Source organism: Heterodontus francisci, chromosome 9 (genome assembly GCF_036365525.1).
Source record: "Heterodontus francisci isolate sHetFra1 chromosome 9, sHetFra1.hap1, whole genome shotgun sequence".
NCBI classification, from domain to species: domain Eukaryota; kingdom Metazoa; phylum Chordata; class Chondrichthyes; order Heterodontiformes; family Heterodontidae; genus Heterodontus; species Heterodontus francisci.
The window spans coordinates 78,303,356-78,447,534 of record NC_090379.1 but is presented as its reverse complement, the minus strand read 5'-3'; the positions used below and the strand labels follow the sequence as shown (position 1 = coordinate 78,447,534).

General features: G+C 43.6%; 1 pseudogene; it reads right to left on the bottom strand.

Annotated features, from left to right (window-relative positions):
• Positions 1–64,950: 64,950 nt before the first annotated feature.
• LOC137373340 (histone chaperone ASF1A pseudogene) lies at positions 64,951–65,483 on the bottom strand (annotated as a pseudogene).
• Positions 65,484–144,179: the final 78,696 nt, after the last annotated feature.

Sequence of the window (144,179 nt, the reverse complement as noted above, 5' to 3'; positions counted from 1 at the left end):
AAAGAAATTGAGCCAAAGCTGTCGGTGGCTAGTAGGTCAAATGAAGGTCAAGTATGCTTGAGTTTATTTAATAAACTGCTAATTTGCGGCTACAGAAGTGACTGTTACAACATGGAGCTTGTACTCTTGTAGTTTGAGTATCCAACGCTCTATTCAAGTAGTTGGCTTGCTATGTGGACTTTTGAACAGGCTCACTAGTAGCCTATGATTGGTTATCACTTCAAACTCACTTCCATACAAGTAGAGATGAGAGCGTAGGATGTTCCATGTGATTGAGAGCGCTTCTCTAGCTGTTTGAAGATATCGTCATTCTACGTACATTAACGATCTGCTTGCTATCATGACAATTGATGGGTGACCTGCTTTGGCTTGCTGCACAAGAACTGCATCTAAGCCGACTGGGCTTGCATCCACGGCTAGTAGGGTGGCTTTCTCAGGCTCGAAGTGGGCATTTGTGCAGCTTGCTGACAATCATTGTTTTATTTGGTGTACAGCCTGTTTGTACGATTTAGTTCACTACCACCTGGTGGTCTCTATTGTCAGATCACATAGAGGGGCAGACAGTGTACCGAGGTCAGGAATGAAACGACTACAGTATATGATGAGCCCAAGCAGACTCTAGACTTATGCACGTTCGTAGGATTCGCAGGGTTTGCAATGGCTTCGACTTTTCATGGATCAGGTGATACTCCTTCACCGCTGAATAGCTGACTGAAGAATTTGATTCTGCTTTCATTGAACAAGCACTTGGCTTTGTTCAGGACGAGGCTGCATTCTCTAAGATGTTGTAGGCATGCATGTAGGTGTGTCTCAAGTTCACATTCAATGTGATTGTAGATGAGTATGTCATCACTGATATTCAGCGTGTCCTCAAGTCCTTGCAGTACAGATTGAATCGTGCTGAAATACCTCAGCTGCTACTTTGACTCCAAAGTTGACCCTCTTTAATCGAAAGAGCCTGAGGTGAGTGGAGAACACTGTTACCTCGATTCTTCTGCAAGCTCAAATTGATGGTAGCCTGCATTGAGGTCAAGTTTTCCAAAAGGTTGGGCACCATTCACTTTCTCTATGATATCGTCAATTGTCAGTGTCAAGTGTCTTTCTCATTGTATTGCTTGGTTTGGTGACTGCATATCAACACAAATTCTGATCTTGTTCTCGCTCTTGGGTTTCTTGACAACTTGTATGGGTAAGAACCGAGGGGTGGGTTCATTCCTACCATTCTCAATGACGTCAAGATCAAGCAAGCGCTGAAGTTCCTTCTTTATCTGCTTTCTGACACGGAATGGTATCCATTGATGTTGATGCACAACTGGGTGCACCTTGGGATCTACATGCAGCTTGCCTATTAACCCTACTCTCTGCCTGCTGTCACTCAGCCAACTTCCTAACCAGGTCAATAATTTGCATTCGATTCCATGAGCTTCAGCTTGCGCTAACAGTCGCTTATGAGGGACTTTATCAAATGCCTTCTGGAAGTCCATAGACATTTTTCTATCCGCTACTTTAGTCACCTCTTCAAAAAATTCTGTCAGGTTCACCAGGCATGATCTACCCTTTAAAAATCCATGCTGGCTTTCTCTGATCAGCTGAAAATTTTCAAGTTTTTCAGCCATTCTGTCCTTAATTATAGACTAATAGTCAGAGTAGCAATGAAAGAATAGTCAGGATGAATGCGTGGCTTGAGAGATGGTGCAGGAGGGAGGAGTTCAGATTTTTGGGACATTGGGACCGGTTCTGGGGGAGGTGGGACGATTACAAATTGGACGGTCTACACCTGGGCCGGACTGGAACCAATATCCTTGGGGGTGCTTTTGCTAACGCTGTTGGGGAGGGTTTAAACTAATGTGGCAGGGGGATGGGAACCAAATGAGGTCAGTGGAGAGTAAGGATGTAGTAACTAAAGCCTGTAAGGAACTAGATAATGAAATCAGCGTGACTAAGGGAAAGAGTAGGCAGGGAGCAGATGAGGAAAGCAAAGGGACTGGTGGTCTGAGGTGTATTTGTTTTAATGCAAGAAGTGTAGTAGGTAAGGCAGATGAAATTAGGGCTTGGATTAGTACCTGGGAGTATGATGTTATTGCTATTACTGAGACTTGGTTAAGGGAAGGGCATGATTGGCAACTAAATATCCCAGGATACCGATGCTTCAGGCGGGATAGAGAGGGAGGTAAAAGGGGTGGAGGAGTTGCATTACTGGTCAAAGAGGATATCACAGCTGTGCTGAAGGAAGGCACTATGGAGGACTCGAGCTGTGAGGCAATATGGGGAGAACTCAGAAATAGGAAGGGTGCGGTAACAATGTTGGGGCTGTACGACAGGCCTCCCAACAGCGAGCGTGAGATAGAGGTACAAATATGTAAACAGATTATGGAAAGATGTAGGAGCAACAGGGTGGTGGTGATAGGAGATTTTAATTTTCCCAACATTGACTGGGATTCACTTAGTGTTAGAGGTCTAGATGGAGCAGAATTTGTAAGGAGCATCCAGGAGGGTTTTCTAGAGCAGTATGTAAATAGTCCAACTTGGGAAGGGGCCATACTGGACCTGGTTTAGTTTTGTTTCGTTTCGAGATACAGCACTGAAACAGGCCCTTCGGCCCACCGAGTCGGTGCCGACCATCAACCACCCATTTATACTAATGCTACACTAATCCCATATTCCTACCACATCCCCACCTGTCCCTACATTTCCCTACCACCTACCTACACTAGGGGCAATTGCTAATGGCCAATTTACCTACCAACCTGCAAGTCTTTGGCATGTGGGAGGAAACCGGAGCACCCGGAGGAAACCCACGCAAACACAGGGAGAACTTGCAAACTCGACACAGGCAGTACCCAGAATTGAACCCGGGTGGCTGGAGCTGTGAGGCTGCGGTGCTAACCACTGCGCCGCTGTGCTGCCCCACCACTGTGCACCTGTGCTGTGGTGTTGGGGAATGAGCCGGGCCAGGTGGTTGACGTTTCAGTAGGGGACTACTTTGGGAATAGTGATCACAATTCCGTAAGTTTTAGAATACTCATGGACAAAGAAGAGAGTGGTCCGAAAGGAAGAGTGCTAAATTGGGGAAGAGCAACTATACCAAAATTCGGCAGGAGCTGGGGAATGTAGATTGGGAGCAGCTGTTTGAAGGTAAATCCACATTTGATATGTGGGAGGCTTTTAAAGAGAGGTTGATTAGCGTGCAGGAGAGACATGTTCCTGTGAAAATGAGGGGTAGAAATGGCAAGATTAGGGAACCATGGATGACAGGTGAAATTGTGAGACTAGCTAAGAGGAAAAAGGAATCATACATAAGGTCCAGGCGGCTGAAGAAAGACGAAGCTTTGAAAGAATACCGGGATTGTAGGCGCAATCTGAAATGAGGAATTAAGAGGGCTAAAAGGGGTCATGAAATATCTTTAGCAAACAGGGTTAAGGAAAATCCCAAAGCCTTTTATTCATATATAAGGAGCAAGAGGGTAACTAGAGAAAGGATTGGCCCACTCAAGGACAAAGGAGGAAAGTTATGCGTGGAGTCAGAGAAAATGGGTGAGATTCTGAACGAGTACTTTGCATCGGTATTCACCGAGGAGAGGGACATGACGGATGTTGAGGTTAGGGACAGATGTTTGATTACTCTAGGTCAAGTCGGCATAAGGAGGGAGGAAGTGTTGGGTATTCTAAAAGGCATTAAGGTGGACAAGTCCCCAGGTCCGGATGGGATCTCTCCCAGGTTACTGTGGGAAGCGAAAGAGGAAATAGTTGGGGCCTTAACAGATATCTTTGCAACATCCTTAAACACGGGTGAGGTCCCGGAGGACTGGAGAATTGCTAATGTTGTCCCCTTGTTTAAGAAGGGTAGCAGGGAAAATCCAGGTAATTATAGACCGGTGAGCCTGACGTCAGTGGTAGGGAAGCTGCTGGAGAAGATACTGAGGGATAGGATCTATTCCCATCTGGAAGAAAATGGGCTTATCAGTGATAGGCAACATGGTTTTGTGCAGGGAAGGTCATGTCTTACCAACTTAATAGAATTCTTTGAGGAAGTGACAAAGTTGATTGATGAGGGAAGGGCTGTAGATGTCATACACATGGACTTCAGTAAGGCGTTTGATAAGGTTCCCCATGGTAGGCTGATGGAGGAAGTGAAGGCGCATGGGGTCCAAGGTGTACTAGCTAGCTGGATAAAGAACTGGCTGGGCAACAGGAGACAGAGAGTAGCAGTGGAAGGGAGTTTCTCAAAATGGAGATGTGTGACCAGTGGTGTTCCACAGGGATCCGTGCTGGGACCACTGTTGTTTGTGATATACATAAATGATTTGGAGGAAAGTATAGGTGGGCTGATTAGCAAGTTTGCAGACGACACTAAGATTGGTGGAGTAGCAGATAGTGAAGGGGACTGTCAGAGAATACAGCAGAATATAGATAGATTGGAGAGTTGGGCAGAGAAATGGCAGATGGAGTTCAATCAGGGCAAATGCGAGGTGATGCATTTTGGAAGATCCAATTCAAGAGTGAACTATACAGTAAATGGAAAAGTCCTGGGGAAAATTGATGTGCAGAGAGATTTGGGTGTTCAGGTCCATTGTTCCCTGAAGGTGGCAACGCAGGTCAATAGAGTGGTCAAGAAGGCATACGGCATGCTTTCCTTCATCGGACGGGGTATTGAGTACAAGAGTTGGCAGGTCATGTTACAGTTGTATAGGTCTTTGGTTCGGCCACGTTTGGAATACTGCGTGCAGTTCTGGTCGCCACATTACCAAAAAAATGTGGATGCTTTGGAGAGGGTGCAGAGGAGGTTCACCAGGATGTTGCCTGGTATGGAGGGCACTAGCTATGAAGAGAGGTTGAGTAGATTAGGATTATTTTCATTAGAAAGACGGAGGTTGAGGGGGGACCTGATTGAGGTGTACAAAATCATGAGAGGTATAGACAGGGTGGATAGCAAGAAGCTTTTTCCCAGAGTGGGGGATTCAATTACAAGGGGACACGAGTTCAAAGTGAAAGGGGACAAGTTTAGGGGGGATATGCATGGAAAGTTCTTTACGCAAAGGGTGGTGGGTGCATGGAACGCATTGCCAGCGGAGGTGGTAGACGCGGGCACGATAGCGTCTTTTAAGATGTATCTAGACAGATACATGAATGGGCAGGAAGTAAAGAGATACAGACCCTTAGAAAATAGGCGACAGGTTTAGATAGAGGATTTGGATCGGCGTAGGCTTGGAGGGCCGAAGGGCCTGTTTCCTGTGCTGTAATTTTCTTTGTTCTTTGTTCGTTGTTTAGTAATTTGCCAACAACAGGCTTGTTAGGTTAACTGATCTATCATCCCCTGGTTTCCCTCTCACACCTGTCTTAGATAGCAAAGTGGCATGCAGAATTTTCCAATCTAAAGGAATGACTCCCAAATCAAGAGAACTTTGGAGGATCTGTAATGTTCTCACCTACTTCCTATAAAATCCTGGAATGGAAGCCATCTGGTCCTGAGGATTTGTTACTCTTCAGTGAAATTATTTTCCTCATTATTGTTATTTTATTTATATTAATATTACTGAGCCCCATCCCTGGTTCATTATTAGTTTCCTTGTGACATCCAGTATGTTACCCTCTTCCTCTACTGTAAATACTGACGCAAAGTAATTATTCAACATGTCTGCCATTTCCTTATTTTCATTGACAATGTTATAATTATCAGTTTTCAAGTACCCACATTGTTCCTGACCACTCTCTTTTTCCTAATATAACTGTAGATATTTTTTGTGTTGATTTTGATACCCCTTGCAAGTTTTTTTATATTCCCTTTTTGTAGCTCTTGCTATCTATTTTGTTACCCTTTGCTGAACTGTGGATCTCTCTCAGTCACCAAGATCTGTGCTAGATTTTTGTATCTAGTATGCTTAGTAGTTATTTTGTGTTTCTTCCTTTCAAATAATAGGTTGAAGTTGATTATATTGTGATCGCTGTTAAAGTAAATGTTCATGCATCATTAGATTGTTGACTAAATCTGGCTCATTACCCATTACTAAATCTAATATGGCATGTCATCTTATTGGTCCTAGGTCATATTGTTGCAGAAAACTATCATGAACACACTCAAGAAATTCATCACCTTTCCGACATGAGCTGGTCTTCTTATCCCTATGTATATGAAAGTTAAAATCCCCCATTAAAACCACTCTGCCTTTTCTATATGGTTGTCTGATCTCTGCATTTATACATTCCAGCGCTTCACAGCTGCTACTAGGAGGCCTATGCACATTGCTCCCTACAGTTTTAAAACCTCTTCTATTTCTTAATTCAACCCATAATGTTTCCACTGCCTGTTTAACCTGTAGTGCCTCATGGCTGTGAGGCCAGTGTTGACAGGGACTTCCAGGTGTCACATAACTCCTGTTATCCATTCTTGTCCAGAACCATAGGAATAACGAGGCATTGTTTAGTTTAGAGATACAGCACTGAAACAGGCCCTTTGGCCCACCGGGTCTGTGCCGACCATCAACCACCCATTTATACTAATCCTACACTGATCCCATATCCCTACCACATCCCCACCTGTCCCTATATTTCCCTACCACCTACCTATACTAGGGGCAATTTATAATGGCCAATTTACCTGTTTTAGGAGAGTAGCCTTGGGACCATGGGGGAGGCATATGCTGTCCTATTTCAGGATGACAGTATTCTTACACCCACCAACCACTCTTCCATTGCCTTTATTAGTGCTACACAGTCAGCTGTATCAGGTTGCTTGAGTTCATGTTGAAATGCTAAAGTCTGCAACTGAATCCTCAAGACTGTTCAAGGTTGTCCACCAAAGACATCTGAAACGCCCTCAATGTAAGCTCAGCAGCCTCCAGTACCCAAGCTAAAGACATTAGGGAAACACTTTTTTGGAGCAGTAGGATAGGTAAAAGAGCACAGAAAACGTGCGCAAAGTGCTTTCACATAGGCGATTCATATTTATTTCTGTTCACTGTTAAATAGAGATAAAATTGAATTTTCGATGAATTTGCTTTCTTTGTTCTGGATTTTTTGTTGATGTTTATATTTGTAGTGAAGTGAGGTCAAGACACATGAGGCTGGACTAAAGGAAGGCAAATGGATGACAGTAGTAAAGATGATGGTAAGGATTGTAAGACAGTTCGTGTATTGGTGAAGGGAAGGATGGTTTAGATGGGAGGGATGGATGAGCAGCTTCTGAGAGCTGTGGCAGTTAGTGGCTTTGGTGGTCAAGGGCTTTTTTCTCCATACTCTTCCTCCTGGTTGTTGCCGAACTTCTTGTTGCCCAGCTGGTGGTACAAAATAGTTCCCCAGGATGCCAAAGTTATGGAGCATGCAACAAATGACCACAAATCTGGATACTCGCTCAGAGTGTACTTCAAATCTCCTCGGAACAGTACAGACAGCAGTTTGAACACACTGATTTTTTTTTTAAGTTTAATCGTGTTCCTTGTGGTGGCATGCCTCTTGTTGAGTAAAGAGTGTCAGGGAGCTTTAGGGAGGGAATTCCCAGGCCTAGAGCTCAGGCAGCGGAACTCATGGACGCCAATGGTGGAGGGATTAAAATCGGGGATACGCAAGATGACAGAATTGGAGGATAACACCAGTGCAACACCAGCAAAATCAACTTCTCACCAGATAAACGGAGCTTTCCAGAGTCATAAAACAAGCCAAACAACAGCCATAAGTTTACCAACAACATAAATTGACGTATCAGCACCTAACCTGGAAGTACTGCATGATCCCTTTAAATAGCACTGGTGCTATTATCCAATTGCAAAGTCTACATGGTTGATGAGCAAACTGACTATGCCACGAGGGTACAGGAGGTCATTCAAGTGGGGGGAGTGAAAAGAAATGTAGCAATGGTAGAGGACTGTCTGGTTAGGGGGATGGATACTGTTCTCTGCAGCCGCAACCAGGAGTTATGAAGGTTGCGTTGCTTGCCAGGGTTAAAGACATCTTCTCGTGACTAGAAGAGAACTTGGAGTGGGACGGGGATGATCCAATTGTTGTGGTCCATGAAACCAAAAGACGTAAGTCAAATGAGGAATGAGGTTCTGCTGAGGGAGTTTGAGGAGCTGAGGTCCAAATTAAAAAGCAGAACCCCAAAGGTTCCTCTGGATTATTACCTGAGCCAAATGCAAATTGGCATAGGTTCAGATAGATCAGAGAGTTGAATCTGTGATTCAAAGAGTAGTGTGGGAGAAAGGGGTTTTGATTCATGAGGGACTGGCAGCAGTGCTGGGGAAAGAGGCAGCTGTTCTGTTGGGATAGGCTCCGCTTTAACTGAGCTGGGATCAATGTCTTGACAAAGCATATTGCCTGGGCTGGAGCATTTCAGCTATGAAGAGAGACTTCATAGTCTCTCTGGCGCAGGGCGGCACAGTGGCGCAGTGGTTAGCACCGCAGCCTCACAGCTCCAGCGACCCGGGTTCAATTCTGGGTACTGCCTGTGTGGAGTTTGCAAGTTCTTCCTGTGTCTGCGTGGGTTTCCTCCGGGTGCTCTGGTTTCCTCCCACATGCCAAAGACTTGCAGGTTGATCGGTAAATTGGCCATTAGCAATTGCCCCTAGTATAGGTAGGTGGTAGGGAAATATAGGGACAGGTGGGGATGTGGTAGTAATATGGAATTAGTGTAGGATTAGTATAAATGGGTGGTTGATGGTCGGCACAGACTCGGTTAAAGGTGCATTTATCGAATGCACAAAACATTCATCGCAAGATGGATGAATTAACGGCACAAATAGATATAAATGCATTTGATCCAATAGCCATTACAGAGATGTGGTTGCATGGTGACCAAGGCTGGAAACAAAATATTCCAGGGTACTAGACATTTCAAAAAGACAGCCAACATGGAAAAGATGGGGTGGGGGTGGGGTTGCACTGATAATAAAAGATATCTTAAGGACAGTAGTGAGGAAGAATCTTGGCTTGGAAGGGCAAGAAGTCAAATCAGTATGGATGGAGATCAGAAATAACAAGTGTCAGAATACGCTGGTGGGAGTAGTTTATAGGCCCCCTACCAGTAGCTATACAGTTGGACAGAGTATAAATCAAGAAATAAGAAGAACCTATAACAAAGGCAATGCAATAATTGCAGGGACTTGAATCTTCATATGAACTGGACAAATAAAATTGACAAAAGTAGTTTGGAGGGTGAGTTCATGGAATGCATTCGAGACAGTTTTCTACAACGATACATTGTGGAACCAACCAAGGAAGAAGTTATTTTAGGTCTCGTTTTGTGAAATGAGACAGGGTCAATTACTAATCCCATAGTAAGGGATCTATCAATGAGGCTCTCTGTTTAAAGGGATCCTGGCAGGGTTCGGAATGGCTGCAGGAAATCTTACTGTGGAGGGAATCAACCAGTTGGATAATGGAAGGAATACGTGGGAAGGCTGTGCCCCAGTTCTCAGACTTGTCTCTGGAGGTCAGGATGGATGTAGTAAAGGCTAGGAGTGAAGCCCTGTTCCCTGAGGATGGGCAGAGAAGCAGATATGGCAGGAAGTGGCAGAGATTGTTAGCAGCAAGTGTGTGGTGCCAAGGACACGGATACAGTGTCACAAAGGTTTACTGACTTCATTAAGACTGGCAAGGTGAGTGTCATACCACTCTTGGATGGCAGCCATCACGCCCTGACCTCGCAAGCAGTCGACTGCACAGCACGCCTCTGACTGACACACCTTCCAGTTACACACATTCCTTTCTCTCCTACCACCTCCTCAAATCCCCATCTCAACAATCATCAATCACACACACCCTCATCACATTGTCCTCTTGCACCCATCCCTCACAGTCACTCTCCTCAAATGTTCTCATTCCATCCTCAACAATCATTCCATTTCTCACATTTTTAACACCCCTCCTCCTCTCATTGCAGGAGAAGACAGCCCAAAACTTCAGAGAGAGGTAGACAACTGGGGGTGGATCTGCAGCCATTGCCACCTTGACTGCAAAGGAGGAGGATGCCCTAGGACACATACTGGGCATGGGTGATGGCCCAGAGACCTGGTAACACCATTAGATGTTGCACTTCCACTTGGCATTTAACTGCCACTCCTGTTGAATTGATGTCCCCAATAACTGAACCATCATGATGGGCGGCACAGTGGCACAGTGGTTAGCACTACAGCCTCACAGTTCCAGGGGCCTGGGTTCGATTCTGGGTACTGCCTGTGCGGAGTTTGCAAGTTCTCCCTGTGACCGCGTGCGTTTTCGCCGGGCGCTCCGGTTTCCTCCCACATCCAAAGACTTGCAGGTTGATAGGTAAATTGGCCATTGTAAATTGCCCCTAGTGTAGGTAGGTGGTAGGGAATATGGGATTACTGCAGGGTTAGTATAAATGGGTGGTTTTTGGTCGGCACAGACTCGGTGGGCTGAAGGGCCTGTTTCAGTGCTGTATCTCTAAATAAATAAATGATCTGCTTTCATCTCCCACATGGGTCATGATGGAGATGATGAGAGACCAGCTCAAGGAGTCCTTGGAGAACACAAGAAGTAGGAGCAGGAAGAGGCCATTCAGCCCCTCGAGCCTGCCCTGCCATTCAATAAGATCATGGCTGGTCTGTCCCAGGCCTCAACTCCTCTTTCGGGCCTACTCGACATAATCCTCGACTCCCCGAGATTTCAAAAGTCTGTCTACCTCCTTCTTAAATACAATTAGTGACCTAGCCTCCACGACTCTCTAAGGTGGAGAATTTCAGAGATTCACCACCCTCTGAGAGAAGAAATTCCTTCGCATCTCAGTTTTAAATGTGCGCCCCCTTATTCTGTAACTATGTCCCCTAGTTCGAGATTGCCCCCCAGTGGAAACATATTCTCAACATCTACCGTCAAGCCCCCTTAGAATCTTACATGTTTCAATAAGGTCACCTCTCATTCTTCTAAACTCCAATGAATAAAGTCCTAACCTGTTTAGCCGTTCTTGATAAGACAACTCCTTCATCCCAGGCATCAGCCGAGTAAACCTTTTCTGAACTGCCTCCAATGGTGGCATATCCTTCCTTAAATACAGGGACCAAAACTGTAAGCGTTACTCCAGGTGTGGTCTCACCAACACCCTGTACAGTTGTAATAAGACTTCCCTATTTTTAAACTCTAACCCCCCTGGCAATAAAGGCCAAAATTTCATTTGCCTTCCTAATTACCTGTTGCACCTGCATGCTGACTTTTTGCATTTCCTGTACAAGAACACCCAGATCCCTCTGTACTGCAGTATTTTGTAGTCTTTCTCCATCTAAATAATAATTTGCCTTTTTATTCTTGCTACCAAAGTGGATTACCTCACACTTTCCCACATTGAACACCATCTGCCAAGTTTTTGCCCATTCACTTAACCTATCTATATCCCTTTGCAGATTCTTTGTGTCCTCATCACAACATGCCTTCCCACCTAATTTTGTATCGTCAGCAAATTTGGATAGACTACACTCTGTCCCTTCCTCCAAGTCATTAATATAGATAGTAAATAGTTGAGGCCCTAGGGCCGATCCTTGTGGCACTCCACTAGTTACGGCTTTCCAACCTGAAAAAGACCCATTGATCCCAACTCTCTGCCTTCTGTGCATTAGCCAATCCTCAATCCATGCCTACACGTTACCCCCAATACCCTGAGCTCCTATTTTGTGCGATAATCTTTTATGTGGCACCTTTATCGAACGCCTTCTGAAAATCCAAATACACTACATCTACCGATTCCCCTTTATCCACTCTGTTTATTATATCCTCAAAGAATTCTAACAAATTTGTCAAACATGATTTCCCTTTCATAAAACCATGTTGATTCTGTTTGATTGCATTATGTTTTTCTAAATGTCCTGCTATTTCTTCCTTAATAATTGACTCTAGCAGTTTCCCAATGACAGATGTTAAGCTAACTGGTCTATAGTTTCCTGCTTTCTGTCTCCCTCCTTTCTTGAATATGGGCGCCACATTGGCGGTTTATCAATCCGCTGGTACCCTACTGGAATTCAGTGAGTTTTGGTATATTATGACCAATGCCTCTACTATCTCTGTAGCCACTTCTTTTAAAACCCTTGGCTGCAGGCCATCAGGTCCTGCCGACTTGTCTGTCTTTAGTCCCATCAGTTTGTCCAGCACTTTTTCCCTTGTGATAGAGATTGTTATAAGTTCCTCCCTCCCATTTACACCTTGCTCATCTGTTATTGTTGGGATGTTTATAGTGTCCTCCACCGTGAAGACTGATGCAAAATATTGGTTTAAATTATCTGCCATTTCCCGGTTTCCTGTTATTAATTCCCCAGTCTCATACTCTAAGGGTCCCACACTTACTTTAGCTACTCTCTTCCTTTTTATATACCCATAGAAGCTCTTACTGTTTGTTTTTATATTTCTTGCCAATTTACTCTCATAATCAATTTTCTCTCCCTTTATTAGTTCTTTAGTCATCCGCTGCTGGTTTCTAAAAAAATTCCCAATCCTCTGGCCTACCACTAGCTTTCGCCACTTTATACACCTTTGTTTTTGATTTGATACTCTCCCTAACTTCCTTTGTTATCCACAGGTGGTTCATCATTTTCTTCGAGCCCTTCCTTCTGACCAGAATAAATGTTTGTTGAGTGTTATGAAATATCTGCTTAAAAGCCACTGCTCATCTACTGACTTCCCCTGTAGTCTATTTTCCCAGCCCGCTTTAAACAACTCTTTCTTCATACCTCTGTAATTGTCCTTGCTTAAGTTGAAGACACTGGTTTGAGACCCGAGTTGCTCGCCCTCAAACTGAATTTGAAATTCTACCATGTTATGATCGCTTTCCCCTAGAGGATCCTTAACTATGAGATCTCTTATTACTCCTACCTCATTACACATTACCAAATCTAAAATAGCCTGTTCCCTGGTAGGTTCTGCAATGTATTGTTCTAAGAAACAATCCCTGATGCACTCTACAAATTTGTCTTCCACGCAACTTGAATTTGATTTGCCCAGTCTATATGCAGATTAAAATCACCCATGATAATTGCAGTGCCCTTCTTACATGCCTCCATTATTTCCTGATTAATATTTTGTCCTACAGAAAGGCAACTCCTCGGGGGCCTATAGACCTCTCCCACCCGTGATTTCTTCCCCTTGCTATTCCTTATTTCCACCCAAACTGATTCTACATCATGATCTATTACACCTACATTATTACTCACAACTGCACTGATCCCTTCCTTTAATAACAAAGCTACCCCACCTCCTTTTCCTTTCTGCCTATTCCTCTGGAATGTCAAATATCCTTGAACATTGAGATTCTAGTCCTGGTCATCCTGCAACCGCGTCTCTGTGATAGCTATCAAATCATATTCATTTATTTCTATCTGTGTTCTCAGCTCATCTATCTTGTTACAAATGCTGTGTGCATTCAGATAAAGAGTCTTAAGCTTTGACTTATTACCATTTTTACTTACTCTGGTTCTGATTCTTGCTGTACTCTTATGCTCGTATTCTCTGTCCCTACCTGTCACACTCTGATGAATGTATGACCCTTCACCACTCTGCACCTCTGCTCTCTTGTTACTTTTCGACTTTTTAAACTTCACTTCAACTGAACCCTCTGAGAAGGGCGAACACCATCAAATGACACCTGCGCACCCTCCATCAGTGCGGATACATACAGCTCAGTGGATCCTGCATTAGAGATAGATAGGCTGTCATCATTTGTGAGAAGAGGCAGGAGTTGGACATAGTGACAGCAGTGGAGAGACCCTGTTGGAAGACACAGGACACTCCAAACTCTGTTCAGCTGGACCTAGGTGCTGAGCCTTGGGTGTCATCCACAAACTTGTGAAGCAGCAACAGGAAATATGTGTGCTGCTGTCAGCATTTCCAGAGGCAAGGTGCATCCTTGGAGCGAGCTTGGAGGAGTCTATCTTAGCATGAGTGCCATGATGTCTCAGGCCTTTGTGCTGATGTCCACCTCCATGGAGAATCAGAAGCAGCAGGCCACTGAATGCATGCTGGCCCAGATGAATGGCCTTCACACTCTGGCTGCCACTTTACAGTGGATGGAGCAAAGCCTCGCTTTGGTGACTCAACACCTCACTGACATGCTGCTAAGTGCTCTCCTGCGCTTGGGTAGCAAGTGCAGGTGGTTCTCTCACTCCCTCCTCTCCTCACTCCCTCCCACTCCCCCCCTCACTCTCCCCCTCCCCCCCTCACTCTTCCCCTCCCCCCTCACTCTCCCCCCTCACTCTCCCTCTCCTCCCACTCTCCCCCTCCCCCCACTCTCCCCCTCCCCCCCTGTATGTAAGCTTATTCAATCAGTGTTCACTCTTCCCCAGAAGGCAAAGATGGAGAAAGGGCAGATGGCAGTGAGGACTCTTCTCAAAGCACTCCCACTTCTCAAACCTTAACCCACCTCAGACAGAGCCACAAAAGTTGCCCCTGGACAGGTGCAGCTGGGGGAGTCTTTGGTGAGGCCCTCACAGGCTCCAAAACCCAGAGAATGTCTGCCATGGTCATCTCATATCTCAGGACAGGGGAACAGCTCAGTTGAAGCCACAGCGGTAGCACCATGTAGAAGTAATAGAAAGCCTAAGAGGAAGACATCTTAATCACACAAGGGAATTCACTAAGGTGTTCATAACAATGTGACTGTATTAAAAATTATCTTTATTTCAGTGAATGCATGGCTTTATGTGAACTCCTCATTCTCATGCCTCTACTTTGTTGCACTCCCCATTCATACCTGACGTTAACCTTCCAGTGAATGGTATGATCATCCTTTTTGTGGAGGAAAGATTGTGAATGTGACTGTTGGCTGCTGGACTGTTGGAATGAGGTGTGTTGGGGGTGGGATGGGGGACAGGGGACACAGGGTTTCTGATAGAACTCTAAGATGGCTGCATGCACACATATTAAGCGACAAATGCATGGATGAGTCCATTGCAGATTTCTCTGGCATCCTGGTGTATGGCTGCCAGAAGCATAAGCGCACCTGGCTCCTCCTCCTCCTTTCCCTTCTTGAATTCCAAAGCTCTTACCTTCCTCTTGCTGCAGCTCCACCCCTCTCAGCAGCTCCATGTTGTGAAGGGCACAGCAGACCATAACAATCCTGGAGACTCTTGATGGGGCATATTGAAGGGCATCTTCAGATCTATCCAGGCACTGAACTACATCTTGAGAATGAGAGCGAGAGAGAGGGAGAGCCCCATTTAGGTCCTGCACTGGTTAAAAGCAGGTGCTTGTCTGCTGTAGCCAAAATAAACTGTAAGTTTTCAAACAGATAAAAGACTGTCACATGATTGTCCAATGTATTCTCTCTTTTGCATCTGAATTAGTTCAAGTCTTAGAATTCCAATCTCTCTCTTGGGTCCAATTTTTCAGTGTTTACCCTTTGAGGTTCGTCTCCACCATGTTAATGTCCCAAGATGGCTTTGAATGTCTTGTTAATGGAGGTCAGGCAGATAGTTCATTCAAAAATTCACAAGCCATTGTTCTGGTGGGAGATTAATCCAGACATTCATCTCCACCTCGATACCTTGGTATGTAAAGTATTTCAATGCAAATTGCAGTGTCCATTTTAGCTGCTTTCTTTTTAAAAGTTTAATTTAGGTTTCCAATCAATGGATTAAAAATTATCATTCGACATAGCACATGTTCATGACAAGGTAAAGACAAGCAGAGTGCAACAGGAAGGGACAGAGAGTTAAATGGTAATGGTGCAGCAATGAATAAGTTCCATGCAAAAAATAGTAGTAGAAAAATTAATGGCTCTTTATCTGAATACTCAAAGCTATTGCCATAAGATAGATGAATTAGCCGAACAATTGGAGATAAATGTTTTGTATCTAATTGCTATTACAGAGACATGGTTGTAAGGTGAACAAGGTAAGGAAAAATATATTCCAGGGTATGCAACATTTCAAAAAGACAGACAGAATGGAAAAGGGGGAGAAGTAGCCTTGAGAGTGAAGGATTATATAAGGACAGTGTTGAGAAAGGATCTTGCTTTAGAAGATCAGGAAGTAGAATGAGTATGGGTGGAGATTAGGAATAAAAAGGGTAAAAAAATACTATTGGAAGTAGTTTAGGCCTCCTAGCAATAGTTATGCTGTTGGGCAGAGATTTAATCAAGAAATAATTGGAGCTTGTAACAAAGGCAATGTAATAATTGTGGGGGACTATAATCTTCATATAGACTGGACAAATCAAATTGGCAAAGGTAGCCTGGAAGATGAATTTGTAGAATGCTTGCATGTCAGTTTCCTGGAACAATACGTTGTGAAACCAACTAGAGATAAAGAAATTTTCGATCTAGTATTGTATTAGTAATCTCACAGTAAAAAATCCTCTTGGAAAAAGTGATGATAATGCAATTGAATTCCATATTAAATTCAAAAGTAACATACTCCAATCCCAAACAAGAATCTTGAACTTAAAACAAAGTCAATTACATAGGTATGAGGGGTGAGCTGGCTAAGTTTGATTGGGTAAATAGATTAAAAGGTATGACATTCTTCCCTAGAGGGGACAAGGATAGAATCCATTTAGTTAGAGTTAAGAAACAATAGAGGTGCCAGTCAAAGACAGGCAGGCAAAACTGCAACAGAACAATGGACTTCCTTTAAAGAGGAAATACTTCAGACAGTCAAGCTACATTCCCACGAGTGGGAAAGGTAGTGCAAACAAATCCATATTTCTCTGGATGACAAAACAGATAGAGAGTAAGATGAAGCAGAAAAAGTGTGCATATGACAGATGTCAGGTGGATAATATAATTGAGAACCAGGCTGAATATAGAAGGTTCAGAGGGGAAGTGAAAAAGCAAATAAGAGAAACAAAGAGAGAGTACGAAAAGACACTGGCAGCTAATATAAAAGGACATCCAAACGTCTTCTAAGGGCATATTAATAGTAAAAGGGTAGTGAAAGGAGGAGTGGGGCCAATTAGGAACCTTCAAGGGAATTTACACATGGAGGCAGGGGGCACGGCTGAGGTCCTAAATTAATACTTTGCATCTGTCTTTACCAAGGAAGAAGATGCTGCCCAAGTCATAGTGAAAGTGGAGTTAATTGAGACACTGGATTGGCTAACAATTGATAAAAAGAAGGTATTAGATAGGCAGGCTGTACTTAAAGTTGACAAGTCACCAGGACCTGATGAGATTCATCCAATAATACTGAGGAAAGTGAGGATGGAAATCACAGAGGCACTGGCCATAATCTTCAAATCCTTCTAAAATACAGAGGTGGTGCCTGAGGACTGAAGAATTGCAAATGTTACAACTTGGTTCAGAAAAGAGTGAAAGAATAAACCCAGAAACTACAGGCCAGTCAGTTTAACCTCAGTGTTGGGAAAGCTTTTAAAAATGATAATTTGGGATAAAATTAATAGTCACTTGGACAAATGTGGATTAATTAAGAAAAGCAAGCATGGATTTGTTAAGAGCAAATCATCTTTAACTAATTTGGTAACAGTCAGGGTTGATGACGGTAATGTGGTTGATGTGGTGTACATGGAATTCCAAAAGGCATTTGACAAGTGCCACATAATAGGCTTGTCAGCAAAGTTAGAGCCCATGGAGTAAAAGGCACAGTAGCGCATGCGTATGAAATTGGCTAAGTGACGGGAAACTGAGAGTAATGGTGAATGGTTGTTTACTGTACTGTATTATTGACCTAGACTTGGATGTACAGGGCACAATTTCAAAATTTGCAGATGACACAAAACCTGGAAGTATTGTGAACTGTGAGGAGGATAGTGATAAACTTCAAGAGGACATAGACAGGCTGCTGGAATAGGTGGAGAAGTGGCAGATGAAATGTGATGCAGAGTAGGAAGAATGAGGAGAGGCAATAAAAATTAAGGGGTACAATTCTAATGGGGTGCAGGAACTGAAGGACCTGGGGTGTATGTGCACAAATCATTGAAGCTGGCAGGGCAGGTTGAGAAAGCAGTTAATAAAGCATTTGGGATCCTGGGCTTTATAAATAGGGGCATAGAGTACAAAAGCAAGGAAGTTATGATAAAACTGTATAAAACACTGGTTCGGCCTCAACTAGAGTATTGTGTCCAGTCCTGAGCACCACACTTTAGGAAGGACCTGAAGGCATTAGAGAGGGTGCAGAAAAGATTTATCAGAATGATTCCAGGGATGAGGAACTTCAGTTATGTGGGTAGATTGGAATACTAGGGCTGTTATCTTTGAAGAAGAGAAGATTAAGAGGAGGTTTGATAGAGGTATTCAAAATCATGAGGGGTCTGGACAGAGTAGATAGGGAGAAACTGTTCCCATTGGTGGAAGGATTGAGAACGAGAGGGCACCAATTTAAGGTGATTGGCAAAAGAAGCAATGGCGACATGAGGAAAATCTTTTTTATGCAGCAAGTGGTTAGGATCTGGAATGCACTGCCTGAGTGTGTGGTGGAGGAAGATTCAATTGAGGTCTTCAAAAGAGAATTAGATAATTATCTGAAGAGAAAGAAATTGCAGAGCTAGGGGAAAAAGGCAGGAGAGTGGGACTAGGTGAGTTGCTTTGCAGAGAGCCGGCATGGATACGATGGGCCGAACAGCCTCCTTCTGTGCTGTAACCATTCTATGCTTCTATATGATTCTATGATACTCTCTGGATTTTAGAAGAATGAGAGGTGATCTCATCGAAACATACAAGATTCTGAAGGGGCTTGACAGGGTAGACACTGAAAGGTTGTTTCCCCTGGCTGGGGAATCTAGAACACTGGAGCACAGTCTCAGGATAAGGAATTGATGATATAGGATTGAGATGAGGAGAAACCTCTTCACTCATAAGGTTATGAATCTTTGGAATACCCAACCCCATTCTCCATTCTTAGTATATTTAAGGTTGAGATGGACAGACTTTTGCTATTTCAGGGAATCAAGGGAAATGAAGAGCTGGCAGGAAAGTGGAGTTGAGGCAGAAGATCAGCTGTGATTGTATTGAATGGCGGAGCAGGCTCAAGGGGTCATATGGTCTACTCCTGCTCCTTGTTCTTATGTTCTTTTGTTAAGGAAACTTGTGCTCACAATGCATTGGATTAATGATGCCCAAGCTTGTTTCAGATAAAACCCTTATGATACAGAATGGATAGGCCTTCATGTAATTAGTCAAGTCTGAATTCAAACCTAGGCCAAAGAGATTAAAAGATGGTCTCCCAACTCTTTGTGTTATCTTCTCCCTCTGAATTATAATTTTTAACATACTGAGTTTATTTATAAATTTGAACGGTGGTTCAGTTCTTTCCAATGAATGAAGCAAATAATACAATGGAGCTACTTCTGAAGATGTTAAATATTTTGCTTTTAATTTTTCTTATAAAGTACTTCTATTTAATCTTATTCACTTTAGAAAAAACATCACTCAATCTATAAGTCAAATGGAATGGATAGAATTTGAATGGTTTAAATTTCAGAAACTGTCACACAAATTGGGATTGCTATAGAAATCACCTAGTAGGCATTATGTAATTTTTGTCATTCTTTTGCATTTCTGAAATTACTCATTTTACAGTAATGTTGAGCAGTGCTACAACTGGCTTATGAATATTAGGACAATAGCGATTCTGAAAGAACTAGAACATTGTCAATGCAAGGTAGGTACATGTCATGCTGTGGATTTTTAAAGTGCTCTGAAATCATTTATGCTTGATGGATGAATATAATTTCCAGGACATCTAGAATTGAAGGACTATTCCCTGTGCTGTAAGTCTGAATAGAACTGCTATTTTTGCACACATGTTAGTAAAATGTAATGCTTTGTGGAATGGAGATGGCTCCACAACAGACAGAGGCAATGCAAATATTAACCTTTTCAATAGTTTTTTCTGCCACCTTTAAAGGAAAAAACTGCATAATGAGGCACACTGTTTTTATACAGCAAACCTATCATCGAAAGATGGAATATTTCTTTGTAATATTTGAAATAAACCAGTAACTACGTAATTCTCATTTTGTTTTGTCTGTTAATATATAAATGTGAGTGCTAACACATTTGAATATTTGTAATTTTTTGTATCTAAATTGTTTACACAGACCTGTGTATAAGTAGTATGTAATTATACTTCTGTTTTGCTGAAGGTAAAAATAGAAGACTTAATTGACAAAGAGAAAGTTTATTTAATTGTGGAAAAATAGCAAGTTATGATTTTGCTACAAATAGCATACAGTGGAAATCTTTCTTCTTATTTATGAAATGCTAATATAGATCCAGTGGTACCCAATAACACCCTGATCTCTGGGAAAATGGCCTGTAAATCCAAACCATTTTCATATCCCAAATTTAGAGTTTGGCCTGGTTTCTTCCTTGGCCCTGACTGGAATTTCAGGGCCTATCATTCTAGTAGCAGTCCCTATAGTTACATAGGCAAACATGCAAGCTAATTTTGTACGCAACAGTTTTCTATGAACAGCAAATGAGAGAAGTCATCAGTTAATCTGTTTTTGGTGATATTGGTTGAGAGAAGGATGTTGGTCAAGACAACAGGTGAACTCTCTGCTTTACAATGAATACTGCCAAGGCACCTTTTACATCCACATCGAAAATCAATCTGAAAAGCCAATAATGCAGCACTCTATCCTTCCTAGAGTAAGTGGTATAATATCTGAGTGCAGCCAGAAACAAATGTAACCCTGGCCAATGTCTCACCAATTTGATCCTAGTGGTTGCTGAAAGCACAGAAAGACTTAATAGAAATTATACTAGGTTCCTACTGGACAAAGCACAGATTTCCCATGGCCAGGGCATAATCTATCCTTCAGCAATTATTGCTCAGTAAGTGATGATTTGAATGTATTTGAACAGTTTGCAAAGAAAGACATAAGTTAATCTGATGAACTTGATAGATAGAGTTTTATGGCAAGGTAACCGTCTATTGAAGCCTTCCATTAGCATTTTATGTTCCTGACATACACATGGAAATCTGATCTTGGGGTTAACTAAAGTTTTCAGCGTTCATGCATCCCTCGCACATGGTAGAAAATTGCCTAATCTTGATTGTTCTAGGCAATCACTTTTTTTAAAAATTGTGAATCTAATTGATTTGTGTATCTGGATGCCCAAATCCCTTTGCTACTCTACAGTTTCTAGTCTCTCATCATTTAGAAGATATTTGGATTTGTCTTTCTTGGATCCAAACTGGATTACCTCACACTTCCCCACATTGAACTTCATCTGCCACAGATTTGTCCCACTCACTTAATCTGTCTATCTTCCTTTTTTAACTTCCAGCTGCCATCTACACAATTGACTGTTCATCCTAACATAGTGTCACCTGCAAACTTGAATATACCACACTTTGTTCCTTCATTCAGGTTATTGATATATATGGTGAAAAGCTGAGCCCCCACTACAGATCTACTTGTCACATTTTGCAAATTGGAGCACATTCCCTTTGTCCCTACACCCTGTCTCCTACATCCCAATGAATTTTCAACTCACATCTGAAGGCTACTTCCTATTCGATGCACGCTCATTTTTGCAAATACTCTCTATCATATTCCTTCTGGAAATCCATATGGAAAACATTCAGACACTACCTTTTTCTGCTTGTTAGTGACTTCCTCAAAAAACTCAATTAATCAAACATGGTCTACAGTCACAAATGCACTCTGATTCTCTTTGATCATCTCTTAGTTAGTCAAATGCTCAGCCATCCTGTCCCTGATGATAGATTCCAATAATATATCTACAACTGATGATAAAGTTACAGGCCTATAGGTTCATCGTTCTTATCTTAAATAATGGAGCAACATTTGCAATTTTCCAATCCAAGGGCACAATTCTCAAATCTAGTAAACTTGGGAAAACTATTGCAAATGCATCTGCAATTTCCCCACCTCTTTCTTTTAGTATTCGAAGGTAGAAACTATCAGGTCCTGGACATTTATTTACCTTAAGTTCGATTATTTTCTCTATTGCCCTTTTTTTCACTTGCATTAAATCCACAAAGTTCTTCCCATTGACTTCTTTTTAGATTCCCATATACCATTTGTATTTTGTCCTGTTTCTCTACTGTGAAAATGGATGTAAAATATTCATTTAACAAGTCTGCCATTCCCCTGTTGTCCATTGTAATCTCACCTGCATCTATATTTAATGGGCCCATTCTTCCTTACCACTATCTTTATCTTAATATAGTTACAAAACTTTGGGTGGAAGCTTACTGCTTTACTTTCTCATCAGTGGTTGGAACCATTTCCAGGTCCTGACCCCTGTGCAATCTTGCCAGAGGTGGCCAATTAAGAGGCTGCCTCCAGGAACCCCGTCCAATTAAGGATGATGGGCGAGCTGTGCAGGCAGGAGGGCTGGTGAGAGTGCCTGAGCCTCTGGGCGGCTGGCAGCCCCACTGGGAGAGGTGGGCTATAGCACTGTAGATGGGGGACAGCGAGGACACCTCAAGATGGGGGTGCCCTCTGAAGACTTCAAAAAAAGATTGAAATAAATGGTGGCCACAACTGCCAGGCCTTTATAGTGGAGGTAAAACTACTCCACAGTGGCTCCGGCTATTGGGGAGATTGAATTAGAGAAAGCCTCGCTGGTCTCCCGGCCTACCGCCAGGTGGCCACCTGCAGTCACCGGCCAGGCTTTAACCTCAGTGGTGGGCCTGTCCACCCCTGATAAGATCCCGGCTGCATCACCAATTAGCCCCGAAGTTGGGCTGCTGATTAGCTATCCACTGCTGCCGAGCAGGTAGCTGATGCTAGTCTTGCCCCACCTCCAGCAAGATCTCTCGACAGCGGGAGCATATCAGGGAGCTGCCCCGACATGCAATTTTCTTAACTTCCCACTCCCACCTCCAAAACCGTCTCCATAGCTGCCTCCGTGTGGCGAAGATTCCACCCCTTAACATTATTTCCATCCCTTTGTTGTTTTAGTTATCCCAGTCTGCTGGTTTTCCACTTTTTTTTGCATTTGTGCAAACGTTTTCTTTTCAGACCTTTCACAAACCCGTATACAAGTTGTCAGATGGGCGTTCAAATAAAATAAATAAAACTGAACTAAAGTACATTACAAAGATGGAGAGTACTCAGAACAAGCAATATTAAATAACAATTAAGAGACAGTGGTGGACTGGGTCGATTTTTGTTTAAATCTATTACAAGGACTATCCATACTGGAGCCAAGACTTTAAGGCAGGGATCTATGACTGCAAGGATAATAATCAGGCCGAAAGACAGAATTAAATTTTAGTTGCTGCTGATGGGCATGACAATTATGCAAATTACGGCCTGAATTTTGTTGGGGTTGTGGTGGCCCCAACAGCGGGCCAGAAAGCCGGGGTGAACCCACCTTATCAATTTCTGGGAGCCCAGTCCCAATTCAGTAGCCATCAGGCAATTAACGGCATGGCATCGGGTTTCTGTCCCTTTAAGGGCAAAGATCCCGCCTCCAAGAGCTGCCAGCCCTCTGGCAGCAGTGGCCACTGCTGGGTCTTCATCTGGCCCAGAGCAGTATCATGGATGCCGCCCTGGAACCCAGGTGAGTGGGGTCAGGGTCACTGGAGCCAGTCAGGCAGAGCCCGGCGAGTGGGGGGTTGGGGTGGGGTCATTGGTGAGAGTGGGGAGAGTGTTTACTTGGGGGCGGCCCTTGCCACCGGAGGGGACCCTCCATGCGCCACAGGGTGCCTGATCAGGAGACCCTTCCCCCCCACCCCCGGCAAGCCCGTAGGGAGGTCGCCAGCATTTACTGGGTGGTCTCTCCACATAGCTGAGAGGTCCCCACCACTGGCTGCCTTTAAGAGGTTCAGTGAGCTATGCATCATGCTAGCCACGTACTCTGCTGGGCCCCATGTTGAGAATGCAGCCAATAAGTGCTTTTTGTAATGAGCAGGCAGCACAAAGTTTGCAAGCTGCATGTGTCAACAGGACAGGGCATGAGATAACAATGTGTTGTGATCCCCACACCTGAAAATGGTCCGTATTGGATTTTTCTCCCTTATAGTTTTCATAGAATTATGGATAAAGGAGTCCAATTGAGTCCTCAAAGTGCCAGTATAAAGATTCACAGAATACCATTTAATAAAAATGGCATTTAACCCTTTCAGTGGCCTTAATATTACATGGCATAAATACTTGTGACTTACTGTGAGTAATGCCATGTGAGATTTGAGTATATTATTAAAATCTATAATGTTTATCGTGCATTGTATGGAATCACCTTCTTGTAGACTTTCCACATTAAATGTGTCCACATCCACCTTTTACACTTGCCCATAACTCTTGTCTCTGATGCCTGCAAGTTGTGCCTTAATATGATTTCCGATGCTAATCTGAGCCCTGAAAATAGCACATGGATCAATCTTGGCAAAGTAGACAGAAAAGAACTGTTTTATGTTAAATCCAGTTAGGCTCTGCCCACCAATCAGCTCTGTGGAACAGTTGTCCCCCACCCCCCACCGCGGCAACAACTTTATTTTCTGATGTCTCATTTTCAACAATCTTGTACAAGATAAGTTCTTTAGTCTTTTCTCAATTTTAACTTTTTAATTTTCATATGTTAAGTGTGGAAATGTAAGTAATTTGTTTCATCTTTCCCCCTCCAGGTGATATTTGCAACCAAACTCTATCTTTAATTGTTTCTCAGGCTTTGGACATGAGCCCAGTGTTTCCTTTCTTCTGAACTCACATCCTAAAAAGCTACATAACTTTAATTGAAATTCTACCTTTGGAGAGTAGATACTCTGACATTTATACTTAGGACTGTTTCTGTTGGAGCAAGTTTTTATCAGAGATAATCAGGTAATGTGCCTGTGTGGCTTCAGAGGAATGTGAGTATTCAGTCTCTGTGGTCTGGGAGGATATCTGTGTGCTGTCAGAATGAGTCTAAAAGAGATTGCCTGCTGCAATGCTCTTGTGTTGCTTCTGTATGTGGTATTGATCTAAAGCTGTGTGGCTGAAGCTATGAAAAGAGTCCCTGCTTTAACAAGGATGGAACAATAATGGCATGAAAATGGACCAACCATTTAGATATAATGTGGAACAACAGAAGGCAGAGTTAAGACGACTGGATACTTTGAGGAGGATGGTGTAGAACTGAAAAAGGACATAGACAAGTTAGTGAATAGGTGGCAGATGAAGTTCAATGCAGAGAACTGTGAAGTGATTCATTTTGGTTGGAAGAACATGGAGAAACAATACAAAATAAAGAGTGCAATTCTAAAGGGGGTGCAGGAACAGAGGGACCTGGGACTATGTGCACATAAGTCATTGAAGGTGGCAGGACAGGTTGAGAGAGTGGTTAATAAAGCATACAGTATCCTGGGCTTTATTAATCGGGTCATAGAGTATAAGAGCATCAGAACAGTTTGGATGAAAGGTCATCGACCTGAAACACTAACTCTGTTTTCCTCTTCACAGATGTTGCCTGACCTGCTGAGTATTTCCAAGGTATCAAACACTCCAGTTCACACTATCATGAAGCTTTTTAAGTTGGCAACCTTTCTAAAATACACGAAGACAACAGAGAAATTGCAGTCAAATAAATAGTCATTCTGTTATATTTTAACTGACAAAGCTCCAGATTGGCAATTGACCCATTCTCATATATTTCAAATGACACACATCAATATTCATATTTTAAATGCACCGCTCCATAGCTGTACTTCATTCCAAAATCAAGTTTTTTAAAGAAAAACTCTACATTGGAGCTCCTCTGTTTTTATTCCAGCTCACTCTTTATTCCCCCATTGTGCCTCATTCTTTTTAATTGCTGACAGATTCTCTTTTGATCATTTCATTATGCTTCATGCCTTTTTCATTGCTGCCTGTTGTTTAAGTTTCGATTGTAGCTGTTGATTGTTTTTTACAAATCCCCAGCCCACTCTTTAACCACCTTTCTCTTTAATGCCCAACTTGCTCTTCAAAGTACAATGACTAATGCCGAACAGATGTACTGATTTTCCAAGAAACATGGATCCAAATAGTTCCTTGGTATCAATTTCTTCTTCTTAAGATTACTTTAAAAAGGTGTAATATTAAATATTTATTTTGAAAGATTATAACTACCATCTTTTCCAGTAGAGTCAATTCATAAAATATTTTAAGATAATTTTTTTCCACTTCGTGAAAGCACAATTTGTATATTATTTTTAAAGTTCCTAATTCTAAGCAGATTTGCATATGAGCAGTTAGGTGCTAAATTAAAAAGCGGAACCTCAAAGGTAATAATCCAGGTAATAATCTGGATTATTACCTAGGCCACATGCAAATTGTCATGGCGTCACCAGTACTGTGGAAAATGGGAGCTGTACCGTTGGGATGGTCTTCACCTGAACTGTGCTGGGGCCAGTGTTCTGGCGAGTCGTATAACTAGGGTAGTAGAGCAGGGTTTAAACTAAATAATGGGGGCAAAGGATCACATGAGGGAAAATACAGTAAATTAAAGAGACAGAACAAGGCAAGAGAACAAGATAGCAATAAGGGTAATGATAAAATTGGTCATTCTGATGGTTTGCTGCGCTCTCTGTAACATGGGTGAATCGGATCAGCAAAGGCAACCTGGAAGATGGGTTCATAGAGTGTTTTCAGACAATTTCTTAGAGCAGCACGTTCTAGAGCCAACCATAGAGCAGGCTATTCCAGACCTGGTAGTATGCAATGAGGCAGGATTAATTAATGGCTGGAATTTTAGGCCCCTCCCTTCAAAGAGTGGGCTGGTGGCGAGGTGGAAGGGGGGAGTAAAATAGAATGGGAGGCTCAGGGGCCCTTCCCAATCCGCTGCTGCCTCCACCGCCATTTTACACAGAGCGGCAGCAGTGGGAAATGGCCCCTCTGCCCCAGTTCAATCAAGGCCCTTAAGTGGCCAATTAACGGCCTTTGCCTCCCTAGGGGCCCGACTGATCACCCCAGCGAGGCCCCAAATATTTAACTTTTTCCAGGGCCATCCTTCCTCTTCATATGGAAGTTGGTGGCACTGCTGGGACTAAGAGCTGCTAGCCTGCTGATTGGCTGGCAGCTCCATTAGGTGGGACTTCTTTGCTCAATGAGGTGGAAGTCCTGCCTAAGACCAATTAAGGGCAGGGGGAACCATAAAATCCAGACTGGATCCTCAGACCCGGCAGAGGCAGGATTGCCACTAACTTTTCAGTCAGTGGACAGCTCCCGTGTGCCATGCGAAAAATTCCGGCCAATGACCTCATAATAAAGGAGCCTCAAGTAGCAGTGACATTAACACGATTGAATTTCACATTCAGTTTGAGGGAGAAAAGAGTGGGACTAAGACTAGTGTTTTTAAATAAAGGCAATTACAAGGGCATGAAGACTGAGCTAACTAGAGTGAACTGGGAAATTAGCTTAAGGGGTAGGTCAGCAGAGATGCAGTGGCAGACATTTGGGAGATATTTCAACACACTCAACAAACTTACATTCCAATGAGAAAGAAAGACTCTAGTAGAAGTATGCACCATCCATGGCCAACTAAAGAAGCTAAAGAAAATATCAAATTGAAAGAAAAAGCATACAATTCTGCAAAGATTAATGGTAGGTCAGAAAGTTGGACTGAATTTAAAAACCAACTCTGAATGACTTAAAAATAATAAGGGGGGGAGAAATTACTGTATTAGAGAAACCTAGCTAGAAATATAAAAACAGATAGTAAGCGTTTCTACAAGTATTTAAAAAGGAAAAGAGCAACAAAAGTGAGTGTGGGTCCTCTGGAGAGTGAGTCTGGGGAATTATTAATGGGAAAAATGGAAATGGAAGAAGTGTTGAACAGATATTTTGTACCTGTCTTCACTGTAGAAGACACAAATAATAAACCAGAAATGCTTGTAAATCAAGAGGTCAAAGGGAAAGAGGAACTTAAAACAATTACAATCACCAGGGAAAGGGTACTGAGAAAACTATTAGAACTTAAGGCTGACAAGTACCCAGGACCTGATGGACTTCATCCTCAGGTCTTAAACGAAGTGATTGCGGAGATAATAGATTCATTGGTTGTAATTTTCCAAAATTCCATAGATTCTGGAAATGTCCCATCAGATTAGAAAATATTTCTATTCAAGAAAGGAGGGACACGGAAAGCAGGAAACTACAGACCAGTTAGCCTAACTTCTGTCATAGGAAAAATGCTAGAATCTATTTAAGAACGTTATAACAGGACACTTAGAAAATCTTAATGCAATCAGGCAGAGTCAACATGGTTTTGTGAAAAGGAAATCATGTTTGATTAATTTATTAGAGTTCTTTGAGGAAGTAACAAACAACATGGATAAAGGGGAACCTGTAAATGTGGTGTACTTGGATTTCCAAAAAGCATTTGATAAGGTGCCACATCAAAGGTTACTACACAAAATAAGAGCTCTTGGTGTAGGGGGTAACATATTAGCATGGATAGAGGATTGGTAGCTAACAGTAAGCAGAGAATAGGGTTAAATGGGGCATTTTTGGGTTGGCAAGTAACTAATGGAGTGTCACAGGGATCAGTGCTGGGGCCTCAACTATTTACAATCTATATAAATGACTTGGATGAAGGGTCTGAATGTGTGGTTGCTAAATTTGCTCATGACACAAAGATAGGTAGGAGTGTAAGTTGTGAGGAGGATGTAAGAAATCTGCAAAGGGATTTAGATCGGTTAAGTGAGTGGGCAAAATTTTGGCAGATGGAGTATAATGTGGGAAAGTGTGAGCTTGTCAACTTTCGTAGGAAGAATAGAAAAGCTGTATATTTTGTCAATGGAGAGAGATGGCAGAACTCTACAGTACAAAGAGATCTGGGTGTCCATGAATGTACCAGGTGGCAGGGTGGAGGCGGGGGGCAGATGTCAGTGATTGCTGCCAGGGGGTCCTCCAGGAACCCCAGATTACCCCCAAAGGAGAACCCCCCCTCACCCGACCCCACTAGGAGACCGCCAGGCTTTACCTGACGGCATCGCCCTGCGGCAGCAGGCTCCTTCGCCTTCAACAAAATTGAAGTGGAGGCGGAAAGGGGCCCTTAAGTGCACTTAAGGGCCTCAATTGGCCTGGGGCGGGAAGGCTGTCCTCGGCCTTCCACACCCTGAACAATATAGCGGGGGGCTCGGGCGATGTTGGGAATGGCGACCCCTGCCATTTTGTTTTCTCCCTGCTTCTGTGCCTGTCTCCAAGGGCTGCACACAATCCGTCCAATGCTTCTTGTAACAAAAAATAATAATGCACAGAACACTATCCCTGTTTCTCGGCTAATTTCACTTTACTGAAGCAAATTCTGAAATTGCTTCACTAACACTAAACTTAAAAAGGGAATTTGCATCCTTTGGGCAGATTTTTTGACAAGGAGGCAGAAACAGGAGCCAGGTTTGTTTCGGGTCAAAAACCAGCCTCTGGTGGGAAACTGATTAAAGTTAAGATTTTCATGGGGTAAGCCCTTAATTGATATGGAGACAGGTTACCTGCCCACTTATACCCAGTGGAGGTGGGAACAGAGGCAGGTCAGATGAAGTGTGGGACTCATTTAGCCTCCCATGGCAGCCAACACTGAGGCTGCTGGTTGTCCTGAGGGAGAGATTTGCACTTTGTGTCAAAGCCTTCCACAGCACCCGAGGGAAGCGAGATATCACAGGGGAGCCAGAGGCCTGGCACCCGGGGCAAGGCAGCCCCTCGGTTCATTGATGCCGACTTGGATCTAGTGCCAGTGGCCGTGAGGGAGAGGAGGCGGCCACCTCTCTGTTCAGCATCATCTCCCTCCACCTCCTCTTTCTCTCCTCACTCAACACCTGCTCCTGCTCATCCCCCGATGAGCTATCACTTTCTAGGGCCTCATTGTGCTCAAAGTCCACATATCTCTGAAGGACCATGTTACAGAGAGCGCAGCAAACCATCAGAATGACCAAGATCCTTGCAGGAAGGTATTGGAGGGCACTACCCGATTGGTCCAGGCATCCAACTCGCATCTTCAGAAGCCCAATGGCCTGCTCAGTGGTTGTCCTACTGAATTGGTGGCATTGGTTGTATCACCTCTGTGCCTCTGTCCAGGGCTGTTGTAGAGGGAAGAGTAGCTACATCTTCAAGGGATCCCCATCCACGCACTTTGGGGATTGGAGAGAAGATCAAAGGCAGCCTGTACTGGCGGTGGATGAAGGAATCATGGCAGCTGCCAGGATAGCGAATGCACACATGGTGGAAGCTCTTGTTATCATCACAGACCAGTTGGACATTGAGAGAGTGGAAACCTTTCCTGTTGATTGATCTCACTGGCTGGCCACATGGATGCAATTGATGATGCCCTGCACCTGGGGAAATCCAGCGATGGCAGCAGAGCCCAATGCTCTCTGTCCCTGCAAGGCCATGTCTGTTGTCAAATGAATGTGCTGTCCAGTTCTGGAAAAGAGGGTATCATTGACCAGTGAGATGCAATGATGGTTGCAAGCTGCCACCCGGGTCTGCAGTTGATCCTTGGAAAGAGCTAGAAGCAAAGAAGTTAAAGGCCATTGTGACTTTGACGGCATTGGCAAGGGCACAGATGTCAGTGACCATCTACCTGGAGAGTCACAGTCTCCTGTGGCATTGGTTCTCAATAATCTCCAGTTAGTTGTGTCTTCGGCGGTAGATCTTGTGTTGAGGGTTTGGCCTCCATTGCCTTCCTGCCTCTCTTCCTCTCCTATGCACTCCTGATGCCAGGGGTTCCACCCTTACTGTGGAGGGTGTTGCCCCTCATCACCACTGGGCCCAAAATCTGACAGTCATACCCCCAATGCCAGCTGCAGCATTCCTTTTAGACAGGTGGCCATTCTATTGTGATTGGTAGCCTTACACCCTGTTCTTCTGCCTCCACGATGACAGTGAGGTGATGTCCCCATCGGATGCCCAAGCGCTGAGTACCCACTTTTCCTGCCACTTGCGCAGTGCCAAAGGCACCTACTAACTAACTGATGAGTCCCCCTTTGCTCCACTGGCCCTCTTATGGGGCTGGCATGATGCCCTGAGGCTGCCTTGACTGGCTCTCCACTACGTACCCACCTCCCCTCAGCTGTTCAGAAACTGACAGCATCTAAAACCCATTCTCCCCTTTAAATATTCCACCCTCCCCCTTCAACAAGCTCTTAGTGAGCTTTTTAACTAGTTTACCTGCCCCCAATTGGGAGGAAACTGGGATTCCTGACCCGCCCTGGTAATTATTGCCATGCCAGGATCAGCACCTTGAAATTGATATGCTACCCAGCACCAGTATTTTTGGGCCTCCTCGCCGCCCTCCTTCATTCCCAACTTAGGGGGGGACCCTGAAATTTCAGTCTTTTGTGCCTGACTTCCAGATTACTACAGACTTTCCGACTTCCAACTAGACAGGAAGCCATATACTTGACCATCTCCAGTTTTCTATGCCCAGGGATCAGTCAGTTGGGCTGCTAATTAAACCTGCTATCACTCTTCTCGGTATGAGCTCTGTTACGGCCACATGGTGAGGGTGTGGGTGGTTCCCGTTGTTCTACTCCCACCTGACTGCAGCAAGTGTTTTTTTGTTATTAGGGTTTAACCCTTTTGTGTTTTATTTGTCAAATGAATGGACAGTGACAGGTTTTCTTGCAGGTTTAAGACAGAAGATTAATTATTGAGCAATATGCCTTATCCCAAAATTGTTGCAACTGCATCCACTCACGCATTCCCTCACGTGCACACACACACACACATACATAAGATGAGACAAATAGAGAGGAAAAGGGGTAAGTGGTTTTCAGGTGAGGTAGGGTTTCGGGGTTCACGGTAAACCTGTTGAATTCTCTCAAAGTCAAGTTCTTGTTAGTTGCACGCCTGAGGTGTTTGTAGATTTCTCTCTTGGTTGAAAGTTCAGTTTGAAAACAGAAGATCACTTCGAATTCACTGCTGCACAGGTTAAAAATGTTGAATTTACAGCAGGGCACCTCTCTTCTGGTTTGCTGGATTTTCTCTTAGCTCTTAGCTGGACAAGCTTTTTGGTGATGCTTTTTTCTGGATGTCTCTGTCTCTCTCTCCCTCTGTCTCTCGAGGGCTACCTTTTTAAGGTGAAAGATTCTGGTAGAAGATGCTCTCTCTCCCATGGTGATCACACAATGGCCCAGGATGAGAATAATGCAGTTATGATGTTTCCACTTCATACCTTCTTTGTTTCAGTAGAATCCATTCAATTCAAGAATATTTCAGGATGGGAGTAATTGACACCTCTCAACCTGGTTAGGCAACCTTTGTTCGAAACAGACAGCATGGCAATGTTCAAATACACATGCGGCCGTCTTTTGCAGCATTGTCTATTTTTTTAAAATGTCGTCAGTTTTTATAACTCTTCACTTTGAATCTGTATTTTTTAATCATTGCACTTCTCGTAAGTATGATACCTCCCCCAAAAGGGGAAAAAAAGAAATTCCTTGGATTTCATTTTTTATTAGAAAGAAGGAAAATGCAGGATACACCACTGCACACATTCATTCATACCTCAATCTTACAACTGCTACAACTGGCATTGCTTGTAACAGCCATGTTTTGTTCAAATTTGGAGTTTTTTCAACATCCTTCCTTTAGATGAGATCCCAGTAAATAATTGTATTTCTTTTAGTTATGTGTTGTCAAATGGGGTTCGAGTTTCTCCAGCATCAACTTGTAGTACCTTGGGAAAGTTAATGTCAATAAGCAGGTTGTTGTTGGTGAAGTTTGTAATATGCAAATTTTTGTTACTGCATTGTCCTTGGCTGCTGGCAGGTTTCCCTGTCTGTACAAGCTTTAACCCTTTAACTGCTTCTTCCACAACACATGGCTTTAACAATTCAGATTCTGGCACATTGATCATTCTTATCTCTAGGGGAATAAATGTTTTTTAGTCCCTTTGAGGCATCTGAGATATTCCTCCTGCTCCTTGGTCTTGCTTCATTCTGAATCTAAATTGTTGGGTTTGATTTGGAACCTGATTGTTTGATTCTTCAGTGGGTAGATCCATACTGACCTCACTTTTAGTTTTCTTTTGATTTTCACAAGTATAAATCGAGTATGTGGTAGACAGTGGCATAGAGGTAATGTCACTGAATGAGTAATCCAGATGCCCAGGCTAATGCCCTGGGGACACAGGTTCAAATCCCATCATGGCAGCTGGTGGAATTTAAATTCAATTAATAAAAATCTGGAATTGAAAGCTAGTCTCAGTAATGATGCCACAACACTATCAACAATTGTTGTAAAAACCCATCGGATTCACTCATGTCCTTTAGGGAAAGAAATCTGCTGTCCTTACCCAGTCTAGCCTGCATGTGACTCCAGATCCACAGCAATGTGGTTGACTCTTAACTGCCCTCTGAAATGGCCTAGCAAGCCACTCAATTGTCAAGGACAATTAGGGATGAATAAAAAATGCTGGCCTTGCCAATAACACCCACATATCATAAAAGAATTTTAAAAAGTTCTCTTTATGTTAGGGCATTTTTCCTTCTCAATTCCTTTTACTTCAGGGATGGCTGTTCCCTGAGTCTGCCCCATGTCCTCTGGGACACAAATGCATCGCAGATGATTAACCAGCTTCTGCTGCACTCCCCTGTAGCACTTCAATTGGTGAGGCATCTTCCTCACTCTTGGCTTGCCTGTTTGGGAACTTTCCTTGTGCCTGTTTAGGTCTTTAAAGAAGCTTTCAACTAGTTATATCTCTAGTAATTTTCCTTCAAGTTTTGCTGCTTTTATCTCAGGCCTTTTAAATTCTTCTGGCTCGATCCTGGCCTCTTGAAATTCTTCTGGCTTTCCTTTAGCCACAATCCTTACTGGCCCTATTGCTCCTTGTGGGATTTTTGGGACTTCCTCAGTCCTCTGCAGCTGTGAAAAGTTTTGTTTGTTCTCCTCAGTTTCTTCAGTTTCTGTAGACTGCTCTGGACCCTCTGGGTACAATACTGTGCTTCTTGCCAAGTCATTGCCCAGCAATAGGTTGACTCCCTGCATTGGTAAACTCGTAATTATCCCGACCATCACTACACTGGTGACCAACTTACTCTGCAGGTAAGCTTTAACTAAGGGAACCTTTAAGCATTTCCCAGTAATCTTTTTACCAATACCGTGGTATTTGTTCTGCTTTCAGGTGGCATTTCTGTAAACCTGGCTGCCAGTAGGGTTTGAAAATAACTGATATCCCTGAGGATGCTTATCTCTTTACCTTGTACCTGGGTTACAAAAGAAGTCATTTTTCCCTTTTGTAAAAAGTTCTGTTATGTGTTCAGTTCTTGGGTTACATTAGAACATATGCTTACCACCTTCATAGCCATAGACACTGGTTTGACTGTAGCACCTCCTGTTGGGTTTTTTGGAATACCAACAATTTGCCTGGACATGCCCAGATTTGCTACACTGGACACACATTGGGCATTGTTTTATCACCTGGGTTCCTTCTTATAAAATAAAAACAAGAAATGCTGGAATCACTCAGCAGGTCTGGCAGCATCTGTGAAAAGAGAAGCAGAGTTAACGTTTCGGGTCAGTGACCCTTCTTTGGAACTGACAAATATTAGAAAAGTCACAGGTTATAAGCAAGTGAGGTGGGGGTGGGGCAAGAGATAACAAAGGAGGTCTAGATTGGACGAGGCCACGTAGCTGACCAAAAGGTCACGGAGCAAAGGCAAACAATATGTTAATGGTGTGTTGAAAGACAAAGCATTAGTACAGATTAGGTGTTAATACACTGAATATTGAACAGCAGCAAGTGCAAACCTGAAAAAAAACAGTGGGTAAGCAAACTGAACAAACTAAGATGAAATGAAATAAATGCAAAAAAAAAAATTTGTAAAAAATGTAAAAAAGAACGTAAAAAAAAGGAAGAAAAAATAACTAAAAATGAAAGTAAAATGGGGGGCTGTCATGCTCTGAAATTATTGAACTCAATGTTCAGTCCGGCAGGCTGTAGTGTGCCTAATCGGTAGATGAGATGCTGTTCCTCGAGCTTGCGTTGATGTTCACTGGAACACTGCAGCAATCCCAGGACAGAGATGTGAGCATGAGAGCAGGAGGGAGTGTTGAAATGGCAAGCAACCGGAAGCTCAGGGTCCTGCTTGCGGACTGAGCGGAGATGTTCCGCAAAGCGGTCACCCAGTCTGCGCTTGGTCTCCCCAATGTAGAGGAGACCACACTGTGAGCAGCAAATACAGTATACTACATTGAAAGAAGTACAAGTAAATCGCTGCTTCACCTGAAAGGACTGTTTGGGGCCTGGGATAGTGAGGAGAGAGGAGGTAAATGGGCAGGTATTACACTTCCTGCGATTGCAGGGGAAGGTGCCATGGGACGGGGACAAGGTGGTGGGGGTAATGGAGGAGTGGACCAGGGTGTCGCGGAGGGAACGATCCCTTCGGAATGCTGACAGGGGAAGGGAGGGGAAGATGCGACTGGTAGTGGCATCACGCTGGAGGTGGCGGAAATGACGGAGGATGATCCTTTGGATATGGAGGCTGATGGGGTGAAAAGAGAGGACAAGGGGAACCCTGTCACGGTTCTGGGAGGGAGGGGAAGGGGTGAGGGTAGAAGTGCGGGGAATGGGCCGGACACGGTTGAGGGCCCTGTCAACCACAGTGGGGGGAAATCCTCGTTTGAGGAAAAAGGAGGTCATATCAGAAGCACCGTCATGGAAGGTAGCATCATCAGAGCAGATGCGTCGGAGACGGAGAAACTGGGAGAATGGAATAGAGTCCTTACAGGAGGTAGGGTGTGAAGAAGTGTAGTCGAGGTAGCTGTGGGAGTCGATGGGCTTATAATGGATATTAGTAGACAACCTACCCCCAGAGATGGAGACAGAGAAGTCGAGGAAGGGAAGGGAAGTGTCAGAGATGGACCATGTAAAGGTGAGAGAAGGGTGGAAATTGGAAGCAAAGTTGATAAAGTTTTCCAGTTCGGGGCGGGAGCAGGAAACGGCACTGATACAGTCATCAATGTACCGGAAAAAGAGTTGGGGGAGGGAGCCTGAGTAGGACTGGAACAAAGAATGCTCGACATATCCCACAAAAAGACAGGCATAACTACGACCCATGTGGGTACCCATAGCGACACCTTTTACTTGAAGGAAGTGCGTGGAGTTGAAGGAGAAGTTGTTCAATGTGAGAACAAGTTCAGCAAGGCGGAGGAGGGTGGTGGTGGATGGGGACTGGTTGGACAGGCGAAATAAATGGTGCCCATATGCACAAGCCATGCGCTGCCATGCCGCCCCGATCTAGCATATGACAGCTCATTTAAATAAGCAGGTTGGGCCATCCCCCATCCCCCCCAATCAGGTGGTGGGGGCGGCCTCAGGAACGCCGTGAATGGCATCAGCTGCCTCTGCACAGGCACTGGCGCCATTTTTAAAGGGCTGCCAGACCTGCACAGAAAACTACAGGGTTGAACATCATACCCAACTACCTCCTCCCCCCCCCCCACTACACTGTAAATAAATTTCTGACCTGTCCTCCCCAATACAATGAAAATAAATGGCTGCCCCGTTCCCTCCCACCCCCAAAGCACTTACATTGAAGATTTGACCTCTCCCCCCTCAACTGCACAAAGTTCAGAGGTCACCCCTTCCTCCCCACCCTAGAAATGCAGAGTTGACCCCACCCCCCCACTTCACTAAAAATCTTAAGTCCCCCCCTTCCCCACCTCGATGGTGCCAGCTTTCCCTGAACAGGAAAGTGAAGGCATGTGAGTGCCGCCCATTGCACGGAAGATCCTGGACAGCCGGTAAGATCACGGTGAACGGTATTTAAATGTATTCATTTCCTTTATTTAAATATTTAAAATCGGGTCCCATCACCGAGTGGCGGGGGTACCACCATGGAGCTTTGCCACCGCCGTGAAGATAGGACCAGGCAATCCTGCCATCGGACTCTGTGGCAGGCTGGGGCTGCTGCGATCTTTCGACCCCCCCCCCCCCACCCGCCACAGAGCCCAACGTTGGGAGCTCAACAAAATCCCAGCCTCTGTTTCCACTTCGTACCTTCTCTGTTTCTGTAGAACCCATTCAATTCAAGAATGTTTCAGGATTGGAGTAATTGACACCTCTCAACCTGGTTAGGCATCCTTTGTTCTAAACAAACAGTGTGGCAATGTTCAAATACACATGTGGCCATCTTTTGCAGCATTGCCCATTTAAAAAAAACGTCAAGTTAGTTTTTTCACTCTTCAGTTTGAGTCTGTATTTTTTCATTGTCGCACTTCTCGTAAGTGTGACCGCTCTTAATTCGGGCTCATTCGAATTAAGGCGTTTCAACTTATTGGACTAGAAATTGTTTAACCCCATTTTCTTTGGGAGCAGCGGGGGGTGGGGGGGAGGGTTCACCATTCACAGCCTGCTGTGCCTGTTCAGATCAAGATGACTAAAATTCAAACATTGTGTACTCACCTTATCTGAATGCTTGCAGTCTCTGCGTGCAGCAGGAGGGCCTGGTAGTGTTGTTTGCAGACCACATGATACATACATCCTGCTCTTCTTAAAGCCAGGCTGTATCTTAAAGGGAAGCTGCACAAAAATATTGCTGCAATGTAGATTATTGCAAAGTGAACACCAGGGCAGAGAGAAGGATCAATAGTGAAAGATGCAGTGCTGGAGGCATTATTGGTGTAGGTGGACAGAAGGAGAGATGCCATGGTTCTGTGGGAGGCCTGGAGACCCTCAAGGACCACCCTCAGAAGGAGCAGGTGGCCAGGATGGTCAACTCCCGGAGTCTGGACCCATGATCTAGAAGCAGTGCCACAAGAATTCTATTGACCCATTGTGCATGATCAATGTCAGTGAATGCATCATCACATGACATCTCATAGGCCGGGATAAAGGATGGTTTGTTTGCTAACTCACTGGAGGGCAAGGTAGGAGGCTGCTATTGCTGCAGAGGACTCAGGTGAGGACCTTGATGGAAACGGCATACAGCAGAGCGCTGAATAGGCATACATTTCAAGATGCAGGGTGAATTGGATAGCCTTCCTGAAAACCTCCTGTCTCTGTCAAAGAGCATGGAGAATGCCAGCTCCAATTTGGCAGAAGGGATAGAGCACAGCTTGCCCTGTTGGCAGCCTCTACTCAATCTCCCTGTTGCGTTGCAGACGCAGTGACACTGCCACTACTGACCCCCTACCTGTTTCAGCCTTTCTGTGCACATGTCACCCACTCCTCTGATCCCCTGCCCCCATGCTGATGTGGCAACACTCTGGTAAACCCAGGAACTCACCAAAACACTTCCAAAAGCACTTCCAGAGATGATGCAACAGAAAAAGTTCCAAAAAATTAACTTGGCTGCTATCAGGGTGTTTGGCCTTTTAAATAACACTACTGTAGGACCCATCTTGCAGCTTCACTCTTGTTTTTTCTTGAGTAAATAGCAAAGACATTGTCTACACATTCGTTACCCAATCCTGACATCAAATCAGCCAGTTGGATAACACCTTATTGATCCCTTTTAAGCCAGAATTTGGTTTTACTCTCGCATTATGGGTTGTTGTTTGTTCCTTCATTCCTTTTACATATTTATATATATTTTTCTCCCTCCTCTGTAACGACTGTGCATTTTATTTTAGATTACATATATTGGGGTAGAGTTAATGCTCGTTTAATCTAGTAATATCAGCACAGTCTGGACAAAATCGACCAAACCAGCACAAAGGATCAGGAAATTTTAAATATAAATGAGCTAGGCCCAAAATCACTTTCCATGATCGCTTACACTGGTTTAAGATTCAATTCACCCAGATGAGGCCACATCCATGGGTTACCATTCCGAGATTCAGCTGATTGTATGGGTTCGGGAAGGTTCTTCAAATTACACTCATTTTCCTGGGTGCCCAGGTACCAGTAGGCACACTTTAATGACTGGATTTTACCAGGGGGTCAGGGGTCATGGAGGGAGGGACCCGGAAAATACCTCCAAAGAGGCCCGATTGGGCCTCGACGATGGGAAAGCCCCCACATACTACTGCTGGCAGCGAGGCCTTGTGGTGGCCACCACCCCCACCACTGCTCGGCGACAGGGACCTAATTAAAATATGATAATAAATTTAAATTAGATGAATAAACCTTTTCACAATGGCTGTCCCGCTCCGATATTCCAGCCGGCTGCCAGAACTCCTGCACATTCAGATCTCCGTTCAGAGATCCAAGGCGGAACACTGGTTGGGAGGGGAAGGAGTGAAGTTTTCAGGGCAGGGTGGGTGGGGGGGGGGGAAGCGGGGAAAACTCTTGCTATTGGTTGAGGGGATGGGGAAGGGGTTTAAGGTCAAAGTTCTGGGGGGAGAGTTCTAGATCAGAGGAAAAGTTTTTTTGGGGGTCAGAGGGCAATAAATAAAATGTTCGGTCATTGGAGGGGGCTGGGAGAGGGGCTTCGATTTTTTATTAAATTTTCAAATTAAACTGTCACGTGCATTTCACTTTAAAAATTAAAATTACTTGTACGGGCTCAAAGCCCTTTCCAAATGGCACCGGCGCCTGCGCAGTGATGCCGGACGCCATTGCTGGGGACTGACCGCCCGCCCCCTCTATGTCATCAGGGGTGGGCGTTCTGTCCCCTCCATGTAAATGAGCCGCTGCGTTAAATATCGCGATGGCTCAGCGGCACACATCTCGCATGTGCGTTGTGCCATTTTTGATGGCGAGCTTTAAAAATTCAGCCCAAAAGTTTTTCCAAAAAAGTATTTAATTTACTAACTAACTGACTGGTATACACCAGTGAAACAAGTATATAGGTTTTTTTTAAAGTCATTTTCAGTGATTTTAAATCAGATTATTCATAGGTGCAAGACTGGATATTCTTATTAAAAATGCTTATTTTTGGTGATAAACCCATTTTTAACTATATATAAAAAACTGCACCAGAATACCATTCTTTAATATATCTAGGAATACATTTTAATAGAAAGAAATAAGAGAAATGTTATGACCAGATGAGAAAGGTGTCTAGGGTTCCCTCTCAGCTTTCACCTGGTTTTACCATAACAGGATTTAATTTTAGACACACCATCTTTTAGCTCCCCCTTGGTGAATCCTTGTTCACCACATTTCAATTATAAGGCAAAGAAACCAGCACAACCAGGTTTTCTTAGGTTTAAAGATGAAAAGTTTAAATTTATTAAACTTAAAACTCGAATTCAGTTAAAGCCTACAGAAACACGACACACCCCACTCTAGCAATGCATACGCAATATGCACATGCAAATAGAGACAGAAAAGGGCAGAAGAAAAATAAAGTGGAAAAATTTGATGCAATATCTGAAGAGTTGTTGCTACGGTTCTTCGTGCTCACTGTAGAGTCCTTGATTGTAGGTAGATCTTGCTTTTCATAAGGGCCCAGTATTCTTCTTAAACCTTGTTCGCTGTAGGAGACTTTTCTCTCTTTGGGTTCATGTGTCTTCTGTGGATTCAGAGGCTTGTGAGAATGATGGGAGCAGACAGGAGAGAGATCTTCTCAGTCCAGGAGCAAACAGGCTCTCTGACCAAACTGTTGTACAAATTCAAAAAACTCAGGTTGCCCAGCAGGTTAGTCATGTGACTAGCTGGTTTGACCATGTCCGTTTGTGTATTCAGCCATCTTAGCAGTCAACCTGGAATGTGAGCTCCCCCACCTTCAACGTCTGGTGATCAAAAATCCATTGTGGATTGAATGTGTCAGGGAATGGCTGATTTGTCCTTTCAAACATTGTCTTTTGATATGCAAATGGATTTTCTGGCCACAGCTGATCTGTTTAACAAGTCCTTTCTTCACTCCAGTAACTGTTTAAAATCAATATTCATGATAAAATTAATGTGCCTCATTCTTGGCAGGTTGGGGCCGAGCATGATAGAAACAATTATGTTCTATTATGCTGTCTAATTGTACTTATTCATTGAATATTTTACATTTATGATAATGCAAACTAATTTTAATTTAACCAGCAAAAGTTTCAAGCACATTTTGGACGTCATTTCCCAATTCTGCCCAAAGCGGAAATTCTAACCCATTATATGAAAGCAAGTTCTTGCTATATTGCTGATATTTTTCAGTCATGTGTTCCCCTTTTACATTTATTATATTTCATGATGACAAAAAAAAATTAAGTTGGGAAATGGGTTTGCAATAAAGCATGAACACTAATTCCCAGAAAGTATCTCCACAATTTGTCATAATTCCTGGAAAATGCATTTGTTACAGTTCAATGAAAAACTGGGCAGAGCACCACTAAAGTGCATGTACCAGCAGATTCCTGCTCCAACTTATGGTATGTCATGGATCATAAAACATTTTAAAGTTCAATTGATAATTTTTTTCATTAAGCGTTATTTGACAGAAAACTTTCAATGGAACTTTACACTGAAGCTGAAATATATTCTAACATCTACAAGCCACATCATATGCTGTTGATGAACTCTAAACTATTTATTAGTAAACTTGAAGACAAACACAATGATGTCTGCTGATTTTGTTTTGCAAAAAATATGGCGATAAAGTCAATTTATGAAGTGCAAGTATGCTACTTTTTGAAAAGAATACATATCCTGGAGTAGGTTCAAATGACAGTTATAAATTGCTCAAGCTTTTGCTCTTGCTGTGTATGATGTCATCTGAACCCCAGATTAAATTATTGCTCCATAATTTTTCCTAAGTTTCCATTATTATCCGATAGAATGAAAGCCCTGGAATTGTACTGCCAAAAATGACGTTTTATCACCCTATTATCTGCCACATGATGCTATTCCACCTTACTGATGTCACATTGATAATTTTTCTGATTTTTTGTCACAATTGAGTATCATGCTGCACAATGCTACCAGAATTTAGTTCAGCCTGTAAAATTATACCTTTAAAAAAAGTTAAAACTTTCAATAAAGATTTAGCGACGCCTGTATGTTTAACTCTGTGGGATTGCCCTCGCTTGGTTAAAGTCTCACCGATAGTAATAAATAAATTACATCAGAGTGAACTGGTAATGGAATGAGCTGGGAACTGGGTGAGAGTAAGGACTTTTAAAATGTGAATTTTGAACTGACAAAATGGTTAAATAGAGAGGTTCTTAAACTAGGAAGGGGGATGGGGGCTGGGAAATTAAAACAACCAAGATCAGCTAATAATGAAGGGAGAATATTCATGTCGAAAATAATTATGGAATTAGAGGATATGAAGTAGAGGAATAAACTCAAATGTACTAGATATAAATACTAAAATGAAGGTGGGGTAACTTAGCCAAATGTTTAAAAAATGGGAAAAGGAGTAGCATTTCAAAACAAAGGGCCTCACAGAGGGCTGGATTTTGTTGTCCCGCTGCCAAGAGCGGCAGTGGGTGTAGAAAATGGCGGCTGCCCCACGTGGGACCCACGCGGGACCCACGCCGCCGCGCCACCGCAATTCTGCAGCAGGCGGCCACTTAGCATATTCACAGCATCTGCCCCCACCCCCCAACAATCACATGGCGGGGGCCTCAGTGATGCCGTTCACACATCAACTGTTGATGGAGCAGGTGCTGACACTATTTTTAAAAGGCTGCCAGCCCTGCAGACAGCACAACTTAACGCACAGTTGACCCCTTCCCCCGTCACCATGCACAACAGAATGCAGAGTTGACCCCTTCCCTCCAATACCCAATATAACACAGAGTTCACCCCTTCCCCACCTTGGTGGCACCAGCTTTCCCTGGACGTGAAAGTGAAAGTGCATGAGTGTCGCACGTCACGCTGAAGATTGGGAACTGAGGATAAGATCGCTGCGGATTACATTTTAATTCATGCAAAGATGTAATTTAAATATGTAAACTTAGGTCCCATTGCAGAGGGGCGGAGGGGCCACCATGGAGCTTCCCTGCCGCTGGGAAGATCAGGCCTGGCAATCCTGGCATTGGGTTCGTGGTGGCCATTGTCACTCCAATATTTCAGCCCACAACTCCACCATGGAACCTGACATTGGGCTGGGAACAAAATCCAGCCCAGAGTGTGGTAAATAAACTGGAGGAACTAAAAACAATCATTTTACAGGAAGATCTATACTGCATAAGACTAATAGACACTTGGCTGCAAATTGGACAAAAATGGAAAATAAACAGATTGGGGTATAATATATTTGGGAGAAATAGAAAGGATAAGAAAGGAGTCAGAGTGGCAATATTAGGTAAAGAGGTAATACAAGCTGTGAGTGGGGGTGGGGGGGTGGGGGTGATGATTTAGACAAGCAAAAGGTGCAGACATAGTCAAAATGATTGGAGCTCAAAGATTAAAAAACGACTTGTGTTACAATCAGGTGAGGAGGGGCCAAAAGGCTTCCTCTTGTCCCTCTCCTTGCTTGACCGCAACAGGATTTATTCTATTCCTTTTTAAACAGTGGATGTGCTTACCAATTCAGTGAGAGTTTAATCCTTTATATGCTCTGATCATAAAAGAACCAATTGGACAGGTTTTCTTGAGTTTAAACAAGAAAGAGGTTAGTTTATTCCACTTAAAATTAAAACCCGAAATAAGTAAAAATAATAAACTACCCTCCAACTTTCACATACACACACGCACACGAGAATCACACACACACAATTAGTTTATAGAATGATGAAGAATAATTTGGTTGGATTCGAGTCCAGAACAATTGAAAATAATATACAGTCTGTGGGGTCTGGTAATTCAGTTGTCTTCCAGCTGAAGTCATGATCCTGACGTTCCTGGCTGGTGAAGTGGCACCCTTGGTTCAGGGTTCGCTTGAAGACAGTGATATAGGTGACTTTCTCCCCGGGGTGTCTGTCTGTAGCAATGATAGACTTGGACAGAGTTCGAAACTTGCAGTATTATCTAGAGAGAGAGAGAGAGAGAGACAGGCCCACTGGGGTCCTGCACTGATTAGCTCTCAAAGCTTGTCTGCTGTGTGTAACAGACACCCCAAGTTTTCACACAGACTGGGGAGACCGTCATATGATTCTCTCAGCGTATACTAACTATAAAGGGAAAAAGTAAGCACAAAAATTAGAAAGCCAGACTGGATTAAGGTAGATTTTGGAAAATTGAAGAGCAAGCTAACTGAGGTAAGGTGATAGGAGAAATTGGCACACAGTACTGTAGAGTATCAGTGGAATGCTTATAAAAAATGACTGGAATGTACATAGTAAGTATATCACAACAAAAATCAGGGAAGCAAACTAATATTAGTTATTGGATAATAAAGAGGTTAGAAACTAATTAAAATTGAAGATGAGGGCTTACGAGACCGAGATATAAGAAAATAAGAAAAATGGTTAATTAGAGTGGTATAAAGAATTTTAAGAGTATGAGGGAAAAATTTAAAAAAAAACATCAAAAGGAACAGTACAGTATTTTACAAACATTTGACTAAATAGAGAATTGTTAAAAGTGAGGTGGAACCCTTGACAAAAAGAGAGACTTGCAATTATATAGTGTCTTTCATGACCTCAATACATCCCAAAGTCCTTTACAGCAATGAAGTACTTTGTTTAAGTGTAGTCACTGTTGTAAGGTAGGAAACTCAGCAGGCAATTTATGCACAGCAAGGTCCGACAAACAGCAATGTGATAATGACCAGGTAATCTGTTTTTTTAGTGATGTTGATTAAGGGATAAATATTGGACAGAATGCCAGGGCTCACTCACCTACTTCTGTTCAAAATTGTGTCATGTGATCTTCTGTGTCCGCCTGATAGGAAAGGCAGATCCCCAGTTTAATGCCTCATCCATAAGGTGGCACCTCCACCAGTGCGGTACTCCTTCTGTACTGCACTGGAGTACCAGCCTAGAGTTTTTCTGCTCAGATCACTGGAGTGGGGCCTGAACTCACAATCTTCTAATGCAGAGGTAAGAGTGCTACCAGCTGATCCACAAAGGATTGATAGGAGAGGATTGTCAATTTTTAGCAGATGATCAAAAAATGGCAGAGGACACAATAAGTACTTCACTTTGATCTTTATGAAAGAGAACAACATCAAAAAAAAATCCTGAAATGGTTGTGAGTGGGATAAGCAATATTGTGATCATAGATAGAAATTTACAGCATGGAAGGAGGCCATTTGGCCCATTATGTCCATGCTGGCTGACAAGTAACCGTCCAGCCTAATCCCACTTTCCAGCTATTGGTCCGTAGCCTTGCACTTCAAGAGCATTCAAGTACTTTTTAGATGTGCTGAGGGCTTCTGCCTCTTACTACCCTTTCAGGCAGTGAGTTCCAGAACCCACCACCCTCTTGTTGAAAATAAATTCCCCTTGAATCCTCTCTAAACCTTTGACCTGTTACCCTAAATCTCTGTCCCCTGGTTATGGAGCCTCAACCCAGGGGAATAGGGCCTTCCTGTCCACTCTATCTGGACCTCTCATAATTTTATACACTTCCGTTAAGTCTCAGCTCAGCCTCCTCTGTTCCAAAGAAAATAACCCTAGCCCATCCACTCTTTTCCTCATAAATAAAATTCTCCAGTGCAGGCAATATTCTCGTAAATCTCCTCTGTACCCACTCTCGTGAAGATATCTTTCTTATAGTGTGGTGACTAGAACTGCATACAGTACTCTAGCTGTGGCCTAACTACTGTTTTATACAGTTCCAGCTCTTATATTCTATGCCTTGCTAATAAAGGCAAACTTTTGTATGCCTTCTTGACCATCTTATCTACCTGTCCAGCCACTTTCAGGGATCTGTGGACAGGCACTCCAAAGTCCCTTTATTCCTCTACACTGCTCAGTATCCTACCATTTATTGTGTATTCCCTTGCCTTGTTAGCCTTTCCCAAATGATTACCTCACACTCCTCCAGACTGATCTCCATTTGCCACTGTTCCACCCACCTGACTAGTCCATTGATAGCTTCCTGCAGACTACAGCTTTCTTCTTCATTATCAACCACATGAAGAATTTTTATATCATCTGCAAACTTCTTAATTGTACCCTCTTACATTCAAGTCCAAATCATTGATATATACCACAAAAAGCAATGGACCTAGCACTGAGGCCTGTGGAACCCCACTGGAAACAGCCTTCCAGTCACAAAAACATTTTTCGATCATTACCCTTTGCTTCCTGCTTCTGAGCCAATTTTGGATGCAACTTGACACTTTGCCTTGGATTCCATGGGCTTTTACTTTCGTGATCAGTCTACCATGTGGATCCTTATCAAAAGCTGTGCTAAAATCATAGAGACTACATCAAATGCAATCCCCTAATAAACCCTCCTTGTTACCTCCTCAAAAAATTCAATCATGTCAGTCAGACACGATCTTCCCTTAACAAATCCATGCTAAATGTCTTTGATTAATCCGTGTCTTTTTAAATAAAGATTTATCCTGTCCCTCAGAAATTTTTCCAATAATTTCCCCACCACCAAGGTTAGGCTGACTAACCTATAATCACTCAGTCTATCCCTTTTTAAACAATGGCACAGCATTAGATGTCCTCCAGTCCTCTGACACCACACCTCTCTGTAGCCAGAGAGGATTGGAAAATGATGGTCAGAGCATCCGTTATTTCTTCTCTTGCTTCCCTTAACAGCCTAGGAAACATTTCGTCTGGGCCTGGGGGTTTATCCACTTTCAAAGATGTTAGACCCCTTAATACTTCCTATGTTAATTCCATCTAATATTTCACACTCTTCCTGCCTGATTACAATGTCATTATCATCCCTCTCTTTTGTGAAAAGAGATGCAAAGTATTCATAAAGATATACCCACTTCCTCTGCCTCCATACACAGGTTACCCTTATGGTCCCTAAAAGGCCCAACTCTTTCTTTAATTATCCTCTTACTCTTTATGTATTTATAAAAAATGATGGATAGAAGGAAAATTTTAGATGCATTAGTTAAGCTAAGAAGGAGTGAGCCCTGGCTGAGTGGTAGCATCTCTGAATCAGTAGGGTTAGAGCTCCAATGCATATTAGCAGTGAACAGAGACAGGATTTCCTGTTGCTGAATGCTCGGCTGACATCCACCGCAGTACTCTTGTCCAATGGGAGTGGAGCAGACTCCCCATCATATCTGACCAATGATCCAACCTCTGAATACCGGGCTGATATCCTGGCAGTGAAGTGGCAACCCTCCTTTGCATCTAGTTGCCCCCTCCCCCCACAGTTAGACTAATGACCTGACCACATAAAAAAGGAGTTTTCCATATAAAAACAAGTTAGAGTATGTAAAATCTCGCCTTAGGTTGATAAGCCAATTAGATGTAAAGGCAATAGAAGAAATGGGTTGACTTATATGCCACTAGGCACAGAAGAGAAGTTGTTAAGGAAAGACAAATGGCTGGATTTTCCCATGACCTCAGGACCCCAACGTTGTGGTCAAATGGGTTGCTGAGTCCATATTTGCGGGCAGCGAGACCGGTGGTGACATTTTCCAGGAGGGAACCTCCTAATTGGCCATCTCTGTGTTTGCCATTCTATTTGGTTTGTTGTCCTATTAAGGACAGTGGGCAGGCTCCCGATGCTGCAGCCCAATCAGTATCCCTTTGCAGTTTACTTCAATATTCTAAAGAATTAACTATACATCCTATTTTGGCATCATCTGCAAATTTCATTTCCTCTAGGCCCATATCCAAATCATTGATATACACAATGAAAAGAAGCAGCCCTAGTACTAAACCCTGTGGGACACCACTACCCACTTTCAATCTCTCTGAAAAACTGCCCTTGACTCCTACTCTCTTGTGAGTGCTGTTGAGCAAGGTTGGAGACTGCGATGGCACCTCAACATGGAGGTATCCTCACTGGCCAAGACCGAAGGGCTACACTGAAGAGTCCTGAAGCCAGTAGGGAAATCTGGATGGAAGGGAAACCCCTCCACAGGATCAGACACAGCTGCAATTGAGGCATGCAGCAGGGAGGCCACCTCCCAGAGCTGGCGGTCTCCACCCACGAATGGGGAGCTGTTCCACTGACACTGAAAGTTCCAGTGACACTGCAAAATTGACCTTAACTGGGGTCTTAACTACTTTAATTGGCTGTCCTCTTCATTGCATTGGGGAGCTGTCCCGACACAGCTCCCTACTATTTTTCTGGTCCCCCGCCTCAAATGCCGTCTCCATGAAGCCAAGAATATCCAGCCCAAGGTACCAGGGCCTTTCTGGATGCATCCTAAGATCCTGAAGGGGTTAAGGAAGGAGATTGCAAAGACCCAAACAATTATATTGAGTATCAATGTGTGCTACTGGACTGGCTAGTGGTCAATGTTGTACCCATTCTTATAAACAGACACAGAGCATATCTGGATAGTTACCGCCCAGTTAGCTTAACATCTGTGGTAGGGACAATTTTACAGTCTTAAGGATGAAGTTACCAAGCATTTAGATAAGGAGAAAATAATCAGAAACAACCAACACAGATTTCAAAAGGGACGATCATACTTGACATCGAATTCTTTGAGGAAGTAACAGAAATGATAGAGGGGAAAATACAATGGGCGTAGTGTACATGAAATTTTTGAAAGTCTTTGACAAGGTACCACATGGTGGATTATTAGCAAAGATTAAGGGTTTAGAAATAGAGCATTCTGGCTTAAAAATTGGTCAGAACAAAGAAAACAAGGGAGTAGGAGACAAGGGCAGTTTTTCACAGAGGTTGAAAGTGGGTAGTGGTGTCCCACAGGGTTTAGTTCTGGGGCTGCTTCTGTTCATTGTGTATATCAATGATTGGATATGGGCCTAGAAGAAATGAAATTTGCAGATGATGCCAAAATAGGATGTATAGTTAATTCTTTAGAATACTGAAGTAAACTGCAAAGGGATACTGATAAGATTGAGGAATAGGCTAAAAAGTGGCAGATGGAATTCAATGTCAGTAAGTATGAGCTGATCCATTTTGGTAAAAGAAATAACAGCAGTAATTATTCTCTAAGTGGAAGCAAACTTAGTGCTGTAGAAGAGCAGAGGAATTTGGAGAGTACAGGGCCACAGAACATTAAAGGCGGAACATGAGGTTGATAAGGCTGTGAATAAAGTTTTATTTGAAGAGGTGTGGAATATAAAAGCAAGAGGTAATGATAAACCTATATAAAACCTTAATAAGGCTTCAATTAGAGTATTACGTACTTTATTAGGTTGCACACTTTAGGCTGGATTCAATCGCGTTAGCGGGGCTCCTGGCACCAGGTGAAAAATGCAAGGGAAACCCTGCCTCAGCCTTTTGCAGCCCCATGGTGCAATTCAATGGTGCTCAGGCATTTAAATGCCTCCAGTTAACTACAATTGCTTTCCACTTGCCACTGATTCCAGCCACTTGGTTAGTGTAAAACAGGAAATGCTGGAAATACTCAGCAGGTCTGGCAACATCTGTGGAGAGAGAAACAGTTAATGTTTCAGATCTGATGAAAGATCACAGACCTGAAAAGTTGGGCTGAATTTTATGGGCGCCCTAGGGATGGGAACGGAGGCGGGGGAGGGAGCCCATAAGTTTACATGCGAAGGTGGGGTGTGGTGTGTCTGTCATCTTCCTGCCACCTTCCAATTTAGTCCGTGGTGGGGATGGCCACGAGGGCCTCTTCCCGCCTCCATCTCAATTTAATTGAAGGCAGTGGGGCGGCCTCCTAGCGGGGTTGGGAGGGGGTCCCCTGGAGGGCTCCCTGGCAGTGATGGCCACCTCCCCTGGGAAAAGCCTCCCACCCTCACAACCATGCCCCCATCCCATCACCGGGGCCTGCCTGACTGGCCCTGGCAATCATGACCCCCCTTACCTCTCCCAGCGTCTGCAGGGCGTCCTGCATTATCAGCAGTGGCCACCGCTCCCTTACCGGGTAAGGGGAGTATGTGCTCCAAATGCCGATTAAGCCACCAAATTTAGAATTGAACTGGCCAAAGCCAAGAATTTTCAATTTCAATTAGGACTACGCCTTTCTTTGTCTTCCCAAACAGTAGTAATTTCCCATACAATTTATTGTTTTGAATATGGAGCTTTATACAAGAATCTAAGCTGGATCAACAATAATTTAATTTAGAGAGGAACTTTATTTTGAAAGTTTCAGAAAAATGCACATTCATAAAGTTAATGTTAACATTGATTTGGAGTAATTGTAGTTCATTTTAATTTTTACATTTCTCTTTAAATCTATATGTCATATTAATGAATTTAGATACCCTTCTGAATATTTTGGTTGACAGTCTGATCATGCTGAACGTTATCCAAATGAAGCACAACTTCAGCTGTGAAGTGACAGGTATCAGAGGACTTACCTTAAGTTGTAGTAATGCCTATTCTAGTACTACCAATACATCATCAACTATCCTTAAAGTAATAGCGAACAGATGGGAAGAGACCTTTGGGTGTCCAGTGCTAGAAAGTAAGGTCACCTTTAAGCTAACAAATTTAGAACAAAGAAGACAGTCGTGTTAGTTTCCCATGTTACTATGAATTTGAGTGGTCTTATCTAAGGCTATCATTATAAAATGGTGCTGGAGAGATTTGGATTACGATCATAAAAGAACAACCTGTTCCAGAAAATTACCATTTAATCTCCTGTCAATGATAATATTTATATTGTCTACTTTGTAAAAATACTTTGCAACTAGCCATGTAGTCTATTTTGTAATTTTGTTTTCATATTTTAAAAAGAAGTATTATACAATTTTTCAATACATAAATCTCGAGGAGAAAATACTGTAGCTGTTAGTTTATCTCAACTTTGTCACTCATCTGTGTGCTGATACAGACAGGCAGATAGCAACAGAAAATTTATACAGATTAGCTTCCTAGCTACAGGCAGAAAATAGATGTAATAACACAGTAGAGACATGGTAAATTTACTGGTGATTGCTTTGGGTAAACAGATAGCAATAATGATGCCTCACATTATATGCAATTATGCATATCTTTCAAAGAGATTTATCTTTTAGCACCTCTTGTTGAAATACTTTGCAGTTTAAATAAATATGGTGAACCTTGAAGTTTAAGTACAAGCTTGATCTGTATTTGTATACCTGCTATCACTAAATCTAAACAGATTGTTATTCAGAATTGGATATATTATTATGCAGTCCTAAATTTGTAAAAGTAAATTAATTAAATGTAAGTTTAGCACACAATTTTAGAATGTGGCATCAATATTTTTTAGCATTTTTGTCAAAAGTTACAGAATCACTCACTTATACTATATAGTGTAGTAGTATTTCTGAGATCACTATGATCATAGAATCAAGATTAATGTCTTGAGTAAGATTAAGGAGAGCTCTGTGCAGGCATACTTGGATACTCACTATGCATGACTTTTACAAAAATTTCTAATGATAGCAAAGAGTTGATGGAATAGTCAGTTATGTTTCATCATTACAAACTTAACCCATACAGTAGACCATGTGTTTGTTTTAAACCATCATGCTATCATGGTCATATCAGTGCTGAGCATGCTGTATAGTTGAGGGCTTTACATTTGACCCCCTGCATGAATTGCTGTCTTAGTTACATTAAGTTCTTAAAGTTGAAGACACTCATTTTGCAAAGAAAAAGCATTTAACAGTAAAAATATAAGTTCTTATTCAAAATTTGTTTTGTGTTGTTACGGACAGGTGGGAAATGTCATAGGTGACTTCCACTTTTGACCTCTCAACTGAGTTTTTTTTTAAATAGCGTTTTAGTTCCTGAGTGTTTTAAGGGTCAAATAAACAGACAAATGACAGGTTTTCTTGTAGGTTTAAAAAGAAAGATATCTATTTATTAAATAATACCTGAAAATGTTTACAACCTCACCCACTCACATAGGCACACACATGTACACACACAAAAATGACAGAAGTTAAAGAATAGCATACATTTAAGTACGATTGTTATAAAAAGGAGTTCACTTTGAAACCTTCTTGGTTTTCCAGGAGGAATTTTTAACAGTGTTGCAGGCCTCATGTTCCTTGTCTTGGTTCACTGAAATTTTGAAAATTCTTTTGTTTATGACTCAGTCAAAGTTGATGGATAATCTAGCTAAAATTTCTCAGATGGGGAGTTTTCAAGATCACCTTTGGAGTCTCTGCCTCAGTGGTTTAAAGATATACAGACAAGTTTATTCTTGGCTGGAAAGGATGTCTCAGCTTTTTCGCTGGGTGGATTTCTCCCTCTCTCTCTTGCTCAGAAAAATCTCTTTTTTTAAGGAAGCCCTTATCAGACTAGGTTTTAGTCAGGTGACCATAGATGCTCTCCCTGGTGTGTCCATTCAATGTCTTTGAATGTGAGGCCATTGTTACGCAATAGGGTTGGGATGTGGCTTATCTTGACAAAGTGGTGTTATTCCCATCTATTATCTTGGCTTTGCTTCTGGAGTCGCTCTGTCTGTGAAGGTCTTTATCAACCCAATTCTTGAAGCTAGGAGCCATTTAACATTGAATGGCCTGTTTAGCATTTTAATGTGTCCTCCCCAGAATTAGTCCAGATGGGATGTTGAGTTTAGTCTCCAACGGTCATGATACATATTTGCAGAACAGGAGGGGTCATCTGACCTCTCAATACATCTTGTCTACCGGAAACATATGTCTATTCCTTGGAGTTTATTTCACCAGTTCATTTTTATAGTTCAGAATTGCTCCAGTTCACTTTAGTTCATAAATGGTCCTTTTGTGAGCATGATAGTGTGCTTCATATGATTTCTTTTCAGATTGGGAGGAGCAAAAGAAATATAAACTGGAGAAATGGCAATGTTATGAATTTCGATTTGCTGCAGATACCTACTTGGGGGTCAGTGGTGTGAGTCACTCCCCTTGGTGGTCTAGTCACCTACTTCTTACAGAAGTGCCCCATTCTGCCTTGTATCTATTAGCATGGTACTCAGCCCTGGGAGTGTAAAAATGAAACTCCCTTGTGTTCTGAACCAGATTTCATAAGAACATAAGAAATAGGAGCAGCAGTAGACCAAACAGCCCCCCTTGCCTGCTCCGCCATTCAGTACAATCATGGCTGATCTTCTGCCTTAATTCTACTTTCCCGCCTCTCCTTCCCATATCTTCCCTGAGATACAAAGGGCCACATTTTCAAAGGGCTGCACGGTCGAGATCCAGTGCAGATGCGATTTGAAAATCATAGTCCAGGAGGTCAACTCCAGAACCCAATGCCTCCGGAACAGTATGATATTTTCAATGTGAGGGAGGGATGGAGGGAATGGAGAACTCTGTCGCTTTCAATTAAGGCTCATTAAGCCCATGAAGGAGCACATTATAGGTTGGAGGTGTCCGCAGTACAATTTTCAATGGCGATTCCGGCAAGCCTGACAAGTCTGGTGCAGTGGGCATGGGGTAAAATTTATTGCTGCATGACGAAATGTTTTGGGCCCATTGGGATCCTGCACCAGGCCAAGTGCAGGAATTTTTTTTTAAATTCTGGAAGCCCTGCCTCAGCTCTTTATTCCTCTGGCCCTCCATGGAGCTGCCTGCTCTCATTGGCAAGGCAGAGGCAGGCCCCATCGTGACTGCTGCCTGTCTTTGCCACTCGCACTGTGCAAACAGCTCCTGCCTCTTGCAGACGCTTGGCACCACTAATTGGACACCAAGCTCACCTTCTGCCCAATTAGCGTATTAACATTTGAAGAACACGAGGCATTAGCAACGCAGCTGAGGCATGGAGTCGAGACATGGAAATCATTTGGGTGTCGGGTTCCCCATCCTGTTTCAAAAGTTCAGCCTCAAAAATCTGTCTATGCCAGCCTTGAATGTACTCAAAGTTGAAGCATCCACAACCCTCTGGAGTAGAGAATTCCAAAGTTTCACAACACTCTGAGTGAAGAAATTTCTTCTTACCTCAGTCCTAAATGATTGCCCCCTTATCCTGAGACTGTCCCCCCATGTTCTAGATTCCTCAGCCATCGGAAACAACCTCTCAGTGTTTACCCTTTCAAGCCCCTTCAGAATCTTGTAAGTTTCAATGAGATCACCTTTCATTCTTCTAAATTCCAGAGACTATAGATCCAATTTACTCAGCCTCTCATCACAGACCACCCTCTCATTCCAGGAACCAATTGCCTCCAATGCAAGTATAGTTTGAGTTTGACTGCATTCATAAACAGCTTTATTCCATAGTAGGCAAAACATGCAGAACATAGGCTCATGGAATAAGAGGGTCAGGGCCCACTTGGATCTAAAATTGGCTTAAGGACAGAAAACAGCGAGTCATGATAAATGGTTGTCTTTCATACTGGAGGATGCAGACAGTGGTGTTCCGTAAGGGGCAGTGCTGGGACCGCTGCTTTTTTTGCTATAGATAAATGACTTGGATCTTGGAATACACAATAGAATTTCAAAATTTGCCGATGATACGAAACTTGAAGGAGTGGCAAACAATGAGGATGATAACAATTGACTGCAATAGGACATAGATAGTCTAGCAGAATGTGCAGATAAGTGGTAGATGGAATTTAATACAGACAAGTGTGAGGCAATGCATTTTGGCCAAAGAGATAAGGTGAGGTAATATAGACTTAATGGTGTAGTTCTAGAGAGGGTGCAGGGACAGAGGGACCTGGGGATGCATGTGTATCGATTTCTATAGATGGTAAAACATATTATGAGTGGTTAGCAAAGCATATGGGATCTTGGGCTTCATAAACAGAGGCAGTGAGTATAAAAGTGTGGAAGTTATACTGAATCTTTATAAAGCTCTGGTTATGCCCCATTGCGTCCAGTTCTGATCACTACATTTGCGGAAGAATGTGAGGATCTGTGAATGGGTGCAGAGGAGATTTACCAGAATGGTTCCAGCGATGGGAGATTTTAGTTATGTGAAATATGTTGTTCTATGGCTAATTTCAGAACACCTTTTTAACTTTATGGCGAACAGAGTTTTAATGTAGCGAAGAAACACATTTGTGTGAATTTTTCTGACATTGGGCACTACCGTACCTTAAATGCGACGGTCAGGATTACAACTAGATCATTCTTTTCACTGCAAGTGGTTGTCACTTTCTAATTTGGAAAGTATTCATTTATTTACAGCTGTTCACTATATTAGATATGATTTTTTAACAATCCCATCTATTTTTCACTGGCAAATCTATATTTGTTGCCAGTTGCACCTATTCTTATATATAAAAAACTCATTCCATATAATTTTAAATATAGTTAAAGTTAGTAAATTAAATTCCTGCTTCTTCCAGAGGACACTCCCCATGTTATTAAAATTTTTTCACTCTGCATCTTTCTTCGCCTGTGTTAGTACTTAAAAATACATGGTCCTTGTGTGTGAACGGAATTCTGTATAACAGGTGCATGAGTCATTGGCCAAATCACACAATATAATTGACCTGCACTAGATCTACCCTGAGTAAACGCATCTCTGTGTGGAGTCTTCGCTCCTCAAAATTAATTCCCTTCTTCAATAAAGTAAGATTTCTACCCAAATGTCACTCTAAGCCACAGCTATCCCTAATCCTAACACAGGAAGAAAATTTCCCTAACCCAACAGCAAATATTGGATGCAATTTTTAAAAATTCTTTTATTGAATGTGGGTGAACTGGCAATGTCAGCATTTGTTGCCCATCCCTAATTGACCTTGAGAAGGTGGTGATGAGCTGCCTTCTTGAACTGCTGCAATCCATCTGGTGCAGGTACACCCACAGTGCTATTAGGAAGGAAGTTCCAGGATTTTGATCCAGTGACAGTGAAGGAATGATGATATATTTCCAAGTCTGGATGGTGTGTGACTTGTGGTAGAACTTGGAGGTGGTGGTGTTCCCATGCGCCTGCTGTCTTTGTCTTTCTAGGTGGAAGAGGTTGTGGGTTTGGAAGGTTCTGTCAAAGGAGCCATTGTGAGTTGCTGCAGTGCAGCTTGTATAAGCTAAACACTGCTGCCACTGTGAGTCGGTGGTTAAGGGGTAAAATGTTTAATGTGGTGTATGGGGTGCTGATCAAGTGGGCAGCTTTGTCCTGAATCGTGTCAAGCTTCCTGAGTGTTGTTGGAGCTGCACTCATCCAGGGAAGTGGAGAATATTCCCTCACACTCCTGACTTGTGCCTTGTAGATGGTGGAATGACTTTGGAGTTTGGAGGTGGGTTATGCGCTGCAGAGTTCCCAGTCTCTGACCTATTCTTGTAACCACAGTATTATGTGGCTGCTCCAGTTCAGTTTCTGGTCAATGGTAACCCCCAGGATGTTGATAGTGGGGGATTCAGCGATGGTAATGCCATTGAATGTCAAGGGGAAATGGTTAGATTCTCTCTTATTGGAGATCATCATTGCCTGGCATTTGAGTGGCATGAATGTTACTTGCTACCAAGCCAGAATGTTGTCCAGGACTTGCTGCATATGGACACAGACTGCTTCAGTATCTGAGGAGTTGCAAATGGTACTGAACATCGTACAATCATCAGCGAACATCCCAACTTCTGACCTTATGATAGAGGGAAGGTCATTGATGAAGCAGCTGAAGATGGTTGGGCATAGGACACTACTCTGAGGAACTCCAGTAGCAATGTCCTGGGGCAGAGATGATTGGCCTCCAACCAGTGGAGAGTTTTCCTCTTGGGATCTCTAATACCGAAATTGTGTGAAGAAAAGCCAACACAAAAGAAATTCACACCCCTGTGTAGCAGTAAGGGTCTCCCAACTGTCACGATGCGCAGTCACACTCACATACTTCTTTCAAATGGCTTCTTTGCTCACTTTCAGAATGATCTGCTGATCAGGCCAACACCCCCTGCAAAGTTAATTATACTATTGCATATGGTGTATATGCTTGCCTATTCCTGTTTTGAGGATGCTACATTTCTGCAAACTAAAAATATTTGTTCTTTTAAAACAGTTTTAGAAATTTCCAGGTACATTTTTGGAACATGGACAATTCTATCCATGCCCAAATAAAAATGTTATTCATAAGTTATGACAGCAAAAATAAGCAGTTATTGAATTGCTTCAAAAGAATTAACAGCATGAGAAAATGTAATGAGAAATGCCAGTACTCAGGTTGAAAGGGCATTCACATTGGACTACTGCCACAAAATAAAACTCTAATTTGTGAAAGTCATGATTCATGTCATTTAATCTCTCCTGCCCTCCACCCTATCAAAGACCTTCCTTTTTATTCTTTTGCACACCCTTCACCTTTCACTTGCTCAAAACCTGCTGCACTTTTAACTTTTCCCAGTTCTGATGAAAGGTAACAGATCTGAAACATTGGACTGAATTTATCTAGCACACTGGCAACAGGCTGGAAGGCGGGAGGTGTGGTAAAATGGCAATGAAAGGCATAGGGAGGGAAGCTGGACATCTTTCTGTCATGACCAGAGACAGCCGGGCTGGTGGGAGTTGTTTATGTTGGAATGTGGCAGGAAGGCAATTAACAGCGATTTTACCAGGTTTTCTAATTTTCTGATGGGTGCACGGGAACAATGAAACTTCAGAGCCTCGCCAGTTATAATAACGTGGATGCTCAGTGGGAGATGAGTGTTGGCTGCAGACAGCAGCCATTGCGAGCGGTAGAGTCGCTTGACAGCGAGGGTGGCGCTTGATGGGCAGTGGAAGTAGCAATTTGGAGCAGGGGCAAACTTGCCTAGCACAGTGGGGGCATACTGCTTAAGTGCCCTATCAGACTTGGCACCTGTATGTATAGAGGAGGGGTGGTGGGAGACCTAGAGAATTGAGTGCAGCTATTTGCCATGGGTCCCATTCACTCAGGCTTCAAGACCTCCAGTGAGCAGCAGCATAACAGAGGGAGAAAGCTGACACCACAGACAGCAGCAAGCGGAAGGGCACAAGGATGAACCTGGAAGGGGGCATGGAGAAGGAGGGCACAGAGGGGCACACAATCAGCCTCTTGCGCGCAGACAACAATACCTCCTCAGAGATGGTCCGCCATTGGAAGCTGAACTTCCTGCAAATATCAGAGCTGCAGTGTTGCTAATGACTTTGCCTCTCCAAGGAGGCGGTCCCCAACTGTGTGCCATGATGGCAGATAAGCTGAGCCCTATGGAGAGGGGCGGGCACCCTATGCCTGTGCTGTTGAAGGTCACCGTGGCGCTGAATTTCTAAGCCTCAGGATCATTCCAGGTACCTTCAGGAGATACCTTTGGGATCTTCCAGTCTGCAGCTCATCGCTGCAACAAGATGGTCATCAATGCCATTTTCAAGAGGGCCAGCCAGTACATGTGGTTTTGCACCAATCTGGACAGTCAAGCTGAGAGGGCTATAGGATTTGGGGCCATCACTGGATTCCCCTAGGTGCAGGGTGTTATTGACTGCATGCATGTGGACATCAGGGCTCCCACAGACCAGGCAGCAGTCTTCATTAACAGGAAGGGTTTCCACTTGCTCAATATGCACCTGGTCTGTTACCACTGAAAATGGATCCTTCAGGTCTGTGCAAGGTTCCTGTATACTAAGGCAATCCTAGGTTCCTGACCTTTTCAGGCCCCCTGTTTGTCTTCAAGGATGGATACTGGATGACAAGGGCTACGCACTGAAGGCCTGTCCACTGACACCTGTGAGGAAACCAAGCACAGATGCAGCGGAGAGATATCACAGCTGCCACGGGACAACTTGAGCAACAGTCGAGGAGGACAAAGGCCTTCTGAGATGCGGTTCAGATGCCTGGATAGATCCAGTGAGCCCTTCAATATATCTCAGTGTATCATTGTGGTGTGCTGTGCTCTGTACAACCTGGCATTACAGAGAGGAGAAGCTTTGAACAATGAGGACATCCACGAGCATGATGTCTCCTCCGTGGATGAGTATATGGATGGAGATGGTGACCAGGTGCAACAGGATGAAGCCTCCAAGGCACGATGAGGTATGCACAAGGGAGGCGCAAGGGAGGCTCGTGACTCACTAATACGAGCACATTTCACATTAGCCTTACTTACACACCCAGTCAATCCAATAAATCTTCCACCTTCTGCAGACCTGTTGTCATTTACTTGACTGACCTTACCATTTCTCTGGAGCCGTCATCGCATGAGGCAGCAACATGGGAAATGCCTTGACCTTACTCAGTGTGATCCTTCACATCACTCTTTGTGGGAGCCAGCGAACTGTTAATGGCCCAGTAGTGCTAAAATAAGTAAAGGATTCTTTCAGTGGTGCTCAATTTTACAATTCATTTAAGACACCTACACCGCAAGGAGAAATCTAACATCAGGATATAACCCCAAGAAGCCCAAGTGCAGCTAGGTGGACTTTTTCATGCACTTTAGGGTGCTCCTATGTGGTGCTCCCCCATGCTGTCAGCTGAGGGGGAGATAGGCTGCTGACCTTTCTGCGACGTGGCTTTTGATAAGGCCTGGAGGGCACGGGCTTGAGGGCTTCCTTCACATGTGCAGGAGTGCACTCTGTCTCTGTGTCTCCTTGAGGCACTGGTGTCATCGTCAGAGGGACTGAGGAGCCGCTGTCTTATAGGAGCCCCCCAGATGCTGCAGATGGCTGCTGCTCCACCCTTTCAGGGCATACTTGTCCCTCCCTGCTCACCAGTGTAGTACAGGAGCTGGCGACAGCTGCAGGCATCTCATCCCCATCTCGCTCAGCATTTGCTCCACAGAGTTCATGGAGATGGCGATGTCATGGAGGTCCATGCACATCTCCAGCATCCATTGGGTGGTATGTTGGATGTGGCTTTCCATGAAGGTCACCATTCTCTTGATGGAGGAAGCCATGTCTGCACACGCCAGAGTCATGACTGCTCTCATGGCCTGGATGGACTCCTGTATCATCGGCATATGGGTGCGCATAGCCTCTGGAAGCTCTGCCAGATGTTCATGCACCTCACGCTGCAGCTCCAGCATCTGATATCTTGTGGATGACTCCAGATGAATGTCATCAGCCTAAACCTGAGCAGTGCCAGGCCTTTCCATAGTCCTCTGGGTCTGCATGACCTCAGCTGTCACTGCCTCCATCAGCTACTCAGGCGCATCTGTGCTCTGTTTGCCAGATTGTGACCCCCATGACTAACCGCTGCTGACTACCCACCAATGTGAGACTGTCTGCGCTGGTGGAGGATGCGGGAGAATGATGTGATGGTGAACCCTCTGAGGTCTCCCTCTCCCTCTCCTCAGATGTGGGGGGCTGTTGCTCAGGCTCTGTGGCAGCCAGCAAGAGAGATAAAACTGATAAGAGGACTATGTGCTTTACAACATCTACTTCTATCTATTCATCATCTGTAGCTCTATGAGGCCAGTGCTGCACACATGGGCACAATGCTTTGTGCTCCCCAGAGGGTCTTTTGCGTCTATCCATTAGGCCACTCGCTCTCTTGGGGCTCCACGCCCACCTCACCCTCTACAATTGCCTTGCCTGCCTCCACTCCAACTAGCTCCAGCACCTCTCCTTCCATCGGAGTGAGGATGGCTATGTAGGGCACACCTCCTCTGGTTCTTGACATTTCCTGTGCATTGTGAACTCTCTTCGGCGAGCATAGAAACATAGAAAATAGGAGTAGGAGTAGGCCATTCGGCCCTTTGGGCCTGCCCAGCCATTCAAAAAAGTTCATGGCTGATTGTCTAATTCAGTACCCTGTTCTCGCTTTCTCCCCATATCCCTTGATCCCTTTGGCATTAAGAAATATATCTATCTCACTCTGGAATATATTTAATGACTTGGCCTCTACTGCCTTCTGCAGTAGAGAATTCCACAGGTTCACCACCCTCTGAGTGAAGAAATTTCTCCTCATCTCGATTCTAAATGGCATACCCCGTATTTAGAGACTGTGACCCCTGGTTCTGGACTCCCCAGCCATCGGGAACATCCTCCCAGCATCTAGCCTGTCTAGTCCTGTTAGAATTTTATAGGAGCACATACAATCCCATTGTTATTCACCCGTCAAAGAAACGCACAACTCCTATGTTGGTGGTGGCAGTCTGACTGTCCAACGTGGCACCACAGGCATGCCTCTTGCATGTGGCCAATCAGCACTGACTATTCAGGTGTCACCTTTGCCTGATTGGTGTCCTGCACAGAGAGACAGACATCCATCTGACAGCCAATGCTGATGCCTGGGCATCTCCAATGGCAAGCTTAATGTTATGCATTGCACTCACATTGCCAAAACACATCAGGTCATTGACCCTTTTCCGGCACCGCAACCAGGTATGACGGACAATCCTACGGCTGCTGACCTCCACTGCTATCTCCATCCAAGCATACTTGGTCTACCATGCTGGTCTCCTCCTGCTGTCCAGAGGCATTGTTGAATCTTGACCGAAACCCTTGATCTGCCTTCAGCCATGTCTTCATTTGTACTGCTGCCAGTGATCTCTCACAGCTCCCTCCAGGGCTGCTGCAATATCATGTGCTTGTAGATGGCTTTTAAAGATGGCACTAGGGTTTCAGGATCCAGAACTTACCCTCACCAATGCCATCTCACTGGATGCCTCCCCGCCTGCCAGCCCTTAATTGGACATCCCTCATAATATTGCGTGCAAAACTATCCCCCCACCCACCACCACTTTCGGCGAGGCTATCCCACGCCTTAGGTCTCAGTGGCAGGACTTATTTCTTTCAGGTAAACTTCCAGCCATTAACTCTGTTTCTCTCACAGACATTGGCAGTCCTGGTTAGTATTTCCGATATTTTCTGTTTTAATTTCACATTTCCAACACTGGCAGTATTTTGCTTTTATGAATTTAACTATTTGCCATTGCTTATCTACAGTCATACCTTTTAATCTAGATCCTCAACTTACCTGAGCCAACTTTCCCCTCATATCTACATAGTTTGTTTTATTCAGATTTAAGACTCTAGTTTTGGATCCTAACTAAATCAATGCCAAATGCAATATAAAATTCTGTCATATTATGATCACTATTTCCTGGAAGCTACTTTATCACAAGGTTATTAATTAACCCTTTCTCATTGCACAATACTAGATCCAAAATAGCCTGTTCCCTAATTGGTTCCTCGATGTACTGATCTAGAAAACTATCAAATATACGTTCCATAAACTTAACCGGCACACTATGGCCTGAATTTAGTGCAGGTATTTGGAGTGGGAATGGTCGTCTGAGGGGCAGAGAATCATGTCGGATTTGTCTGCCCAGAGATCCAATGTCATGACATCAGCTTCATTGGCAGGCAGTACCAAGGCGGTGTTGCAGCCCCGACGTGAAGGGAATGCGATTTAAATTGCTGAATAACTCAGATTTAATACATTAGCATCTAATTCATTGCGATTCATTGGGGGGCTTGGAATTAAATGGATGACAAGCGTCCCTCAGGTGCCTTCGGATTCCCCGTTGAAAGCTGGCAGCACTTCGGCAAGGCCTCAGTGCCGCGATGGGTAGGCAGCCATAACCAGCACTGCATAGCGGGTAGAGGGGGAAACGGAGGCCATTGTCCACCTACAATAATGGATGCTCTGCAATGGGGGCTTGGTCTCTGGTGGTCTGCGGGGTTGGGGGGGCGGTGGTCTTGGGTGGTCTTCAAGGGGGGTTGTGGTCTCAGGTGAGAGTACTGGGTCAACAGGGTCTTGGGTGGGAGTACTGGGTGAGCTGGGTCTCGGGTGGTCTGCAAGGAGGAATCTTCATTTTGGGTGGCTGTATTGGGTGTCCAATAATGAAGGTCAGCGATCAGCAAGGGTGGGCATGGAGGGCCATTAGGGGGTCTGCCAGGAGAAGTCGCAAAGACACAGATGCTGAGACAGGGACGTCTCTGCATTGACAGCACTCTGGAGGCCCTCTGGCATGGTTCTCATACTCCCTGTATTTTTGGACCCCCATGGCGTGATGCAGCGCCTCCAATGAAGGGAGGGACAGAAGGCAGCACAGCAGCACAGGAGCAGCAAAGGCAAAGCAGCATCTAAGGCAAAGCTGCAGCAAAGTGAGTCAGTGAAGCAGCAGATTAAGCAGGATTGGCAGCACTTTAAAGATGATGCCAGTATCTGCTTTGTCTCTGCTGCCGACACCATCAGTACCTCACTGACTGCCCCCGTCATGTAATTGGATGGGCCCTGTGCCTCCATTATGATAATTGGCCACCCGTCACATGATCACGGTGGACTGAAATGCTTGTGATGAGCGGCAGCGGCACCCACTTCAAGTTCCGCAACTAGGACCCCCAACAGATTGACCAAATCCAGCCCTATTACTGAAGATTTGGTTTACCTAGTCTATTTGACAATGAAACCCCCCTAAAATTACTATCCTATCCCTGTTGCATACACTTCTAATTCCGTGCTTTATTCTGTGCCCTACACTGCAACTATGAACTACTCCCACCAGTGTTTCCTGCCACATGTTATTTCGTAGCTCCACCCAAATTAATTTGACATCTTGATTTCCTGAGCCAAAACCCTGCAGCAAGAATAGCAGAAGGAAGACCTCAGGTGGCCCCATGGTTCAGCGATGCATCCCTGCAGGTTCTCCTCCAGGCTGCAAGGGCAAAGCGGGAAGTCCTCTTCCCAAGGGACGGGAAGAGGAGAGTGACTGCCTGACCAAGCAAGCCTGGATGGACATTGCAGAGGAGGTCAGCAGCCGTGGGGTCACCCCCCAAACCTGGATATAGTGCTGCAATCACATCAATAACCTCCCTCAGTCCATCCAGGTGAGTACTCTATACCTCTTTTCCCTTTGGGGTTTGCATAAGGCAACGTGAGAGGGTGCTCTTGATAGAGAGGGAGTAACCACCTAGTCAGTGGCAAGGATGTCAGGAAGCAGCATATCCTGTCAGAGGCATGGCTGCATCTTGGTGAGAGGCATCTGTTTGTTATTGTTGCCACCCACATGGTCCCTCAAGAGTGGCCTTATGCAGGAGGCATTCGAGTGCCCCCATCATGGAGTGCTGGGCTGCCACCAGCATAGGTGTTGTGTTTGTCTCCATGGGGAAACTAACAGTCTTCCTTCTTGTGACTGCAGGAGAAGACAGCACACAACAGTAAAGAAAGGGCCAAGACTGGCGAACAGGTGCTGTACATTCACATCCTGACCCCCGTGGAGGAGGAGGCCTTGGAAATGGCAGGGCATAAGAGCAGCCGCACAATTGCTGATGACGAGATAGGCATGCCCACCCAAGAGGGTGAGTGAACCAGTGCAGGAGCACAAGGGTGCATCTGGAACATGCAAGGCATAGTGCTCATGTGTCGGACTTCTGGCCAAATGTTGGCCTCTCCCATTTTATGGCCACCTCGCCTCCATTGCCTCTGAACTTGTTCCAAGTGGCACAGTAAAATTCCCAGCCTAAAAGTCAAGTATCCTGGAAAATTTAGTTCCCAACTTGGTACTTTACAACCACGTCTCCATAATGGTTATTAGATCAAACCCATGAATTTCTATCTCTGATATTAATTTATCTATTTTGTTGTGAAAGCTTTACATATTTACATATAATGCCTTTAGCAATATCTTTTTTCTACTTTTCCCTAATGTTGCTTTTAAGTCCTTTGAAGCTGCATGTAATCATAGAATCACACAATCATGGAATCACAGATTTGTTAGATTAGATTAGAGATACAGCACTGAAACAGGCCCTTCGGCCCACCGAGTCTGTGCCGAACATCAACCACCCATTTATACTAATCCTACACTAATCCCATATTCCTACCAAACATCCCCACCTGTCCCCATATTTCCCTACCACCTACCTATACTAGTGACAATTTGTAATGGCCAATTTACCTATCAACCTGCAAGTCTTTTGGCTTGTGGGAGGAAACCGGAGCACCCGGAGAAAACCCACGCAGACACAGCGAGAACTTGCAAACTCCACACAGGCAGTACCCGGAATCGAACCTGGGTCCCTGGAGCTGTGAGGCTGCGGTGCTAACCACTGCGCCACTGTGCCGCCCGTTTGTTACAACACAGAAGGAGGCCATTAGGCCCGTTGTGTCTGCGCTGGCACTTCGAAAGAGCAATTTACTGCGTGCCACTACCCCGCCTTCTCCCCATAGCCCTGCACATTCTTCTTTTTCAGGTAACAATCCAATTCCCTCTTGATTGAACCTGCCTCCAGCACATTCTCAGGCAGTGCATTCCAAATCCTAACCACTCACTGCGTGAAAGCATTATTCCTTATGTCACTATTGCTTCTTTTGCCAACTACCTTAAATCTGTGCCCTCTTGTTCTTGATTCTTCCACCGATGGGAACAGTTTTGTCCTATCTACTCTGACCAGGCCCCTCATGATTTTGAACACATTTATCAAATCTCCTCTCAACTTCTCTAAGGAAAGCAGTCCCACCTTCTCCAATCTATCCATGTAACTGAAATTCCTCATACCTGGAACCATTCTCGTGAATCTTTACTGCACTCTCTCTAATGTCTTCACATCTAATGTAATGTACTTGTGGAAAGAATGGATTGCATATTAGGACTTGTGTATTCAAAATCATCTATTTTATTGTTTTCACTACTGTTATCCCAGTTGGTATGGAACCTTGTAACTCATGGACTTGATGCCAAAATGTTTTGCTGGAGCTTAGAGAAATTTAGTTTCACTGGAGAATTTGCACACAGTGCTAGATTGTAGTATTCATTATTTAGATAATATCCAACCCTGATAAATTCTTGACTTTGATATGTAAGTGCAGCTTGTTGAAAGGGCAGCTGCTCTAACTGCATTGGCATCTGAGATGACAGAAGGATTTGCTGCTGAAAGACAAACATAGAACAGGTCTCACAAGTACAGAGTCCAAGACTTGGTCATATTCTTGACTTTCGGCAGAACCCACATTATTGATTCCCATTTCAAATCCTCGGACAGATCTCCAATGCATTCAAAAGTGATCTTGAACTGAAAAGGTTTGAAAAATGTAAACGGGTTGTTCAGCATCACCATGTTGGTTCACCTGAACTTTCGCCATAGCTCCGATATGTTTATTTTTGTTCATTTAAAACAAAATGTTAAGTTCTACCTCAGGCCCACCTGCACCAATGTAAAACAAAGACTAAGGCAGTGGGCTAGTTTGGCTAAGTGTGACAGGTCCCAAGTCTTGGTTCTGCCCCCTATTGGTGAGACAGAGTTGCTCGGTGTCTCAGTTTCTTTCCTGGTTGAGTTGTGCTCAGACGTTACACTGGATGTCCCAAGGAGACTGAAGTGGGCTCATCTCCTCAGGGGTGTGTCCACAGCTTTCCAGGCAGTGCCAACTGTCAACATGGCTGCTATCTTATACTCTATGTGCTTGTGTGATAACTAATTATGTCACTAGGTAGCTGGAAGACCCTCATCTCTCCATTGCTAATGCCCATGAATGCCAAGACTCTGCTAATCTTCAGCATATCTTCCTCTGCAGTGCTCAGGGATACGATGACTGAAGGGCTACCCACCCCGGTCTCTGTCTCTCCCTGGTGTTCTGTGTTCTCTTCTGAAAGGAGAGAAAGAAAAGACCAATGAGCATGAGAAATGGAATATGTTGAGAGGATGGCAGGACATATTTGTAGAGGGTCACTATAAGGATGGATGCGCTATGGCAATAAGATGAGGGTATCAGTGGTGGCTGGTCAGGTGGGGATGTGGGGTTGTGAAGAGATGCCTTGAAAGAGAAAAATGGATGTCCTCTGGTCTCCATCAGTTCTCAGATGCACTGATGGAAGCCAAACTGGGAATATTTGGTGATGGCACATACTCCCACCTGGTAGGTTGCAGTCATGTTGACGGTAGTCTGAGCCAGTATGGCACCAAGCATAGATCTCATGACCTCTGTCTGAGCTTCCACTGTGAGATGCTGGGTGGCTTCTGCCTGCGCTGCAGTGGAAGCTGAGACAGCAGCCACCAGACACTCCATCATGGTTGAGTCTGCAAGTGCTGTGATGGAGCTGGCCATCATTTCACAGTGGAAAAGACAGGTTCCAAGCTCTGTCTTGTGTCAAGTTGGAGCGAAACTCCTTCTTGTTCCTTTGTAGTGATAACAGGCTGCCTGGCAGGCTTGCCAATGCAGCAAGCATCCTAGTGTTCATGTAAATGGCCACCTCATCAAAGTCCTCATCTGAGTCCCCTGTAGCAAAACTCATCTGCAAACCTGCCCTTCAGTGAGCTGGCAAATGAATTGCCCTTCCCTCAGGCTTGGCTGCAGCCCACCGGTGCCCCGTGACTCACCACGTGCAGTTCCTGACTCTATACTACCCTCTAAGAGATGCACTCCACCAATATCTGAGCTGGTGGATGAGAGGGTCAGATCAAGTGACAGTACTTCTTCCTCAGAGGTCTGTAGTAGCTGTTGCCTTTCCTCATGAGGCTGCAGCAGCTGGACAGATGGCAGTTCTTGGGCATTTGAAAGCAGAAAATCAGAAGCGGAGGGTGGGGTGAGGGAAGAAAGGAGGGGTGATGTGGAAAGCAAGAGGTCACACAATCTACAACTTGAACTTCATGCCAAAGAGCAAGATGAGGGTGAGGTGGGATTTGAGAAGGCCCATAGGACAGAAACATGTCATCATCCTGAATGGTCTCGGCAGCACCAGATGTAACAGCCTTTGTGACAATCGGCCCCATGATGCTGAGCGCAGTCTCTCTCAGCGGGGCTTAGGTGATGTAGGCATGTGGTCCCACTCTGGCTCTGCTCTGCTCCCTGTGGTTATGAGCCACCGTGTCCTGCAAGAAAGAGGGAAGAATGTAAGTGAGTGTGTTGCAATGTGTTCGGATGATGCGCCTGCCATAGCTGAATAACTGGATGTATGTGGAAGCTGCGAGAGGTGAGTAGGAGGCTGGCATCATTGGTGGGTGTGTGAGGGTGATGTGGAGCATCTGAATGTTAGGCATGAGACCTGATTGCTTGATATTGATGATGGATGAATGACAGGGTGTGTGCATTGAGCAGCTTGAGAGGGTGGGGATGCAATGGGTAGGAGTTGTCATTTGAAATGCATTCACTGACTTTGACCACCCATGTGAGATCATTGAGCTTCTCCCGGCATTGCTGCCAGGTCCTCGGGGCCAGACTATGGGAATTTACCTCCCTGGCCACCTGCTCCCTTTCCTTCTCAAGATGTTCCTTGAGGGCTTCCTGGTCTCTCTATGGAAATTTGGCCTCTCTCCTAGTATCGACCTCCTGGACTAAGGCCTCCAGCACCACATCCAAGAACCTTGGAGTCCTCTCTCTTGGCTGTTGCTCCATTTGGTGTTCTCTTTACCACCACTTGCACTACAGGCAGTCAGCAGCTGCTTCCTTATAATTCCTGCAGCTCCCCTTTAAGAGGTGCAGGCTAGCTGAAACATGTGCTAGCCACACACACTATTGGGACTCCTGTTGAGCGTTCAACCAGCCAGCAGCATGAATTGTGCTCAACTGAATGCTACCATCATGGAAATCAAGAGGCAGCATGACATTTGTATGTTGCCTGCCTCAGTAGGACTGGGCATGGCCTAATCATGAATTATGATCCCCGCATCTAAACACAGGAGCTATCCAATTTTTAGACTAGCAAGTTTAAACAAAGGGTAAATTAGATTATTTAATTGAATGACAAATCATGTAAAAAAGCAAAATTAAGAGAATGAAAGATGGGATTAAGAGAGAGATAACAGAGACAGACAGAAAAAGTAAAAAACAAAAAACAATAATTAGAATCTGAAGGAACGTACTCTGCACTTTTAAAAGTAAATTTCCAGTGCCAGAGAGGTTGTTTGGCAGTAATTAAAACTTATCACACTGTTAAAATTTCACTAACACTTGAATAGACGAGCCCTAACTTTTTGTGGCATGTTTAGTAGTATCCAGTGGATAAGTACTACAACTTTACACAGTTCCATGTATTTGAATGCCGAGTCTCTCACCAAGATATTGGTACAGTGCAACGTCTGAAGTTACTGTCCAATTTACTCCTTATTAATGGTGAGCGCTGCAAAGCTTAGACCATTATGTTGACTTAACACCACTTTCATCATTGAAGCATAGTAACTTTTTGCATGCTATGTAATGCATGATAATTTTACTCCATTTCAGCTCATTAACTTTTATTCTTGACATCAATTTTAATCACAATTCTGGTGTGATTTATGGTTCCTGTTCAATACACTGTTTAGAAAATACAGCACTACTAAAGTTAATTGGATTTCTTTTACACTCCCACATGTCCCAAATAATTGAAGCAGTTATGTGATACAGTTAACACTTAACTGAATGCTATTTATATTGGTGACATTTCCTAAAGTTAATCTTAATTGGAACACAAAAGGTGGGCAAACCCATAATTGTAACAAGCTTAAATTTTTACAAGTTAATTATTTCAATTTATGGTGCAATTAATTGATATAATGATGTAGGAAATATTGGTGTCTAGTTTGATATTGGATGCATTTCTACAGTGACAAAGATGTGTGTTTTTTTGTTTTATTGTGTTGTTCTGTAGGAAAACGCCTTCCTTTTTCCCAAAGGGCTTCAAGGAATAATCATTCTTTAGCATAGAGACAACAGGAGAGAAAAACCATTTGTGGAGAGGAATAGGTTAGAGTCTTGAATTTGTCAAACCAATTTCAAACCAATCTTTCTGGAATAAATTCTCTTTAGCCTGTGCAAAATAACAGATCAGCAATTGTGTTAGTTAAACTGCTATTTTACGTGCTCTGTTAGGCAGCTTCCAACATGATTAATTGTGTTTTTGTCTGAAAAGCTGTTCATTATTAGTTAATTGCTGTTAACCAATGTGAACATGAATCCTTAAAGAGAGCTTGACCTGTAATGGTAAAGGTTATAGCCATGAATAAGTGACATTTTTTCAACCTGTATTGTTAAGGGCAGGAAGGGTGGGAAGGGGATGCAGAACTTTTGTTGGCTCTGTATTGTCAAGATATGCTGCAAACGTTTGTAGCAGCAAGCCATCTTGGGGTCTGTCACTCAGCACAAGTTTCAAAATAAGAGTGAATAACTAAAAGATGGATGTTCCCTGTGGCCATCTATTCAAGATGCTCACAGACTGCTAAGGGAAATTCCAACCAGCCATTAGGTAATGTGCAATTTCACATGACCTACTTCTTCAGAATTCCAGTGTGATTCTAGCACCTTTCCCAGCATTATATGATATTAGCTTTGCCATATAAGAATAGTAACCAAATAGATAATAACTTTATATATATATATATATATATATATATATATTAAACTGGATATAGTGAGTAGAATCTGAGAAATCTAAAGTAAAATTAGAAAAAAGTCATGTGAACTTTGAGATCAATTATAAATGTGGAAATGTATTACCACTAATTACATTGATTATTATGATGCAGACAGATGACTGTTAATTAGAACGACCGTTATGGGCTGTCATCATGCTTAATCAATTTTATTTTTCTGTTTTTATCAGCCATTTCAGAAACTTTCTGTAATGGAGGCTTAATTTCTCTGGGAATTTTTTCTCACAGCCCAAGGCCCTGAAACTGTGCTAAGATATAAAGTTAAGGGTAAACTTTGCAATAGTCCATGCCACTGGTGTAGCCTAATGCTCTGCAGGCAAAGGTTGTAGAATTGGATACATGACTGTGTTTGTTGTGCACTTAATTTTACAAGGTGTGATTTGCATCCTTTTTTAAAGGCCACATTTGAAGCTTTTGAACATATCATAAACATACTAACTGAGGGCAAGAAGGTCTCCTGCAATGTTAGGTTTTTCCTCTCAATATTTTTATGCATCGCCAATGCAGATTGCTAACTCTGATGTGGTGTTTTGCAAAGAGGTGAGATGAGTCTTCTGTGTGATATAAATATGCTGCATAATTGCGATGAGGAAGAGGATATCACAAGGGATCAACGGAATTCAGGTGGAGAACTCCCTAGCGCAATCTAACCATACCTTTTACTTCTCCAGAACCTGTGTTTGGACATGTCAGAAGAATCCAGTTTTGTTACCTCCACTTCGCAGGTCAGGCTGACAAAGAAATTGTGCCATCACCTGACACAGAATTATACTACCTGCTGCATAATGATCTGTACACAAAATCTGGATCAGGGGCTGCTCTTCCTTTAGATGTAAAGATTGCAATGAAGCCATCATGTTACCACATCCTTTCAAATCACACTTGCCACAACAGGCGATCTCCAGTGCACAAACGAATCAGGGAGTTACAAACACTAGGTTTGTAAAGGCACACTTCCATCCAGCCACTGCATTACCGTATTATTTTTGGGTTTCTTGACCAGTTAGCATGAGTGAGTGTGTTTACAACCCACATGAGTAAATTTTAAGTCCAGTACTTAAAGGGACCCTCAAATATGCAATTTTGATTGGTTTTGTAGTTGGGAGCAAAACAGAAGGAGTTGGCAGAACGGAGTCCTCATTTTAGTGATGCATCCTTGGACATGATGCTTGGGTGCTTGGGACTGTACGGGCCTGCAGGGAGGTACTTTTCCCCACTGACAGGAAGAAGAAACTTCTAGTGAAACAAAGAAGGTGGACTGGATGTTGCCCATGTGGTCGGCAGCAGAAGAGTGACGGCCAAGCTCCTAGATTCAATGCCAAAAGTGGTTTAATGAGCTAACCAGGGCGGGAGAGTTGAGTACAGCGGCATATTGATCTACATTCTGATGTGTATATCATCTCAACCCCTCACTCTACCTTCTCAACCCTACTCAAGCACATCACAAGAAGAAACAGATGGAGAGGAAAAGGGGTAAATGTTTGTAAGTGAGGTAGGTTTCAGGGGTCACGGTAAACCTGTTGAATTGTCTCAGAGGTCAAGTTCTCCTTGGTTGCAGGCCTGAGATGTTTGTAAGTTTCTCTCTCTAAATTGAAAGTTCAGTTGAAGATAGTGGATCACTTCTAATTCACTGCTGCTTAAGTAATCTTACAGCAGGACAGGGCACTTCCCTTCATGCTTGCTGGATTTCACCTAGCCCCTTTAGCTGGAAACAAGCTTCTGGGTGAGGCTTCTTTCTGGCTGTCTCCTGTTCACTCTTCATGGAGCTACCTTTAAGGTCAAAAATGGTTTCACGCCTTTGCCTCTGTGGGGAGATGTGGACCTTCCTCCCTGTGATGACCAACAATGGCCTAGGATGTGGCTACTTCACACCTTCTTTGGTTCAGAAGAACTCATTCAATTCAAAAGTCTCTCTTGATGGGTTCAGGATGCAAATAATCTGGTTATGATAGAACAACAAAGATAATTACAGCACAGGAACAGGCCCTTCGGCCCTCCAAGCCTGCGCCGATCCAGATCCTCTCTCTAAACATGATGTTTCCACTTAATACCTTCTTTGTTTCAGAAGAATCCATTCAATTCAGGAATGTTACAGGATGGGTGTAATTGACCCCTCCCAGCTCAAAAGGTATTCCTTTGTTCCTGTCAGACAATTTGAATATACAAAGACCTTTGGCAACCATTTTTAACAGCATTGTCCATTTTTAAGAAGGTAAAGTCAATTTTTCTAACATTTTATTAATTTTTATTAATTGTAATTAATAATGTTATAAGCGTGAAAGTTCCTTAATACTTAAGTTTATGATTTTTTTGGAGCCACATACATATTATTTCTTCCTAACACTTACGCATCTTGACTATTTTTGGTTGCTGCCTCGCAAGTGGCCTTTTTACTTGTGATGAATGGTAAGACATGAATTGACACAGAGCAATGGGGGTCTGTGAAAGGGATGTTTGGTTCTTTGCAGTACTTGTGTTGGCGGAATGGTGGGGAGGAAAGTAGCTTTTGCATTTGGTTATCAGATTGGTGGACTGGTGGAACCTAAATGAACGTCACAATAATGAGGGCATCGAGGGCAGCCATGTACACCACTGCTGGTGCATTGGCCTCATCAAATTCGGCCTCCTTCTCATCATCTTTCTTCTCGAAATCATCTGAAAAGGATCTGTGCTGTGCGCCTTGTTCTTCATGCAGGTCCAAACCTTGTTGCTGTGCGAAGTTGTGCAAAACACAGCACACCATAACCATTCTGGAGATCATGGCTGGTGTGTACTGAAGGGTTCCTCCAGATCTGTTCAGGCATCTGAAGTGCATTTGCAGCATGCTGATGGCTTGCTCAATGATACATCTGGTTGTCATATGGCTTTCGTTGTATCGCTCCTGGGCCACATTGGTTGGATTCCTCATGGGTGTCATCAGCCATGATTTAAGTGAGAATCCCTTGTCTTCGAGCAGCCAGCTGGTATGTCTGCGTCGATGTGCAAGGTGATAGGGAGGATGAATTGCCGCAGGAACAAACCATTATGGCAGCTGTCCAGCAATCTTGCACACAGCTGCATAAACACCTTTTTATGGTTGCACACCAGCTGCACATTGATGGACTGGAAGCCCTTGAGGTTAATGAAGTGGTGCCTTAGTTGCCATATGCATGCAATCAATGACACCCTGCACTTGCATGGGATGTGGGCGGTGCTGGCAAGGCCAGCAATTGTTGCCCATCCCTAATTGCCCTTGAGAAGATGGTGGTAAGATGCCTTCTTGAACGATTGCAGTTTATCTGGTGCAGGTACACCCACAGTGCTATTGGGAGGGAGTTCCAGGATTTTGATCCTGCGACAGCGAAGGAACAGTGATATATTTCCAAATCAGGATGATGCGTGACTTGGAGGGGATCTTGCAGGTGGTGGTATTCCCATGCAACTGCTGTCCTTGTCCTTCTAGGTGGAAGAGGTCATGAGTTCGGAAGGTGCTGTCAAAGGAGCCTTGGTGAGTTGCTGAGTGCATCTTGTATGTGGTACACACAGCTGCCATGTCGGTGGTGGAGGGAGTGAATGTTTAAAGTGGCGGATGGGGTGCCAATCAAGGCGGGCTACTTTGTCCCAGATGGTGTCAAGCTTCTTGAGTGTTGTTGGAGCTGTATCCAGGCAAGTGGAGCATATTCCATCACACTCCTGACTTATGCCTTGTAGCTGGTGGACAGGCTTTGGGGTGTTTGGAGCTGGGTTACTCACCACAGAATTCCCAGTCTCTGACCTGCTCTTGTAGCTACAGTATTTATGTGGCTGCTCCAGTTCAGTTTCTGGTCAATTATAACCCCCAGGATGTTGCTAATTTTAGTTTTAGTTTAGTTTAGAGATACAGCACTGAAACAGGCCCTTCGGCCCACCGAGTCTGTGCCGACCATCAACCACCCATTTATACTAATCCTACACTAATCCCATATTCCTACCAAACATCCCCACCTCTCCCTATATTTCCCTGCCACCTACCTATACTAGTGGCAATTTATAATGGCCAATTTACCTACCAACCTGCAAGTCTTTTGGCTTGTGGGAGGAAACCGGAGCACCCGGAGAAAACCCACGCAGACACAGGGAGAACTTGCAAACTCCTCACAGGCAGTACCCAGAATTGAACCCGGGTCGCTGGAGCTGTGAGGCTGCAGTGCTAACCACTGCGCCACTGTGCCGCCCACTGTGCTAGTGAGGGATTCAGTAATAGTAATGCCATTGAATGTCAAGGGGAGATAGTTAGATTCTCTCTTAGTGGAGATCATCATTGCCTGGCACTTGAGTAGCATAAATGATATTTGCCACTTACCAGCCCAAGCCGGAATGTTGTCCAGGTCTTTCTGCATCTGGGCACGGACTGCTTCAGTATCTGAGGAGTCATGAATAGTGCTGAACATCGTACAATTGGCCTCCAACAACCACAACCATCTTCCCTTGTGCTAGGTCTGACTCCAACCAGTGGAGAGTTTCTTCCCCCTGAATCCCATTGACATCAATTTGGCTAGGGCTTCTTGATGCTGCACTCAGTCAAATGCTGGCTTGATATCCAGGGCAATAACTCTCACCTCACCTTTTGAGTTCAGCTCCATTGTCCATGTTTGGACCAAGGCTGTAATGAGGTCAGTAGCTGACTGGCCCTGGCAGAACCCAAATTGAGCATCGGTGAGCAGGTTTTTGCTGTTTAAGTGGCGCTTGATAGCACTGCTGACGATACCTTCCATCACTTTGCTGATGATCAAAAGTAGACTGATGAGGCAGTAATTGGCCTGTTCTGCTTTTTGTGGATAGACATACCTTGGCAATTTTCCACATTGTTGGGTGGATGCCAGTGTTGTAGCTGTACTGGAACAGCTTGGCTAGGGGAGCGGCCAGTTCTGCAGCACAAGTCTTCAGTACTATTGCCAGGATGTTGTCAGGACCCATAGCCTTTGCAGTATCCAGTGTTTTCAGTCATTTCTTGATATCACATGGACTGAATTGGATTGGCTGAAGACTGGCATCTGTGAAGCTGGGGGCTTCAGGAGGAGGCTGAGATGGATCATCCACTTGGCATTTCTGGGTGAAGATGGTTGTGAATGCTTCAGCCTTGTCTTTTGCACTGATGTGCTGGGCTCCCCAATCATTGAGGATGGGGATATTTGTGGAGTCACCTCCTCCAGTTAGTTGTTCAATTGTCCACCACCATTCACGACTGGATGTGGCAGGACTGAAGAGCTTTGATCTGATCAATTGGTTGTGGAATTGCTTGGCTCTATCTATTGCATGCTGCTTCCGCTGTTTGGCATGCAAGTAGTCCTATGTTGTAGCTTCACCAGGTTGACACTTCATTTTTAGATATGCCTGGTGCTGCTCCTGGAATGCTTTCCTGCACTTCTCATTGAACCAGGGTTGACCTCCTGGCTTGATGGTAATGGTAGAGTGAGGGATATTCTAGGCCATGTGATTACAGATTGTTTTTAAATACAATTCGACTGCTGCTGATGGTCCACAGCACCTCATGGATGTCCAGATTTGAGCTGCCAGATATGTTTTGAATCTATCCCATTTAGCACAGTGGTAGTGCCACACAACCCGATGGAGGGTATCCTCAGTATGAAGATGGGGCTTCGTTTTCACAAGGATTGTGCGGTGGTCACTCCTACCAATACTGTCATGGATAGATGCATCTGCAACAGGTAGATAGGTAAGAACAAGGTCTAGTAGGTTTTTCCCTCTTGTTGATTCCCTCACCACCAGCCTCAGGCCCAGCTATACCCTTCAGGACTCGGCCAGCTCGGTCAGTAGTGGTGCTACTGAGCCACTCTTAATGATGGGCATTGAAGTCCCCCATCCATAGTGCATTCTGTGCCCTTGCCACCCTCAGTGTTTGTTCCAAGTAGTGTTCAACGTGGAAGAGTACTGATTCATCAGCTGAAGGAGGGCAGTAGGTGGTAATCAGCAGCGGGTTTCCTTGCCCATGTTTGACCTAATACCATGAGACTTCATGGGGTCTGAAGTCAATGTTGAGGACTCCCAGGGCAAATCCCTCTTGACTGTATATCACTACGCCGCCACCTCTGGTGGGTCTGTCCTGCCGGTGAGACAAGACGTGCCCAGGAATGGTGATGGTGGTGTCTGGGACATTGGATGTAAGGTATGTTTCCGTGAGTATGGCTATGTCAGGTCCCAAAGCAGGAGGAGTGCACTGTTTACTCTAGTCCCACTTCTCCACAGGTCACAACATATATTTAAATGTTCCCACTTACCGATACAATCATGTACTCTATTTTTCCTCAGAATAAACGCACCAACCAGGTTTCTTCAATAAACAACAAAATTATCCGTTTATTATAAACCAAGTCTTAACCTATAATAAAGTAAAACATACACACAAATTGCAATATTAAAGCCCGTTATTTAACCTAGCCCTCACTCACACACACATACACATCCATAGTCACCAGTTAACTGGGAAAAAAAGGGATTTTTGTTTACAGCTGTTACAAAGAAATAGAAGGAATTAAAAAAAACATTCAGACTAAAAAGAAGGTATGGAGAGAAGTCCTTTGTTTTGGTTAGGCATCCCAACTGTGTATAGGCGACCGTCACTCGGATCTTCCTAGAACAGTTCTTTCCAGGCGATGTTGATGATCAGTTTGTGTAGGCTTTCCATGAGATGCAGCTACTGAGGCTCCAAACAGGTCTTACAGCAGGAGTGCAGCAACAAGGTTTCAGTTCCACACATTCAACATGCAAAGGTTTCTGCAAACATGCAGGATTTCTTCAAATATAGGAGGAAATAGTAATCTGAAACACTGAAGATAAGGCATTGGTTTTCAAGAGAGAGATGAGCAGGGTCTTCTTCTGTTGCAGACCAAATACCAACTGTCTGTTATAATAGTTCAAAATGAAACCAAACTTTACAGAAGTCCTAGTCTCCTGACATCTATAAATTTTGGATTGTCACTTCCTCGTAAACATCTCTCCAAGTCAAAACAACCCCTGCTGGATTTTTATTTGAAAACAGGTGCCTTCCAGTAACTGTTTACAGTTCAAACTCAGTCCAAACCTTCCTATTTTAAACAAAACACCCAAAGTTCCAACATCTATGGAATCCTTTCCAGTTTTAAAATACATATTCTCAAAATTTAACAAAGAAAAGTGGAAACACTCTTAACACAGGCTGTTGTTTGGCTAGTCTGTGGGACAGCTCTCCCCATTTTGGCACAAGCCCCCAAGGTTAGTAACGAGGACTTTGCAGGGTTGCCAAGGCTGGATTTTTCATTGTCATTTCTGGTGCCTAGGTTGATGCCGGGTGTTCCCTCCAGTATTATTCCTTTTCAGCTTTTGTGTAGCATTTTTGTACAACTGAAAGGCTTGCTAGGCCATTTCAGAGGACAGTTAAGAGTCACCCACATTGCTGTGGGTATGGAGTCACATGTAGGCCAGACCAGCAGATTTCCTTCCCTAAAGGACATTAGTGAACCAAATGGGTTTTTACAACAATCAATGGGAGATTCATGGTCAACATTGCTGACTAGCTTTCAATTCCAGATTTCCATTAATTAATTGATTTTAAATTGCACCAGTTGCCATGAACCTATGTCCCCAAAGTATTAGCCTGGTTCTCTGGACTACTAGTCCTAGTTACATTACCACTACACCACCATCTCCCTGGTAATATAGGCCACCTTGCAATACAGTAATGTAGGAAGTGTGGCAGCCAAATGGCGCATAGCACGGTCCTACAAACAGCAGTGAGATAAATGACTAGATCATTTGTTCTTCTTCGAAATAGTGCCATGGGTTCTTTTAGATCCATCTGAGAGGGCAGAGGGAGCCTCAGTTTAACATTTCAGCTGCAAGATGACACTTCTGGCAGTGCAGCACTCCCTCAGTACTGCACTGAAGTGTCACCCTAGATTTTGTGTTTATGTGCTCATCACGAATACCACTCTTAACTAGCATAACAGGCCTTCCATACCCATTCTATGACCATGTCTTATCTAAATTTGTTTGCAGTCATAAAAAAAATTGTACTTAAACTGACCCTTTAACATCTTCTTGTTTCTATTTGCTAACATGCCTATACTTATCTTGGATAACATTATTTCCTTCTATCACTTCAGTAAAGTATCACGCCTCCCTTCTTCAAATCTGCTCTTAATTGACATGTGTCAAATCTTCAGACACATAATGAAATCTGAAGGAAATTTTCAATAATATAATACATCTTGTCTTACATAAGGCACTGAAACTTTACCACAGGCATGACTAGTGGTGTTGTTATTTACAAAATTCTTAAATCATTAAAATATCCTCCTAGAGAGTCTCTTGAATTCCTGGTCTTGATTAATGGAGGTATAATAGAGCAGCTTCTGCAAAGAAGGCAACGTTGATGTGGTCATTCGAGATTTAGTCCTGACAAGATCCTTTATAAGGAGAAGCCAATATACATCTTCAAATTAAATTGTGGACCAGCTGATCCAAACTTCAGACAGTAATAACTTTGGATAGCAGTATTTGTTGTTGTGAAGTATTGATGGATAAATGCTCAGGATGTCACGGCAATAATTTTTACTGGTGGTTGGGGGTGACAAGAAAAAAACTACTGTCAAGACATACTTTTTGAGGCTAGGTAATAAAATTCAATCCATTTTGAATCCCAATGCCAGAGATTTGTTTTTAATAAAGCTGTGAGCAGAGTCTCTTGTTGGAGAAGTATTTTATGGTTTAGAAAGTGAAGCCTTACTCCTTGGAGGTGGAAATGCAGAAAAGAAAAAAATATTTTAGAAGTTATCAAATGCAATGTATGTATTGAAGAGAGGAGTTTCTGAATGTGGAGATATTACAAGATAATACATGTTTTGAAAAAATATAATCATCACACACATGTGAAAGGTAAAGATTTGAGGGGAAGAAATTCAATTCACATTTGCCCGTTTCTTGGGTGTAAAATTGATATAAAACCTTGAATTTTGGATTGCAAACACCCATGTCCAAACTACACTCAAATTGTGTTGGTGGCCATACTGGATTGGGTAACTTTTAGTCAGCCAGACGACGACATGAATGCAATGGCGGTTTTGTGAATATATTAAAATTAGGGTCCTGCGCCTGTTGAAGGACAGTTTTGCCAAATTAACATGTGGGTTTACTGGATACATTAATTCATTAACCCGCCCATTAATCTTTCCGACTAACTGTCAGGATGGAGGTAACCAATGTTATTTAAAAGGATCCTCAGCTGATTTGGGTTAGGCTCTGGTTGGTCTTTATGGATGGCTAGGGGATTTTTAGGCCTTTTTTGGCTTTGTTGGCTTCTGTAACTGAGTTAAAAAGAATTGACAATGACTTTCTGGAGTTGCAGGAAAGTCCTGTTGCAGGATTTCTGCAAAAACTTATACTCTGGCAGTAGGGTATGCTACTCAGTATATCTGCCAATGGGGCTAGAGGATAAGGCATAAAATTACCAAATCACAGAGCAGAGACCTGCAGCTGCTGGAAGAAGACGACAAAGAAGAGGAGGGTGAAAGCAGCCTTATACCACACGAATCTAAAGGAACAGACCATCTTGCCTGCACTTAACTGAGGAGCAATATGTCTGTGACTTAACTTTCAAGGGAGTCTGTGGGAGAACTATGTCAAATACAAATCAGCTGCTATGCTAATTTTGCCCCCCGCCCCACAAACCACCCCCAACTGTGTTTGGTGCAAGTTGAATGTCTCCCTGGATGAAAAATTTGAACTGTGAATCTAGCCACAGATTCTGTAGACTAAATATGAAAATACATTGCATTGATTACTAAGTAAATTTTCCACTGGCATCTCTGCTCATATAGTTGGTAAATGCAGGTATGCTGTGGAGAAGAAAAATGCTGTTAAGAAAATGCTAAATTTAACATTTTCCCAGTAGTATACATCAGAGTGCCTTGAGCATGGACAGCCTTTTCCATAGAATCCTCCTTTACAGCATTATTTTTAAAACCCTTGAATGTATTTGTTAAAACAAGTCTTGCAGTATCATCTTACTTTCACTGGTTAAAGCAACTTTTTGAAATTAAATACGTACTCTGGAATTTCTTTCAAACATTTAGTTACAGTGCGAGAAGAAACACGATCACCCATGATATACTGTAAATTCCTTTGTACATTTTGACTCCAATAATACTTCCTTCTATATCTTTCATCAAACTGTCAATAAATGGCATTTGTAATGTAGGGGAAGGTTTTTTTTGTCAAAATCTGCTAGACTAAGTTCAATTTTCATGGGTGGAGAATTTAAAGGTCAACATGGCAGCCATGGCTTTAAAACCATTACAAAGTCAATATATTACCTAATTATTGAAGTATACACAAAAGCTACTTTAGAAATGATTATGTGTGTTTTATTGTGACTTCACAGTAATGGTCTTCTTTGATGTTTTTTGAAAGGTGAGACCAGCATTAGGTAGCTTGCCTGAGGGTTGCCATTGAAGACTTTACATGATGCACAGAGCTCAAACAGCTCATAAAGAACAATAGTTCCTTACATACATTATTAGAACCCATCAGTCATTTGTTTATATTGTATCTGAGAAGTTGAAATAGGGTTTGTCAACTTTCTTTGTTGAGTAATGAAACAATAGCCACAACAAGGTTCAGGATCAAATTCTTGATATGTGTCTATTGCCACGGGTTATAAATAAGGTAGTTTTGATACCTGATGGATATCTAAGAGCCTTAATTCTGATGTGCACCTTATTCATTTGTCGGAACTCTAAATGGGTTATGTGCAAGATGTTTTCCTGTAGTGTGCTTGATATAAGGGTTATTTGACATTTGATGGACTGTAATTACATCAAATAGTGTTAACAGTATATATCTATCCTGATTTTTGGAACATTATTTCTAATAGCAACAGTTCTTGGGATAAAGAGGTATCCTGTAGTAGTGACATAAGTGAAAATAAGTTCCAGTAGTTTTTTTTTAAGCAGACTATACAGAAACATCTTTTCTTTTCTCCTTAGATAATTTATATCACTGATTAACAATCATCTTAGCTCAGATTTTACAATGAGCGATGAAGTGACAGGAATTTCGCAATCTCTGTGGTTCAATCACTTTCTCAACATTAATTTGAATCTGGCACCAAGTCAAGGGGATCTCCAGGCATCCAGCAATAATAAAGTCATCAAGCAGGGTAAGCAGCCAATCAGATTGAAGAATTCTCACAGATGGCAAACCAGAATGTAAAATGCACTGGTTACAATTCACTTTGAATTAAATTTTACAGAGAACAAAATAAATATACACATTAGAAGCTGAAATATCATAAACAAATGTTTAAAAAAATGTATTATATTAAAAAACTATGTAATTTTTATCATAATGGAAAAAATTTACATTACGATAGTATTAATGTAGTTTTCCAGGGCAAAGAGATTGTTCAGCAGCAGTTATGACTTAGTATGCCATTAAAAACCCAGATACAACTCAGTAACAAGGCATAATATTTTTGGAGTTTAATAACAATGATATTACAGTGTAAAAGGTGAAGTTTTTGTTAGTTCAGTGATTTCTGATAGATTGCTGTCTGTGGGGACTTCAACAGCCCCCCCGTAGAGGAGCAGGGAATCACTTACAGAAACTTCTGGATTTCTGCATGTAACATGGGCATGTGCAGACAGCAGAAGGTTCTGTCAGTGTCACAGGGCAATAAGAGTAACGCTGACAGTTTTGTTGTCGTTACAAATTTATAAATGCAAAATCTGGGCCATAATCTGCCTCAGCTACTGGCATTACATGAAATTAACTTATACTTTGTGCTAAGTATCAGTAGTAATGGTGTAAAATCACATCCACCACTTTTTATAGTAACAAAACAACTGTGTCATACTTCAATATCTTATCCATACTGACATACTTAAGACTGTCCTTGTTACCCACATAAATGTTGATGGCAATCTGGAAAAACAATTAAAACTGGAGAAGTGTGGGATCATTTTCTTTGCTGCTGTTGATACATACCACATCATATGCCCTTAATGGGAACTACTCTAACATTTATGTAAATTAATATCTGGACACTAGTTGTGTTTCTCAAAAATACTTTCCCCGTTTGGGGAAATGAGGCACGACACCTGTGGGGAGGGGGGAGGAGGTTTCTTCCTCTGTGTCGGAGTTGGGAGCGGGGGAGGGGGGTGTGATGGGAAGGGGCAAAGGACAAAGGTGCCGAACATGATGGGGGAGTGGGGGGAAGGTCAAATTTTCAATATCTGTATTCTGGGGGAGAAAAGGGCAGGAATGTTGCGATATGCCATTGTGGCAGTGGGGGGGTGGTGGTCGGAAAATGCATGGTCGGGTTATTTTATTCAGTTTTACGAAACTTGACATTACCTGGCCCTTTTATTTTAAAATGCACATTGAAGGCTGTAAGCCCTTTGAAAATGGCACCGGCACCTGCGCATTGGCGCCAGACACCATTGCGGGCAACGGCACCCCCTCTACATCATCGCAGGGGCGGGCACCACGGCCATGAAAATGAGCCACCGCATTTGAAATCGCATCAGCTCCATGATGTGGTCCCCGTGCCCGAGGGCCGCACTTTTTTACGCCCGCTGCCTACTTTAGCGGCGGAGACTTAAAATGCAGCCCATGGTTGCAGGGTGACCAAGGTAGGGAACAAAATATTCCATGGTACTTACTTTTAGAAAATATAGGCAAGAAAGAGGAGTTGGTGGTGGGGGTCCCTGATAATAGAGGATTAGATAAAGACAGTAGTGAGAAAGGATTTTATCCCAGAAAATCAGGATGTAGAATCAGTAGAGACAGTTCTGCAGGTTAGTTAAACTCAGAACAAACTGCCTACTTGAATGCATTCTTCACTTGGAAGCGACCAATTTTATTCTTAACAACCAGGGCTGGTAACTGTTCATGGTCTGCAAAGAAAGATTGAAAAATTTACAGGTCAGATCACCCTGTTCTCATGGCTGGTGCAGATAGTGTGATGAATTAGAAGATACTGAAGAGGAAAAAATGGAGGTTCTTCCCATATTTAAGTAAGTATTTTGTTATGACCGAGGCGGGAGGAGTGCACTGTTAATTCAGTCCCACTTCTCCACAGGTCACACCATATCAATGAATTTTCCCACTTACCGAAACAGCCAATTAGATACTCTATGGGCTGAATTTTATTGGGGTAGCGCACTTCGGGCTGGTAGCCTTTGAACTCGGTGGTGTGCTCACATTCGCTGGCCACCGCAGAGCCCCCGCAATATTGATCGCGGGGCTCATTTCCATAGAGGCTGCGCGCCGCCCCTCCCCCCCATATTACGTGGGGAGAGGCGGGACATTCAGCGCAGTGAGAGTTTTTGACAGTTGTACAGCAGGTGCTGGGGCCCTATTTAAAGCACCCCAGTACCTGCTTCCTGACAGCTGTCAAAGAATACTTACCTGACTGCTGAAAAGTGGGGCTGCTATTAATCTGGCAGCAAAGCAGAAAGTGCTGCAGAAATCCAGCAGGTTGCTAAATAAAATCTAGAGACTGGCAAATGTGTAGACATGACATAATTGACTATTTTGTAACGATTTAAAGGGATGTATGTCTTAACTTTCGCAGCTTTTTGAAAAATAGCTAAAGAGCAATGGTCAAGAAATGAAAACTATCTAAGATAGGCTGCCCAATGGTAAAAACGATATGTGAATGATCTACATAGACCTGAATATCCCAAGTTTGATTCTTCATTTGTACTGAGTAAGATAATCTTAGTTTAAGTGGCTATAATAGACATGGACACTTTGGTGTATGGAGAAGAAGATTCTTGTTCTTGATCCCTTTTGGATAGTAAGGAAGCTTAGCAAGGAGAGGCAAGGTCAGACAAGGGGAGGATTGGAGTGTGCTAACATTCAATGTCTATACTCACAAAGGAAGAATGATACTTGAGTCAGGCAAAAGAAGTTGCAGATGTCTGAGGAATCGTACCTAAACAGGAGGGAATGTCTTCAGGAAAGTGGGGAAGGAGATGGGGGTGGAAAGAATATGACAACAAAAACCACATGTTTTATTTACTAATGTTACTAAAATTTGTGGTTGTTTGGCGTGGCAGGCCTTTGTTGCTAAGGTGAGCATAATCTTTAGGTTCAAAAGGCCTATTATGGCTATAAAACTCACTGAGGTGATGTTTTGAATCAATCAAAGATGGGATTGTTTACATGGCTGGAAAGTTCCACGATAACAGATGAATAGACCACAGAGAGCCCAATAAGTTTTCAACTCACAGCATCTGGCTCGTGGGGAATGGATACAATGGTACTCTTCGCATAGATGATAGCATTCTCAGAACCCCAGGTATGCTAGCTAGCTAACTCAGTCTTGTGCCTAATGTTCTTTCAGTGAAATTTCATCTTTCAACTTGACTCAGTCACGTATACATTAATTTTCTCTAGTGTATACAAACCGTCAGTCATCAGGGCAATTCTTGAAATCTTTCCAGAGAATTTTTTTGCTCACTTTACAGTTAAATTCACTTAGTAAAGGGACAAGTTTGATTTTTTTTTCAATCCAATATAAAAGCTCACTTTTTATGCCAGCATTTTCCTCCTCCACTTTTTAAGTCATTAACTTCTTGCTGGGGTATAGTTTCAAGGATGTAGTGCACTCTCCATTATCTCATCTAAGTAGTCATTATTCATGTCCAACCCTTGATGATTGGCAGGCTATTCACATTGGATGTGTGGGCATCATTCTGTCCTCACATTCAGAGGTTGCTGGATAGTTATCAGACACAGGGGCCCTAGATAATTTTCTTCTTCCCAAACCAGAGGTCGATTGTAGTGTTCTTGCTCCTGGCCTGGCTCAGATCAGCTAACTTGGCACAGGCCAACGATCAAAGTGTATGGCTCAGCAACATGCTTCAGTGTGAAAATTGAATCAGTGCATTATACTTCTGTTGAAGTAATTATAGAGTTCATTGTTGAAGATTGCTGTTCATATCTTAGTAGTAAGATAAAGTGGTGTCTTACCATACGCTGCTATGTGTAAAGTTGCATGTCTGCATAGATCATTTACTCAGTTCAGAATTTTAATGCTATGCAAACACAAAAACGAACTTGGATCAAAGGAGAAAATAGTTGAATTTGTAACTATTGCAAATGAGAATATATTTGTAAACACTTTGATGAAAGCAAATGTTGTTCTGAACTGCAGCTAAATGTAATCTTGCGCTAATGTTTTATTGGGGAGGTGAGGGGAGAGTCACTGTTGGAGATCTGCACTAGGCTTGTAGAAACTAGTTAATCTGTAAAAATCATAGCAACTAATCAAAATTAATTTAGTATCTCCTAACACGCAAACTGACTTTTAAATACTTTACTGTAGTGAATGAGGAATTGTTTAGTAGGAATAAGATGTTCTTTATACTTGCTGAACTACATGAGATTTTCATGATGAGATATCTGCTTCAGAGATCTATTTACCATGCTTTCCTTCATCCATGAGTGAGTACTATCTGCAATGAGAGCCGGTGTGGACACGATGGGCCGAATGGCCTTCTTCTGCACTGTAACAATTCTGTGATTCTGTGAATCTCTTTGGTGTGCTTCGGATGCAAATTGTGTTAGGGTGTCCTGAGATCATGAAAGGTGCTATATAAATGAAAGCTCTTTTTTTTATATTTGTGCATTAAAAGCAATGTACATGAATCTGCTGCTGGCTCCTAATGTAATGTAAGCAGGCCAGGTGCATGATAAGTGGCCATATGTCAGGTACCTCCCATTCAGAACTACTTTCCTCCCATCAGTACTTTAATTTAATTGCTCCATTACTGCCAATGTTGCTGCATTTCAGTATTTAAATGTTTCTATTTGAATAGTGAGTGAAGGCATTTACTGCTGCATAGCTGTATAAAGTATGTAAGTTACCGTAGGTTGGAATACTACAGTCTACAGTGATCCTTAATCTTCATTGTAACTGTAGAAGCAAAAATTAAACATGTTAGCACCAACATAACATTTTAATATTAACTTATCACAACATTGACACTACAGTGACATTTCTGTTATATTTTGTCACACAGGTAACAAAAACAAAGCTACAAAGAAGCAACTTCCATTTGTCTGCCCTCTCAAGGTGGACATAAAAGATCCCATTGCACTATTTTGAAGAAGAGCAGGGGAGTTATCCCCAGTGTCCTGGCCAATATTTATCCCACAATCAACATCACAAAAGCATTATCTGGTCATTATCATATTGCAATTTATGGGAGCTTGCTGTGTGAAAATTGGCTGCCGCGTTTCCTGAATTACAATAGCGACTGCACTTCAAATGTACTTCATTGGCTATAAAGCGCTTTGGGATGACGTCCCTTGGTCGTGAAAGATGCTATATAAATGCAAGTCTTTTTTTCTCTTGCAATGTTCTTAGAACATCCCAAAGTGCTTCACAACCAATGAAGTACATTTGACGTGTCATTACTTGTAATGTACAGAAACATGATAACTGATTTGCACAATGCAAGGTCTCACAAACATCAGTAAGATAGATAAATGACCAGACAATCCATTTTAGTGGCATTGATAAAGGGATTAATGTTGGACAGGACATCACTGGAAAATTCCCCTGCTTTTATTGGAATAGTATCATGGATCTTTTACTTCCACCTGAGTAGATGAGACGTCATTTTATTGTCTCATCCAACTGTGTAGTACTCCCTCAGTACTACACAGAAATGTCAGCACCAGTCTTGTGCTCAAGTCTCTGTAGTGGGCTATTGAACTAATGACTGTCTGACTAAAAGGCATGTGTGTTATCACTGAGCTAAGGCAGTCACATAATATAAAATTAATTATATCCCAGAGTAGAGTTATTGCCAAGAGAGTTACCTGCATTGCTAAATTGTTATGTGTTTCTTACTGTGCCACAGAGATTACTCCCAGAATATGGCTGGATTTTGTGTTGGAGGCAGGGCTCCTGGCAACAGGCCAAAAAGCGCTCTCTCCGGAGCGATCCTCTGGTCTTTTTAAATCAAAGTTTCAGTAGCCAGGATCCCTGTCCCTTTAAAGATAGGGATCCCATCTCCAAGAGATGCTGGCCAATCAGAGGGCCAGCAGCTCAGCAGGACCAGCAGCGCCACTGAGAGTAGTGGCCACTGCTGGTACTGCAGAGGCCTCAGACCCAGACCCAACGCTGGCACCCTGGAACACAGATAGGTGAGGCGGGGTCACAGGGGCCAGTCTGGAAGGCCCTGGTGATGGGGATTGAGGGGGTGGTCATGCAATCCAGGGAAAGTGGTGTCCCGGAGAGGTAAAGTGGTTCCCAGTGGAGGTCCTCCATGGGCCACAAATTGCCCACAAAGGAGAGACCCCCTCCCAAGCCTGCAGGGAGGGCACTTCGTTTGACAAGGCATCCTCCGAGTATGGTGGAGGAACCCCCCGGCAGTGGGAAGAGGCCCTTAATTGGCCATTAATAGGCCATTTAAAGGCCTCAATTGGCCTGTGGTTGCGAAGGCTGTCATCGGCCTAACCCAACCCTAGGAAGATTGCTTGGCTACCGAGAGGCTAAGGGCCCTCCGCCACCACCGCCCGCCCCATTCCTCCCCCCCAACCTCTGACCCCACCTCAGGGGGCCACACAAAATCCCAACATAAATAATTTCCCCCAAACCAAAACTGGTGGCGTAGAGCTGGCGCTAAAAAAAGAAATTGGGTAATTGGAACAGGTTAGTTAAACTGCCAACTCATCTGGTTTTTGTTTTTTAAGAATACTGGAGGAGCTAATGTAGCTGGAGGTTAGCCTTATTTCTAAATCATCATTACCTTTTTTTTAATGGTCCTGTCCTGACAAATATAGCTAAAGTGTTATCTGGTTGGCTAAGATTCCTGCCACTTGTTCAATGCAGCAAATAATATTCAATTGGGATTGTAAAAATATATTTCAATAATTGCAATTTTACTATTTGGATAAGTATTTTAGTGTCCATTTTTCATTATGTTTCTTTTAACAATGGCAATTAGGAAAAAGGTTTTGAATTTTGCATAGCACCTCCTGAGAAGCTTATATATGCTGATGCCTGGCTCACAATACAAGAATGCATTTGGTGCATATCAAGTGAACCCATCCTCCCCTGGTGTCTATTGGACCTCCTGGGAACATTTAAATTTACTTTTGACTTTTTTAATGTTGTCACAGATGTGATGCTTCGATTAACTCTCATAACATTATACATTATCTGCTCAGAATCAATACATAATGGCATAAATCGAAGGTACATTTTCTTTTCCAGACACGTTTTAAGATTATATCACTTGTTTCCTTGTGTTAGGTTTAGTGAAAACTTGACAGCTTGTATACTTTGTCCATGGTGAGTGTAGTATGGGATGATGTCAGTTGTGTCTCAGTGGTAGCATTCTTACCTCTAAATCAGAAGGTAGTGGGTTCACTCCTCACTCCAGAAACTTATAGGGGCAGGATTTTCTTTCACGGGACAGGAAACAGCTTTCAGGACTCTTTCTGCATACTGACCCCATCCCTGGGGGGAAGAAATCACTGTTGTTAATTGTACGTCAATGGTGTTTAATTATATGCAGGTGGAGGGCATGAATTGGGGGTTTTCTTGAACACATATAAAGTGGCTGCAGCTGACATGGAGGGCAGACTTGGCACATCTAGATAGGAGGAAGGTAATTAAAGTGGACAAGAGTCCAACTGACAGCAATTTTATTCTCCATATTGCATTTAGCTGATGGCACATGGAACCCCGGGCCTTTGGAGCCTTACCTACTTAAAGAAGGCAACAAGGAGGTGGGAGCCCAGTTCTGGCTGCAAAAGGAAGCCATTGGCTGAGACAGCATCGATTGCCAGGGTGTGTGGAGGAGAGAGGGCATTGTGAATTGGTCTGAGGAGTGGGGGAAAGATGGGTCCTACCACTGTTGGGTAGGCATACCAGGGTCCTATCAGGCAAGTGCCACCTTCTCCAAGGTGACAATTGAGGGGAAGAAGGTGGTGCCATTGGCGGTGAAGGCCTTGCACACAGGGACAGGCAATCTGTCACAGGCCTCATTCACCCTTGTTTTGGGGCCCCCATTGATGAGGATGAGGTGCAGCAGAGTGGGAGGGAGCTCCAGGCACTGGCAGCAGGACATCAACATCCTCGGGGCCCCTAGAAGGCCAGCTTCGAGGTTGGGATGCCAGAAAAGGGTGCAGAGGGGCATACCAACAGTCTTCTGCATGCAGAAGAAGCTACCCTCCAGAAAGGGTCTATTGGCTGAGGCTTAATTACCTACAGATGTCTGAGCCTTTGTCTCTCTAGGGAAGCTGAGCTGTGTGCCATGATGCAAGTCCCCATGGGACTTGGTGGACACCCAATGCCAGCAGCTTTGAACATCACCATGGCACTGAACCTCTATACCTCTGGATCTTTCCAGGGATCCACCGGAGGTATGTATGGGATCTTGCAGTCTTGGCACATCAGTACATCAAGAAGGTCACCAATGCCATGTTCAAGAGGGCAGGCAAATATGTGCACTACCACACCAATCCAAACAGTCAAGCTGAGAGGGCCATCGGATTCGGGGTCATCGCTGGATTCCCCCAGGTGCGGGGTGTGATAGACTGCATGCATGTGGCTATCAAGGCTCCTGCAGACCAGCCAGCAGCCTTCATCAACAGGAAGGCCTTCCACTCGCTCAATGTACAACTGGCCTGTGATCACTGCCAATGAATCCTGCAGGTCTGTGCACGGTTCCCAGGAAGCAGCCATGACGCCTACATATTTAGGTAGTCCCAGGTGCCAGAGTTTTTCAGGCCCCCCTGCGCGCCTTCAGGGATGGATACTGGGAGACAAAGGCTCCCCACTGAGGACGTGGCTACTGACGCCTGTGAGGAGCCCACACATGGATATAGAGGAGAGCTACAACACCTGCCACAGGACTATCCAAGCGACTATCAAGCAGTCCATTGATCTGCAGAGGATGAGATTTCATTGGCTGGATTCATCCAGTGGATCCCTTCAGTATGCCCCAGTGAGGGTCTCGAGTATCATGATGGTCTGCTGTGCACTGCACAACCTGGCACAACAGAGGGGGGATACATTGCCCAGTTAGGATATTGTGACGATGAGGATGCAGAGGAGGACACTGCCCAGGCAGTGCCAAATGAAGGATTCCAGAGACAGCAGTAAAGGCACCATGAGATACACGCAAGGGAGTCTCGAAATGCCCTTGTATAGTCACATGTCTTATGACCCTTGCTACCTTTGGTAGCTGCTACAATAAAGCCGTACCTTTATGCAGCCTTTTGACGCCTTTCTTCATTTCGCACTCCATAGCCCTGTGCTCAGGTGTACATCACACAGTGGCAAGGCTGAAGCTTTGAACACTTGCAACTTGGTCCCTCATTTCCAGCACCTACACAGAGGCAAGGTTTAAATGCCATCCCAAAGGGCATTAATGAAAGGAGGGAAACGTTGTGACATTATAGTACTTCTTTATTGAGAGTGACCTAGTACAAAGGAAGATGGTTGTGGTTGTTGGAGGTCAATCATCTGAGCTCCAGGACATCACTGCAGGAGTTCCTCAGGGTAGTGTCCTAGGCCCAACCATCTTCAGCTGCTTCATCAATGACCTTCCTTCAATCATAAGGTCAGAAGTGGGGATGTTTGCTAATGATCGTACAATGTTCAGCACCATTCGCGACTCCTCAGGTACTGAAGCAGTCCGTGTAGAAATGCAGCAAGACCTGGACAATATCCAGGCTTGGGCTGATAACTGGCAAGTAACATTTGTGCCACACAAGTGCTAGGCACTGACCATCTCCAACAAGAGAGAATCTAACCATCTCCCCTTGACATTCAATGGCATTACCATTGCTGAATCCCCCACTATCAACATCCTCAGGGTTACCATTGACCAGAAACTGAACTGGAGTAGCCATATAAATACCATGGCTACAAGAGCAGGTCAGAGGCTAGGAATCCTGCAGCGAGTAACTCACCTCCTGTCTCCCCAAAGCCTGTCCACCATCTACAAGGCACAAGTCAGGAGTGTGATGTAATACTCTCCACATGCCTGGATGGGTACAGCTCCAACAACACTCAAGAAGCTCGACACCATCCAGGACAAAGCAGTCTGCTTGATTGGCACCCCATCTGCAAACATTCCCTCCCTCCACCATTGATGCACAGTGGTAGCAGTGTGCACCATCTACAAGATGCACTGCAGCAACGCACCAAGGCTCCTTCGACAGCACCTTCCAAACCCGCGACCTCTACCAAATAGAAGGGCAAGGGCAGCAAATGTATGGGAACAACACCACCTGCAAGTTCCCCTCCAAGTCACACACCATCCTGACTTGGAACTATATCGCCGTTCCTTCACTGTCGCTGAGTCAAAATCCTGGAACTCCCTTTCTAACAGCACAGTAGGTGTCCCTACCTCACATGGACTACTTTAAGAAGGTAGCACACCACCACCTTCTCAAGGGCAATTAGGGATGGGCAATAAATGCTGGACTAGCCAACGACGCCCACATCCCACGAATGAATTAAAAAAAACACCAAACGGAACCCTTTCCATGCAGACTAAACATTCACCCATGAGCCCCAAGTGCATCTAGGTGCTCTTCTTAAATTTTTTCTGGGTGCGCCGACTTGGTGCTCCGCTTGCACTATCAGCTGAGGTGGAGGCAGGCTGCCGATCTTGCTGTCCCCTGACCTTTGCACCTAAAGGGCCCTGACTTCCTGAGGACTTCACGCACAGGTGCAGGGACCCCTTTTGTCATGGGGGGTGATGGAGGCACGGGAGAGGTTTTGGAGCTACTGAGCACACCAGCAGAACCCTGGGAGGAGCTTGCAGATGCTGCTCCTCCCTCCCCCCTTAAAAGGCACATTTGTACCCCCCTGCTGACCTGAGAGGGACTGAATCTGATAGAAACTCTAAATGTCTCGTCCCCTTCTCGTCTTGCCACTGCTGCATGGAATTCATGGACAATTCGATGGAGTGCAGGTCTGCATGCATCTCTGGCAGTTTATGATTAGTATGCTGGATCTGGATTTCCATGAGAGTCACCAATCTCTCAATGAAGGAAGCCAAACATGCATTAGAGACAGTTCAGCACCCAATGCCTGGATGGACTCCTCCATCATCCACGCTTGGATATGCATCGCTGCTGGCATCTCTGCCAGATATTACATTACTTCTCACTGCAATTGCAGCATTTTCCTTGCACCCAGTGACACCAGAGGCACATCATCAGCCTGGAGCTCATCATGGGCCTGACATCTCACAGACCTCCGGCTGCCAGTGGCCTCAGCTGTCAAAGCCTCCGTCAGCTGCCCAGGCAGGTCTGTGATGTGCTCACTGGGTTGTGTGCCCGAATCTAACTGTGAGCCAATACCCATTGATTTAAGAGCATCTGCACTGGTGGAGGCTGCGGGGGAATGATGTGATGGTACACCCTCTGAGGCTCCCTCCTCCCCCTCAGAGGTGGCCGGCTGTCCCTCAGTCTCTCCAGCTCTTCGCTCTTGTTGTTCATCTTGACCTGCATGAGAGAACAGGGACATTGAATAATTAAGGGCTGTCCATCCCAACATTCCAAACACCCTTACTGTGCAACTACATTGATGCTGTGGTGAACAGATGAGTAGTATGGCTCCTTTGTAGCAGATACACCCTTGTGCTCCAGGAGATGCTCACTTACACCCTTGGCACCCCTGTCTCATCATCAGCAATCGAGTGGCTGCCTTGCTGCCTTGCCAGTTCCAATGTCTCTTTCTCCTCCAACGGGCTTAAGACATGGAGATAAGGCACATCACTGCTAGTCTTGGCATGCTCTTTTCCATTGTGCCTGCAGGAGAAGACAGCCCACAATGATGAACAAAGTTAGTCTCCCAGTGGGGAGAAGCTCAAGATGGTGATAGTGCAGCGGTCCATGATGGATGCACACATATGCCTCTTGCATGCAGCACCTCTTGAGGGACTGTGTGGAGTTATACAATGACTGACATGCTTTTCTCACCAAGATGCAGCCAAGCCTCAGCATGTCCTGCTGCCCTTCCCCAATGCACATGACTGGGTGGTCACTCCCTTTAACCAAATACTCCCTCACTCTGCCACATGCAATGCCCAAAGGGTCAAAAGTGTTTGGAGTTCTCACTTTATCAGCCAGGATCAGGTCATTGGCCTGCTTCCTGCACCGGATCCATGTTCTGGGGGTGACCCTACGGCTGCTGACTTCCTCCGCTATCTTTAGCCAAGCTTACTTGGTCAGGTGGGCAGGTCTCCTCCTCCCTGTCCCTGGGGAAGAGGACCTCCAGTCTTTCCCTTGCAGCCTGGAGGACAACCTTCAGGAAGGCATCACTAAACGATGGGGCCAACTGGAGTCTTCCTTCAGACATGGTCACTGCAGGTTTGTGTTCAGCTATTTGCCTATCAGGAAGCAGAGGCAGAAGCAAGCTTCTTAAGGGAGCAGCAGCAGTAGCAGGCTTCTTGAGGGAGCAGAGACAGCTGAAGGGTTCTTCAGGTACTCAGGAAGGCATTCCTTTAAATCAAGCAGCAGTGAATGCAGGCCCTTGAGCCCTTTAATTATGGCACCAACACCTCCTGCTGAGTCAGATGGTGCTGCATCGGTGCCTTGTGTCCTGGCTCTGGTGTTTGATTGCATGGGCCCTACATCTCCCCTTTCTTAATTGGCCAGCCGCCACGTGATTGCGGTCAGCTGGCCACATTTCACATGTGCAGCAATGGCACCAGCGTTTGCTCTGAATTCCAACCAGTGTGTGGTTAAGTTAGGAGGTGTATGCTTGCAATGTTTCACTCTGTAAATAAATATAATACTGAGTAAAGATTGCCTCCAGTATCATCCTTCACCAACTGTCTTTCTGGACTATAATATGGTAGCAAAAAATGGTTGCCTAAAGATGAAGGTTGGAAACTTAAAAAGAATTCAGGCAGACGATTACAATCCTAGTAGGTATTGCGAGAAATGGCAGAAAGCAAGTGGGTATGATTACCCTCTGATGTTCTCGGAGTCTGAACCAGTGGAAGAATGAAGTGGATATGTGGACAGGGGTTCCATCTCTACCAAAGAGGAGACAAGATATAGCTTTGGTATTGTCACTTTCTACCAGAAGTAAATTCAGAAATAAAGTATTTTGTGAGCTGGATGCCTGTCAGTTGGATACTGGTGAAGGTTTGGATCTTCTATTAGAGTTCTTGGATGAAATTTACAAGCAAGATGATCTATTAAATGCCTATGAGGCACTGTCAGTCTTTGATAGATTTCAGAAAGCAGATAGTTTTTCAATGAAGGAATAGATCATAGACTTTAACAGAGTGTATAAAATATTGGGGAAATTCAATTTAGAGGTCCTTGGTTCAGTGTTAGCATTTAAATTTATGGATTGTGCTAAGGTGTTGTCTATGGACAGGCTCCTGGTTCTAACTGGGGTTTGGTTCTCAGAGAGAGGCTCCCTTTTGAAACATATGTTTGCTGCCTTCAAAAAATTCCCAAATAAACAGTCATTTCCTGCAGCTCAGGTGGAATAAACGGGACATTCCATGGTGACACAAAGAATTGAGGGCTCAATAATAGCCAGATTTTGAAATGGTCCAGATAATGGATGCAGGCATCAGTACTATGGAAGAGTTACAGACAGGTGGAATGAGGTTGAAAGCACCTTAGCAGATCTGGCTATTATAGCAGAAAACAGAATTGGAACAGCAATAATAGGTGAATGAATCCCAGGAATGCACAAGGAACAGTTAATAAGTGCTTCAGGTGTGATTCAAAGTATCATTATGCAATGAACTGCCCAAAGTGCAGAGGAAGGGTCCAAGAAATGACACATAACACAGAGAATTCTGAGGCAGAAGGTGAAGATAATGATGAATCTGAACAAATTGTACTAGTCACAAGCAGTTTTATTCCTGTGATGTATGTGTTAGTTGCAGATTCATTCAACGGTGCTGTGTTAGATAGTACTTATACTTCAACAGGATGTGGAACAGATTGGTTGAAATGTTATCTAGATTCACTCAGTAGTGAATATTGATGAAAGGTTAAGGAGTAGAAAAGAACTACTTGCTTTAGGTTTGGTGATGGCAACACATTGAGGTCACTAAAGAAAGCTGTAATTCCATGTAAAATAGCTGGAGTAAGCCACTTTATAATTACTGATATAATTTCTTGTGAGATACCTTTGCTATTGATTAAACCTTCTATGAAAAAGGCACAAATGAAATTGACATGGAGCATGACAAGGCAACTGCAGTTTAGCCAGTTAGGACATTATTGTCCTTAACAAAACCTGATGTCTCTAGTCAGAGTGTTAGAACAGTATTAATAGCATCAGGTGTTAAGAATCAGAGAGAAAAAAAGCAAATTGTCTTAAAGGACACAGATAATTTGCGCACCCTTTTTCTCAAGGATTATAAGCCCTGCTAAAGGATGCAGGTGTGGTTGATGAAGGGTATACGAGGCTCATAGAAGTGATTAATAAAAAGTGCGAAATCTGTTCAAAGTATTGAAGGATGCTGCCATGTCTTATTGTAAGCCTTGCATTGGCATGTGACTTTAACAAGGTAGTTGCCGTGGATCTAAAGATAGGACAAAGACAGAAATATTTTCATTCGACATTTTATAGACCTGGCAACCAGATTTAGTCTTTCTACAATAATAGATAGCAAGAACAAAAGGGTAATAATAGATAAAGTCATGGAGAAATGGATAGGAACTGGACTGGGGGCACCAGCTACGTTTCTGACTGATAATAGAGGGAATTTGCCAATGGCGAGTTTAGAGACATGTGTGAAAGCATGAACATTATGGTCATGAATACCGCAGTTGAAATTCCTTTCAGCAATGGACTCTGTAAAAGGAATCAGGCAGTAATTGATGAAATGTTGCAACTGCCCTGGCATGGGCAGTTCATGCAAAGAATTCAGTTCAGATGGTTGGAGGGTATAGTCCTTATCAGTCCTATGGGCGAAATCCTAAATTGCCTTCTCTGCTGTGCAATAGTCCTCCTGCTGCAGAAGGTACTTCAATTAGTTCCATTTTTTCTGCACATTTGAATGCTTTTCATGCAGAGAAACAGGCTTTCATCAAGGCTGAGGTTCCTGAGAAAATTCAGAGAGCTCTGAGGCATCGTATAAGGCCATCTGAGATAGAATTTAATTTAGGGGATTTGGTGTATTATACAAGAGAGGATCATATGAACTGGAAAGGTCCTGGTAAGGTAATAGGTCGGGACAATAAGACAGTAACTATCAAACATGGAAAGCAAACTGTTAATGTTTATTCTTCATGATTAATCTGGATTAATTAAAAAATCTCAGAATCTGAGCAGCTGATAGAAAAAAACACCTTGTACCTCAAATGCTCATGCTTTTTGTGATGAAGCTCCTGAGTAACAGAATACAGTAGATCAGGGCTGAATAGTGATACTGTAAGTGATTATGACACACACAGGACAGAGCTATCGCATCCAAAGGCCAATTGCCCAAAGTGGGTACTGAGATGACATATATTCCAGAGGGGTCTAATGAATGGAGGGATGTGACAATTGCGGGATGTGCAGGAAAAGCTACTGGGAGGTCTAAATATTGGTTAAATGTTCAGGATGATGGCCAAAAAGTGAGGTCCATGGACTGGCAGAATGGGGTGAAAGAGTGGAACGTAAGAAAGCGCAGTGCAAGTTCTGATAATGGGTCTGGAAGTGACTCTTGCATCAGAAAATGATCACATACTGTAGAAAGAGGCTCTGTTAGTGCAAGAGGGCGATCTTACAGTCAAAGTCCCGAAAGACATCAAAATGCAAGGAGAAGCCGTAGCTTGTGTTGTGTGTGTACACCTTTAAGAGGTCTGGCTACAAGATCATGTTAGTCATGTAAGAGCTATGAATTAACACACCACGTGATTCTGAATGGTTAGCAGTCTTGAGGAAACACCTGCACAGTGAACATCTGAATGTATTAGCTGCTCTCTCAGTAGTCAATAAAGAACCCACAAGATGGTGTTACTAATACCATCTGGAGTTGTCAGTCTTTGTGTATAGTCTATAGAAACACAGAGGTTCAAGGAGCATGCAACATATTGGCAGCGGTGAGATTTTTGAAGACCCAAAGATGTTTTTAGAAGAAGGATTCTGAAGAGAGCACACTTCTTTTCCTCTTGGAAGATCAGACCATGTCAGCAATGATCTAGATCTCCAACACCCCAACCCTTCAAGCCTTCTTACCTTCAAAGCAGTGCAGTCAGCAGCAACTGGGTAAGCTTCTTTTCACTTCGGGCTGTGAAGCTTGATGCTGCAGACTCAGGTTCTCTCAGTTAAAACAGGGACTCTGAGGTCAGTTTCTCATCGGAAGCAAATTGAGGAAGTCTGGACGAGTGAACACTGTACAAAGGTAACAGACCCTGGTGTATTTGCGATGGTTCAGTGCCATCACAGCAGTGGGCTACTGGGTCGAGCACAAAATCAGCATATTTTCAGTACAGGGAGTGCCACAATCTGTCAATGAGCAATGGAACAGGTGACAATCAAGACACAGAATGGAGGAGAGTTTTTCATTGTTGTTTCAGGAGGAGCCATCGCTATTGCTATTTTGTGAGGGAAAATTGCCATTCCAGTTTTGGGTCTTCGATTTTTCTTAGCACCAAATTCACCCTTTGTGGGCAGGGCTAAAAGCATGCAAATTTGTCAACAGCGCCACAACCTTCAAACCTGTTCATTTGTGGTATTGCAACAAGTTTCCACAGCAAGTAACAGTGCCACAACCTCCAAATCAGTTCACCAGTGGAACGGCAACTACTTTTGTTTCATTGCAGAAGACAGCACCACACCATCCAAGTCTGTTCAGAAGTGGTACTGTCTTTCTACTATATGCCTTCATAGCTTATCTTTTCTTCAATGACACAGAGTTATTGCAATCATGGAAACAGTTTTTCCGATTATTAATTGGAAAGCATCTGACCTGTTTTCAGAGTTCCTTCTTTTCAAGCAAAGTCAAGCTTTGCTTCGATGACCTAGCCATTGATGATCCACAGAAGCAAGCAGCAAAGATATGCATAGCCATTGGCAATGATGGACTACATCGTCTTAATGACGAACAGAAGCATCCTGAAAAGATTTGGTCCACTCTAGAAGACCAATTACAGTCTCAAACTCAATTTTCAAGGACACTGACTCAAGTTTGAATCTTTCAGACCACAACCTAGTGAATCCATGGACCAGTTTGTCAGTCATTTTCATGCCAAAGGCCAAGAGTGTGATTTTACTGACTCTGAACTGGCAGAACACATCATTGATCTTGTGATTGCATCCACACTGATGGAACTCTACCAAAAAGACCTTCTGGACAACCCAAAGAGTACATGGTTGAAATCTTACTGAAGGATGGCTGCAAATATGAGTTGATTATCGCAGGTCAACAAAGCCTTCAATCTCCATGTGTAACAAATACCATAGGTGCATTGAAAAGAGATTCCAAATCCAACACACCATGTACAAGGTGCAGGCTTTTGCATTTGCCTAAACCCTGTCAAGCACTTAACTCCATATGCAAAGCATGTGGTGTCAGGGGACATTGGAAACAACAATGTCTTAAAGCCAAGACAGACACTGTGGGAAAGAGTCCTGAACACAAACAGTCGAACCACAGGACATCGTCGTGCCCTGACAAGCTTTGCAATTCTCCATCACAACACAAGTGATTCATGCACCAAGTTTCGGGTGACACTACTGATCCCAAAGATCTGAGTAGAAGCACAAGTGAGCGAGCGGAACAGGCATTCTGTGTTGTCAATGCTACCAAGCACATTGATTTGATAACTCTGCTAGAAGATTTTGCATCCATTCATATTTCCTGTCCAGAAAACGAGGCATATATTTGCTCTGGGCAAAAGTGGACAAGGGTGCCAGTGCAAACATATTACCTCTACGTATCTTAAAACGCATGTATCCAGGTAAATGGCATGCCAAAAAGCTCAGGCCAACACTCATATAACTGCTTACAATGGGTCCCTGATCCCATGTCTTGGATCTATTACGATTAAATGCTGTTACAATGATTCTGATCGGATACTCCCACTTTTCTATGTTTTTCAAAAGACTGAATCTGCTATTGCTGGACTACAGGCATGCAGGGATCTGACCCCGGTGACGATCCATGGTATTGGTCATCGCCCCAGCAATGAACCGACTCTGGAAGGCACGCCAATTCTCTCCGTTGTGGAGTTCACACCAATGTACCCTGACTGCTTTGACAAAATAGGCAGTGTCAAACAGGATGCTACGCAGCAATTCTGGGAGGACGCCTTTCCCACCATCGACCCATCCAATAAATGTAGCATCCATATACAGGCTAAGCTCCAGACTGAACTGGACAAACTGGCAACAGGTGGCATCATTGGTCATGTTCAAGACCACATTGAACAAAGAACAAAGAAAATTACAGCACAGAAACAGGCCCTCCGGCCCTCCAAGCCTGCGCCGATCCAGATCCTCTACCTAAACATGTCACCTATTTTCTAAGGGTCTGTATCTCTTTGCTTCCTACCCATTCATGTATCTGTCTAGATACATCTTAAAAGACGCTATCGTGTTCGCATCTACCACCTCCGCTGGCAACGCGTTCCAGACACCCACCACCCTCTGCGTAAAGAACTTTCCACGCATATCCCCCCTAAACTTTTCCCCTCTCACTTTGAACTCGTGACCCCTAGTATTTGAATCCCCCACTCTGGGAAAAAGCTTCTTGCTATCCACCCTGTCTATACCTCTCATGATTTTGTACACCTCAATCAGGTCCCCCCTCAACCTCCGCCTTTCGAATGAAATTAATCCTAATCTACTCAACCTCTCTTCATAGCTAGCGCCCTCCATACCAGGCAACATCCTGGTGAACCTCCTCTGCACCCTCTCCAAAGCATCCACATCCTTTTGGTAATGTGGCGACCAGAACTGCACGCAGTATTCCAAACGTGGCCGAACCAAAGTCCTATACAACTGTAGCATGACCTGCCAACTCTTGTACTCAATACCCCATCCGATGAAGGAAAGCATGCCGTATGCCTTCTTGACCACTCTATTGACCTGCGTTGCCACCTTCAGGGAACAATGGACCAGAACACCCAAATCTCTCTGTACATCAATTTTCCCCAGGACTTTTCCATTTACTGTATAGTTCACTCTTGAATTGGATCTTCCAAAATGCATCACCTCGCATTTACCCTGATTGAACTCCATCTGCCATTTCTCTGCCCAACTCTCCACTCTACCTATATTCTGCTGTATTCTCTGACAGTCCCCTTCACTATCTGCTACTCCACCAATCTTAGTGTCGTCTGCAAACTTGCTAATCAGCCCACCTATACTTTCCTCCAAATCATTTATGTATATCACAAACAACAGTGGTCCCAGCACGGATCCCTGTGGAACACCACTGGTCACACGTCTCCATTTTGAGAAACTCCCTTCCACTGCTACTCTCTGTCTCCTGTTGCCCAGCCAGTTCTTTATCCATCTAGCTAGTACACCCTGGATCCCATGCGACTTCACTTTCTCCATCAGCCTACCATGGGGAACCTTATCAAACGCCTTACTGAATTGACTGGCGCAGATCTCTCACATGTGTGATGAAAAAGGACAGTTCCTTACGCATGTGTCTGGATCCCTGCAGGCTGAATCACAACACCTTATGCCAACACCAAATCCAACCCTTGAGGTAAAATAAAAGCAAAATACTGCAGATGCTGGAAATCTGAAATTCAAACAAGAAATGCTGGAAATACTCAGCAGGTCTGGCAGCATCTGTGGAGAGAGAAGCAGAGTTAACATTTCAGGTCAGTGACCTTTCATCAGAACTGGCAAAGGTTAGAAATGTAATAGGTTTTAAGCAAATAAAGCAGGGATGGGGCAAGAGATAACAAAAGGGAAGGTGTTGATAGGACAGGGTCACAGAGAATAACTGACCAGAAGGTCATGGAGCAAATGCAAATGGTATGTTAATGGTGTACTGAAAGACAAAGCGTTAGGGCAGAGAGGGTGTTAATTGACAGAAAAATGAACACCCCAAGCACAAACATTAAAAAAAAAGTGGGCAGGCACATGGTAAAAAAAAGTGAATGATGAAACAAACTAAAATAAAATAAACAAATAAAAAAGAGAAATAACTAAAAATAAAATGGGGGGCCCGTCATGCTCTGAAATTATTGAACTCAATGTTCAGTCCAGCAGGCTGTAATGTGCCTAATCGGTAAATGAGATGCTGTTCCTCGAGCTTGCGTTGAGCTTCACTGGAACACTGCAGCAATCCCAGGACAGATATGTGGGCATGAGAGCAGGGGTATGTATTGAAATGGCAAGTAACTGAAAGCCCGGGGTCATTTATTTTTTTTACTTATTCAGAGATACAGCACTGAAACAGGCCCTTCGGCCCACCGAGTCTGTGCTGACCAACAACCACTCATTTATACTAATCCTACATTAATCCCATATTCCCTACCATTCTCCTACCACCTACCTACACTAAGGGCAATTTACAATGGCCAATTTACCTATCAACCTGCAAGTCTTTGGCTGTGGGAGGAAACCGGAGCACCCGGCGGAAACCCACGCGGTCACAGGGAGAACTTGCAAACTCCACACAGGCAGGACCCAGAACTGAACCCAGGTCGCTGGAGCTGTGAGGCTACGGTGCTAACCACTGCGCCGCTAACCACTGCGCCACTGTGCCGCCCCTAATGCTTTCCGACTGAGCAGAGGAACTCTTGAGGAACTGAATCCCCAGTTTTCAGGTGCTCACATTTTCTCTAAACTTGACACAAAATGGCTACTGGTCCCTGCATTTAGCCAAGTGCTCACAGGACATCATTATCTTCTGCATTCCCTTCAGCAGGTACTGCTTTCAGCATTCCCCTTTTGGTTTATCCATTAGCCAGGATGTGTTCCAACAGCACATGGATCACATCACGAGTCAGGTCTCTGGCTGTGTGTGCATTGCTGATGATATCGCCATGGTGGGCAGGACCAGAGCAGAGCACAACCACAACCTGCATGCCCTGATGCATTCAGTGCGAAGGGAGAGCCAGGATTTCAACAGCCGGGTCAGATTCATGTCCACCAAATTAACTTTCTCAGCTCTATCTACTCCGACCAGGGTGTCCGACCAGATCCTGGCAAATTGGACGATGTCTGTGCGATGCCTGTCCCGCAGGACAAAGAGGACCTTCAAAAATATTTTAGTGTTTAATTCACTGCCACTTCTCTTCCAGGAATGCCTACCTTGAAGAAGTTCTGCTCTTCTCTCCGACGGGATTTTCGTTTGTCTCTTTTACCTTGTTCACCTTCATTGCTTTCTATTTCCCTCCTGGTGTTTGATAAGGTATCTACCCAAACTCGTTTTCACAGCCACATCTCCTTCCTCAGTGACTGTCTCCGGCTCCGACTTATTCCACGTGGATTCCAACTGCAGTTTCACCCATCATGCTTTGAATCCACCCAGGATCACAGGTATCTCCGAGAAATACAACGTTCCTCGGACTGCTACTCTCGCTGCATCCTGAGATCCACACTCAGTGCTATGCGCCGCCACATGCACACACTGGACCTCTCTCTCCAGAAGCACCGCCTCACCTTATCTCAAAGCTGTTCTATTCCGCAGTTTCATTTCATCTTTCGTCTCATCCGACGCATTCACAAAAAACTTTTTTTCTTCCTTTCAGGTGTTAAGGAACGCAAGCTGCAGCAGCTGATGGGGACTAATGCCCCTCCAGATCCTCCTTCGGCTTCACTTCCCTCTGACCCCACCCCTTCTGATCTGACCCCTTGCCGTGTATTCACTATATCCTCTGACCTCCCCCTCTCTGATGCTGAGCGTTCTGTACTCAGCAAAGGTCTCAGTTTTATCCCCTTACGCCCCCACCTCAATGAATTTCGCGCTCAGCATGACTTTGAGCTCTTCTTCCGTCGCCTCCGCCTCCGGGCTCACTTCTTTGACCAGGAGTCCTCCCCCCGACCAGCAGACCCATTCACCCGCCTCCAGCATTCTCCCTCTACCTGGACCCCTCCCCCTGGCCGTTTACCCGCTCTTGATCACTTCATTGAAAACTGTCGGCGAGACATTGGTCATCTCATTTTCTCTGCCCCCCTCACTCACTCTAACCTGTCCCCCTCTGAACTTGAGGCACTCCGTTCTCTCAGGTCTAACCCCGACATGGTCATCAAACCTGCAGACAAGGGTGGTGCTGTTGTCGTATGGCGTACCAACCTCTACCTTGCAGAAGCTCAACGCCAACTCACGGACACTTCTTCCTACCTCCCTCTGGACCATGACCCCACCACCGAACATCAAGCCACCGTCCAAAGGACTGTCACTGACCTCATCTCCTCTGGAGATCTTCCCTCTACAGCTTCCAACCTCATAGTCCCGCAACCGTGACAGGGTTCCCCTTGTCCTCACTTTCCACCCCATCAGCCTCCATATCCAAAGGATCATCCTCCGCCATTTCCGCCACCTCCAGCGTGATGCCACTACCAGTCGCATCTTCCCCTCCCTTTCCCTGTCAGCATTCCGAAGGGATCGTTCCCTCCGCGACACCCTGGTCCACTCCTCCATTACCCCCACCACCTTGTCCCCGTCCCCTGGCACCTTCCCCTGCAATCGCAGGAGGTGTAATACCTGCCCATTTACCTCCTCTCTCCTCACTATCCCAGGCCCCAAACACTCCTTTCAGGTGAAGCAGTGATTTACTTGTACTTCTTTCAATGTAATATACTGTATTCGCTGCTCACAGTGTGGTCTCCTCTACATTGGGGAGACCAAGCGCAGACTGGGTGACCGCTTTGCGGAACATCTCCGCTCAGTCCGCAAGCAGGACCCTGAGCTTCCAGTTGCTTGCCATTTCAACACTCCCCCCTGCTCTCATGCTCACATCTCTGTCCTGGGATTGCTGCAGTGTTCCAGTGAACATCAACGCAAGCTTGAGGAACAGCATCTCATCTACCGATTAGGCACACTAGAGCCTACCGGACTGACCATTGAGTTCAATAATTTCAGAGCATGACAGCCCCCTATTTTACTTTAATTTTTAGTTATTTTTTCTTCTTTTTTTTTACATTCTTTTTTACATTCTTTACATTCTTTTTTTTGCATTTATTTCATTTCATCTTAGTTTGTTCAGTTTGCTTACCCACTGTTTTTTTCAGGTTTGCACTTGCTGCTGTTCAATATTCAGTGCATTAACACCTAATCTGTACTAATGCTTTGTCTTTCAACACACCATTAACATATTGTTTGCCTTTGCTCCGTGACCTTTTGGTCAGCTATGTGGCCTGGTCCAATCTACACCTCCTTTGTATCTCTTGCCCCACCCCCACCTCACTTGCTTATAACCTGTGACTTTTCTAATATTTGTCAGTTCCGAAGAAGGGTCACTGACCCGAAACGTTAACTCTGCTTCTCTTTTCACAGATGCTGCCAGACCTGCTGAGTGGTTCCAGCATTTCTTGTTTTTATTTCAAAAATGTCTAGGTCCCTTCAATTTCTTTTCCCCCTTTATCCCAGGGTTTGCTCAGAAGGCAGTGCCACTGAGGGTTCTCCTGAAGAAGGACGCCCCCTTCCTTTGGCATGAAGACCATCAACATGTCTTTGATCAACTGAAGACCTCGCTGGCTGAGGGTGCATCAGTACTACAGTTTTATGACCCTGATAAGACCACGACGCTGGAGGTGGACGCCTCACAGAAGGGCTTGGGTGCCTGCCAAATTTCAGAAGGGGAGACCGGTCTCTTTCACAATCAAAACTTTGTTGCAAGCCCAAGCCAACTATTCAAATATTGAAACGCAGACTCTCTCTCTTGTTTTTGGCACCACACACTTCCATACTTATCTTTTTGGCAAATACTTCATGGAAGAAACCGACTACAAGCCTTTGGAGATGATTTGGCTATAGCCACAGATGAGCACGCCTCCAGCGACTACTGGTAAAGGTACAAGGTTACAACTGTGAAGTGAAATACAAGCCAGGCAAACTGATGACCACCTCTGACACATTGAACCAGTTGCCCAACCCGGCGAACGCTGAACACGTTTCAGTGGAATAGCAAGGCAACCTTGTCCACATCGAGTTAGAGGGCGTAAAGTCCATTGGCCTAGTCCAATTTGCATAGCAGAAGTATGACCAGTGGATGCAAGCAGAAATAGTGGCAGACCCCACCTTCCAGCAAGTCTGGAAGACCATAGTGCAAGGCAGGCTGGATTCAATTTAGGACGTCGCTGAGTCCCTCAGGTCAAACTGGTCCTTCAGGGACAAGCTGAGCCTTTCACATGGTGTCACATTCAAGAGCAGACAAGTCCTGCTCCCTGTGTCACTACATGTGGATATTCTCCAGCAGCTTCACCTGTCACTCATGGGCATTGACCGCACCAGGTGTTTGGCCAGGGACACTGTCTACTGGCCAGGGATTCTCGATGACACTGCATGCACTGTCCAGGCCTGCCAGGTGTGGCAGGCTCACCAGCTCAGTGTAGAGAGTCCCTCAACCCCCACGAAGTTCCTGCGGACCCTTGATCGAAGATCGCCATGGATCTGTTTGATGTTCGTAACACCAACTGCCTTGATGTCACAGATTATTTCTCTAAATATCGAATCATCCAGTCCTACACAACACATTGAGCTCTATGGTTGTGAGCACTCTCAGTGCCATTGTCAGTGTTCGGAGCACTCGAAGCAGTGATCTCTGATAATGATCCTCAGTACGCTGGCAGACCGTTCCATGACATGTACCTGAAAAGGGGTGTTAAGCACATCACCCCACTACCCACGTTCCAACGGCCTTGCGGAAAGCATGATTCGTGCTGTTATGTCATTGATCCTCAAGTGCCAACAGATGTACAGGATCTGCAAATTGCCTGTTCTGCCTTCATGCAACTCCGCTGAGCTCCACCCTTTCTTCTGTCCCCAGCCGAACTCACGTTCAGACGTCAGATTTGTACGGATCTCCTGGCTTCCACCGATATGTATACCCTGAAATTAGAGATGTTTTTCTAGAACAGCACAGGAAAATGAAAGAAATGCATCACAATCACGCTGGGAGTGAACTTCCCAAATTAGCTATCGGTCAGCAAGTTAACATTCAAAGACCTATCACTGGAACATGGAGTTCTGCAACAGTCTCCAAAGTTCAACCAGAACCATGCTCTTACAAAATAACTACACCTACTGGCGCTACATTGTATTGTAAATGGGGTCAAATCAGAGCTGTTCATAATTCCAAGTCCATGGAAGACTCCATTGCAACTCGTACAAGATCGAAGACTGTATCTCAAGCAGAGTCTACACATTCTTCTTCCATTGCATCCAATTCATAAACATCTGTTACAGTATCCAAGAACCGTTACTCTGTTTCGAAATCTGGCTGAGTTATCAAACCACCTTTATGTTTTTATGATTGATGTTCTTGCATATTCCTTTGTAGTATATCATTATACTTTTCTCTACATCTATATTGTTAACTTCTATTTACCTAAAAAATGTTCAAATTTGTAAATATGTTTTTCTTCTTTTCCTTTTGAGAAAAAAGGGGATGTTGTGTGTGCATACCTTTAAGAGATATGGCTACAAGATCATGTTAGTCATGTAAGAGCTATGATGTAACACACCACATGATTCTGAGTATTTAGGTGTCTTGAGGAAACACCTGTATGGTGAATTTCTGAATGTATGAGCTGCTTTCTCAGGACTCAGTAAAGAACCAACAATATTGCCTTACTGATCCCATCTGGAGTGGTCAGTCTTTGTGGACAGTCTGTATAAACACAGAGGTTCAAGGAACATGCAACAGCTTGAATAGATTACACAATGAAATGAGGACAACAGATCAGTCTTGGAACAGAACTAGAAATAGAAGTCCTCATGACTGTGAAGTTTTGGCGGCTGCCAATAAATTTGAGGATAAACTGATAAGAGAGGCAAAACAAAATTAGAGAGTTGGAGAGAGCTTGGAGCTTATTCTGGAGTAGGGGGCAGGCAGCCTTGTCACATAGATGGGTTTATACTAAAAATGGCCTTGCAGATGGTACTTATAAGGCTAAAGCGAGGCTAGTTGCTAGAGGTTTTGAAGAGCAAGTAATCTAGAAAATATTTTTAGCTCTTTTGGCCACATATTCATAAGAGTGTAGGTCAATTGGCATAAAAGTCATGTTTCTGCAGGGTAATACTTTTCAGAGAGAAGTGTTTCTGAAATTGACCAAAGAAACAGCAGATACAGCAGGGAAACTATGGAAACTAAACAAATGCATCTCTGGCCTGAAAGATGCTTCCAGGGTGTGATGTTTTTCAGTGAGATCTGCTTTGCTGAAAGTAGTTTCTGTTCAACTAAAAGCAGATTCCGCAATGTTTTAATGGTATCTTCATGATGCATTTTGATGATTTCTTATGGGTTGGTACTATGGAATTTGAGAACTGTTATTTCTAAGATTAGAATAGAATTTAATTTGGGAGTCAGGCTTCTGCGGCTTTTAAATATACTGTTTTAGCTATTAAGCAAAGTAGGTCTGGAATAACTTTAAATCAACATTCCTATTAGAGAGTGTTACTCCCATCCCGGTTATTGTGCTAGGTCATCACAGAAAGATGATGTTATATCAGAAGAAAAGACAGAGCATTTGCAAAGCTTGATTGTTCAGTTTAACTGGTTGTGCACTCAGACTAGATGCTAGTTTTGATGTATTGAAGTTAAGTACTAGGTTGAAACACCCGAAAATTGAGAATGTTTTAAGGGCAAATAAAGCTTTAAAAAAATTAAATCGGGAAAAATACATATTTAAGTTTGCACTGGAGTGCTGACTTGGGTTGCATTAGAGTGTTATAGTGGAAGTTTGGTAACTGAGGACAATTAAGGGTTAATTTTATCTTAAATCTAATATGTCTTTTATTTAGCAGCTTAATTTAACAGTTGCTGTTAGGGTTGGAGAAGGTGAGTTTTAGACCTGCTCTGGCTCTGCTCAGGCTCTGCTTGCAGCTGCACCTTGTTAATTAGAGAATTGGCTGAAACCAGTTTTCAGGGGCTACAGTCAGTCAGTATAAAAGTGAGCCATCCTACAGTGCTGACTTTTTTTGCAATAGAGTGCTGACTTGGGTTGCATTAGAGTGCTATAGTGGAAGTTTGGTAACTGAGGAAGTTCGGTAAGGAGGGAGCGAGGAGCTGCACCTGCACATGCACATGATTAGAGGGATAAAGTGGTGAAGGGGAGCAAGGGTCCCTGAATGGTGATGGTGAAACCTCTGGACAGATGTACATCTTCTGTTGGCAGTAATAGTTGAGCTGTTCCAGGCTGCGTCTTCAACGGACGTGTTCTCATGGGCAGCTAAAACTGAGTTCCATATCATGCCATTCATCATGGGTCAGAGGTGCTCAGCTGAAATGAGCCTGGTTCACATGATCCTTGACATTGATGGCATCCTGATGAGACCCTCAAGCCCTGTGCCGGGGCTGCTCAATTCCCTGCGCAGCCAGGCCACTTCTGTGTTCTACATCTTCCTCCTCCTTCTCATCTTCCTCCTCCTCTTCCACCTCCTGTTCCACCTCGTTCTCTGATGAGTTATGTCCATCTAGCCCATCACCGTCTTCAAGGCCCACCCACTCTGCTGAGTGTGCAGCAGACCATCACAATGTGCGATACCCTTGCAGGAATATACTGCAGGGCACCACTCAGCTGGTCCATCGTCAGAAGCCTGATGGCTTTTTTGATGGTGGTCCTAGTGAGTAGATGACTTTGATTATAGCGCCTCTGTGCCTCTGTCTAGCGTTCTCGTAGGGGGTGAGTAGCCATCTCTTCAAGGGATCCCTTGTCCCCTAGAATTCATCCATGTAGTTTGGGGACTAGAATGAAGAGCTGTGGCATCCTGGATCACTGGAGGATGAAGGAGTCATGGCAGCTACCAGAATAGCGAACACACACTTGCAGGAAGCTCATGTTGTGCTTGCAAACCAGTTGAACGTTGAGGGAATGGAAGCCCTTCCTGTTGATGAATCTCACTGGGCGGTCACTTGGTGCCTGGTTGGCCACATGGATGCAATAAAGACACCCTGTACCTGGGGAAATCCAGCAATGGAGGTGAAACCCACTGCCCTTTGCGCCTGTGAGGCCCCATCTGTCTGGAATTGAATATACTGACCAGTTATCACAAAAAAGAGCATCAGTGACCTGTGAGATGCAATGGTGTGCAGCCGCTTGTGAGAACTGTTCTGATGAAAGGTCACACAGTCCTGAAACATTAACTCTCTGTTTCTCTCTCAACAGATGCTGCCTGACCTGCTGAGTATTTCCTACATTTTCTGTTTTTGTATGCACAGCTCAATGTAGATTGAGATAGTCACAGTATCTCATAATAAACACACACATGGGGTTATACTCCTACACGAAGCTGCCCTATGGTGTGAAGTCTTCTTTAAAAATCTTCCAAGCTGCAATGAATATGATTTTGCAAGGACTGCTTGTGTAATCAAGATCATGTGTTGATCACAACTGTAACAGAGGAAGAGAATCTTCAAGTGTTGAATTAAGGCTCAGTGATCACAATGTGAAGTTGAAAAAGAGCAAGTGTGCTTTCGTGCAATCTGAGGTACTGTACCTTGGCTCGAAATCAATGAAAATGTACTACAGCTAGTGAAAAAGAAGATAAAAGCTATAGTCAATGCCCCAAAGGCAAGAGATGTGTCTGAGCTTTTTTTTTTAGGCATGGTCCAATATGACTTGTGATTTCTGCCTGAGCTTGCAACTGTGTTAGCTCCACTACATGAGTTGTTGAGGAAAGATATGAAATAGGAATGGTCTAAAGCACAACACGATGCTTATGATACATGTAAGAGAAGCTTGACCAGTGATGCACCACTCATTCATTATGACACAAATCGTGACCTGAAGCTAGCATGTGATGCTTCAAACTATGGAGTTGTCATGTCATGGATGATGGTCGAGAGAACCCCATAGCATTTGCACCACGTACCTTGACCAAGCATGAATGCAACTAATGTGGAGATAGAAAAGCAAACGATTAGAATTACCTTTGAAATCAAGAAGTTTCACCAGTTTTTGTTGGGTAGAAACTTTACGCAAGTAACAGATCATAAATCCCTATTAGCTATTCTGGGACCAAGTCTGCAATATTGACAATGGCAGTGTCAAGGATGCAGCGGTGGGCTGTACTTTTCTCATGCTACGACTACAACATCGAATATCACAGTTCAAAGGAGAATGCTACCACTGATGCATTGTTTCATTTGCTGGATGAAGACTGAGAAGTCAGCTGTGAAGATGCAATCTTAACAATAGGAGTAGTAGATGATGACTTTCCAATCACTGCAACTGAAATTGCTGCTGAAACTTAGAAAGACTCAGTGTTGAAAAGAGTCTGTGAACAGACATTGCATAGATGGACAGAATTTGACCAATGTACAGATAAGGAACTGAAACCATTTCACAATCATCACAATGAGTTGTCATGTGAACAGGGCTGCATGAAGTGGGTTCATAGAGTGGTAGTACCTAGTTCTTTGAGAGATAGGATTATGACTGAACTCCATAATGAACACAGAAATAGTCAGTATGAAATCCATTGTTACAAATTTTGTTTATTGGCCTGGTCTAGAAAATGACCTAGAATCATTGGTTAGTAAATGTACTATCTGCCAAAACTGTCGAAATAAGACGCCTAAAACTTTTGCAATCATGGTCATGGTCGACCCGACCATTTCAAAATGTCCATGTAGACCACATGATCTCAGCAAGGGATGAATCAAAACATGAGCACAATCCACTTGATCATGCACTCATGGCAGAGTTTGAACCAGTTCAGACTTCAGTGTCTGAAGTACCAATTTTTGATAAAGAAACAAAATCTTCTCTAAGCTCTGAAGCAAAACCAAGCAGTCAAAACCTGACTCTATACCAAAACCTATATGGAGATAAGAAAGACTTTATAACCTGTTATTAAACTTGATATGTGAATATAGTTCATTGTAGAGAAAAACACATTTTTTTGAAAGGGGAACCAATGTAATGTATTTGTATAATATACAAATGTATGTGATGTGATGCCGTAATGTCGTGATGACATCATCATGTAAATAAACATTTCTTTGAACTGGCCATGCTTAGTGTCCATCTTGTCTGTTAGTGCCATCCAAATATATCACAATCCCCTGCCCTCCTCCCAGTGGGACTTCAAAATTCAGCCCTTGAACACAAAAATCTAGGCTGACATTCCAATACAGTAGTGAGGGAGTAGGATCATAGGATCATAGAAATAGGAGCAGGACTAGACCATTCAGTCCATCGAGCCTGCTCCACCATCCAAACAGATCATGGCTGATCACCTACCTCTACGCCATTTCCCCCCACTATCCCCATATGCCTTAATGTCATTAGTATTCAGAAATCTATCAATTTCTGTCTTGAACATGCTCATTAATTGAGCTTCCACAGCCCTCTGGAGTAGAGAATTCCACAGATTTACCACCCTCTGAGTAAAGAAATTCCCCCTCATCTCAGTATTAACTGGCCTGCCCCTTATTCGGAGACTGTGTCCCCTTGTTCTAGACTCACCAGCCAGAGGAAACATCCTATCCACATTTACCCTGTCACACCCTGTAAGAATGTTGTAGTCTCAAGAGATCACCTCTCATTCTTTGAAACTCTGGAGAATACAGGCCTAGTTTCTGCAATCTCTCCTCATAAGACAATCCCGCCATCCCAAGGAATAATCTGGTGAGCCTCCGTTTCACTCCCTCTATGGCAAGTATAGATAAGGAGACCAAAACTATACACAATACTCCAGGTGTGGTCTCACCAAGGCTTTAAATAATTGCAGCAATACATCTTTACTCCTGTACTCAAATCCCCTTGCAATGAAGGCTAACATACCATTTGCCTTCTTAATTGCTTGCTGCACCTGCATACTAGTTTTTAGTGACTCATGAACAAGGACACCCAGGTCTTTTGTGACATCAACACTTCCCAACCTCTCACCATTTAAGAAATACTCCGCCTTTCTGTTTTTTCTACCAAAGTGGATCACTTCACACTTATTAACAATATATTCCACCTGCCATGTTCTTGCCCATTCACTTAGCCTGTCCAAGTCCCCTTGAAGCCTCCTTGCATCCTCCTCAGAGCTTACATTCCCTCCTAGTTTTGTGTCATCAGCAAATTTGGAAATATTACAATTGGTCCCCACATCCAAATCATTTATATAGATTGGAAACAGTTGTGGCCCCAGCACTGATCCTTGCGATACCCCACTAATAACAGCCTGCCATCCTGAGAATGACCCATTTATTCCTACTCTCTGCTTTCTGTCTGTTAATTAATTCTCAATCCATTGCAGTATATTACCCCCAATCCCATGTGCTCTAATTTTGGTAACTAACCTCCTGTTTAGGACCTTATCAAAAGCCTTCTGAAAATCCAAATACGCACATCCACTGATTCTTCTTTATCTATGCTACAAGTAACATCCTCAAAAAACTCTGACAGGTTTGTCAAACATCATTTCCCTTTCACAAATCCATGTTGACTCTGCCCAATCACATCATTATTTTCCAAGCATCCAGTTATCACATCCTTTATAATAGATTCTAACATTTTCCCTATTACTGATGTCAAACTAACAGGTCTGTAGTTCTCTGTTTTCTCTCTCACTCACTTCTTAAATAGTGGGGTTACATTTGCTACTTTCCAGTCTGAAGGAACCCTTTTAGAATCTACAGAATTTTGAAAGATAACCACCAATGCATCCACTATCTCTGTAGCCACTTAGTGCAGTATTGCACTGTATAGTGTGCCGTCTTTCAGATGAGGTCAAACTGTAGTTCTGATCCCATGACTCTATTTTGAAGAAGAACAGCGAGTTCTCCATGGTGTCCTGGCCAACTGGTGGATGTACTGTACTTAGAGTTCCAGAAGGCATTTGATAAGGTGCCACATCAAAGGTGGCAGGACCGTATCTCCAACACAGAAGTCCTCGAAGCGGCCAACATCCCCAGCTTGTACACACTACTGAGTCAGCGGCACTTGAGATGGCTTGGCCATGTGAGCCGCATGGAAGATGGCAGGATCCCCAAAGACACATTGTACAGCGAGCTCGCCACTGGTATCAGACCCACCGGCCATCCATGTCTCCGCTTTAAAGACGTCTGCAAACGCGACATGAAATCCTGTGACATTGATCACAAGTCGTGGGAGTCAGTTGCCAGCGTTCGCCAGAGCTGGCGGGCAGCCATAAAGACAGGGCTAAAATGTGGCGAGTCGAAGAGACTTAGTAGTTGGCAGGAAAAAAGACAGAGGCGCAAGGGGAGAGCCAACTGTGCAACAGCCCCGACAAACAAATTTCTCTGCAGCACCTGTGGAAGAGTCTGTCACTCTAGAATTGGCCTTTATAGCCACTCCAGGCGCTGCTTCACAAACCACTGACCACCTCCAGGCGCGTATCCATTGTCTCTCGAGATAAGGAGGCCCAAAAGAAAAAGATTATTGCAAAAAATAAAAGCTCATGGTGTAGGGGGTAACATATTGGAATGGATAGAAGACTGGCTAGCGAACGGGAAACAGAGTGTAGGCATAAATGGGTCATTTTCTGGTTGGCAGGATTCTTGATAAGCAAGGGGGTGAAAGGTTATCGGGGGTGGGTGGTAATGTGGAGAAATCAGTTCAGCCATGTACTTATTGAATGGTGGAGCAGGCCCGTGGGGCTGAGTGGCCTATTCCTGCTCCTAATTCGTATGTTCATACATTTGTATGTATGTTCGTATATACTTAAAACAGATTATGTGGTCATTATCACATTGCTGTTTGTGAGCAAACTGTGCAAACTGCTTCCTTTCCTTCATTACAACAGTGATTGCACTTCAAAAGTAGTTCATTGGCTATAAGACACTATAGGACAACATTAAGACATGTATGGTTCAGTGGACACCTTATGTAAAGCGCTATATAAATGCAAATCAGCCTTTCTTTGAATTCAACCTGACAGGTCTTTGCAGGCAGTGGTCCTTAACATTGCTTCTTAATAAAGTCTATGCGCTCTTAAAATATTTGTTGTTCCTATAGCAAAACATTCTCAACCTACCCTGACCTTTTCTTTTGAGTTGTCGAAAAGAGGGAAAGTTTGAACTGGAATTCAGGATGAGTCTACTCTGACAGGTGGGGATAGAAATTCCTTTGGGTCTGTTTTTGGGCACAGACGCATTGCTGGACAGACAGCACATGTCTGAATCAGGAGGGCTGAGACTGGATCGCTATTGGGTTTGAGCCTCACTCATGCTCCTCCTTGCTACACATCAATTTAAGAAAAAATGTCACTTTGTCTGTGGCAGCCACTTGTGAAGCATGCCTGACGCCTGCTTCGGTCAGGACAGCCCAATTTCCTTGAGGGATCAATAATAGGCTTTAGGCTCCTCGTTTGTATGTGCAAGGGCCCTATAGCTTGTTTGGGCAGCCACCTAGACAAATGAAAAGTGGCCTGACCCAATTTTGGATCGGATGATTATCTGGCGACCCTGGGCACAGGATGTTAGTCTGAGAATTTGGGCCTTTCACACACTTTACGCCCGCAAAACGGGTGCAACAATTTCTCCCCTGTGCATTCTATGAGCTGTGTAATTGGTTATTGTATGTGTAAAGCACAATCTTTAAAAATCACATCATAAAACTTGCAGCTAAATTAATTATACGGTTCTCAAACTGCACATGCACATTTGGCATGTTATCTATCTTATATAACACTCTACACAAACAAACAGGGTTGAAACATAGTTAGCATTTTCATCTGTTTACAGTGTTTAAAATCTTATCTTCTGATACCTTTTCTTTCACTCATGATATGCTTTGGACTTACAGTTGAACACAACTATTTAAAGATTTAAGGTTTATTCTAAAAATAATGAAGGACCCTTGACAATTTGAGTAGAAAGATTAATTAGTCACTGCTTTAGTAGACATACTCTAGATATATGAGAATAGTCTACATTTTTATTGTTTTGCTTTAAACTCTGAAACAAAATATTGCTTCCTTCTTTGTTCTACATTTGTAAAGATCTGGTACTCATAGAAATGAAAGCACACTTCATGTAGCACAACTGATAATCACCAATTATTGCTTCTCATTTACCACACCTTCTTAAAATTACACATGAGCTATTATGTTCTTCATTACAGCTGAGCTGGCGATCAGACAAAATGCTTGAGGGATAGATATGCCATGAAATTAGGTTTCTTCGATACATGTCACATTATTCAGGCAATTCAGGTTATTAAAGTGTAAATAACTATAAATCTACATAATACATAATAGTCAAGCTTCAGAACTAAATTTTTTTTGTTAAAAAGTGAATATAGATCTATTAAATGCACCCAATAATTCTAATACATGTAATATTAAAAAATATGTTTTACAGTGATATATGTGGCAAGACAAACTTGAACTGAGTTGATAGTTTTTCATTTGAAAATGAATAAATATTTTTAGGATGTGTCTCTAGATGCTTTTGTTTGATATATTTCATATTAAGAATCGTTAGTTCCTTTTATTCTGATTATTTAATTTCATATATCCAGTCCCTACCAGGATTGGGCTGCAGACCAAGTAATTGCTATTGAAACCTCATGTGAAACATGTGGAACTACCGTTCAATGGGGTTGATCCTTGGTGTGGCCATTTTATAATGAGTTGTGCTGCACATGAAGAGTTCCCGACATGTATTTTATTATATCTGTTTTATTCCCGATATCTGTTGTCCACTGAGTGAGGGCTCAAACCCATGTTTCTCAGGTCTAATACAAGTGGGATTTGTACAGTTCCAGCATATCCTGACCATGGAACTTTGAAACTAAGTGAGATTTCCTTGGCAGACTTGGTAATCTGAATCCTGAGCTAGGTAATCCAGAGTGCTCCAGGCAGTGTTGATAATTGACCAGCATTCTGATTCCTTCAATGGAGCTATGTGAAAGACCTGTCACTGCGGCTGGATTTTTTTCCACTCGGTTGAAAATTGCCCTGCAAATCTATGATCTACTGAATAGGGTGGTCTTATCTGGTTAAGCTATGTGAAATCTATCTGTTGTCTATGTTGGTAAACCTCCTGGTTATAGTTGATTTAAATCCAGAAGCATAACTACAACAACAACTGCAGAACTTTCCTTTATATAGCACCTTTAATGTAATAAAAATGCCCCAAGGGGCTTCACAGGAGTGATTATCAAACAAAATTTGACACATAAGGTGATTATTAGAATAGGTGACCAAAGGCTTGGTCAAAAAGGTAGGTTTTAAGGAGCATCTTAAAGGAGAAGAGAGAGGTACAGAAGTGGAGAGGTTCAGGGATGGAATTCCAGTGCTTAGAGCCTTGGCAGCTGAAGGCACAGCTACCAGTGGTGGAGTGATTAAACTCAGGGATACTGAAGAGACCAAAATTAGAGGAGCATAGAGACCTTGGAGGGTTGTAGGGCTGGAGGAGATTACAGAATGGAGGGGCTGAGACCATGGAAGAATTTGAAAACAAAGATAAGAATTTTAAAACTGCAGATAATTGCATTCCATTACTGATCTTTGGGCCATTAGACTCACTGTCTCAAGACTTGTTTCACTTACTCACACACCTGCTGCACATTCTGCTGTAATTTTCATCACCTTCCAAGTCATACAGAAGTGATTTATGACTTTAACCCCTTATAGGGACAAAACCAAATCAGGAGTACATCCCTATGAATCTCCCATAATTAAGTTCAAACCAGACAAACTCTTATAAACACTTATTTGGATGCAAAGAATTGAACTAGTTTTCCCTCAAAGAAAGAAAACTAACAGAGAATATTACCATCTTTTGGATAGGCTATTTTTAAACATAATTATGGCTAAGTCATAAATATCCCAGATATTATAAGAGTCTGGGAAACTCTCTTCAATATGTATCTCTTCACTTAAAGAGACACAGAGAGGGGGCTCTTGTAGTTGTATACAGAATGCTACATGAGATGATTTATTAACTTTTATATATGTATTAAAGAATTTAACATGCAATACACTTTTAAGTGAATAAGTATACTATAATATCAAAGATTACTAAGAGATGTAAAATGTCATCTTATTTCTAAAATAGAATCCAAAAGTTCAACCTTGACAATGTTACAGCAAAATATCTTAGAATATCCATCAAAAGTCAAAGTAAACTGTTAGTTAAATTCCCCGAGTAAGCCTCCTGCTTAACAAGACAAAACACTCTTGGTTAAGAGCAAAATTCTCTTGTCATACAGTCAGCCGCTCTTACCATAGGTTGAGTAGCAATTGATGAGGAATTTCAATACTACAGATTTTCTGATTCAAAATTCTCACATTTATACTGTTCCTAATCTATTAACTCATCTTTTGGAATGTAGGTGTTACCTTTCTGTGCGTGTTTTTCCCACTTCCGTTATCCATATATGATATTATCATTACTTATTCCCAATTATGGTAATTTGTAGGTAACATTCCATTTTGTGATTGAACATCTGTGATGATTCTTTGATTGTACATTATACGATCTCTTTAAGTCAGTCTGTTATATCATTAATATTATCAACTAATTAGGATTACAGTTATCAGTAGGGAACATGTATAGCCTCTCTCATTTAACTCAGAAGGCATATCTGGTACACATTCCATTGTAACAGGGATGTTCATGGATTTTTAACTTTACCCTTAAAGGGAATTTCAGTGAGTCTTGAAAACTCACCATTTATTCAATTTTTAATTCTAAAAGGTATAATGTATTAATTATATTAAAATTCTACCTAATTAAGCCTATTATACTGATATTTCATCACAATACCTGCAGTGCTGCACAAAGTCCTTTTTTTAAAATCCACCTCCCCTTCTCCCTTCTCAGAAGTGATTGTAGGGGTGTATGGATGTGAGAAGAGACAAACAATAGCTGCAAAATTTGGTAGGGGACCACCCATATTTTCGGCACTATGGTTGCCATTTCAGGTCCAAAACTGCATCCGCATCACACATGGACACTTCTGGTGCAGGCTGAGCCAGATTCCATTTTGGTGAGGGCATTAGCACAGAAGCAGGGAATGTGCACTGGAAGTATACGAATAGGCAGTTCATGATGTCAGTCAGTGCTGCCTTTTACGACCAGCACCTGTGGAAGAGTCTGTCACTCTAGAATTGGCCTTTATAGCCACTCCAGGCATTGATTCACAAACCACTGACCACCTCCAGGAGCTTACCCATTGTCTCTCGAGACAAGGAGGCCAAAGAAGAAGATGTCAGTCAGCGCTGCCTTTTACGACCTGAATGCTGCAAATAATGCCCTCCGTTAACCTCACACAGCTGAACATCTGTTCAACAGCAAGAAGGAACACTCCCCCCCCAACCCCACCTGCATTATATAAAGGAGTCATCAGCTACTTTCAGAGTAGTTGCGAATTGATTTCTACTTGCTGCTGGTGAGTTAGTAGAATTGTTTGGTGGTTTGCACTGCTATTTAAAGTTGCTGGAATCTACAGTGTTACGACCAAGGCGGGAGGAGTGCACTGTTAATTCAATCCCACTTCTCCACAGGTCACAACATATTTTTTAAATCTTCCCACTCACTGAAACAGTCAATCAGATTCACTATTTTTCCCAGAATAGAGCACACAGGTTTCTTTACTGAACAACAAAATTAACAGTTTATTATAAAACAACTCTTAACAAGTAATGAAGTGAAAGAATATTGCACAGATCAAATTTTTAAAAATTCAACATTAAAGTTTAAAAGTCCTCTTTCTACGTTAACCAAAGTTTAAAGTCCCCTTTTACCTTAGTCCCTTCACACTCACACACACTCACAAACATGTATACCAGTTAACCGAAAGCTAATAAAAAGGGATTTTTGGATCAGAGCTCTGTTACAGACAAAAAAAAACACCCAGGCAGATCACTTGCCCACCCCTGAAGAAAAACGCTGATAAGACATGCTGCACCAAAACTGGCACACAGTCCAACCTTCGTGTACACGTAGACAGGATCTTTAGCACAGTTCTCTTCAGGCGGCGTTGAGAATTATTTTTTAGCAGGCTTTGTCCAAATACAGGAAACAAGATGAATTGACACAATGGCCTTCTCAGAGTCTTTTAAGGAATTGATGGAAAATGAGCTGGTTGTAGTCTTCTGTTCTTCCATGTAATTCTCTCCTTCCGCAGCAGACTTGACTTTTTAAACATTTAGCGAGAATCTGGTCTCTTCCTCCAGAAGGGGACACGCAACGAGAAAGCTTGAGTCTTTCTGCCCATCCAGGTGCTCTCTGTTACTACTGGGCTTGTCCAATCAAAGGAGCGCTTGTAACTTTTCTGCCCCTGTTACCAGGGTTTCCGCTCCAAGCCTAACCCGATCCATGTTGCCAATCCACCTCTCTCAGTGCCCTATTGATGGCTTCCTTTTTCAAAAAAGACCTGGTCCAACATTTATTCAGCTTAACCATAAATTCCTTTAAAAATATTTTTTTAACAAAAAAAAATAACTTTCATAACAACAGGGGATGTGGCATGTGGTGAAGGCCTTGGTCCTGACTTCAAGGGTTCTACTAAGCCCATTTACTCCCAGACATAGGTGTAGTAGTTTCTAGCCCCTTTGGCCTGCAGCATGACAGGCAGAATGAGCAGAGGAGGACAACTTCTCAAGGGCAATTGGGAATAGGCAACAAATGCTGGCCTTGCCAGTGACATTCACATCCCGTGAAAGAATAACAAAAAAAGCTGCTGGAAGAGGGAGGAAGAGGAGGGGGGAAGGGCTCTCAGCAGAAGGCCATATCTATGCAGGGTCTTCAGGGAACAATTCTCCCACCTCAACTTTTTTTATTTGTTTCATGAAATATGGATGTTGCTGGCAAGGCCAGCATTTGTTGCCCATTCCTAATTGCCCTTGAGAAGGTTGTGGTAAGCTGCCTTCTTGAACCGCTGCAGTCCATCTTGTGTGGGTACCCCCACAGTGCTGTTAGGAAGGGAGTTCCAGCATTTTGACCCAGCGACAGTGAAGGAATAGTGTATAGTTCCAAGTCAGGATTGTGTGTGGCTTGAAGGGGAACTTGCAGGTAGTGGTGTTCCCATCTGTCTGCTGCCCTTGTCCTTCTACATGGTAGAGGTTGAGGGTTTGGAAGGTGCTGTCGAAGGAACCTTGGTGAGTTCCTGCAGTGCATCTTGTATATGGCACACACTGCTGCCACTGTGCATTGGTGGTGGAGGGACTGAATGTTTAAGTTGGTGAATGGGGTGCCAATGAAGCTGACTGCTTTGTCCTGGATGGTGTCGAGCTTCTTGAGTGTTGTTGGAGCTGCACCCATCCTGGCAGGTAGAGAGTATTTCATCACACTTTTCAGTGAGGAACAATGCAATCGACGCCTCCATTTTACCAAGGAGAAGCTCACTGAAATCTGTCAGCTGTTGCAGTCCAAACTGTAGCCTCAGAGCAGAGTCAGGACGGCACTGCCAGTGTCGGTGATGTTGAGGGTGGCCATGAACTTTAATGTGTCGGGCTTCTTCCAGGCTGGATCAGGTGATATTTGCAGCATCTCCCAGTTTGCTGTCCATTGCTGCATAAGGGTGGTCACTAAGGCTTCATTCCAAGAGAGATGCATCCGTTTCATTCTCTTTTTTCAGAGAGTAGCAAGTGGAGTAAGTATGCACCTTCGTGAATATTGCAGGCTTCCCCATGGTGCAGGGTGCCAGTAATTGTACATATGTTGCTTTGCGGGCACTGCATATAAATTGTGAGTTGTATCAAAACCTGAAGGAATTCCATTCCCTCAATGTCCAGCTTGTGTGTGACTATACTTCAGTGTATTATGCAGGCCGATGCCCAGTATCCTGGCAGCAGTCATGATGCTTTCATTCTGCAGCAGTCCGCTGTACCATGAGCATTTGAGCCACCTTGACAAACAAGAAAGTGGCTAATTGGTGGCAAGAGGTACCCATTGACCACCTGGTTCAAGACTTTGGTGCACAACCCATGCACCTGTGGGAAGCATGCATATAATGAAAGCCATTCTGCCAAGTGAAATGTCATGGAGCGGACCATTAGGGTGCTGAAGCAACACTTCCGCTGCCTGGACCGCTCTGGAGGATCCTGCATCCTGCAAAACCTTGCCATCATATATGGACAGCAACTGAGAAAGAAGAGGAGGAGGAAGAGAGGAGGCAACCAACACATTCCCTTTCTGGTCAGGTTTCTGTGACATCTGACAGCGGTACTGAACGCAACCCCAATTTCCCATTCACCGATAGTTCCACACCTTACCTTCCCTCTATTGCTGACCATCACAACGTCCTCTTGACTACAAGGCTTAAACAAATCCTACCAAAAAACAAACATTCCAAACCAATGTTATCAAACAAACAATCAAATATTCCATAGAAAATCAACTGATCACCCTAGTGCATTCCCTAAGAGCCTGTCTTCCATGTGCTCCTGCATAATGTTACCCCAGTGGCTGCGGCATGGCTGACAGAAAACTATTGGCTTTTAGTGGGGCAGACCGCAGATGCCTTTCAGGACAATCTTGAGCAGCTCTGACCTCAGAAGGCCCAACTTTGCCCTGCACCACCTCGGCATGGGCGGTAGCAGCCTGGGCTGGTTGACTGACAGGCAACAGCAAGGGTACTGGTGGAGTGGCTTTGGGAGGTCTAACTTTGAGAGAGGACAGCAGGTTAGTGCTTCACAGAACCAGTGCCACTTCCCTTGGGCGATGCCAAGCAAACCTAGAAATGTGTTGTGGGCCAAATTTCTGGACTGCTGCGAGACCATACAAGCCCCTCTGCACACTGGTACCCGCAGCTATGATGGCACCAGTCTGAGCTTGCATGATTTCCTGAGCTTCCACTGCAGCACTCAGCTATTGGGTGGCTTTTGCTTCTGCTACAATAGGAGCTGAGATGTCAGCCACCAGATGCTGAATCACGGTTGGGTTCTCAAATGTGTTAATGTATTTGGCCACCACTTCCATGCTGGAAAGGATAGGCTCCAAGCTCTGAACAAAGTCCTGTGCCAAGCTTGTGCCGGACCCCTCCATGCTCTCGGCAGTGACCACAGGTTTTTTCCGCAGGCCTGCCAATGCACCAAGCATTTCATTACACATACTCATCAACCCCATCTTTGGGCTGCCCCATCGAAATTTTCATCTGAGTCCTATACAGCAAAACTCAAGTGCAACCTTGCTCTTCGGCAAGGTGGCACCTGCGCTAGTCTTGTCCCCTGCCCTGGCTGCAGGTCACTCATCCCTTCTGTTTCACCACGTGCAGATCCCACCTCTTAGGCTACCCTCTAAAGTACGTGCAGTGTCAATATCTGAGTTGGGGGCTGCAAGTCTGAGAGCAAGTGATGGCATTTCTTCCTCATCCGTGTCTTCCCACTTCTCCACCTTTTTCTCTTCGCCAATGCCTGGCCAGGTTTCCGTTTAGGGTATGCAAAAAGAGAAAGACACTAAGGTCGGCTTTTGGTGAGGTGAGGGGGAAAGAAAGAGGTGCATGCTTAGACCATCAGTAGCTTGTGAATCAGAAAAGATAGTGGGATGTGGGAAAATGGGATGGGAGAATGAGGATTGGGTATGAGGATACTGTCATCTTCTATGGTTTCAGTGCCACCCCAGGCCATGCCCTCAGTCATTGCCACCCTAACGATGGGGAGCACCATCTCCTCCATGTATGTTAGGACATGCAGCCGTGCCTGACCCTCAGTGCTTAGCTCTTGCAGCCTGCAGTTATGCAACTCTTGTCCTGCAAGAGAGAGGGAACTGTGAACTTGAATGTAGTGCAATGTGTTTGGGTGAAGTGGCTGTCATGGTTGAATAGCTGCCAGTGTGTGCAAGCTGTGAGATGTGAATGTGAGGCTTGAAGAAGTTCAAAGTGTGTGAGGGTGATGTGAGGGTATAAATGTTCAGTTTGAGTCATGATTGATAGATATAGTTGGTAGGTGAATGATGGGGGAGTCACGCATTAAGCAGTGTGTCAGGCTAGTGGAGCAGTTGGCGTGACATGGGATTTGAAGATGTGTTTACCGACCTTGACCATTCAACTGAGGTCATTGAACTTTTTGTGGCACTGCATCCAGGTGCTCAGGGCTGGTCTCCTGGTATTGACTGCCACAACCATCTGGTCCTACAGCCTTCTGAGAGTTTGTCTGGAGGGTCTCCTGGCCCCCAGCAAATAGATAGCATCTTTTCTCCTCTGCAGCTCCTCAACCAATATCTGCAGTGCAGCGTTGGAATATCTCGGAGTCTGTACTCTGCCATGGTATACCATCATTTAGTTCTCTTCTACCTCATACTCTCTTCTGCAATGAGTGCAGACTAGCTTGAATTCATGCAAGCCTCTCACAATTTGGCATCCACTGCTCAGGCATGCAGCCACACAACAGTGCACTTAGCGCTGGCGGCTTGCAGAAATCATTTGAATGAACAGGCAGCATGCAGTTTGCAAGCATCATAAGCAACGGCATCATGATATCCATGCCCATTTTCAAGCCTTATCGAATTTCATGGCCAATGTTTCTAATAGCTTGATTGATAGAGACAGTTGGTAGATGGGCAGGTAGGAAATTGGGTGGCTGGCTTTCACTGGTCACCTCCCAAGGACCGAAGATAGTGTTTTTTGTTAAACTAGTGTCTCAGCCCCTGTGCTTTGTTTGCCAAATAAATAGACAGTGGCAGGTTTTCTGGTAGATTTGAAACAGAAGATTAAATATTTATTGAACAATAATCACTTGAAATGATCACAACACCACCCATGTACACATTCACTCTCACATGCACACTCAAGAAAAGATAGGAAGGGTAAGAGGCGTTAGAGTTCAAGGTGTAAAAGTCTGCTGTTTTCAGGAAAAACCTGTGGAATCCTCTTGGAAGGTAAGTTTTTAAAGTTGTAGGCCTGTTTGCCGGTTGTCTTGCATTTGCTATGATATTGAAACTTTCTGGTGGTCAACACTTCAGTTTGAAGATGATGCTGGTATTTCTTGGTTCCATTTTCACAGGCAGAGGAGTTGTTTTTAAAAAGTCACTCTCTTATTTCTTTGCTGCAGATGGTTGCAAACTCGCCCCAGCAGGGTTCAACTGTCTTAGCTGGAATTGACCCCTCTCTCACTCAGTCTTGTGCTGGAATTGAAGATGACTTTTGATGTTCACATTGTGGCTGGAGATCTCTGGCTGAGGTTCTCAGGTTCTGATGGTTTGATGACTAATGACTGATGACTGATGACTCCCTTTGTTCTCCAAAAAGGTTACCTTTAAAGATAAACTCATAAAGTGTTAGTTTTGCCCATGTGACTTTAGGTTTTCGGTTCCTGAAGGGCTATACAATAGCTTCTGATTTTAGTCCATTTTGATAAGATGAGGGATGTTCACACTTTATTGTAGGTATTGCAGCTGAAGACATCAGGAAAACATATCTACCTTGGGTAGCAAACAGCAGGTCAGGTTGCCAGAGATTGCAAAGATCAGAGACATCTTCCCGACAGAAGCACAGCTTCCTGATGCAGTAGTCCTCAGTCATATCCATGTATGTGCACCTTGACATGGGTAAGGCTTTCTATGAGCTGTTATTTTCTAACAGACCCATTGTTGTGGAGGGAGCTACTGTTGCTGCTCTTTTCCTCCAACTGTACCTTTGTACAAAGCAGGTAGGCAAAACTGGCACCCAAGATCAGCTGTGGGAGTTTAACAAGGGTCAGTAAGGCAAAGTAATAGCAGACACAAGCAATCTGCTATTTCAAATCTATAAAACACAATAGCACACAGATCGCTGTGATCTGAGTAGCTACAACATATTGTCCCATTATGCCACGTTTCCACTCAGTCAGTCAGTGCCTGTAGCCAATCCCATGAGTTTTTACTCAGCAGGTCTTCCTACTCACCCAGCTAAATTTGTTACAACCATCATTATATATAGGACCCTGATTTGCATGCATCTTTGAGGCATTTGCCTGGTTCTGACAGGGCCACTCAGACATTTAAATGTGGTGAGTAGTTAACATTTTGGCCAGTGCAATTGCAGCAGTAATGGGTGGCATTGAGTTGGCTAAGTCAAATTGCTTGACTTTAAAGACCCTCCTGTCTTGTTTCTGTTAGGCATAGTTGATAAAAATTGACTGTAGAGTGTCTTTCCTCATCATAATTTGAGCTCATTTTCCAAAAAAATTTGAATTTTGAGACAAACAGCTATGCAATCTCACCTGTGCTGTGTTAACAGAACAGGTACTAATTATCATCTGATTATCATCCTGCTTTTGTTAGAAAATGAAAACAGTATAATTACTAACAGCTGTCAGTCACAGACACACATTGTTTTTCCTCATCATAATTTGGGTTTTTACCTTAAAACAAACAAATGAATTAAATTCTGAAAGTCCTAATTGTCACCCATGTTTTATTGATAGATAACAATTACAAATTTTTATTTATATATAGCTATGAGACAGATGCTCTTCTAAGAATCAATTGGAAGCACCAAATTCAATGTTTACAAAGATATCTTGGAAAGTCACAAATCAATGCTGCCAGACATATGATATCCTTGCCCAGTACTGTCAGGTAGCATGCTCCACCATTCAGCCACCCAAAAGTTAAAATCAACTCCCGGGAATCATCAATGAGCCAAACATCATATTATACAGAAAGCTACTTTGCCTTCTCCAAAGATGATTTATGGATTCAAAGAAAACTATTTCATGGTAAATTTCCTATCCCACTGCACCAACTTTAGTTCCCCCAAAATAGATTAACGAAATAAAATTAGCAGGCATTCGTAAATGATTTGTCTAGCTACAGTTGGGAATGGAGCCTAAGGAGAGGGGCAAGGAATATTTTCGAATTAATTGAGAGTTAGGAGTAGAGCACTCACTGGCAGGGCATGAGCCCTGGTGAGCATGGCTGTGCTGGGGCAATTTTGCAACTGGGAGCACTATTTTGTAGCCAGCAACAGGATCCAAGAAGCAGGGATGAGTTGGGAAGATTTTGTAGTCAGGTGGCCAACCAACAATATATTTAAGTTCTCTTTATTCGGATCTGGGAGTTGATTCTGAGCTGTGCGAGTGGGCCTATGGAGAGACTTTAAAAAAAGACTTGAAACTGGGGAATTACTTGGGAAGGCTAAAACTTATTTGACAAGGATTAGAAGATTAAAAAGAAATTAAAAACAAAAAGGTAAAATTTATCTGCAGCATTCTCTTAGATATCAGGAAAAGATGGCAGAAGGAGTTGGAAATGTAGTTCATCGATTCATGCTTCAGAGCCATCTGGTGGCCAGAACCCACAGCGATGCTATGCCTGTTGACTTAGCAAAATTGTATTATAAATATTGATATACCATTTTACCATGTTAACTGTTGACATAAAAGTGTGACCAAAACTTGTGGAAACAGGAAGTAAGTATAGGAAGCGTGTGGCCTATATAAGATTTTTAATAATGTGTGGCCTAAAGAAGATTTTTAATAATTTATTACAGATTTATGGATGATGTGCACAGTTAAAATCTTTACTTTTTTAATGCATCTTTTGCCTGTTTCGCTCTTCTACAGTTGATGTTCTAAAAACTAGTTTTGTTTGACTGATTGGGAGATGTAGTGATGCAGTTGGTTCTGAATCCATCCATAGAAAAATAATATTTTCCATAGCCTACATCCTTTATAATTTTATTTCTTGCAGTATCTTCATTGTTTTTATTTAAAATATAATTTAAATTTGATTTTTTATCATGCCATTAAACAATCAATACTATTAAATTAGAGAGGGTCCAAGATTGTGTGTATATGTTTCCCATATAGAGAGAATATTTGTTCTTAATAAAACCCTGCCTATAGTCAACAAACTTAAATGTCCTAAATTGGAGGTGGTAGTATTCTATGATAATATATAGTCTGATTAAACCACTGTTTGCAAGCACTATTATCACGTGATTGGTGATTGTTAAATCTGGACTGGAGTATTAAAGCCAAACTTTATGTTAACACTACTCATCTCTATGCATCTCATTGCAACTATTAAGTACTCTACAATTTCATATTGGAGTATAAATGCTCCCTTGACAAGCAAGCAGTGAAGCAGAGCTCCCAAGATCTTAGTTTCCTCAACTGATTTGGATGATTTGGCATAAGAAAGCAGAGAAGAGAAGAACCAACTTCCAAGAACATCTCTGAATTATTTGTTTCTAGGATGCCATATTCAAAGCCAATACAGTATTGAACAATCAGCCATATACAATGAATTCCCAGTGTGGCAAGTTGGTATTCATTATAAATATACAAGCACATTTTTCTTCCTCAACCTCTCCCATTTCTTATGCCAGAGCTGAGGGAGAGGCATGTGACCCACTTAATTCCAGTCATCTCTGCAATGTACCATATAATCTATCACCATGAGGTATACCACAGAGGCTCAAAGCAATGCCTTTATTTTCTCCTCGTGAAGAAGTATCCGTATCTCTCGCAATGGCATGACCAAGAACAATCCCTCGGTCTTCAATAAACCACAAGTGTTTCCAATGTTTTCATTTCACAGCTCTAATTATTTGCATCATCCTGCTGCATCTTAGATCCTAAATTTTCAAACTTGTATCCCAGGTTTTTTTTATTCACTCATGGGATGTGGTCATCATGTCAAGGCCAGCATTTATTGTCCATCCTGAATTGCCCTTGAGAAGGTGATGAGCCACCTTCATGAACCGCTGCACTCCTTGTTGTGTAGGTACACCCACAGTGCTGTTAATGAGGAAGTTCCAGGATATTGACCCAGTTTCAGTGAAGGAATAGCAATACGTTTCCAAGTCAGGATGGTGTGTGACTTGGAGGGGAAATTAAAGGAGTGGTGTACCCATGTGCCTGCTGCCCTGTTCTTCTAGGTGATAGATACCATGGGTTTAGAACGTGCTGTTGAAGGAGCCTTGGCAAGTTGCTGCAGTGCCTCTTGTAGATGGTACACACTGCTGCCACTGTGTGCTGGTGGTGGAGGGGGTGAATGTTTAAGGTAGTGTATGGAGTGCCAATCAAGTGGGCTGCTTTGTCCTGGATGGTTTTGAGCTGCTTGAATGCTATAGGAGCTGTACTCATACAGAGCAAGTGGAGAATATTCCATAATAAAAACATGAAATGCTGGAAATACTCATCAGGTCTGGCAGCATCTGTGGAGAGAGAAGCAGAGTTAACGTTTCAGGTCAGTGACCCTTCATCAGAACTGGCAAATATTAGAAATGTAAAAGGTTTTAAGCAAGTAAAGTGGGGGTGGGGCAAGAGACAACAAAAGAGAAGGTGTTGATAGGACAAGGTCACAGAATAGCTGACCAGAAGGTCATGGAGCAAAGGCAAACGATATGTTAATGGTGTGTTGAAAGACAAAACATTAGTACAGAGAGGGTGTTAATTGGTAGAAAAATGCACAGCCCTGGCCCCAAGCACAAACATGAAAAAAAACAGTGAGTAGGCACAGTAGAAACAAACTAAACGAACTAAAATAAAATAAACAAATAAAAAATAATTAAAAATAAAAATAAAAAGTGGTGCCCGTCATATTCTGAAATTGTTGAACTCAAGTGTTCAGTCTGGCAGGCTGTAGCGTGCCTAATCGGTAAATGAGGTGCTGTTCCTCGAGCTTGTGTTGATGTTCGCGGGAACACTGCAGCAATTTCTGACCTGGGATTGCTGCAGTATTCCAATGAAGATCAACACAAGCTGGAGGAATAGCACCTCATTTACCAATTAGATACACTACAGCCTGCCGGACTGAACATTGAGTTCAATAATTTCAGAGCATGTCGGTCTCCCCTTTTTATTTTTATTTTTAGTTATTTTTTCTTTTTTCTTTTTTATTTGTTTATTTTATTTTAGTTTGTTTCTACTGTGCCTACCCACTGTTTTTTTCATGTTTGTGCTTGGGGCCAGGGCTGTTCATTTTTATGTCAATTAACACCCTCTTGATACTTAAGCTTTGACTTTCAGCACACCATTAACAAACCATTTGCCTTTGCTCCATGAACTTCTGGTCAGTTATTCTCTGTGACCTTGTTCGATTAACACCTTCTGTTTTGTTATCACTTGCTACACTCCTGTTTTATTTGCTGAAAACCTTTTACTTTCCGGATATTTGCCAGTTCTGATGAAGGGTCACTGACCTGAAACGTTAACTCTGCTTCTCTCTCCACAGATGCTGCCAGATCTGATGAGTATTTCCAGCATTTCTTGTTTTTATTCAGATTTCCAGCATCTGCAGTATTTTGCTATTATTTTATTATCTTCTTTGGCCTCCTTGTCTCGAGAGACAATGGGTAAGCGCCTGGAGATGGTCAGTGGTTTGTGAAGCAGTGCCTGGAGTGGCTATAAAGGCCAATTCTAGAGTGACAGACTCTTCCACAGGTGCTGCAGATAAAATTGGTTGTTGGGGCTGTTACACAGTTGGCTCTCTCCTTGCGCTTCTGTCTTTTTTCCTGCCAATTGCTAAGTCTCTTCGACTCGCCACGCTTTAGCCCCGCCTTTATGGTTGTCTGCCAGCTCTGGCGATCGCTGGCAACTGACTCCCACGACTTGTGATCAATGTCACAGGACTTCATGTCACGTTTGCAGATGTCTTTAAAGCGGATACAATGACAGCCGGTGGGTCTGATACCAGTGACGAGTTCGCTGTACAATGTGTCCTTGGGGATCCTGCCATCTTCCTCGCGGCTCACATGGCCAAGCCATCTCAAGTGCCGCTGGCTCAGTAGGGTGTATATGCTGGGGATGTTGGCCGCCTCGAGGACTTCTGTGTTGGAGATACGGTCCGGCCACCTGATGCAAAGGATTCTCCGGAGGCAGCGAAGATGGAATGAATTGAGACGTTGCTTTTGGCTGACGTACGTTGTCCAGGCCTCCCTGCCGTAGAACAAGGTACTGAGGTCACAGGCTTGACACACTTGGACTTTTGTGTTCTGTGTCAGTGCACCATTTTCCCACACTCTCTTGGCCAGTCTGGACATAGCAGAGGAAGCCTTCCCCATGCGCTTGTTGAATTCTGCGTCGAGAGACAGGTTACTGGTGATAGTTGAGCCTAGGTAGGTGAACTCTTGAACCACTTCCAGAGTGTGGTCGCCGATATTTATGGGTGGGGCATTTCTGACGTCCTGTCCCATGATGTTCGTTTTCTTGAGGCTGATGGTTAGACCAAATTCGCTGCAGGCAGCCGCAATCCTGTCAATGAGTCTCTGCAGACACTCTTCAATGTGAGATGTTAATGCAGCATCGTCAGCAAAGAGGAGTTCCCTGATGAGGACTTTCCGACCTTTGGTCTTCGCTCTTAGACGGGCAAGGTTGAACAACCTGCCACCTGATCTTGTGTGGAGGAAAATTCCTTCTTCTGAAGACTTGAACGCATGTGAGAGCAGCAGGAGATGAAGATCCCAAACAGTGTAGGTGCGAGAACACAGCCCTGTTTCACGCCACTCAGGATAGGAAAGGGATCTGATGAGGCGCCGCTATGATGAATTGTGCCTTTTATATTGTCATGGAATGAGGTGATGATACTTAGTAGCTTTGGTCGGCATCCAATCTTTTCTAGTAGTCTGAAGAGACCACATCTGCTGACAAGGTCAAAGGCTTTGGTGAGATCAATGAAAGCAACGTAGAGGGGCATCTGTTGTTCACGGCATTTCTCCTGTAGCTGGCGAAGGGAGAACAGGATGTCAATGGTGGATCTCTCTGCTCGAAAGCAGCACTGTGCCTCAGGGTAGACGCGCTCAGCCAGCTTCTGGAGCCTGTTTAAAGTATTGGAGAATATTCCATCTCACTCTTGACTTGTGCCTTGCAAATGGTGGACTGGCACTGTTGAGATAGGAGGTGAATCACTCACTACTGAATTCCTAGCCTCTGGCCTGTTCTTTACCCACAGTATTTATGTTGCTGTTCCAGTTATGTTTCTGGTTAATGGTAACCCCCAGGATATTGATGGTGGGGGATTCAGTGATGGTAATGCTGTTGAATGTCAAGGGGATATGGTTAGTTTCTCTTTTGTTGGAGATTTCCATTGCCTGGCACTTGTGTGGTAGGAATGACACTTGGCACATATCAACCCAAACTCTAAATGTTGTCCAGGTCTTGCTGCATGTGGACATGGGCTGCTTCATTATCTGAGGAGTTATGAATGGTATTTAACACTGTGCAATCATCAGCAAACATCCCCACTTCTAACCTTATCATCGAGGGAAGGCCATTGATTAAGCACCTAAAGATAGTTGGGCCTAGTATACTCCCTTGAGGAACCCCTGCAGCAATGTCCTGGGGCTGAGATGATCAGCCTCCAACAACCACAACCATTTTTCATTATGCTACACATGACTCCAGCCAATGGAGAGTTTTCCCTCTGATTCCATTGACTTCAATTTTACTAGGACACCTTAATGCCACACTCAGCCAAATGCTGCCTTGATGTTAAGGGTAGTCACTCTCACCTCACCTCTGAAGTTCTGCTCTTTTGTCCATGTTTGGACCAAGGCTGTAGTGGGGTCTGGAGGTGACTGACCCAGCGGAATCCAAACTGAGCATCAGTGAGCGCGTTATTGGTGAGTTGGTGCTGCTTGAAAGCACTGTCAACGATATCTTACATCACTTTTCTGATGATTGAGAGTAGGCTGATGGGATGGTAATTGGCTGGGTTGGATTTATTCTGCTTTTTGTGAACTAGTCATATCTGGACAATTTTCCATATTGTGGGTAGGTGCCTGCATTGTAGCTGCACTTGCAGCTCTACAGCTGTAGCTCTAGGTCATCAGATTTGGGTGTCTTGTTTGCTATTTGTTGATCTATCAGTCATGATAGCACTATTTGTCTTCTGATGACTGACTTTTTCTTTGATGTTCGGATAAGGGCTATCTGGGAATTTGTCAATATTTGTAGGGGTCTCTGTCAAAGAATAGTTTGAAAACTACTCCCTGAGATACAATAGCCTAGAGGTTATGGTACTGGACTAGTGACCCAGAAGCCATGAGTTAAAATCACACCGTGGAATGTTGTGAAATTAAATTCAATAAATCTGGTCATTTGCAGGCAAGTACCAGAGAGGAAAAAAAGCAGTGCAAGTTTCTGGACTATTAGAAAAGCTCAACTAGTTCAATAATGTACATCAGGAAAGGAGGCTTGCCACTCCCAACCAAATTGCAAGTTGCTTCAGTTTCCACATTACACCATATGAAGTGGCCTCGCAAGCCAGAAAATACAAATCACTATGAAGATCAGTCATAATATAATTGTACAAACTTATCGGCTGTGACCTAGACATTGTATCAGGATGAGATTACAGCAACCCCAGATGATCCCAAAATGTTTTCTTTACTAATATCTGCGGGTTGTTGCCCAAATTGAGAAATATGTTGCACAACTAACCAAGTAACAGTATGACATAGCCAAACTCACGTATCTATGAGCCAGGGCGGCACAGTGGCATAGTGGTTAGCACCGCAGCCTCACAGCTCCAGCAACCCGGGTTGAATTCTGGGTACTGCCTGTGTGGAGTTTGCAAGTTCTCCCTTTGTCTGCGTGGGTTTTCTCCGGGTGCTCCGGTTTCCTCCCACAAGCCAAAAGACTTGCAGGTTGGTAGGTAAATTGGCCATTATAAATTGCCCCTAGTATAGGTAGGGGGTAGGGAAATATAGGGACAGGTGGGGATGTGGTAGGAATATGGGATTAGTGTAGGATTAGTATAAATGGGTCAGCACAGACTCGGTGGGCCGAAGGGCCTGTTTCAGTGCTGTATCTCTAAACTAAACTAAACTAAGATCAGACTCCTCTGTCACCATCCTTAAGTATGGCCTGTTCCATGAGCAGTAGTGGGGACACAGTGGTATACAGTTAGGTAGGAGAGGCCCTGAGAATCTTCAACATTAACTCTGGGTCCCATGAAGTCTCATGGCTTCGGGTCAAACAAGACGAAGGAAACCTGCTGATCACCACCAACGTCCCTCCCTCTTCAACTGATGAAATAGTGCTCTTCCATGTTGAATAAGTCTTGGGGGAAGCTCTAAGGAAATCAAAGGTACAAAATGTACTCTGAGTGGTTTACCAAGAGTCGCTCAGTGGTACCACTACTGACCAAACTAGCCAATTTCTGAAGGACATAGATATCAGACTGGGCCTGCTGAGGTTTTTTTTTTCAGGTTTGCACTTGCTGCTGTTCAATATTCAGTGTATTAACACCTAATCTGTACTAATGCTTTGTCTTTCAACACACCATTAACATATTGTTTGCCTTTGCTCCGTGACCTTTTGGTCAGCTACGTGGCCTGGTCCAATCTAGACCTCCTTTGTTATCTCTTGCCCCACCCCCACCTCACTTGCTTATAACCTGTGACTTTTCTAATATTTGTCAGTTCCGAAGAAGGGTCACTGACCCGAAACGTTAACTCTGCTTCTCTTTTCACAGATGCTGCCAGACCTGCTGAGTGGTTCCAGCATTTCTTGTTTTTATTTCAGATTTCCAGCATCCGCAGTATTTTGCTTTTATTTATATGAGGAAGTAACTACTTGATCTCGGCCTCACCAGCTTACCTGCCACACATATGCCTGTCCATGATCTATCTGCCTTGGTAGGAGTGATTGTTGCTAATTTCTTTAGAAGACAAGTTCTGGTGAGAACATCCTCTGTCATTAATATGGTACTAGCACTTTTTTTGATTCTTTCATGGGACGTGGGTACCACTGGAAGGCCAGCATTTGTTGCCCATCCCTAATTGTCTTTGAACTGAGTGGCTTTCTAGGTCATTTCAGAGGGCAGTTAAGAGTCAACCACATTGCTGTGGGTCTGGAGCCACATGTAGGCCAGAATAGGTAAGGGCAGCCGATTTCCTTCCTTAAAGGACATTAGTGAACCAGATGGGTTTTTACAACAATCAGTGATAGTTTCATGGCACCATTATTGAGACTAGCTTTCAATTCCAGATTTTTAATTAATTGAATTTAAATTCCACCAGTAGCTGTGGTGGGATTTGAACCTGTGTCCCCAGGGCATTAGGCCTGAGCCTCTGGATTACTAGTCCAGTAACATTACTACTATGCCACCGTCTCACCCTCTGTGCTAAGTAGAACAAGCTAAGGGCAGGTCTAACAGACATAACTAGGCATCCATAGGGGAATGTGAACCAATAACTGCACTGAATTGTATGCCATCACAGTCTGTATCCTCATGGCCTGCCACATACCCAACTCCTTATTTACCATCAAGCCAGCAGACTAACCCCATGAAGTGTAGAAGGGCCTCCTTGGAGCAGTACCAGATACATCTTAGAATGAGATATCAACCCAGTGAATCTACCAGACAGGGCTACTTGCATGATAAATGCCAAAAGCAGAAGGCTATAGACAAGGCTAACCAGTTCCATGACGAATGGATCAGAACCAAGCTTGGTAGCCCAACCACATCCATTCAAGAATGGTGGTGAACAATCAGGCACAAAACAGGAGGAGGGAGTTCCATGGACTTTGCTGTATTTGCTTTGGTGGAGCCTGGCACATGAGTTCAAGAGACAAGGCTGAAGTGTTTGCAAGCGTCGTCAGTCAAAAGTGTCAAATGGATGATCATACTCAGCCTCCATCATTGATGCCAGTGCCCATTTATTTCAACTAACTCCATGTGACATTAAGAAACAACTAAGTACTCTGGTAACAGCAGACCCTGACAACAATCCAGCTGTAGTGCACCAGAACTAGCTGTTCTCCTAGCCAAGCTGTTCCAATATTGCTAAGTCACTTGCATTTTCCTGACAACCAACTGTATCAATACTGTGGCTACAAGAGCAGGGCAGGGGCTGGGTTCTGTGCGATGAGTAATGCCTCTCCTCACCTCTTAAAGCCTAACCATTATCTACAAGACTCAAGCCAGGGGTGTGATGGAATGCACACCTGAGTCCAGATTCAACAATGGTCAAGAAGCTTGACTCAGTCTAGGGCAAAGCAGTTCACATAGTTGACACCTTTGTCACCATGCTCAATATCCACCTCAATGTACTGTGGCTGCAGTATGTACACCTATAGGATGCATTGCAACAACGCAAGGTTACTTCAACAGCACCCCACAAACCTGTGAGCTCTACCATTAAGAAGGGCAAGAGCAGCAATGCCATGGAGTCACCATCACCTCCAAATTGGTCTCCAAGCCGCACACCATTCTGACTTGGACATACATTGCGATTCCTTTATCATCAGTGGGTTAATATTCTGGAACTCTCTACTTCAAATCACTGTGTGTGCACCATCATCACAAAGACTGTAATGGTTCAAGGAGAAACTCATCATTACTCACTCAGGGCAAGTAGGGATGGGCAATATATATGCCCTTGCCAGCATCATCCAGAACCTGAGAATAAATTTTAAAAGGATAAATAAATGATTAGTGAGTATAGTAATATCAAAGAGTAATGTTTTTCATATTACCTTTCTAGTGTGTCAAATGTCAGGTTTGCTTCAGATAATTATACATATGGTAGCCTGCTGATGTAAAGGAAAGAAAAGTATCAATTTTTCTCAAATTGTGAAAAAACAGATCATCGTACCCATAAGCTTAAATAAAAACACAGTCCTCTGGCCCGTAGCTTCCAAATGCCAGTATTTTCTTTACCATTAGATAATAAAGTTAGTCCAGCAGCTTGGCTGTGAAACTTTTCAAACTTTTCAATTAAGGTTTCTCGAGTTGGCTTTCCAGCAGCAGTGGCAGTTATATGGCTGCCAGTGTGAAGCCCAAGCTGTGTGTAACTGTTTCCTGGAGGTGATTTACATGCAAAGCTAAATCCAAATTGACTTCAGTCATACTAAGCATTTTGCATTGCCTCATAAACAAAACTTTTGTAATGACACAAATTGTAGAGCATAACTGTCATAATGTTAATTAATATTAATACTGTAATTACTATTACAGTAATGGTTCTTGCTGGCCTCGAAGTACCTCTGATTTTATAATCAAAAAAAGTGATAAGTACAGATTCTTCAGACAAATAGGCAAGACACTCTTCCGACTTGAACAAAACATTTTCACTTAACCCTCTTGAAAATACAATATGAAAATATTGCTTCCATAAAGTTTACATACGTTTCATTAGGCCTTTTAAAATAGTAACAGCCGCATTTTATACAATTGAGGAAAAGACCTGGTCAAATGTCAAGCTTTTTTTGAAGATAGTTTAGTAAATAAGTTGGCATAATGACTTTAAACATTTAGAAGATGGACAGCACTTTCACAATAAGGTCACTCTTTCCATGCAACCAGCTGTGCTTCTTTTACAGCCTGCAGGTAGGAATTGTAACTAAAGAACACAGTTACTCTAAATAGAGCAGTCATTTCAGGTCCTACTTGACTCCAAAGCGTTTTGCCTTGCATTGCATTACCTAACGAGTGATAGTTTCAATTGAATGAAAGTCACCTTGTGAAGGTTTTCTGGTATCATTTAAAAGTGTATCCAAAAAAATACAAGTTGAAACAAATTCCATGATGGTAAATGTCAGGAAAGCTCTGCTTATTATCCTTCCGATATGTCTGGTGGGAAAGTTAATTATGACAGTGTTCTCATCAATCATGGATTTATCATCAAGATAGCAAACCACAAAGTAAACTTAAAATCTAATTAATCCAGTTTGACAACTGACAATATGGCATGTTTTGTACTACACAAACATACAAATGTTCCTAAAGGGCTTGGGGGTAGGAGTGTGAATCAAAATCTGTAAATGATAATGAGATTAGTCAAACACAACTAAAATTGGTTTATTAAACTTGCTTATTAATCATAACAACCAAAGGTATTGATAAAGTATAAAATATTTTGTTTAATTGAATTTTGATCATACACAGATTCCATTTCAGTTTAAGATAATGGAAGATTGAAAGATAAATAGATTGTTTTATGGTCTGTCTTGAATTTTGGGACTAGCCAGATGGACCACAATAAACTTTACCTGTGTTTCTACAAGTGAGATTATGCTAAAGAACAATAATTGTACAGCGCATGTTCTTTTATTCAGAGCTCTTGAAAAAGCAGGAGCAAAAAGGCTAATTTTGAGATCTTAAGATCTTCATGTTAAAAATCCATTGTACTTTGAGGTAATATTTGCTTTTAAAACACATATCCAATACAATAGCTGTGAAAATTGATAAGACCCAAAAATGGGCACAGGGATCGCAATGTGCAATTAATTCATGCCTGTTGCTTCCGATGCAGGCAGTAGGCAAACTTCATGGTGACAAAACAGATAGAGTTGCAAAAAGAAAGTATGAAAAGTAACTTGCAAGCAATATCAAAATGACCACAAAAACATTTACAATTATATTAGGAAAAAGACAGTGGTCAGGAACAATGTGGGCCCATTGAAAACTGATATCGGTGATATTATCAGTGACAATAAGGAAATGGCAGACATGTTGAATAATGACTTTGCGACAATAGTTACAGTAGAGGAAGAGGCCAGGCATGCCAAACATCCTAAGGAAACTAATACTGAATCTAGAAAAGGGATGTGCCAAAATTTACATAAGCAAAATAACCATAAGGAAGAAAATAATGGCACTAGAGTGATATGTCTCAGGCCCAAATCGTTTCCATCCCAGGATTTTAAAGGAAGTAGGTGAGAGCATTGCAGATGCCCTAACCATAATCTTCCAAAGTTCTCTCAATTTGGGAACCATTCCTTTAGATTGGAAAATTGTGCATGTCACTCCATTATTTAAGAAAGGTGAGAGAGAGAAACCTAGGAATTATAGAAACATAGAAAATAGGAGCAGGAGTAGGCCATTCGGCCCTTTGAGCATGCTCCGCCATTCATTACGATCATGGCTGATCATCCATCATTATAGAACAGTTAGCCTGACATCTGTCATTGGGAAATTACTAGAATCTATAAATAAGGATAGAGTGACTGAACACGCGGAAAAGTTTCAGCTGATCTGAGAGAGTTAGCATGGATTTGCAACGGGTAGGTCAAGCCTGACAAACGTGATTGAATTTTTTGAAGAGGTGGCTAAAATAGTGGACAGAGGAATGGATATTATTTATATGAACTTCCAGAAAGAATTTGATGAAGCCCCTCAAAAAAGGCTACTAGGTAAATCTGAAGCTCATGGAATTGTAGGCAAATTATTGACCTGGTTAGGAAATTGGCTGAATGGCAGCAGACAGAGAGTAGGGAAAATAGGCAGGTACCCTAAGTGGCAGGATGTGACTAATGGTGTCCTGCAACGATTTGTGTTGGGGCCTCAAACTATTCACCATTTTTATTAATGATTTAGGTGATGGGTTTGAAAGCCACACATCCAAGTTTGCCAATGATGCAAAGATAGGTAGCATTGTAAGTAGTGTAGATGAAAGCATAAAATTACAAAGGCATATTTTTTGATTGAATGGCCTACTGCTGTTCTTATGTTCTTATGCTGCCTTCTCATAGAAATGATTGTAGCATGCAGTCAGCTCTAAGTGCGTTGTTGAGTGGCTGCACGCCTGAGCAGTGCTTGCAAAATTGTGAGAGGCCAGCACAAGTTAAAGCTAACCTGCATTGCTTAAAGCCAACTTGCACCTCTTAAAGGGAGAGGTACATTGTGGCTGGAGCAGGCGCTGGAAGTCATTGTAAAAGTGAATGTAACCTGGGAAAGACACAAGAATGGCGCAATATGGCAGAGAATAGGCTCCAAGATGTTCTCTGTTGTACTGAAGGCCTTGGTCAAGGAGCTTCAGAGGAGGAGGGATGTCATATCTCTGCAGTGGGATAGGAGAGCCCCCAGACAAACTCATAGAAGGCAATGAGATCGCATAGCACTGGCAGTCAATACCAGGAGTGTAGCCCGGAGGACCTGGATCCAATGATACAAATGGTCATGGTCAGTAAATGCATCTTCAAATAAGATATCCCACCAACTGCACCACTGGCTGCACACACTGCTCAATACACCATACCCCCATCACTCACCTACCAACAATCACTATCAATCATGACTCAAGTCTAACATTCAAATCTTCATCTTACTCTCACACAATTAGAACTGCTGCAAGCCTCACATCCACATCTCACATCTTGCACACACTTCCAGCTATTTAACCATGAGAGCTGCATCACCCAAACACATTGCACCACTCTCACTGACATGCTTTCCTCTTCTTACAGGACAAAGTGGCAAATAAATGGAGGCAGCAGCTCCTAACTGGTAGGGGACACGCATGGCTGCACGTCCTCCATCCACATGGAACCGCTATGACTGAAGTCGTGGCCAGCCGTGGGGCTGAAACCATCGCAGAGGAGTGTATGCTTATACCAATACAAAAACAAAATACTGCGGATGCTGGAAATCTGAAATAAAAACAGAAAATGCTGAAAATACTCAATAGATCTGGCAACATCTGCGGTGAGAAAAATTGAGTTCACAAGATTAATTTTTCATGCCCCGTGGTGGAGGGCTTGGCAGTTGGGGAGGGGGGGGTGGTGTGCCAGGAAAATAGGGGGAGCCATATTGGGACAGCTCCCTGATGCATTCCCACCACCAGGGAGCTTTCCCGGGGCGGGCTGGGAATCGGATCGGCTGCCTGCTCCAATTAGGGGCGATTTTGCAGTCTCGCCGGCATATTGCAGGTGGTGAAGTGTTCCCCCTCCCCCACTTCCACCGTGTGCAGAGGCTGCCAGATCAATGGAGGCTGCCTCCCATTGATAGGCTGGGGAGTCATTGGAGCTGGAAGCTTCATGCTCTAATGACAGGACCATGGGAAAGAAAAGCCACAGTTGTGGCCCAAATGCTCCAGCCAGAGGAGATTCCCTCTGCTCTGTGCAGCCTGATGGCTTTGAAACCTTCTAATTTTTTTTACTTACCTGAATACCTCTAAGGGTGACTGTTATATTGTTATATTATTCGAAAATGATTTAGGATCTATATTGTTCATACAGAAGTATACATGCATATTCATTAAAGCACATCGACCACTACTGCACTACAGTCTGTGTACCAAACACTCATTGTATTACTCTACCACACCTGTAGAGATGTGTAAAATATAAGAGATGCAAGCTCCAGTGTCTATGTTAAAACATGTGATTATTTTCGAACTCTGTGAACCACAAGACATAATATGTTGGCAGCAAAGTATTTATGAATGGAACTCAAACCCGATGAGTGATGTAAATGCTGAATTTGATTGTGGAACAAAAACCAGATGGCCGCCACCGCAGCAATGAATGAACAGTTCAAGCCCATGATGAATTGGGAGGCTGGCAATGTCGTGGAGGCATTCAAAACGTTTAAAAGTGAAAATTGACATTCAGTAGTTTTCTGAAAGGCACTAGTGAAGAGGAAAAGGTCAGTTACATCCTTTTGTGGACAGGAGAGAAAGGATTAGATCTTTTCAATAGCTGGGAAATGAGTGAGGATGACAGTAAAAACCCAGACAAGATTTTTGAGTAATTCAGCAAACATTTTCAGCCAAAATCAAACCATTAGATCCACTGTTATGAATTTCAGAGCCTGAGACTGGAACAAGGTGAGCCTGTTAGCAATTTAATGGGATTGAGAAACGTAGCCAGCAAGTGTAAATTCAAGGACACGGATGAAAGGCTGGTAGATCATCTCATTTGGGGCTCTGCACACCCTGATGTACAAAAAGCTTTAATTGGAAAGGACAAGCTTACAATATCGCAGGCTGTAGACTGGATGAACAGCCAACAAAATCGGAACTCAGTGATGCCATTGATTCTCTAGCCAATGGAAAAGCCCCTGGGAAGGACGGCATTACCCCTGAAATAATCAAGAGTGCCAAGCCTGCTATACCCTCAGCACTCCATGAACTGCTTTGCCTGTGCTGGGATGAGGGAGCAGTACCCCAGGACATGCGCGATGCTAATATCATCACCCTCTATAAGAACAAGGGTGACCGCAATGACTGCAACAACTACCGTGGAATCTTCAGTCCGTTAACACCCTATCTGTACTAATGCTTTGTCTTTCAACACACCATTAACATATAGTTTGCCTTTGCTTCATGACCTTTTGGTCAGCTATGTGGCCTTGTCCAATCTACACCTTCTCCTTTGTTATCTCTTGCCCACCCCCGCCTCACTTGCTTATAACCTTTGACATTTCTAATATTTGCCAGTTCCGAAGAAGGGTCACTGACCCGAAACGTTAACTCCGCTTCTCTTTCCACAGATGCTGCCAGACCTGCTGAGTATTTCCAGCATTTCTTGTTTTTATTTCAGATTTCCAGCATCCGCAGTATTTTGCTTTTATTACCGTGGAATCTCCCTGCTCAGCATAGTGGGGAAAGTCTTTGCTCGAGTCGTTATAAACAGACTCCAGAAGCTGGCTACGCGTGTCTACCCTGAGGCACTGTGTGGCCTTCGAGCAGAGAGATCCACCATTGACATGCTGTTCTCCCTTCGCCAGCTACAGGAGAAATTCTGCGAACAACAGATGCCCCTCTACGTTGCTTTCATAGATCTCACCAAAGTCTTTGACCTCGTCTGCAGACGTGGGCTCTTCAAACTACTAGCAAAGATCGGATGTCCACCAAAGCTACTAAATATCATCACCTCATTCCATGACAATATAAAAGGCACAATTCAGCATAGCGGCACCTCATTAGACCCCTTTCCTATCCTGAGAGGCGTGAAACAGGGCTGTGTTCTCGCACCTACACTGTTTGGGATCTTCTTCTCCCTGCTGCTCCCACATGCGTTCAAGTCTTCAGAAGAAGGAATTTTCCTCCACACAAGGTCAGATGGCAGGTTGTTCAACCTTGCCCGTCTAAGAGCTAAGACCAAAGTACGGAACGTCCTCATCAGGGAACTCCTCTTTGCTGACGATGCTGCAGTAACATCCCACACAGAAGAATGTCTGCAGAGACACATCGACAGGTTTGCGGCTGCCTGCAATGAATTTGGCCTAACCATCAGCCTCAAGAAAACGAACATCATGGAACAGGATGTCAGAAATGCTCCATCCATCAATATTGACGACCATGCTCTGGAAGTGCTTCAAGAGTTCACCTACCTAGGCTCAACTATCACCAGTAACCTGTCTCTCGATGCAGAAGTCAATAAGTGCATGGGAAAGGTGTCTGCTGCTACGTCCAGACTGGCCAAGACAGTGTGGGAAAATGGCACACTGACACGGAACACAAAAGTCCGAGTGCATCAAGCCTGTGTTCTCAGTACCTTGCTTTACGGCAGGGAGGCCTGGACAACGTATGTCAGCCAAGAGTGACGTCTCAATTCATTCCATCTTCGCTGCCTCCGGAGAATCCTTGGCAGGACTGTATCTCCAACACAGAAGTCCTCGAGGTGGTCAACATCCCCAGCATAAACCTCCTACTGAGCCAGCGGCGCTTGAGATGGCTTGGCCGTGTGAGCCGCACAGAAGATGGTAGGATCCCCAAGGACACGTTGTACAGCGAGCTCGTCACTGGTATTAGACCCACCGGCCGTCCATGTCTCCGCTTTAAAACATCTGCAAATGTGACATGAGTCCTGTGACATTGATCACAAGTCAGGGGAGTCAGTTGCCAGTGATCGCCAGAGCTGGCGGACAGCCATAAAGGTGGCGCTAAAGAGTGGCAAGTCGAAGAGACTTAGCAGTTGGCAGGAAAAAAGACAGAAGCGCAAGGGGAGAGCCAACTTTGTAACAGCCCCGACAACCAATTTTATCTGCAGGACCTGTGGAAGAGTCTGTCACTCTAGAATTGGCCTTTATAGCCACTCCAGGCGCTGCTTCACAAACCACTGACCACCTCCAGGCGCTTACCCATTGTCTCTCGAGACAAGGAGGCCAAAGAAAATACATTGCCAGAACACATGAAGCCATGAGTAGACAAATGAAGACACTGACTACCCAAATGGCTAGCCTTCAGTTAAGTCAAGGGAATGGAAGCAGGGTTGATGCAGTGAAACAGCAACAAAAGAATTCACACCAGAGAGGGAAAGATGTGGAAGAGATGAGGATGACTACATGAGTTCACAGGCAGAAAGAAATGTTCTGCATACGGATCAAACTGCAGAGCTTGTGGAAAGCCCAATTACTGGGAGAAGATGTGCAGGACAAAGAAAGTAGATGGTAAAAAGGTATTACCAGAGGCAGACTAACAGGGCAAATGAGGAATAAAAGAAAATAAAACATCCACACCCTGGATCATGACGGGGAGTTTAAGGACACAATGGACCTACATGAAATTTTGGATGCGAATGTTCCCAGAGAAGAAAAACTCACACAACCATATGGATCAGGAAGAAGGTGAGAAGACCACAACCATAAATCTGAAGCTGAAGCTTGATACTGGAGCACAGAGTCACATCATCCCGCTCAGACTATACCTGAATATCTTTCCTGAAAATTTGAAAGAGAATGGTTACCCAAAGAAAGATGCTCTGAAACTGAGCAACATCATGCTGATGGCATAAGGTGGAACTGAGATTCGACAGCTGGGAAGAACCCAAATCAGAGGGAGGCGTAAAGGAAAAGACATTAATTGCATGTTCTATGTCACTGAAACAGATGGTTCCAGCTATCTTGGGGTTGAACAATCGTGAAGAGCTGCAGCTGATCTCGGTAAACCATGAGATGCAGGCAGCATCAATGAAGGTTGAAGGTAGCACACCCTGTGAAAAACATCCTCCAATCAGAAGCAAGGAGGGTTTTGATGAGACTGTTGGACATTTTGAACATTTTAAGTATCACATCACTGTTGACCCAGAGAGGAAACCAGTAACTCATCCCCCAAATAAAATGCCAATAGAGCTCATGGGAAGGCGTGAAAGAGAACTCAAAGAGACGAAAGAAAATAAAGTGATTGCCAGAGTCACGGAGCCCGCAGATTGGGTAAATTCCATTGTGGTGAGATTGAGGTCAAATGGACAGGGAGGAATTTGCCTGGATCCCAAAGATTTTAATCAAGAATAAAGAAGAATCACTAACCTACTCCAACACTGGAAGAGATCATGCCAGCACTGGCAGGGGCAAAAGTTTTCAGCAAGTTTGGTGCCAGAATGGCTACTGGAACGTGAAGCTTGACAAGGAATCTTCGCTGTTGACGACGTTCAACACACCCTATGGATGGTACAAATTCCTGCGTCTACCTTTTGGCCTTAAAGTGATCCAGGATGTATTCCGGCAAAAAAAAGACAAGATATACAGGGGATGCAAAGGAGCAGTCGGCATAGCTGATGATATCCAGATATATGGTGTAGATGGAAAAGACCATGGCTACCATCTACATGAAGCCATGAAGAGAACAAGAAAGCTGGGATCAAGCCAAAAGCAGACAAATGCATTGTGAAAGTGACAGTTCTTTGGAATGCTGTACACACCTGATGGAGTTAAGTCCTGAAAAAGTCACATCTATATCCAAGATGGAAGCTTTGAGAGACAAGAAAGAGCTGAGAAGTTTTCTTGGCTTGATCCAGTACATGAGCTCTTTCACAGCTCACTTGTCAGAGCA